General features: G+C 43.8%; 2 protein-coding genes across 2 annotated transcripts in view; both read right to left on the reverse strand.

Annotated features, from left to right (window-relative positions):
* The window catches only part of CLYBL (citramalyl-CoA lyase), a 247,727-nt gene extending 212,614 nt beyond the window's left edge, over nucleotides 1-35,113 (reverse strand). Inside the window, exon 1 of the mRNA XM_065409542.1 lies at nucleotides 35,046-35,113. Coding sequence (XP_065265614.1) covers nucleotides 35,046-35,110 — 65 coding nt within the window. The 5' untranslated portion in view covers nucleotides 35,111-35,113. The remainder of the gene's footprint in view (nucleotides 1-35,045) is intronic.
* A 21,639-nt stretch (nucleotides 35,114-56,752) lies between these two features.
* On the reverse strand, nucleotides 56,753-119,879 carry TM9SF2 (transmembrane 9 superfamily member 2). Its single transcript, XM_065409486.1, has 17 exons — nucleotides 119,670-119,879; nucleotides 111,990-112,057; nucleotides 110,886-110,979; nucleotides 109,563-109,690; nucleotides 102,246-102,375; nucleotides 91,347-91,471; nucleotides 90,049-90,160; nucleotides 84,286-84,365; nucleotides 84,070-84,178; nucleotides 74,846-74,978; nucleotides 74,449-74,568; nucleotides 71,872-71,929; nucleotides 71,065-71,224; nucleotides 69,384-69,535; nucleotides 67,973-68,084; nucleotides 67,199-67,370; nucleotides 56,753-58,141 (listed from the first exon to the last, which is right to left on the reverse strand). The coding sequence occupies exons 1-17, from the start codon at nucleotides 119,877-119,879 to the stop codon at nucleotides 58,074-58,076; spliced, it is 2,031 nt and encodes a 676-aa protein (XP_065265558.1). The 3' UTR covers nucleotides 56,753-58,073.
* Nucleotides 119,880-133,109: the final 13,230 nt, after the last annotated feature.

Genomic DNA, 133,109 nt, shown 5'->3' on the forward strand with positions numbered 1-133,109 from the left:
AAAACGGTTACTCACCTTTGTAACTGTTGTTCTTCGAGATGTGTTGCTCATATCCATTCCAATTAGGTGTGCGCGCGCCGCGTGCATGATCGTCGGAGAATTTTCTACCCTAGCAACACCCGGTGGGTTGGCTGTGGAGCCCCCTGGAGTGGCGCCTTCATGGCGCTGGATATATACCCCAGCCGACCCAGCGCCCCCTCAATTCCTTCTTGCCGGTTACTCCGACAGTGGGGAAGGGGGGCGGGTTTGGAATGGATATGAGCAACACATCTCGAAGAACAACAGTTACAAAGGTGAGTAACCGTTTTTTCTTCTTCGAGTGCTTGCTCATATCGATTCCAATTAGGTGACTCCCAAGCCTTACCTAGGTGGTGGGGTCGGAGTGAGACATCGCTGTGTGCAAAACCACTGATCCGAATGCAGCATCGTCTCTGGACTGCTGTACCAGCGCATAGTGAGCGGTGAAGGTGTGGACCGATGACCAAACCGCCACTTTACAAATGTCCTGGATCGGGACCAGAGCCAGGAAGGCGGTCGAGGAGGCTTGGGCCCTCGTGGAGTGGGCGGTGAGGCGCGGCGTCGGGACACCGGCCAGGTCGTAGCAAGCACGAATGCAGGACGTGATCCAAGAGGACAGGCACTGTGAGGAGACCGGTGAGCCTTTCATCCGGTTGGCCACTGCAACGAAGAGTTGTGTCGTCTTCCTAAATGGCTTTGTACGCTCAATATAGAAAGCCAGGGCCCTGCGTATGTCCAAGGAATGCATACGCTGGTCTTGACGGGTAGCGTGCGGCTTAGGATGGAAGACCGGGAGAAATATATCCTGGTTCACATGAAAAGGTGAAACTACCTTGGGAAAAAAGGCAGGGTGAGGGCGAAGCTGCACCTTGTCCTTATGGAAAACTGTGTATGGAGGCTCAGACGTAAGCGCCCTGATTTCAGAAACACGCCTTGCTGAAGTGATGGCTACAAGGAAGGCTGTCTTCCAAGATAGGTACAGGAGTGAACAGGTAGCCAATGGCTCGAACGGGGGCCCTGTGAGCTTTGAGAGAACCAGGTTGAGATCCCACGTCGGAACGGGCTGGCGTTGCTGTGGGTACAGTCGGTCTAAGCCCTTGAGGAATCTGACGACCATCGGGTTAGAGAAGACCGAGGAAGCGTGTTCTCCTGGGTGGAACGCCGATATAGTGGCCAGGTGAACCCTGACCGAAGATATCGCCAAGCCCTGCTGTTTTAGGGATAGGAGATATTCAAGTATAAGAGGAATTGACGCCTGCAAGGGGGGCGTGGCTCGCTGCTCGCACCAACAGGAGAAACACTTCCACTTGGCTAAGTAAGTGGTCCGTGTAGAGGGCTTTCTACTTCCCAGCAGAATCTGTTGGATGGGATGCGAGCATTGCCGCTCTGTCCGATTCAGCCATGGAGCATCCAAGCTGTGAGGTGGAGCGACTGCAGGTCGGGGTGACAGAGTCGGCCGTGGTCCTGAGAGATCAGATCTGGGCACAAGGGAAACGTGATCGGTGTTTGAACCGATAGCTCCAAAAGCGTGGTGTACCAGTGCTGCCTTGGCCAAGCTGAAGCGACTAGAATCACACGTGCCTGGTCTCTGCGTAGCTTGAGCAGTACTCTGTGGACCAGTGGGAATGGAGGAAAAGCGTAAAACAGGTGGTCCTTCCATGTTAGAAGGAACGCGTCCAACAGGGAGCCCTGAGATCGCCCTTGTAGGGAGCAGAACGCGTGGCACTTCCTGTTGGCTCGAGATGCAAACAGGTCGACCTGGGGAAATCCCCACCTCTGGAAGACGGAATAGATGATGTCTGGGCGAATCAACCACTCGTGCGTCTGGAAGGACCTGCTGAGACGGTCCGCTAGCGTGTTCTGGACTCCAGGAAGGAACGATGCCGTGAGATGTATCGAGTGGGCGATGCAGAACTCCCACAGGCGGATGGCCTCTTGGCATAGAAGAGACGACCGGGCTCCTCCTTGCTTGTTGATGTAAAACATGGCCGTGGTGTTGTCGGTGAGGACTGACACGCAACGGCCCTGTAGGAGACCGAGAAATGCCTGACAGGCTAGGCGCACCGCCATCAGCTCTCGAACATTGATGTGCAGAGCTAGTTGGGGTGCGGTCCACATTCCCTGGGTATGGTGCTCCCCGAGGTGAGCGCCCCAACCTAGAGATGAGGCGTCCATGACCAGGTGCAGGGAGGGTTGAGGGGCATGGAACAGCACTCCTGCACAAACCGCCTTGCGGTCCAGCCACCAGGTGAGAGAGGTCAGGACCGAGATCGGGATTGTGACCACCATGTTTAGGCTGTGTCGATGAGAGCGGTACACTGACGATATCCAGGCCTGAAGTTGGCGAAGTCGAAGTCTGGCGTGCCTGGTTACATAAGTGCAAGAGGCCATGTGACCCAATAGGCCGAGGCACGTCCTTATTGTGGTAATCGGAAAGGCCCGGAGCCCTCGAATGATGCTTGTGATGGTATGAAAACGACTGTCTGGTAGAATAGCTCGGGCGAGTCTGGAGTCTAGGACTGCCCCAATAAATTCTATCCTCTGGGTTGGCTCCAGAGTGGACTTCTCTTTGTTGAGTAGAATTCCCAACTCGTGGAATGTTTGTAGTATTATGTGGACGTGAGCTTGAACTTGCTCCCTGGTGCGGCCGCGCACCAGCCAGTCGTCTAAATACGGGAACACCTGTATCCCTTGTCGATGAAGGTATGCTGCCACGACAGCCATACATTTTGTGAACACTCGCAGAGCCGCGGACAAGCCGAAGGGAAGGACTGCAAATTGGTAGTGCACCTTGTTTACCACAAATCGAAGGAAGCGCCTGTGAGGGGGGTAGATCGCTATATGAAAATATGCGTCCTTTATGTCGAGGGCGGTGAACCAGTCTCCAGGATCCAGGGAAGGGATAATGGTCCCCAAGGAGACCATGCGGAACTTCAACTTTACTATGAATTTGTTGAGTCCGCGTAAGTCTAAAATGGGTCGCAGACCCCCTTTTGACTTGGGGATCAGGAAGTAGCGGGAATAAAACCCCCTGCCCCTTAACTCTGGTGGCACCTCCTCTATGGCTCCCATAGAGAGGAGGCCAAAAACCTCCTGTATAAGGAGATGCTCGTGAGAAGAGTCCCTGAAGAGGGACGGGGAGGGAGGGTGGGAACAAAGAAAACTGGATAGCGTAACTCCTCCCCACCGTGCGAAGGACCCAACAGTCTGATGTTATGAGGGACCAAGCATGGTGGAAACGGGAGAGGCGATCCCGAAAAGAGGGAGATGGATCCTGGGTAGTGGCTGGGGCGCCGTCCTCGACCGCACCTTCAAAAGTTTTGTCTAGGACCTGAAGGTGGCCTAGGCGGGCCCTGGTTCTGACCGGGTTGAGGGGCGGTCGACCTTCGCCTACCGCCTCGTCCCTGCCTTCTGGCGAAGTCCTGTCTCGGACGAGGCGGGGGAGGGTAGAACCTTTGAGGCTGGGGCCTAAAGGGTCTGCGCTGGGGCCCTGGGACATGCATCCCCAGGGAGCGCATGATGGTTCTCGAGTCCTTGAGGCTCTGCAACCGAGAGTCCGTCTTCTCCGAGAACAACCCCTGGCCCTCGAAAGGTAAATCCTGCAGGGTCTGCTGCAGTTCCGGCGGCAAGCCCGAAACCTGGAGCCAGGAGACTCGCCGCATGGCGATGCCTGATGCCAGCGTCCTGGCGGCCGAGTCCGCTATGTCCAATGAGGCTTGTAAGGAGGTCCTCGCCACCTTCTTACCCTCCTCCACTAAGGCCCCGAACTCTTCCCTTGAGTCCTGGGGAACCAACTCTTTGAATTTTCCCATGGAATTCCATGAGTTAAAGCTGTAGCGGCTCAAGAGCGCCTATTGGTTTGCCGCTCTGAGCTGCAGACCTCCCGCCGAGTACACCTTACGCCCGACCAAATCGAAGCGCTTAGCGTCCTTCGATTTGGGCGCTGCCGCCTGCGGCCGTGACGCTGTCTTGCATTTACAGAAGACACAACCAGTGAGCACGGTGGAGGATGAGTATAGAAGTACTCATAGTCCTTGGAAGGGACGAAGTACTTCCTCTCTACCCCTCTGGCTGTGGGTGGAATAGAGGCAGGAGTTTGCCATATGGTAGTGGCATTAGCCTGAATCGTCCGAATTAGTGGCAATGCTACCTGGGATGGGGCATCAGCCGAGAGGATGCTCACCACCGGGTCCTGCACCTCTACTATCTCCTCCGCCTGGAGGTCCATATTACGCGCCACCCTATGTAATAGGTCCTGGTGGGCACAAAGATCTATTGGGGGCGGGCCCGAGGATGTTGTGCCCGCCACCGCCTCATCCGGGGAAGATGAGGAGGATGCCTCCGGGGGCAAGGGGTCTAAAGGAGGGTCCTGTTCTAAGGGTCCCTGAAGTGGAGGATCGCCTGCCCCGGGGTCCAGGGCCTGGGGTGGTGTAGGCACGGGAGCCTCCATACCCCCTGGGGGAGGACGGGAGATGGTGGCCTCCGGGACTCTGGGCTCAGAGCGTGCCGAGCGAGAGGCTGATGGTGGAGCCCCTTGCGCCTGGTGATACGCCCACGGGGTCCAGAAAGACCAATGTGTAGGGTCCTGCGCAGGGTCCTCTGCCGCCTCCTGCCAGTGGCCCAAGTCAGCAGCAGCAGCCTGACCCTGAGGAGGGTATACTGATCTCGAAGCCCCGTCGGAGGAGCGAGACGCTGATCTCGAGGGCCAAGGCGGTGCCGAACGCGTCTGAATGGGCTCGGTACGATACGGTGCCGGTCCGTAGGCGATCGGTCCTTACGTGGTGCCGGTGAGTGGTACCGTGATCGGTGCCGCTGGCCATGTCAGTGCCGAGATCCGGATCTGTACCTAGACGACGACCGGGAGTAGACGCGGTACCGGGAGCGGCCCCTCGAACTGGAGTGGCGCTCATACCGGTGCCGAGAACTACGTCGTGAGTCCGATCGGTACCGATGATCCTGACGGTGCCGAGACGTAGACCTGTGCCGTGAAGAGGACCTAGGCCGTGAGTACGACCAGTGCCGAGGTGATAGTCGGCGCCGGAACTGCGAGCGGCATCGGGACCTGCTCCGAGACCTGGAGCGATGCCGTGAGTCCACGCCCGGAGACGGCGGGCGTACCAGGGAAGGCTTGCCCCTGGATTGCACTGTGCGAGGAGCGGGCGGTGCCGCGGGTTGAGATGGCGCCGGCTCCGTGAGAGCGATAAGGTCTTTCGCCGTCGCAAAGGTCTCCGGAGTCAACGGTAGACAAGGCTCCACCACTGATCAAGGTGGTGAGCCAGTCCGCACCGGACTCAACGGCCGCGGTGCCGGAGTCAACGGTGTAGCAGATATCTGCGACTTCTGGCGCTCTAAAGGCGGACGCGGCTCTACCACCGGCACCGGGGGAGCCGGCATCTGCAGGATAGCGGTCTCCTGTGTCTTGCGGGATTTCTTATGCCCCGGAGACAGGGAACGGCGCCGAGGCCCTTGTGGCGGCCGCGGTGCCGAAGGAGGCCGGTGCCGTGAGGCCTTATCCGATTCTGCCCGCGGCGTAGTACCGGTCGGTGCCGCAGGGGCGCTGCGCACCGAGGCGCTCGGTGCCGGGGCTTGGCGCGCCGAGGGAGGATCTGGCCTAAGTGCCGCCTCCATGAGGAGCTGCCTGAGCCTAAAGTCCCGCTCCTTTTTGGTTCTCGGTCTGAAAGCCTTACAGATCTTGCAGTTATCTGTCTGATGGGACTCTCCTAGACACTTCAGACACGAGTCGTGCGGATCTCCCGTTGGCATAGGCTTAGCACAGGATGCGCACGGCTTAAAGCCAGGAGCCTTGGGCATGAGCCCGGCTATGCGCCGGGGGGAAAGGGGGGAGAACAACCCCCTTAACCACCACTAACTATTTACAACTATTTAACAATGAAGAGGAATAACTATCTAAAACTATACAACAACTATAACTACAACTATCTACAGAATTAACAGGATAAGCTAGGGAGAGTGGAGAACAGCTATGCTGCGCTCCACAGTTCCAACGACCGTCAGGGGCGGTAAGAAGGAACTGAGGGGGCGCTGGGTCGGCTGGGGTATATATCCAGCGCCATGAAGGCGCCACTCCAGGGGGCTCCACAGCCGACCCACCGGGTGTTGCTAGGGTAGAAAATTCTCCGATGATCGTGCACGCGGCACGCGCACACCTAATTGGAATCGATATGAGCAAGCACTCAAAGAAGAACTTTATTTTTGCATCCCATCCTGAGGTGACATATACCCAGTCAATATGGGGATAGCTGAAATCCCCTATTATTATTATTAAGTTTTTAATTTAATAGCCTCTCTAATCTCCCTGAGCATTTCAGTCACTATCACCATCCTGGTCAGGTGCTCGGTAATATATCCCTACTGCTATATTCTTATTATACATATTTAAATTTCTAGCATTTGTATGTAAGCACTTAAAAAACTTATCACTTTTTAGCTGTGTGCCATTACATGATGTAACTGAATGGGACTCTTTTTCACTAGACTGTTTCTCATCAGATCCTACCCATATTTTATCATCTTCCACCTAGAGAATCTCCATTAATAGGTCCTCCCCTAAGGGATGCCTCTGTCCAAACCACGTGCTTTTCCACACCTGTCGGCTTTCCCCCAGCCCTTAGTTTAAAAACTGCTCTACAACCTTTTTAATTTTAAGTGCTAGCAATCTGGTTCCATTTCGGATTAGGTGGAGCCCATCCTTCCTGTATAGGCTCCCCCTTTCCCAAAAGGCTTCCCAGTTCCTAATAAATCTAACCCCTCCTCCCTACACCATCGTCTCATCCACACATTGAGACCCTGCAGTTCTGCCTGCCTAACTGGCCGTTTTACTTTCCTATTAACATCTACAATATTAAACTAAAAATGGCAATTAAGCACCTTAACAAAAATTCTAATGTCAATTAATGAACATACTTCTCAGTTAACAGTAGTCCTTAAAAGAAAATATTTAGATACTGAATTCAAGATTGCAAACAAAAAATCCATAGGTCAGAGAGTTAAGGTGGTTGTGTTGTAATAAACTATGCATTTCTTTGTATTTGATATGAAATAATGTGTTTATTATGTGCGCAGAAAAAGATTTATGATGTCCTGAACTATTTATTTATTTGGTTTTATGTACTTGCTTTTGTAAATTATGTGATAGGTAACTACATCTTTGTCACTTAGCAACCTTAACTGATTTTGAAACAAAGGGTAAGATAGGAGTTTGCCATTGGCTTTAATAGCACCAGGATTTCACCTGAGATTTTTATTTTGAAATATGTACATTTTACTAACAGATAAAATGTATAAAAACCACAACGATTCTACAAAAAATTATTTACAACAAACATGATGTTAAAGAAAAGACAACAAGCCTTTAGTTCAGCGAGGTTACTATCTTAACTACTGTGACAATGTAGGTTTTTCAATTCCTGTACTGATTTCTAAGATTAGCTCACTTCTTCACAAAACTGCACCTGGAAGCAAACATTTGTATACTACAACATAGAGCGTGATAAGCAATATTTTCACAGTCACAGTTAGTTCCAACACACCATTGTCTTGTACTAGTGGTAAACTGGCATGAGCCTGAAATAGATGCTATTAATAGTACAGTAGGCAAGTGGAAAACTTCAGTTAAATTATGTTAAAAAAAAACGCAGTGCCCAGAAAATGGACAGACTGAGTAGCATCTGTGCTTTCGGGGGGGGGGGATATGGAACAAATAAGTAATTGCTGTTTTTACTAAGGAAAGCAGAAAATTACAGCATATCAACAGCCAAGCATGTTTGCTGCCTAGGAAGAACCAATTTGTGTTCCAGTTTGGATTTTTTAACTCATTTGAAGTTTGTACCTCATGCACACTAAGTTTTTTTTTATTCTTTTACAATTAATCTTCTTAGAATCAAGGAATATAATTTGAAAAAATTAAAGTAAAAACCAATATACTACTCATATACCTCAGTCTGAAAACTTTCCTGACTCCTTTGAGGGGGAAACACTAAGATGAACCCTAAGATACAGTGTAATTCTCCTAAAACACCTAGATTAAGTTTAGCCTGTCAGAAGAGTACATGCAATAAGTATGTATCCTTAACTACATTCAACTCTCTCTCTCCTTCTGGGTTGGCAACAACATTAATCCATACCACAGTTATCTCTGCAATGAAAACACTGCTTTACAGTGCATGCAATGCATGGTTCTCAAGGCTAGTATTATAAGGCTGTGTGTGTTTTCTAGGAAGCAGCTTTGAGAAAAGCGAACAAGCTTAATAATTTACAGGGAAAAATAAGAGCATAGTAAAAATATATTTTGTATATATTCTATAGAGTGTACCAAGTGGAGTGTCTCCTCTAATTTCATAAATACTTGTGCAAGGCAAAGGAATTTATCCTCCCTTTCACTGTAAGTAAAGAATGAGAGGATCAGTTTTACACACACACACACACACACACACACTCTCACTCTTCTCTATATCCAATTACACAGATAACTACAAATAACTTGTCCATAAAGTAAGCCAACCAATAAAGCAGTTGCTTGTTCTCACACAAACGGATGGTGTTAAAACTGTTTAAGTGGTGATCTCAACACACAAAAAATCTTCACACAATTCAGATAATAATTTATATTACTCTTGATCTAAATCAGCAAAAAGCATTTCTAACGCTTACTCCACATGTTGAAATTATATCTGTTTTTTCAAATTAATGTGGTGGCTAGAAAGTAGTGATGATGAGATGTCTTGTTTATGATCAGCTATCAAAGTTACAGATGGCCAAAGAAAAGGGCTTAAAGTGTATTTACATCCTCATATTACATATCCTGTATTAGTTTGAATTTCTTTTAAAATTAAAAAAGAAGTGAACTGGTTTAACAAGAAGTGTACTATACCTTCATATTCCTGTATATTGTTTGGAGATTATTCTTAATTTTTTAAAATTTTGCTTCCAAATAAAGGGAGTCAATTTAGTCTTCTGAAGCAGTGGAGTGTTGGCATATGGTACATCTTTTGGTTTGGATTTTAAAAAGAAATGAGCTCAAGAAAAACAAATAAAAGCATGTTAACCAACAGTTTACAAAATGCCCTGGACACTGCAAACATTGACAGTATTATGAAAAGCATGAGCAGAACATGTTGATGAAGAATTCTAAAGCTCTTGGTAGGGCTACTGTGTGCATTCAAGTACACGAGCATGCATGTATAATCACAATAAAACGTCCCTAATAAATAGCTACCAAAAATAACAAATAGGCCTGGATTTCAATCGCCTGAGCATTTTTGTAAGAAATGACAAAAACTCACCAATCTTGGTTTTAAAAGGACTGATATGTATCCAGAGAGGGAGCATTTTGAACAGTCAATTACTTTCACATTTTGTCCCAGGACTTTAAAAGTTAAATGCATAGTTCTGCCAATTGTGAGATGCCCCATCCAGCACAGACCACCCACAACCACTGATTTTCCATCTGGTGAACAAAACAGACATCTCCCTAATTATTTTTAAAAAGGGTTTTTTTCCTAACATACTTTCTTTATTTGTCTGTGACCTGGAACTTAATGGAAAACCTGGTAGATGCCAACCTCATTTCTTATAATGAAGCATCCTATTTTCCCACTTTAAGCATGCTTATTTAAAGACCGTTTGATAGAAGCTATTACATATGCTGCTTTCTAACAATCTGAATCACTATACAATTTGAGTCTGAAATTAGTACAACTTTACATTTAACACTGAACATTTTATTTAAATATTAACCATTCATGTTCTACCCTTAAGCTAGTTTATTAAAGCAGAATGGAACTAGGTTTACTGTCTCTTACAGTGGACTCCCATATTGCCAGTGTCAAAATTTATGTCTTTTTTCAGCAAGATGTTCGCCATTGCCAGCAGTACACTCAGAAATGCCAACTGTAATTAAAATCTGGCACCTTTTACAAGCACTAGCTCAATTTAAAAAAAATCTTTATTTTAAAGTACTTCTTGTGGTTTATTCAGAATAAGTTTCTTACCCTGAGAGCTTTGACACATCACAGGGAACAAAATAGTCTCAGTCTTAGAAATAATCTAAGCTAATTTTATTAGGTATACACGCATGAAGAGAAGAAAGCCAGTCTGGATTTCTACTTCAACAGGGCTGGACAGAATTAAATACATCTAAGGACCACAGATTCCAGCCATATATTGTGTTTAAATGTAGAAGTTCAGTAAGACTAGGAAAAATTAATAAATTTAACTGAATATGCAGAGCGCAAAGACAACTTGATGGTGCCCTTATGCAACAATGTTCCACTATGTTGTCATTATTTAATATTTGTATATACCATCATAGGTGTGCATTGTACTTTACCTAAAAAGTAAGACACAGGCACTGCCCTGAAGAGCTTACAAAGTAAACTGATCAGCTGCAGGTCAAGGGAAATAACAGGCAAGGAGATTGGAGGAACACACAGAAAAAGGCCGTGGGGCTGCTTGGGTGGCACAGAACAAATTATGTTAATTCCAAATGTGTTTGTTTGTTGGGGTATTTTCCCCTATAATTACATTTTATAAATAAGCAAGGTTGATCTAGCTTTTCCACTCATTATGCACCCTTTGCCTCATTCAATAGCTAACCTTCCGGCCAATTAAGAACCAGAATTGATGGCCTATGAAGGATGTCCTCTTCAGTCTACAGCAGGAAAAAGTGTGATTGACATGGGGCTCCAAAAATACAAGATGCTCAGTGTTTTAGCAGAGAAAGAAAGAACCCTCCGGAGGTGATGCGGGTGGGGAGGAATGTGCCACAATATTTTACTCTACAAAGTGATAACTAATATGAATGCACTATATATTACTCCATATGCTTATAAAGAACAGTCTACATATCTAATTATGTAGTCAATTCTATCTAGTAGGGATTATTGTCTCAATAAGCATTTATGTACTTGGATAACTTTAACAGCAGCCAGAGTCTAATAACCCACATTTTTTAAAGTTCAAACCTAGAGAAAGAGGGGGAGAGAGATTGCAAAGACAATCAATCAAAAAGTAAGAGGAGAAGTGCAGTAAGGCACAAATAGAAGAGGAACAAAAAAGAGCAACAGGGCTGACAGGGTTCAACTGTTGGTCTGGTAACAATGAAACAAAAAGTTTGCCTCACTCCCTGTATCAGACTTAATCCTTGCTGGGGATTTGTGAGATGGCCTAAGGACCAACTTGAGAAAGGGTTGCTTCATGGAAACTTGCTACCTGTGCATGAAGACTCTTAGAGATCATTAGTAATGGGAAGCATATTTTAACTGACAAGCAGTACACACTGAGGGAGGGTTGGTGGTGTTGCCCTAAGGGTTTATAGTTCCTTATTCAAGTCCAAGATGGAGATGAGAGCCTGGCTACTGAATGTAGTCTCACTACTGGTCTGAGAAAAGAGACAATGTGTAGTTGCAACAAGAAGCAGTTTTGTTCCTTCATCTGTAAAGTACTTAGGGCCTGATCCAAAACTCACTGGAGTCAGTGGAAATACACTGATTTCAGATTTTGAATCAAGCCTGATTGAGATTACTTGAAATTTGCACAGGGCAATGAGATTTTAGCCCTTTGCTAAAGCTCGAGGAAAGAAATCCAGGATAGATTCAATAGATATTGTCACTGAGTCTGTTTATTCTGGTCATATGTGGTGAAGATTTTCCAGATTCTGCACTATGGTTTGCATGTGCAGACTTTTCTTGACTGTAATAGAACATTATCTAGTTGTTCTGAGGGGCCATAGATGGTCAGTTTGACCATCTAAGTCTTTGGGTAGTTATGTTCAGGCTGTCTGGGTTTGATGGTGGATTGGTCTTAGTGAAAGCAGGACTATGGATATATGGATTCTCAAAGACAAAATATTAGTTCTTCTTCAATTAAAAGAACTATCATCTGCATGGCTGGTGCCATACGGTGAGAATTAATTTGCCTCGGTCTTGCTCAACACTCAGGCTATCTTGGCTAGGGATCTTATACAAAGCCCATTAGTCAATGGTAAGATTCCCACTGATGTCAATGGGCACTGGATCAGGGCCTTGATGAGTGAGTGAAGGAGGAATATCCCCATGCCCCAGTGCATATCTCTGAAAATTATTAATATTACCGCAGCGCCTAGGGTCCTTAGGTTGTCCTAGGTGCTGTACAAACACAGAACAAAAAGATTACAAAAACATTATGATCAAAGTATAAGACAAGAGACAACAGATAGATACAGACAGGGGAGTACAAAGAAACAATGAGAGTACTGTTCAGCATGATAAGTAGTGGCCTCAGCACACCAGTAGCCTAACTGTTGCCAAGTTTTTTGTAGGCATGATGGCAAAGATAGTTTTAAGGGGTGATTTGAAAAGGATAATGTGTTAGTTTTGTTGATGTTTACAAGGAGTTCCTGCGAAGCATGAGGGGCAGCATGGGAGAAAGCACGAAAGTGTCTGAAAATTTAACAAGTGAGTGATGGAGGCTGGCATCATCGTCCAATCTTGGAAGTCGACTTCTCAGTAGTGAGATGATAGGGGAGTGCATCCTCTGTGCCTTACGTTCTCAGTGCTTGGAGCAACTTTTCTGGAATTTCCTATTGGCTGGAAGAGAGAACTAAATTTACTGTGGGCTGTCCCACATGCTGAATATTTATGGACAGGACAGAGAATTTGATTTTTCATTCGCTTGGTTCCAGGGTTCTTGGCTGAATCTGTGGACCCTTGTGTCGAGTTTGCACTGGACACATGTGACTGAGATAGGTATGTTTTTCACCCATAGAAGCCTTATTGTTGCTTGTCAGAGACATAAGCTCTTAAAATATGATCATGGGCTAACCTGCAGTTTATTTTATTTTCCTAGTCACCTGGTCTTGCAATGTGCATATTAGTATGAATAGAGATAGTAAAAATTTTCTGAATTTTGATTTTTGGATCAATTTTTTCGTCAGTTTATTTCAGATTTTTTTCCGAGTGCTATGTTTTTGAAATTTTTGATGAAATTTTGAAAAGTCAAGACAACTGGTAAAGAAACTTCATAACATTTTTTATTGGTTCCTTTAGTAAGCATGTTCATATCAAGAGTTGGTAATCTCCCCTTCCCATCTGTAGACCTTCCTTGTTATTTGTTTAGAATGGGAGAATCAGGAAGGGGGGGCATTCAGGTGGTCCTCTAAGAAGGCAACCCCTCAAAATAGCTTTGAGGCCTAGAGTATCAAAAGGGACCACCGAAAGGATTATTAGATTTCCAGAAGGGTCTAAATTTGGTTTGACATGGTCTCTGTTTTGTCTAAGAGCAGCTAAGTCAATTGCTTCTTTTATTCCTTTTTTAGGGTTTCTCTGAAGAGTATGATTCAGCTGAGAGGTGACTAGATCACATGTCTCACGGAAATTGTATGTGCATCTAAACTCCAACTGTTAGAGCACAGCTGAGAAGAATACAGAATTTTATTTTATATAGCATTTAATTCAGCACTATCATTCAGTAACACGTGTATGTACACATATATGTAATTACAGGATGTTAATGCTAATGCTAAATGTCTTTATTGTTTCGATTCTGTGTACTTACCATTTTTTAATACTAGTAGATGCTTTGCCTGAATAGGACAACCACGGAGATTGACAAATAGACTATGGCTGTCCCAAGGAATGCTTCCTTTTCCTGGCACATTCAAATTTTGTTTTTTTCCTGCAGGAAAAGCACAGCTGCTTTTTCCAGCAGGATGACAGTCCTTTAGTTAGGGCTGAAATAATCTGTTTTAGGGACTGTGTTGACTTTAGTGAGTCTTGTATAATTAATTTAACAGACCTTTCTTATCTGTGTAAAGCCTAAGTCCACTACTGTATTTCTTTTAAGGACTCAGGACCTGGGAATACCTAGACCTCTTTGCCACACTTCACTTTCAGTGAGTCTTTGGAAAAGGTCAAAGATTTTTCTTCTGTTTTCTTGATTTCTATTGCATAGGAATCTTTTTCAATTAAAATGTTCCAAGTCATCAAAGCTGAACAAGCTGCTCCCCTTATTTTTAGAGTCCTCATCTGAAGAGCCACACAATTATGAGATCTCACTATCTTTTGGAGAACAACCTACACTTGTTTATAGTTTTCTCTTGCTTGTTTTCTCTTAGTTCAGTTTCTTTAAAGAGGGAAGAAACAAAAATATTGAAGATCTGAGATAGAGGATGCTCATGCCAACTTCTGGAAAAGATGGAGGGGCTGTCACTGATATCTTAGCCATGAGAGGCAAGGCAGATACTAGAAAAAACATTTAATTTAAATATAGATTGACTTCTGGCTGTTATTTGTTTAGAATGGGAGAGATACACGTGTTGGTTAGATTTACATGTGTGGCAGACTTTATAAGAAGAACCTGCTTTAGATCTAGCCTTGTGGGGAGGCGAGAAGCTTCCCTCAATCCAGGGGTCTTGTACTACAAAGTGAGTGGAATTGTGGGAAGGCGAAAAAATGTCATTGATCTCTCTGTGGGGCTCCATACCACCTTCCTTTGGCAGTCTCCCCAGAGCAGTTCTTGGACATCCTCTCCTATGCTTTGGTCCTCAAAATGCAATTTTGTGTGGTGCAAAATAAGTGGTACAGATCACTTCTCCTGACCCACCATACACTGGATGAATAGATGGCAGAAATGGCAAGGGCTCCATTCACAAGGAGGAGGGAAGGAGGGAGGGAGGTGTACTTAAAAATTGTCAAAAGTATCAGTTCCATAAACCACTCTCTGGGTGGGACAGAGCTATAGACTTTATGCTGACAAAAGCAAGATTACCAACAGTGAAGAAAAGTTGTTTAACAAAGACAAGAGAAGACAGCAACATGCTGCTGCGCAAACTGACAGAAACAGTTTGGGGATTTCTTGCATAAGTCTACCTTTTACAGTGAAAGTGACTGGTTTAGCTAAACTGCATCCATATGGCATAGTGCTCAACAGTACAGGTAGATGTACAGATCTAAAAAGTATGTAAAAAGAAAATTAAGAAAGAAGTTTGGAAAGATATGACCATTTTTCTGAAATATGTACTTTGTTGATTTGACATTATCTACTTCTGAAAGTGTAACCCACACCTCCTGGGTGTGGTGCTCTGTCCCCTTTAGTGGCACCAAGACCACATAGAGATTAATGAGTCTGCTCTACAGCCTTAGCTTAGAAGCATGTGGCTTTTTAACTCATGTAGTAGAGGCTCATACACTAAGCTCCAGAGGTCCCAAGTTCGATCCCACCTGCCGACTACCAGGGTCTGTTTGGCTTTACACAAGGCCATTCAGGAAATAAATTCAGTGGATTCAAAGACTGTCATTATTAGTAGTGGGCATGCACAGATAGCAGAATTTCTGCTTCCCATAAATGTAAGATTTCAATTGAGGTGAAGGTTCCACTCCGAAGAACGTACAGGGATTATGCTATTTTGGAAGAGGTGAAATCTGAGCAGAAAAAGAATTACAGGCTAGCCCAAGAGCCTCATCATTACACCTCCTTGATATTATTCTCCTTATAACAGGTCAGCATTTCAGCCATGTTGTGCAACAGGATACACTATTCCATCAAAAGTATTGTGGTGTATTTTCATTATTATGAATAAAACTACAGTATAAGACACTACCATTTCAGGAAACAAGTTAAAATAGGGTGTGGGAAGAACAGAAGATTATTTAAGGTTTAAATCTTCTACCTGTCTAAACTTCTGAGAAAATATTGGACAAGAGCTACTGCTCACCATGTTAGAGAAAATTAATAAATCTATCAGGTGAATAGTTCTAAGTGAAATCCATTACACAGTAACATATCTTTAATCACAATTTTTGGTGTGAATTATTTCAATTAAGATATATTTTATTTTTCTTAAAAATCAGGGGTGGAAAAGGAGAGGAAAGGGAACAGCTCATACGATTGATTATAGCTCCATGTCACCAGCCCAAATTCAGACCTGGAGGTCATATCATGCCATCAGTTCTTAAAAAGAACCCCCCATTGCACTTGATGGCCACTTGATGGCCACACGTGAATAGTGACTGCAAATCATTGCCCTGCAACACGTGTGCAGACGTCACTGAGAAACATCATAGCTATCAGTAGTCTAAATAGAGGAGATCAAGGACTGAACGTGTATGGAGACTGAACTACCTTCTCACGCTTGGAATTACTCTTTCTGTTCTGGTTCGAGACAGGGTTATGTGGAAAATCTGTATTGCTACTGCCCTTGTGGTAGTTGTGCTATGGATAGAGAACTTCAGACTTTGGGGCTGTCAATATGAAACCTTTTACAAGCACTAAAACGTTACACAAGTGTTAATTTAAAAAAATTAAAATGGACTAAACGTTTTTCTTCACAGCAGAGTGCAAGTCTCAGCTGTAGTCTGTACCTGTAGCACTTCAAAACTGCTTTCATTTGTTTATTCTTGTTCTCTCCCTTAAACCACGTAAAAAGATATGCCTAAAAATATTAAAATCTGCATAAACTGATAAAATCAGCTAATTTAAACTTTTTTAATATTAAAAAACTAAAAAACATGTTTGGACAACTAACACCCACTTCAAGAAGAAAACAATATGCTGCCATTTCGCCTCTCCAGAGGAAGACAATTTTTAGACTCAAAAATTAAATTCCACATCTTAAAACCAGCAAGCAAATATATGGTAGAAAACAAATCCTGCAACACTGTTAAATAATATTACATGGTCCCATGGAGTGGTCTGTTAAATGTTAAAAAGAAAAACTCAGTGTAAACAAAACCAGAGAGAGGGATAATTTTTTATTTGCCATGTTTCCATTTCTCACTGCTTATCTATTTATATTAAGAAACTTGTAATAAGACAAACGAAGGCAACAGGTATTTAAGTGAATACTGTTAGTAGGATATGTTTTTGGGACATAGACCAACATGACTTTTTTTATATTCTGAGCAATAAAGATCTTGCAGACTTGAAAAAAAGGGGGGAGGGGGGAGAGGAGGTGGAACAGGAGTGGGGAGGGGGAATGCTCATTAACTTATCAGTTCCAGGCCTTGGCTTTCTAATTGACAACCTCAGGGCTACTTTCATCACTTGTCGACTTCAAACCCACACTCAATTTTTCCTTTTAGATGATGATGCATCTATAACATATCGGTGTTTCTGACATATTGCAGCATACAGCAGTAGGAAAATTTCCTCAGTAGCTTAGTTTCACGGGAAGGGGGGGAAAAAACACTGCTAAATGTTTTTCACATCTATCAACTTCTCCAAAGAGTAGTTACCAACAAAAAAGAGTTTTTATGCTTTCAATATGCTGAAGTCAATATTTTGCACTGACCCAACAATTTTAAATGCTTTGAGTAATAAGTTGCAGATTTAACAAAAAAAAACAACCCACCACCCAATATTTAATGCACAAACTCTAAACACAAGTTTGTATTTAAAGGCTAGATAAATCAACACAGAGAGACTACAATGAAATATTATTATGGATTTTAGGTTTAAAGTTCAAAAAGACAAAAGTTAAGAAATTTTAAATTATTTATTAAATGCCATCTAGATATTGTACTTATTTTACAAGGAAAATATAGATTTTTTTTTTATGTCTCTGCAAGACAACTACCATATACATGTTGTGACAAAATACTGAAAAGCCAACACACTGAGAGACAGATTGTGATATTCATATGGAACAGTGAGTAGTCCACAGAAGTCAATGAGTCAACTTGTAAAGAGTAAGGTACTACCCAACATGAGTAAGGGTATCACTGTCTGACCATAAAGAAAAATAATTTCAATCTAGTCAACTAGCAACGTATCTACAGCATCAAAACAGCTGGCTCTAACATAAACAGTCGCATAACTGCCTTTTAAAAGTAGATATCAAGGTCTGAATCCTGCAATCAGCTCTGCAAAGGTCCAGGGATTACATTCAACTCAATGCAGGATTGGGGCCCAAGTGGATCAACCTATGTAACAACAGAAAAATTCCAGGAAGACAGAGCAAAGTGAGAAAATAATTTCTGAATCATGATTGTTTTTAATATTGAGACCCTCTAGAACAGGGGTCGGCAACGTTGGCACGCGGCTCGCCAGGGTAAGCACCCTGGCGGCCCGGGCCAGTTATATTTACCTGCTGACGCAGCAGGTTCGGCCGATCGCGGCCCCCACTGGCCGCAGTTCGCCGTCCTGGGCCAATGGGGGCAGCAAGAAACCGCGGCCAGCACATCGCTCGCCCGCGCCGCTTCTCGCTGCCCCCATTGGCCCGGGAAGGCGAACCGCGGCCAGTGGGGGCAGCGATCGGCCGAACCTGCCGCGTCAGCAGGTAAATAAACTGGCCTGGCCCGCCAGGGTGCTTACCCTGGTGAGCCGCGTGCCAACGTTGCCGACCCCTGCTCTAGAAGAATTATATCCTTAGACACTGGTTTACACATTGAATTATTTTATTTTAGAAATACCATCAGTAACTGCTGACAAAAGTATTCATAAACACCCTTATTTTAAATCAGGCAGACTCATCTAAGTATTTAATTAACCCCTTGCACTTAGAAAATTAGACTAAAGATTATAAATGCCAAATTCTACTCCCAGTTACTCCTGTGCAGGCCTCCTATCGTTCATGGAATTTCGGGTCTGAGCCTATAAACATGCATTTGAGTAACTTTACTTCCATGAGTAATCTCAATGCAGTCAATGGAAGCTGAGAGTAGTCAATTACAATCAATGGGAACTCTGCGTTCCCAGCACTTACGAAAAATGGCCCACTTATTTAAGTGAATAAATATAGATTCAAGTGCCTAATTTTAGGCGTTTTGAAATTTTGGGCTCAATGGATCAAATCACAAAAATCACCATCACAATTGACAGTCCCAGAGAGGCTTAGCACAGGGCAAGAACAAATTTCCATCATATCCTAGAGGTGATCCCACAAGGTCTGGGTTGAAGTATAATGGTTGAGCTTGGTGGGGAAAGCTGTACCTGTTCTGTGAACAAATAGTGAACTTCAGTTTCCCTGGGCTACCATTCTAGCACCTTTCATGGTCTCTAAATTCACTTACAGAAACTCAGAATATTCTTTATTCAGTAGACTGTGCTCACTGCTTTAGAGCCATTAGAGTCTATTGCATGGATAGACATTTAACTCCTTAGTATGTTGCTCTACTGCAGCCCATTGTCAATACTAATACAGAAATCATTCTTAAATAATTGAAAATGTTATACATACACTGTTAGTTTTCAAACAACAAAAAAGGTTGAGATATTTAATACAAAAAGGCCTACTCCACAGAATAAGTTTCAAGATTGCAAAATATTCCTAAACAGATCAACTTCCTCCCCATCTTTCAGAAACAAATCTGAATAGCTAAATTAGTAGCTCAGCAAAAGAGTAGGTTATAATGAGAATGATAACAGGCCTAGGCTCTGGCAGCTGGTGCTGTAATGACAATTTAGGATTTGTAGCAGGGCCATTCACAATCATGTCTTTTCTAGGACATGAGAGATAGTAACAACACCAGTGAGAAGTATGAAAAGCTATATCAGCTTTTTATAGGCAGATGTTTTCCAATTAAAAAAAAACAAAAACCCCACCATAAAGCACATTTGCAATTTTGATAATCTAAGTGTGTAGCCCACACTACAAACCTGTTACCTTCTGGAGTCTAGAGTTTAAGTTTACAAGCCTGTTTTGCCTTCCTGCAGGCACTTTAAACTTATAAATGGCACCTTTTAGTGTCCTGAAATATGAAGGGTAGCTAGTCCCAAATTCTCATGTTGCTTAATAGTCTCACATAAAATGAGGTCCACAAAACTTTTATTACCACCATAGTTCAAATTCACAGGTGAAGAACCACCAGGGAAAGGATGCGGACATGTCTCTTGCTTCTGCTCTCCTAATTTCCCAGGTGCAAGGAACTTTCCCACTCAGTCTTTAATGACTAGTTTAAGTCTTAAAGTGAAGCTTGATTCAAACACATGACCACAGTATGTTACCCATACAAAGACTGGGAGTGGGTCAGAGGGAGAATTCCTCCAGGAGAAAAATGCCAGGGATCAAGACTTACTAGTATCAAATAGAGGTAGAAAATATAGCTGTAAAACTAATTTGCACAAATAAAAAGCTTAACTAAGTGATGCTTTCCTTCCTTCTGCTTTCACACACTTTTACCTACTCATCACGGATGGGTATATTGAACAATGTCCGCCAAAAGAAAACAGTATTTCTACACCCAGAGAATTATACACAATTTCTGAACTAACTAGTATTTGTTCACAGTCTACTGGAACTGACATGCTATGCTTTGAAAACTGATCACAACCCGGCAGCCCAGATGTGGGGAAAATATATATCAGAGGGTTTTGTATGCTACAAATTACTTCTGAATTTATATAAAGATCTAATGATTCATGACATGCCAAATACAGTGCTAATAAGCTTTGGTTTTTTGCTAAAAAAACAACAATAAACCAATTACTAGAGGCCATTCAAATGCCACTGCATAAAATGGGGAAACTAGTAAACTGTAGATAAAATTGGTATTTTGTTTCGAGTGTGGCTCTGAAGCCCAACTTCAGGAAAACAGGTTAAGATGTTTTGAGAACATTTTACGACATACTTTGATTTTTTTTTTAAATTAATGGGCAAAAAGCTCACCACTTAATTCAGACATTTAAAGTAACAAGCATCTTAGCCCTTCTCCATTCCTCTACATTCTAACTTGAGAGGTAGCTGAATTAGCATAAAATGTGTGCTCTTCAATACACATGCCCCTTAACAGGTTCTGCTGTATATATGCATGTGTGTGTATTTGTATGTTTAATGTAACAAACAAACAAAAAGTCTGAATGCAGGAAGACATCTTAAATTTTGACTGCTAATACTCTATAAAACCTTAAAGATGAACATATATAAATAAAATTCTAATTAGCAGTTTAAATACTTTTGTTTTCTTGTTCTAATGATAACAAAAACAAAACAATGCAAATGAAAATTATATAGGGAGTCATGTTTTATTGGTCAGTACTAAGGGCCACAAAATTAATTTGTCTAAACTGCTAAATATATTTAATTTTATAACTTTTAAATGTCTAAGAATATAGCACACAGCTAATTATTTCAATCAAAAATAAATCCTTCATTTATTTTCTGTTCAGTATGATTAGCTCTGCCCTAAAACTTGGGTCCAACCTCATAATCAGACCCTTACGTATAATTCAAAACTGACTTTACACATTGGGCATGTGACTCCAGATTTACCTCAGTTGGAGTTACTTCTGATTTACCAGTGCAAGTGATAATAATCAATCCCTTTAGCTTTAATTTTCCAAATAAATGGAGCTTTATTTCATAGGTTCTCAGTTAGAAAAGTCATCTGAAAACATCCAGAATGTTGTGGACTTTTAGCAATTCTTCATAGCTATTTTCTAGGAATCAATACAAATACAATAATTTGGAAATAAAAATAATTCTGTGATGAGCTAGTTTATATAACAAAACTTCCTATACATGCTCCATTTTTCTTCCCATTTTTATGAATAACATATTTTAGGAAACAACAGGACCAATCAATGTAAACTAATCCTACAAAATATTCTTCCCCTCCTTGCCCTGTGCACCTTAAAACACCCACTGACGGTTTAAGAAGTGGAAAATTAAAACTCTTGATATCAAGTCCACACCAGATAAAACAGAAATTGTAGTCATACAGTACCGCAAGTGTAGCTACAACATAGCGTGACAGCTTGTTAGTGTTGAAAATATATAAGCTCTTTGTAATTGTGCCTCTGGAATGCCATCTGTCTTGAATTACATCCACCTGGGATCATGTTTCGATGACCAATATGGACAGATTACTGGAACTTTAAAACCTCGCTTTCTTTGTAATTGACATTTAAACTGTTTGAAGTTTCTCATTAAGTCCTTTTTACAAATTAGGTGCAGATGTGTAAAACTAAATGTACAGTACTAAGGGAAATTAGGTCACCTGAAAGCTCAATATAAAATGTATCTATTAACTGCTTTAATGCAAAGAGTACATTAAAATGTAGAGATCAACTCAATGTCCCAAATTCTTCAAAGTTTCATCATTTCCCTTTCATCACTGCAGAGCTCCTGATGCTAACCGTGTTTAATTAAAATAATAGAATAAAGGCAAGGAAGTTCAGCTACTCAGTCCATGGTAGTACATTGATCCAGTCCTGTAGGGACAGACAAGGGAAGACAGAGATCACTAGAGCCTTGTCTATCCCATGATAACAGGTAATTCAAACTTATGCTAGCTACATTCAGAGGCGAAAGGGGTTACAGGAGAATTGTGAGGTAATACAGCAGTGTTTAAGGAAAAGAGGGGAAAATTAACAGGGGACTTCAAGTTTAGCACATATTGGGGTCAAAAATAGCAAGTTAATTTCCACTGCTATTTGTGTGTGGACATTCCGCAAACTTCTTGGGCTTCACATCCATGTGAGGTAGAAGAGGGAAGAGTATTCTTTTCTCTAATAATATTTACTAAGTGCTGCCATCCCACCAAGATGCTTGGGGTCCTGTTTAAACACTTTCAAACCCAGTCAGATTAACATAATAAGAATGCTAAATAAAACATTTTAACATGCCAACCAAGGTGACTTAATTTAGAAAGGGGTGAGTGAAAGGTGTCCTGCACACAGACTGAGGGAGGTTAAAACTAAAAACACCTCAGAAAAAAGGAAGTGTTCATATGTTTTACTTACAAGTAGGGAGGGATGAGCTGAGGAGCAGAAACTGATAAACTCAATTACCCTCTGATCAAAAGTGGAACTCCAAAAAAGTTGCTAATGTCAGGGCGCGTTTGCCTGCCAGGATGCAGCTTATAGGGAATGTCTCAAATATTGCCCCGTGCTTCCCATTAAGGGATTTAAAAACCTACAGAGTGGACTTAAAATCAGTTCACCACTTGACAAACAGCCAGTGCAAAGAACACAAGCTGGGCATGAAGGCTCATTCCCAGGAGCTGCGGTGTTTAGCACTTCCTGTAAAGAATTTAGGGCCCTCCATCTCCACTGAAGTCAATAGGAACTGAAAATACTTTGTCCTTGCAGAAGAAACTCAGCAACCTGTAGGATCAAACTCAATATGATCCTGTATATTTGCTATAGGGCCCATTATACACCATACAATAGGGAATTAAACTCAAATATTATAACAGGGTTGCAGGTAATAGTGTAAAGTCTCTCAGGATAAAAGAGGGCACAACCTACACAAACTGAACTGAAAAACCTTTTGGCATCACAACGCAGGACACAGCATGAGGATATGTTTGGGAAGGGGAGAAGTAGTCACCCAGTTGCCAGAAGCTGGGAATGGGCGATGGGATGGATCACTTGATGATTACCTGTTCTGTTCATTCCCTGTGAAGCACCTGCCATTCGCCACTATCAGAAGACAGGATACTGGGCTTGATGGACCATTGGTCTGACTCAGTTAGGGTGACCAGATGCTAACTGCAAAATATCGGGACCGCCGCAGGGGGAGCGCCTTTACACTCACCAGTCTGGGTTTTCGGCAGCACTTCGGCGGCGGGTCCTTCAGTCGCTGATGGACTTCAGCTGCATTTCGGTGGCAGGTAATAAACCTTGCCGCCAAAGAAAGAAGTAGCCGCCACCGAAATGCCGCCGAAGGCCATCAGCGACTGAAGGACCCGCCGCCGAAGTGCCGCCGAGACCCGGACATGCTGGGTGAGTGTAACAATTGAAAAGGCGCTCTCCCTGCCTCTCACCGCCGCCTAAGCATGAAAAAACAAACAAACAAGCGCCTGAAACAAAATATCGGGACAAATGGCATCCCGACTGTACTTCGGTCAGGACACGGGACAAACTGCTCGATATCGGGATGTCTGGTCACCCTAGACTCAGTATGTCTGTTTTTATGTTCTTATGCCAACCCCACAACTACATCCACACACCCCCATACCCCGAGAAAAGAAAAAAAGAGGTTGGGAACCATTGTTTAGGGAAAATGCATTTGTATAAAATTCTACTTAATCTGGACATATTCTGTGTAGGGTAACCAGACGTCCCATTTTTAAAGGGACAGCCTCATATTTAAGCCCTCCAGCAGGTGTCCCGACTTTTTTTTAAAAACAGACAAATTGTCCCGTATTTTCTGTTCCTCCCGCCCCCAATCAGTACTGGCAGGTCCTGCTGCTGGCCGGATCCCTGCTCGCCAGCCGCCCGCCCACTAGTGGTGAGTGTGTGTGGGGGGGTGTCCAGTGGCCGACAATGGGGGTGGGTGCGCAAGGCTGGTGGTGGGGCAAAGCTGCAGCACGTGGGGCCAGCCACTCCTCCTGCTGGTCCGTTAGTGCAGCCCCCGCTGCGTTCTGGCTCTTGGCCAGCAAGGTCCCGCCCTCTGTCCGGTTTCCGACTGGTGTAGTGGCACAAACTGCAACCGGCATTTCCCCACCAGTAGCAGTTACCATCTGGTAAGGATGTCCTGCTTTGCTTACCCAGTACAATTTGCTACCCTGAAATTCTGCCAGGGAGCAGTTTGTGCCACTACACTGGCACTGACTGCGCGCTGTGAGCTGCGGTGGCTGGTGAGTGTGGGCAGGTGCCAGGTGGCTGGTTATGTGTCACCTCTGCTGCCCACCCATCAGCCCTTTACATGCTCCCCCTCTCGCTGTCCCCTCCCTGCTTTGCCCCTTCACCACCCAGCCCCACTGCTCCTCCATACCCCCTTCCCTCTGGCAGGACGCATCTCGCTCCCAGTGCTGTGGGGAGAACCAGTCCCTCGTCAGAGTGCTCAGCTCACCAACAGCCTGGCTGGCAGGCTCCTTCCCCGCCTGTGGCTGGGCCAGCACCCTGGGAAAGCCCAAGACCCTCTGGCCCAGGGCATTGGCCAGGAGGAGCCGAGCCCTGCACGTGCCAAAGCCCTGCACAGCGCTGGCATGGGGAAGCCTCTCTGCCCCTCAGCTAAGCTCTGGAGTGGTGATGGGGGAAAGCGATTTCCAGCCTGTTCCCACCCCAAACCTGCAGGCTCCACAGCAGCCTCCCAGGGAGGAGCTTAGCACCCTTGTCACCCGCCCCAGGTCCTACCCCCAGGGAGCACGGGGCTGCTCCATCCCCTAGGCACCCTCCCCTGCTGAGCCACCTCTCTGGCCAGGTTCACAGAAGCCCCTGCAGTCAGGTTCCCTGGGCCCTGGTGCACAATGCATCCTTGGGGCTTAATCCCTTCCAGCCCGCGCTGTAACCGGGGAACAGGACGCAGCTAGGTTATGCCGGTGGCCTGGAGGTGTTAGCTGCCTTTCAATACTGTATGGGCAGGAAGGGACAAGCTGCTTCCAGCCACAAGGGAGCTGGGGTGGGGGGAAGAGATGAGCTCTGCAAAGACACAGGCCAGGTCTTCCCTTCCCGCCCCTCCTCCCCTGCAGCTGGAAGCAGCTCCCATCCCTTCCCTCCCGCACAGTACCAAAAGGCTGCTGCTGGCCACATTCTGGTGTGAACCCTCGCAGAAATCTGGGGAGAGATGGCATGTGACCCTACGTGTCCCCCCACGTATTGCCTTGGGATGACACGGTGCCAGGTACCAGGAGAGGTGGGTCCATCCTGGGGGCCCAGCCAAGCAAGGAGGGAGGAGAGCACTGGGCAGGGAGGGGAGGGTCAGTTGGTCACCCCCTCGTGTGAGAGGTGTGTGTGTGTGTGCGCGCGCACGCACGCACCTCTACCCATGTGAGCCATAAAGCCTTAAGGATAAGAAGGTAAATAAAAAGAATCCAACTACGCAACATTTCTTTTTAACAGCGGCTCAGTCAACTTGATGTTAATTTGAACGTTTGTACTGCATAGTTCTGATTGATTGACGTTGAACTGGCTTGAATACAAGTAATTTTACCAGGTGTCCCATATTCAGCATAGGGAAATATGGTTACCCTAGTTCTGTGCATCTTCATTACTAATACTTGTGCCGGTCCTGCGACGGGATCCACCTGGGCAGGCCCTTTGTGTCTTGACTTCAGTTGGCTCCACACAGGCACAAAGATCCATGCACAAAAATACGGCTAAAGGATCAGGACCATTACTGGTATTTACAGCTGTTTAAAATATATTTCCCCCAAAATGAACCATTATGTGGCTTTTACCATCTCTAGTTTGTGATAAGATTAATTTAAATGGATCAAAATAATATGGTATAAAGTGAATATTCTCTGTTTTGCCAGTTTAAAATGTTTGTCATTAGAAAGTCACAAACACAATTCATCCCAGAATCCTGAAGAGAACATTTTTAAAATCTGAAAAACCCAGAACTAGTTATTTTCACTAAAGGGTTAGGAAAGGGATACTTCATCTGCACAGACACTCTTAACACTTCACTGATGCCCTCAGTTAAGATTGTAAAAACAACATCAACAAAATTTGCTGCCATTGAGGAATTACTTTATATATGTTCACATAAATGTTGCAACAAAGTATCAAACTATACAAGAAGAACCTTTTAATTTCCTAGGATAATTTCAGCTCCCATTGCGTTAGCACCCTCCAGTGTCCAATCTATGAAAAACAACATTGATACTAAAAGAACGAGGAGTACTTGTGGCACCTTAGAGACTAACAAATTTGTTGGGGCCACGAAAGCTTATGCCCAAATACCTTTGTTAGTCTCTAAAGTGCCACAAGTACTCCTCGTTCTTTTTGCTGATACAGACTAACATGGCTACCACTCAGAAACATTGATACTAGCTTTCCAAGTAGCCACAAACGTGCATTTCTTGACAAACAGTAAAGATGCAGCACTTTCCTGCAGTGGAGATAGAGCAGTGGTTCTCAACCAGGAGTACGCGTACCCCTGGGAGTACGCAAAGGTCTTCCAGGGGGGTACATCAACGGATCTAGATATTTGCCTACTTTTTCAGGCTATATAAAAGTCAGTACAAACTAAAATTTTTATACAGACAAAATGAGAAAGTAAGCAAGTTTTCAGTAGTAGTGTGCTGTGACACTGTATTTTTATGTCTGATGTTGTAAGCAAGTAGTTTTTACCTGAGGTGAAACTTGGGGCACACAAGACAAATCAGACTCCTAAAAGGGGTACAGTAGTCTGGAAAGGTTGAGAACCACTGAAATAGAGAACAGCGGGAGCTAAAAAAAGACGAGTAAGCCCTCAATGCTATAAATTAGTCTTATCCCGAGTGTAGAAGTATTAGATCAAGTATACTTGGTCTCTGAATGTGGTCTGAAATAAAATTATTAACAAAAGTAATAGCTTACACTCCTACACCACTTTTAAACACTTAGTAAGCCTCACAACACTTCAGATGCTGCTACACTCATTTTATTGATAGAGAAACTGATTTGACTCTGTGCACTTGATATGAAACAGGTTTACGCCACAATCCTGAAAACACTTACACACGTCCTTAAAGTTAATGGGCTCTCAAACAGCTGAGCATCCAAATGCAATATAGAGGGTAAAAGTGTAATATAGAGGGTAAAAAGATTTCCTGTGGAATGTGCTCAGAACACAATTTCAAAGGGTTAAATGAAATTTTTTCTTCAAACCAAGCAAATACACTAGCCCTCAACAAGGACTACATACACGCCAACCTTCAAATGCCAGCTGTTTTTACTATAACCCTGTCTTAAAAGGTGTGGCTAAAGTTTTTAAAAAACAAGAATAGCACATATTTTACCTTAGCCAAATTCAAAAATATTTGGAAGGATTTTGTTCAAACTTTCAAAAAATATTATCTTTGGGAAGATACCAATTATAGAAAATTCCAGTCCAAAAGATGAAAGCTTTGGAACATTATGAACAAGAGAAAACAGATGAAAATAGTTTTGCAGGTCTGAACACAGGGTCTCCTCCTATGTACATAAAGATACATTCACTCCTTAGTATTCTGATGGCATCTCTAAAAAGCAGATTCTTAGTGATGTAATGATGTCACAGCAACACAAAGAACAGTTTCTGTGACAGCTGAAAAGAATGCCACCAGATCAGAAGAACCCCTTCTGTAGAAGAAATTACTCTCTGTAACCTGCCAACTCTACCATCCAATTCAGCATTTATCCCATACTCATCACCATGAGCACCTAGCCTTACTGCCACTGCCTGAAAATATCCTACACAGCCATTATGCAGAAAGCCCATAAAGCACCTGCTATCATTTCCATAACTACACAGACTCCCGTTAGACAACGACCAGGAAACATGGAATTAAATTCAGTGAACACGTGCATGGACTGTACACTTTAAGTTGTCCCTCTGTTTTCTCTTCCCACTCCCATTTGGCTAACTTATTGCACGGCAAGGACTTTTTGCTCCTCCACATCAATCAACTGTCCTGATTCAGATCTTGGGGAGCAGTCTGGGCCCAACATCAGTCTCTCCACTTAAAACCACCCTTTCATCTCCGCAATAGGAGGGGCATCTAGCAAGCTGAATCAGGTCCATTAACTCTACCTATGCTCATCTCAGCAACAATGGCTTAGAAGACCTCTTCACCTCTATCCCCACTAAAAGGGTCTTTCCTTCTAGCTCTTGACCCCTCTTGGATTAAGCCCTCGCCAGGTAAGGCTCAATTCAATTTTTCTATCATTCCCAGCAGTTGCTATGCCGTGCAGTTCATCTAGCACTGACTAGTCTTTGCCCTAGAAACAGGCAACTCAAGAGAGAGGATGGTGGAGGGACCATTTACATGCATCTTGCTGAAAGGAAGCACCCAGCAATCAGCTGAGGCAAGAATGAAAAAAAGTACAGGGCACAATATAGATAGGAAGGAGGATTCCTTTCCAAAAGAACAATAAGTTAAAGCCCTAGTGTAAACAGAGACAGGAAAGCAGTGATGGAGTAAATAAGGAACTCCCCAGAGCTGCTGTTGTGTCCCTTTCAGGGACTAGTATGTTATTTATTAGCATTACTGCTGCTGGCTTTAACAAAACTTTACTGCTGGTTTAGGGACTGAACAAGTCTGGTCACTGGTTTCCCGAGGGAGTCAAGTGAGGGAGCCTCATTGCCCAGATGCAGTGGTAGGCAGAGGCTGATAAAGGCAAGAGCAACTCTTGGCCTGCCCAGGGTAGTATTGCTATTGGCCTACAAATATTATAGACTTCTTTCATCAATTGGTTCATGCTTATAAGCTTACAGCTTCCAAGTGGACTTCTGACCCCTTCATAGTACAGTAAAAATACTCAAACCCTTAATGTTTGGCTGTCCGAAGTCTTGGCATTTACAATTCTGCACACTAAAAGTGTTTTATTACCCTTTCTGAAACAGGGAATAGCAATTCAAAAAGTCATGGTTACTGGATCAGTATAGAAAGTGTCCTTTTGGGTTTTCTTTAGGACAATGCTACTTAAACTACACGGGATTAATTTTGGCTGTGTCAGTTCATAGCATTTCTTTCTTGTGCAGCACAAACCACTCTAGCTTTGCTCTTGTAGTTATCATAATAGCACCAGAGTCCCTGTTGTGCATTCACATAACCTTCTACGTTTCAATTACTTTTGTATTGCACACTCGTTCATTAATAAACTCTAAAATATTTATTGCATTATGCTCTCAGACAGAACTGCAAGTATTTTTAATTTTAATTATTAAAGTCAATTGACCCTTGACTACCTATCCCACTCTGGTGCTAAAACTCTGCTTGCCTTCCATAAGTGCTGTTCCAAGGTTTGCTAAAGCAAGGTCTGTAAAAATATTAAAATTAACTATCCTACTATGTGAGAGCCTTTTCTGTTAGCTGTTTGAGAAAATATTTCTACAGCTCATTTGGAAGGCTTTTGAGAAGACTAACCATCCCCCAAATCCATTCAAATAATCTGATTAATCTGTTCAACCCTGCTCCATGAAGGCAAGGCATAAATTAAAAGTCTGTTTTCAGCCTGGTCCCAAAACCCTGGGACTGGATGGCCCAGGGGATGGGATACAGGACCTTTCACTTCTAGGTCCCCTCTTCGATCCATTGCAGATTGGTAGTGATTTAGGACAGGGATGGCATGGTATTTATAATGGTTTTTATGACCCTGGGAAAAACTCATTAGTCCCAGTTTAAGGCATTATCTGTTTTTTAAATGATTTCATTAATGCATTCCACATTACATATATTTTTAGTTACCTATTCAAATTGTGGTTACATAAAGGCAGTAGAGTTGTAAATTAATTTAGGGTTCTATCAATAAAAAGTAAAATTGCAATGGGTGTAATACTGATATATAGGGCTGTCAAACGAGATTAAAAAGAGTCAATGATGAATCGTAATTTTAAATCACACCTTTAAACAAGAACAGAATTTAAATATTTTTGGATGTTACATACTTACTTACTTCTGTGCTGCTGCTGTGGCTCGTTGTGCCTGGCACTTGGCCGGCAGCTCAAGGTGGGCTCCGTGCTGTTGCATGGGAGCTGCATCTTGCCGGAGCCTAGGGTGACCAGATGTCCCGATTTTATAGGGACAGTCCTGATTTGAGTCTTTTTCTTATATAGGCTCCTATTACCCCCCACCCCCATCCCCATTTTTCGCATTTGCTGTCTGGTCACCCTACCAGAGCCCATGACCATCCTGCAGCCCTCTGGCCACTCCTAGCTCACCAGGGATGCCATTTCAGATTTTGGTTTGTGACCGACATGTTGGGAAAGCGCTGTCTCTTTAATCAGAGCATGCAGGAGCCTGAACACATTGCAGCACTCATTCCTGAGCCAGCAGCAACAGAAGAGAATGAGAATTGTTCTCTGACCCCAGTTTAGAAGCAACCGGGTACACAGGCAAAGAGATGGGAACACCCTGACATCAGCCCCATGCCTCTACCCTATGCGGCAGACAGGAGGAGACTCCTGGTCCAGACCAGCTTGGCCAGGGGCAGCTCCATGGAGGGGGAGGAGGGAGCAGCAGTGGAGCAGGACTGCGGGATGGGGGGGCACCCCCTGCCCTGGAGGCACACAGCGGCGCTCCTGAGCATGGTGCCCTGGACAGTGTCCCCCTCTCACACACCCCTAAGGCCAGCCCCTCTAATAGCCCTGGTGTCTGGCTGCTCAAAATCAGCCACCAGGCAATCCACCTCAATGCTCCACCCCGGGGAAAGTTTTCCACCTTGGCTTGACAAATGTTATGCGAGCACAGCAGGCTGCTGTGACCATGAGAATCATAGGCGCTGACTCCATGGGTGCTCTGTGGTTGGAGCAGCGCCTCCCGCTCACCGGCGGGCCCCACCAATCAGCTCCCCATCCCTCCTGCCCACTGTGATCAGCTGTTCAGCAGCGTACAGGAGGCGCTGGGAGGGGAAGGAGGAGTGGGGGCAGGGTGCGCTCAGGGGAGGGGGCAGAACAAAACGGGAAGAGGCAGGGTGGGAGCGGGGTAGGAGTGGTGCTTGGGGGAAGTGGTGGAGTGGGGGCAGGGCCTGGGGCGGGGATCGAGCAGCTCCAGGAACTCACAAAGGCAGCAACGGTGATGAGAATAATTTTCCTCACTGAGGTCTAACCTGCCAAAAAGGGAGCACCAGCAAACCTTTACCAAACGCACATTCTACAGTCATTCTGCACCTGCTGAGCCTGTTGCTGAAGCTCTCCTTGCTGCTGTCAAGGTTTCCGCTGCATGGCTTCATAAGCCACAGGAGTAAGCGGTAGGCTGAGTCTCCCAGGAACACTATGTGCATTTCCACATCCCCTTTTGCACAGGCACCGACTTTGTGAGTTCCCAGGGGGTGCTCGACCACCGTCCCAGGCCCAGCCCCCACTCCACCCCTTCCCCCAAGCCTACCCCCACTCTACCTCTTCCTGCCTTGTTCCACCACCTCCCCTCTCCCCCAGCACCTCTTATACACTGCTGAATAGCTGATCACAGCAGGCAGGAGGTGCTGGGAAGGAGGGGGAAGAGCTGATCGCCAGGGCCCACCAGTGGGTGGGAGGCGAGGAGCTGATTGGTGGGGCTGCTGGTGGGTGCTCAGCATCCACTTTTTTTTTCCGTGGGTGCTCCAGCCCCAAAGCACCCACAGAGTCAGCGCCTATGCCCTTCCGATCTGGAAATAAAGTTCCTGTATGCAGCTTTCTCTACAGACCAGTGTTCCTGAAGATGCCTACAGCATGCACCTTCCCTGGCCATCCTGCACTGATGTCAGTGAAACAACCCCGGTGATCCACCAGCGCCTGCAATACCATAGAGAAGTAGCCCTATCTGTTGATGTACTCCGTCGCAAGATTGGGGCCAAAATTGGCATATGCGTGCCATCTATCACACCGCCGCAGTTAGGGAATCCCATTGCCGCAAAACCATCTACTATTTCCTGCACATTGCTCAGAGACTGAGTCACAGCAGGAAGGAGGAAATTAATGGCCTTACACACTTGCATCACCGCAACCCCAAAGTGGACTTCCCAACTCCAAACCGATTTGCGACTGACCAGTAGCAGTCTGGAGTTGCCAGCTTCCATACAGTGATTGCCACTCACTTTTTCACCGTTACGGCAGCTCTCATTTTGGGGTCATTGCACCGCAGGGAGGGAGGCAAACTCTGCACATAGTTCAAGGAAGCTGGCTTTGCACATACAAAAGTTCTGCAGCTACTACTCGCCATCCCATCCCACAATCTAATCCCACCACTGGTCGGTGCTTATTTCCTGAGCCCAACAGTGATGGTCCACCATGTGCAGCTGCTCCATAAATGCCAACATCAATCTTGAATTGTTTCTTTCCAGGGCACAAAGCAGGGCAGGCAGCACGGATTCCTGTTCAGATTTGCAGCTCATGAAATAATGTGGCTGACCCTGCAGTGTGTTCATAACACTTATCATAAGACTGGTGCAGGATCCATGCTTTCAGGCAGACATAGCGGGTGCAAAATGTACAGAGGCTGTCAAAAAATGGCGCAAAACACAGTTGGAAGCCTTTGGAATTATATGATGGAGAAAACTGTATTATGGGGCGGTAATCCTGCCCCCATGATGCACTACGATTCATTCCCGGAACTCCTAGCAGGAGAAAGTGGCGATTTACACAGTGGGATAGCTACCCACTAGAGTCAACTTAACTCTATAGTGTAGACATGACCCAAGACTTCCATGGTAGCGGTCTGCAGACCACAAGTTGAATTTCTAAAAGGGTCCATACCATTCAAAATTTGTTAAGGGTCCACAAATGAAAAAAGGTTGAAAGTTACTGCTTTAAAAGAATTATTCATGTCTCCAAATGCAAAAATTGGCCCTAATTAAAAAATTATAAATAATCAGTGCAATTTTCCTTTCTTTCATTTGGTCCACAGGGTCACCATCAGGTCCTAGTGGATATGTCCTACAATCAGGGATTCTCAAACTGGGGGTCGGGATCCCTCGGGGGGGTTGCAAGGTTATTACGTGGGGGATCACGAGCTGTCAACCTCCACCCCAAACCCTGCTTTGCCTCCAGCATTTATAATGGTGTTAAATATATTAAAATGTGGTTTTAATTTATAAGGAGGGGTCGCACCCAGAGACTTGCTATGTGAAAGGGGTCACCAGTACAAAAGTTTGAGAACCACTGTCCTACATGAACTTTCTCAAACTTGTAAAGGACAGTATTTGCCACCCCATCAAACGGTAAACGGATTACTGGTAAGTTTCATTTTTCTATGACAGCCAAAAAATACCAAGCAGGAAATATATTTCCTGGATAAAGTTAAATAATTTGTAGGGACAACCATTAGCTCACACTGAGAAATAAACCTGGTTAGCTAGGAAACATGATTTCTTTTTAGTTACACAGACCAGTTTTGCTGCGGGGATTTTCAAACTGACAAGTTGCAGACAAACCAACTGACAAACTTCAGTCACAGCACATGAGGGCACCTACCCTCACCCCTCAGAGAGGCTGCACAGGGCAGTTACAAAGAAGGGTAGAAAATGGTAGTAAAACAATTGTGAAAGCTGCTAGTAACTTGCTCTATTTGCTCCTACAGCACTGTGTGGGAATTATTTGCCAGAGGGAGGAAGTGACCATGTCGGGTGGGTGGCGGGGTTAATAACCAGAGGTGCTGCAGCCATAAGGAAGCTGTGGGGGGACTATTGCAAGTGAGCCTGGGGGACACTAAATTTGAAGGGGGGGTGTCACTGCCTGTCACCTGAATGAGAGGGCAGCTCTGAATGGGGAAAGGGAGAGTCCTAACATGTGTTCCTGCAGCAGGAAGGTGAGGTCAGTCAGGGAGTGGGAGCTGGGGGGCTTAGGGACTGAGTGGGGGCTGTGTGGAGGCAAACGTGGTCAGGGGCTCTGGAGGGCTGTGTGGAGGATTGGGACGCAGTGGGGGCTGTGCGGGGAGTCAGGGGGCCTGTGTGGAAGCAGAGGTGGCTCTGGGGGTGAGTGCAGGGCTGCGTGGAGGCAGGGGGGGGTATGGAACAGTGGGGGGCAGCTATGTGGGGCAATAGGGGTGAGTGGGGGGCAGGGGGCTCTGGGCGTGGGGCTATGCAGATGCACTAGGAGAGAGTGGGGGCAGGAGGCTCTGGGGGTGGGGCTATGCGGAGACACTAGGGGTAAGTGGGGAGCTATAGGGAGCAGGGGTCTCGGGGGGGCTATGCTGAGGCACTAGGGTGAGGGAGGGCTAAGGGGGCAGGTGGGTCTGGGGATGGGGCTATGCGGAAGCACTAGGGGTGAGTGGGGGCTGTAGGTTGGGAGGGGCTATGCGGAGGCACTTGGGTGAGTGGGGGCTGTGGGGGACAGGGGGCTCTGGGGGAGGGGCCATGCGGAGGCACTAGGGGCTAGCAGGGGGCAGGAGGCTCTCGGGGGGGCTATGCGGAGGCACTGGGGTGAGTGGGGGCTGTGGGGGGCAGGGGGCTCTGGGGGAGGGGCTATGCGGAGGCACTGGGGTGAGTGGGGGCTGTGGGGGACAGGGGGCTCTGGGGGAGGGGCTATGCGGAGGCACTAGGGGTGAGTGGGGGCTGTAGGGGGCGGGGCTGTGGGGGGCCGATCAGGAGCGCTGCTGAGCCTGTGTGGCTCTGTCACTCCGCGGCCGTTCGTTGGGGAGGGGGGTTACGAGCGCAGCGTGCCGGATCCCCCTCCCCGGGGTCTCGCTCTCGCGGGGCGGGGTTTGTGGGGGCGTTGGGATGAGCACAGCGCCCCCTCCCCCACGGCTCTCAGCAGCGTCACTCACAGTCTCCGCCTCCTCAGACCCGACCCGGCCAGCAGGAGCCGCAGCACCCCTACCGCTGCCGCCATCGTCGTCTCGCCACGGCCGCCGCCGATTGGGCCAAAAGTTGGGCTCCGAACGAAACAGTGCAACTCACCGCGGGCTGATTGGCTCGCAGGAGGGGGCGGTGCCACGTGGGCCCCGGTACTGCCCGACACGTGGGCCCGAGGGTCTTCTGGGGGCTCTTTGCCGTTCTGGGTTGGGATACAGGACCCTGGGCCGCGGACGCGATAAATCTCCCGGCCAGGCCCCGCCCCACAGACTTCCTCACCCCCCGGGGCTCCTTGTCCTTGGCCGCCCCGGGGGCTCGCCTCGGGCCTTGCCGTGCTCTGCGCGGCGGCGGGCGGGGCGGGCTGCTCCGCTCCCTGCTGGGCTTGCTGCCAGGCGGGGTGACACATGCCCCTCCACCGCCGCCGGCCGGGAGCGCCATGGCTCTCCCTCCTGCCGCCGCCGCCTCACCTGAGGAGGGGGGCAGCGAGCCCCAAGGCTGAACCGGGCCCCCTGACCATGGTCTCCTAGGGCCCACGGGATTTCCCTGCAGTGCTCAGCTAGTTACTAGTGTTGTTAAGTTAGTCGTTTTCTCCCCGCCGCCTTTCATGTAGTAGTGGGTCTGGTGGTGAATTAATTGTGGGTCCCTTGGTGCCCTTGAGGTTGTAGCCACAAAGCAGGCCTGGTCCGCTCATACCTTGGTACCTGTCACTGGCCTGGGCCCTCGCCAGCACTTGTAGAGGTGTTGCTTCATTAAGCACCCATCAGCACTCAGAGCTTGTCCACACTGGAGCCTTGTACTGCTTGAGCCACTCCCAATGGGTCCCCTGGCCCAGCCTCAGAGTGTGAACACAGCTCCAGGGGGTGACATTCCCTTACGAGCCATGGCTTATTTCCAACCTTCATGGCAATAGCAAGCATGGTGGTTGGTACAGCTGTACCCTCCAGGACTTGTGCTGCTTCAACAATACCACTCCTCAAAGCGGTTCTGCTTCCTGCTGCAGCCAGGCCTGCAGTGACAACATGTAATTAGCAGAGAAACAAAGGCATTGTCTAAACTAGTATTAGGAGCCCTCTTTCTGTCGATGGTGTGTGTCCTCACGTGGAATGCTTCCACCGACGTAGAGGGGCAGTGCGGGGGGCTGAGAGCCTGGGCATTCAGCTCCACATGCAGCTCCCTGCACAGAGCCAGGCTGCTCCCCAGCTGTTGGCTCCCCACTCCCGGGACCTCAGCTGCCCTCCCTCAGCTCCCTGCTGCAACTGGGTTCCCAGCTGCAAGGTCCGGGCAGCTCCTGGGAACCTCAGTGCAGTCACCGGGCTCACTCCCAGCTCTGAACCAGGCTGTGCCTGCCCAGCTCCCTGCTTCCAGCCAGGCTGTGGCCTGGGATTCCCGCTGGCCCCCTGTTAGCTGCCCCAAGGCTCCCGGCTCCCCTCAGCCACCCAGACTCTAGGCATGCAGCCAAGAGCCTGGGGGGGCTCCCGGTGGCAGGGAGCATCTGTGCAGCACCAGGACTCCCCACAGGGAGTGAGGAGCTGGGAGCCTCCAGGCAGCAGCCTGGCTGGCAGCAGGGAGGCACAGCCTAGCTCAGAGCAGGGAGCCCAGGCAGCAGCTGGGCTGGAAGCCAGGGAGCAGACAGGCTCTGAACAGGTCGGGCACAGCCCAGCTGGACCAGGGAGCCCAGGGACAACCGGGCTCTAACTGGAGCCCCCCACCTGCCCTGCAGACAGCCCGGCTCTCTTGTCAAGTTCACGGCTTCATGCATGGAGTCGTGAAATAGACAAGAATGACAGCCAACAGCTGATGTAAGTAATGCAGTATATACAGTCTCCATGGCCACTGTGTTGCCTTAACTACACAAACATAAGCCCTATGCCTCTCGTGGAGGTGGAGTTATTATATCCATGTAATAGAGCACTTACATTGGCAGGAGCAAGGCTGTAGTGTGTACACTGACATAGTTAGGTCAACGTAAGCTGCCTTATGTCGACCTAACTCTAGTGTAGACCAAGCCTCAGTTTCCCAACTGCAAAATGGGGATAATACTATGTCCTTTCTCCCCATCTTTGACTTGTCTTGACTATTTAAATCGGAAGTTCTTTGGGGGAGGGATTCTATTAACTGTGGGCCAGATTCTGATACTGACATTAGTAGCACATGACTCCACAAGCAGTCTTCTTGGGGCTATTTGTGGAGAAGGGCATAAATAAGGTGAAAAAATCTGTGTCAGGTCCAGGTCAGGTGGGAAAGCAATTGGCCCCTTTCAGCTCGGCTTTCCTGCTTATGGGGTCGGCACAGCGGCAGCTGTGTGACCCACTCCTGCCGGCTGCCACCGGCTCGTTGCGCTATGTGTGCTGCAGAGTGAATGTCCTGAGGAGTTGCAGTGCCTCTCACTCCGCAGCTCACACACAGTGCAGCAGGGGATGGTAGACAGCACGAGTGGGTCATGAATCCACCACTGTACTGACACAATGGGCAGGAGGCAGCAGTGGCACTGACTCAGGTTCAAGGGGAAGGGTTTGGTCGGGTCAGAAAATGACTTGGTCGGGTCGGGTGGGCTTGGGTCCGAGCTGGGCCTAACTTCTCCCCTGATCTCAGCTGGAGCCCATGGGTTCTACTGCAGTACAGATAATAATGATGTTGATGAAAAAGGTGTCTGCAGGCAAACCTAGTCTACATCAGAAAAGGTTTACTAGTATAGTTACTGGCAAACTCCACTAGTATAGGCGCAGCTTACATAGGCAAAAGAGTTTTTGCCGTGATAGCTTATACCTGTTCCTGAGCAAAATAAGCTATACTGGCAGTTTTATGCCAGTATAACTGCATCCAGGCTAGGGCTTAGAATCATAGAACTACAGGGCTGGAAGGAACCTTGAGAGGTCATTCAGTCCAGCCCACCTTGCTGGGGCAGGCCCAAGTAGACGTAGGCCATCCCTAACAGGTGTTTGACTAACCTGTTCTTAAAACCCTCCAATGACAGGGATTCCACTCCCTTGCCAGTATAGCACTGTTGTGAAAAAAATCATTCGCTTAACTGCCATTACTGGCAAACGTCTCTAGTGTAGACCTGAGCTCCAAATGTTGATAACACTAGTTCAGCTGAAACAGTGCGAGCACTATTGGAAAATAAGGGATAGAGAGCAGTCTTGCACTTCTCAGATCTCATAACATTATATTAATGCTATATCACTAGGAATAAGATATTTGTACAACAATAAAGAAGGGTTTAGGGGACTGACAGAAAACTATTGAGATAATACAGAATTATTAATGATCATTGGAGGTAAAAGTAAATTGTTTTTTATAGGAATCTATGCTTTGAATATAAAAAGAAGTGACCTCTTGCTGCCTTAGGATGACTTCAGGCTACTTCATATCACTGACCTCTTGATGTTCATTTACTTTGATTTCTTAGCAGTCAAAGAATGATGGACCTTCCTTTTGATTTTCTGGATGCAAGTGGATGCTGTCCTTGGTTTACTGTGTGAAACTGGGAAATAGATATCTGTCTATATCAATCCTGGAAATATTTGTGTGTCTCCCTGAGATGGGAAGTCACTTTTGATGGCCAGTGACATTCAAGTTTCTCCTGGTGAAAATGTAACTTTGGGTCTGATCCTGTAAGGGGCAGAGTGTTTCCATGAACTTCTGAGCATACTCAACTCCCATTGACTTCAGTGGGGGTTGAGGGTGCTCAGCACCTTTGCAGGATTGGGCCCTTTAAGAATGACCTCTTCACGTGGAAGATTTCAAGTTCATTGACTGACTTACATGATTTCCTCAGTTTACAAATGCTAATATTTTCCCATACTTTTCAGCTCTAGGTCAGCAATGATTATGAAAATTAAGCTTCATTCTTATTCATTTTTTTACAGATTCTGGCTGCTAACAATACATGTTCTTTATTGTAATGATCTTTCCTTCCCATCCTCTGCCCCAAGCCAGAGACCCATGAGTGAGCAGAGTATTAATTGCAAAGGAATACAGCATGATCAGCTAAAGTTAGGTTGCTTGTAGAAATCAGAAGGAAAATTAAAATGAGGCCTTCCGAAGGGTGCATATCATCAGTCATTTTATAAAAGAAGGAGCCCTCTCTTACCACTACTGCTATCTCCCTGAGCCTCAAGCCCCTGCAACTGCACCTCTTTGGTGCCTGCAATAGCCCAATTCAGTCTGCATCCCTGTCCGCTTGTAAGGAAAGGAGCCCCCTCTACCGCCATCTTACTGGACTGAAATATCCCTGCAGTTTTAGACAAATGTGACTTCATAACACCACTGGGAACTTCTAATAAAAGCTAAATGATGGTAGAAGAGGGAGAAGGACCAGGCAGTGAGGCCCTCTCCCCCCCACTCTCTAGCATACACACAGCTTACTCTGCTCTCCAAACAACTGATCTAAACTAGCGGGGCGGGCCTCCCAGGGGAGGAGTGGGAATGTGTCAAGGGAGGTGCGAGCTGTGTGCTTTTTTTTTTTTTTTAAAGAGCTCCGGCTGTCAGTCCTGGGTAGCTGGGCTCATGGCGCCAGGGACTGGCAGTCCTAGCCACACTGTCCAGGTTTGGGTTCTCCTTCCCTCCCCCCATCTCAGTCCCTCACCAGGAGGCAGCCTGGGCTGTGGCCCTCCTCCCTGCCCCTCCCCCACTCCGGCCTCAAGCCCTCACCTGGAGGCAGCATCAGGGCTCCAGCTGTCAGCCCCAGGGAGGCAGCAGCAGCACAGAAGTAAAGGTAGCAATGGGGTGCTAAGTCTGCTGTGAAAAGTGATATTGACAAATATCATACTTCACATTATCACCCCAACCTTATTTCTGTGCTGCTGCTGAGATGGCATTGCCTTCAGAGCTGGCCACCTGGCCAGCAGCTGCTGCTCTCCACTCTGCCTGGGCAGCAGTATAAGTATTTGTGTGGCAGAGAATCATAAACTACAAAGAATCATAGAATTGTAGGACCGGAAGAGACCTTGAGAGGTCATTTAGTCCAGTCCCCTGCACTCAAGGCAGGACTAAGTATTATCTAGACCATCCCTGACAGGAGTTTGTCTAACCTGCTCTTTAAAATCTCCAATGATGGAGATTCCACAACCTCCCTAGGCAATTTATTCCAGTGCTTAACTAACCTGACAGTTAGGAAGTTTCTCCTAATGTTCAACCTAAACCGCCCTTGCTGCAATTTAAACCCATTTCTTCTTGTCCTATTCTCACAGGTTAAGGAGAACAATTTTTCTCACTTCTCCTTGTACCAGACAGGGAGCCAAACCACTGCAAAAGAGCACTATCGTGTTCCAAGCTGGACAAGTAGTCCAGGGGGAGTTGGGTGAAAAGATGGCTCTGGCTGGCCCCCATTTTGCCCCCTCACTCTAGTACAACAGTCCCTGCTTTGGTTTCTTCTGCTCCTAGCTGGAGTTGCCTACCTGTAAAGAGAGAATAATCATACTTTCTTTGCCTGTCTTGTCTATTTAGATTGTAGGTTCTTTAGGGCAAGCACTATCTATAATTATGTGTTTGTACGGGGCTTAGCACAATGGCGCTCTGAGCTTCCTTGAGTGGTCTCTCATTACTATTCTAAGACAAATAATAATTCTGTTACCTCTTACAGGGGGCCCCCTGTATACATTGGGGTTGCGTTCTTGAAACGGGGGATGGATACCAAAATGACGTATACCGGGGAATTTTTCCCCATAAGAAATAAAGGGGGATGCGTTCACAACTTCACCACACTCACCTATGCCAATGCTCTTTTCACCTCAACAGTGTACCTTTTTACAATGACAGGTTATACAGTACACATTTTACACATAAAACATTGAATAAAATAATGTAGAACCCTACTAACACCGTTCAAACACAGAATATTTTAATACAGTAAATGCAGTACAGTAATACAGTATAAAACAGTGTCAATTATACTAAACTTAGATCGGGGTGGCAGCTGGGTTTTCTTAGGTTGGCTTTTCCATGGCTGGCTCTTTGGTTGCAGATGTCTTTAAAAAGGATTTTTTTGATGTCTGCTCTCCTGCATGAATCTTTGAATGATAGATCTCTGTGTAGCAAGCCACTGCATCATTGAGAGACTTTGACAGACCGTTCATGAAAAGGATCACCGCTCTGTATGATTTGCGTCATCTCATCCAGCAATCCAAAGAAACGAGAGAGATTCTTTGTCATCAGACTTCTGGCTATGTTGTGACGGGTTTGGTCACAAAGACCCCCTTGGGACTGTTACCTGATGTGCTGGAATTACCTCTGGAATTTTCCCTGCCAGCTTGGGACTCCAGAACCAGAGTTCTTGTTGAGCCAGACATGCTAGCCTGCTGCAACACAGACCCAGGTGTGGGCCAAACCCCCAAAACTGCAGACTTTAACCAAAAACTGCTCAGCAGGTTACCTATCTCCAGCACCAGACAGCCAGTTCCCAATGGGATCCAAACCCCAAATAAATCCGTTTTACTCTGTATAAACCTTATATAGGATAAACTCATGAATTGTCTGCCCTCTATAACACTGATAGCGAGTATCAGAGGGTAGCCGTGTTAGTCTGTATCTACAAAAACAACAAGCAGTCTGGTGGCACCTTAAAGACTAACAGATTTATTTGGGCATAAGCTTTTGTGGGTAAAAACCTCACTTCTTCAGATGAGATATGCACAGCTGTTTGCTCTCCCAGGTATTAATCACTTACTCTGGGTTCATTAAATAAAATCACTTTTGTTTATAAGTATAAAAAGTAGGATTTAAGTGGTTTCAAGTAATAACAGACAGAACAAAGTAAGTCACCATGCAAAATAAAGCAAAAACACACAAGTTAAGCCTAATACATTAAGAAACTGTTTACAGGTAAAATCTCACCCTCAGAGATGTTCCAATAAGCTTCTTTCACAGACTAGACTCCTTCCTAGTCTGGGCCTAATCCTTTCCCCTGGTACAGTCCTTGTTAGTTCCAGCAGACATCGTAGGTGGAAAGCAGGGGTGTTCTGATGACTGGCCTCCCCCTTTGTTCTGTTCCACCTCCTTTTATAGCTTTGCACAAGGCGGAAATCTTTTGTGTCTTTTCTGTTTAGAAGGAGGGGTGGGGAATCAAAGTACCAGATTTAAGATGGCTTCCAGTATCAGGTGACATGATCACATGTCCTGTGAGACCCCAGCCTCCATTCTTCCCGGGCTGGCCCACATATACACAGGAAGGTTTGTAAATAAACAGAGCCATTTGCAATCAGTTGTCCTAGTCAATGGGAGCCATCAAGATTCTAAACCACCATTAGTGGCCCACCCTTTGCATAATTACAATAGGACCTCAGAGTTATACTTCATAGTTCTAGCTTCAGATACAAGAATGATACATACATACAATAAGAGGAATATATTCAGTAGGTTATAACCTTTGTTATGATACCTTACAAGAGACTTTTTGTATAAAGCATATTCCAGTTACATCATATTCACACTCATAAGCATATTTCCATAAAACATATGGAGTGCAACGTCACAATCATCGTCTTTGCTTTCTTTGGATATCCGTTGTTCCTCAATCAGTTCCTCATTTGTCAGTTGCTCACTGTGAGACTCCAACAACTCCTGTACATCCTCCTCCTCCACCTCCTCAAAGCCGACATCCTTTGCCAACATGACAATTTCTTGCTAGAGAGCAGGAACGGCATCAAATCCCACAAAGCTGTGGACAGCATCTGTCCATGCACGGTGCCAAATGCTGTTCATACATTGCAAAATGACCTCTACCCAGGATATGTCAATGTTTTCCACCCTATTCAAGATGTTGTAGAATTTCCAAAACTCCTTTACACTGGGCTTTCCTTCACCTGCCGTCTCCTTAATCAGCATGGAGAATGTCCTCCGTAGGTAATAAGCCTTGAACGTGGCCAGCGGATGCAAGTACAGTACTGTACTGTACTATAGGGGAACATGTTCCAATTCACATCGGTCCCGATCTGTGCAAACAACGGATATGCGGATCAGGACCAACTTAAATCGGAACACATTCCCCTATTGATGAGCGACGGATTTCCAAAACAATGGATAAGGGGGAGATGTATACCCGGGACCCCCTGTACTCACTTTAGCATAGCGAGACATTTGTACAAGTTTAAATGGCTGGGCCTTACCACAACAGAAAACATGGAAACATAATAAACATTAAACCTGACAATACCATTTTCATAGTCACTTTTCAGAGCAGAATCACACTTTAGCATGATTGATTAGTATTTTATCTATTAAATATTACTTATAAGAACATAAGAATTAAATTTCCAACACAACCTAACAAAGTAAGGAAATTCTCCAGGCAGCCCTCACAGCATTCTTAATTTACCCTGTTGTGCACTGGGAGAGTTAAATTTCGGAAGCCTTCTGGAAATGGGTATACTGTTTTATCTGCCCTCAAACTGGCACAAACATAAACTGTAAAGCCAGTGTCAATGGGAGCACATTCTGACTGATGCCAATCCCATACATAGTCCCCTTAAGCAATCTTTTCTTACTTGGAAGAATGTGCATAGGGGCTTGTAATGGGGTGCATGCTACACCGCGTAGGATTCAACCCCTTGGCCCTGCTTCTTAAAGACTCAGGGACACTCCAAGGTGGTGCAACACCCATGCTCTTTATTTTGTGTCCTTTCTCCACCATCAGTTTTCTACTATTTACAGGCTATTTACACGGCTTGGCCTCACACCGGCCTGACCAGCAACAGACTAATAGGCTCCTTCATTCGTTCATTCGTTCATCCCTCCGAGCCGAGCCTGGCCTGGCCTGGCCTGGCCTTTCCCTCCTGGTCTCCACCTCCCTGCTTTTACTTCCTCCCAGCCTTTTAGCTTCTCCTAATAAGACTGGCAGGTGAGGGCAGTTCCTAGGCAAGCACTGGCTATTTACTCAGCCCCCAATCCATTCCCCCTGATTGGGGCTGGGGCAGCAGGAGCTGATTAAGGGCTTTCCTAGCAGCACCCTGTCATAGGGCTGTACATCAGGGCCATTTCTGCAGCAGGAACCTTACATGGAAACTATGTTCTCTGGCCACAAAAACATATTCCCTGTGGCTTATGTCATAGAAGCACAGGAATTGCCAACTAGTCCAATAGCTTGTCTCTGACAGTGGCCAGAACCAGCTCGTTCAGAGGAAGGTGCAAGAAACCCCGTAACAAACAGTTACGGAAGTTTCTTCCTACAAGTCAGGCTTATGCCCTGGACCAGGATGATTTCTATTCCTTTATTATATGTATAATAATGTAATTGTGGGTGTTTTCATTATCTATATAAGGGTGAGGTTTTTCAAAAGTGCTTAACATTGGCCTAACTGCTCCAATTGACTTCAGTGAGAACAGAGTTAGGTCAACACAGGGCACTTTGAAAATCCCACCCTTACACAAATAATCCTTTTTTTTAATATATATATGCTAATAAGTTCTTGGCTTCAGTAATGTCCGGCCATGAGTCCCACAGGTTAATTTTATGTTGTATAAAAATATTTACTTTTATGAATTTTAAATGTTGCCTTTCAATATAATTGAAACTGTTTTTTTATGAACACTGGTTTTTGTGTTATGAGAAGGGGCAAATAGGGGTAAACATCTTTTTCTAGACTATTCATTATTTTATATCATGTTTCCTCTTATTCACCTCCTCTCTAAACGAAATAATCCCAATCTTTTTGATTTCTCCACATACAGAAATTTTACCATGCCTCTAATTATTTTTATCCACCATAACCTGGGCCGCTTCTACTTCTGTTATATCATTTTGAGGTCTGATGACCAGAATTGACTACAGTATTCCAGACGAGAGTACACCTCTGATTTCGATAGTGGCATTCTAATATTTTCAGTATTATTTTCTACCTCTTTCTTTATACATTCTCACATTTTGTTTGCTTTTGGATTTCTACTGTACACTGTGCAGATGTTTTCATTGAATTTTACACTGTGAGGCCCAGATCTTTTTCATGAGTGCTAACTCTTCATTTAATATCCAGCAATACACATGAGTAGTGTAAACTGTTCTTTCCAATGTGCATTACCTTGCATTTGTCAACACTGTATTTCATCTGCCATTGCCAGGGGTTGATCTTGGAAAGCACTCCCCCACCTTAGTCTGTCAGCGCCCAGATATTTTTAATTTTCCAGGCATGCTACAAACCCCATCTTTTCCCTCGCTTTGTTAAGGCTGTTGAGGGTGTAGGATAATGTGGCTATCTATATATTTGGGCAGTCCTTCATTTATGTTTATCTTGTGGTTTGTAATGTATAGGGTAGGCACCCAGCGCACTGAGTAGACACCCATCATATGTTAAACGTTTAAAGAAAACAAATAAAATGAATTGTGGTGTCCATCCACCTCAGTTAGCTCTGATCTTGATTATTCTAAATAATATTATGTCACCTGCAAATTTTGAACTGTCTTTGTCCAACACTTTCACACATCATGGATGAATATAATAAATAGCACATTCCCTAATACAGGTCCCTGGCACACCCAGTCTTAACCTTTTGCCATGTTGAAAATTTACCATTCAGGTCTACTTCTTTGCCTATTAAGCAATGCTCAGTGGCAGAACATCACAGCTCTGCTCCATGATTTGTACCGGCTGCCTATCAGTTTTCAGACTGAATTTAAGGTTTTAATTTAAATGCTAAATGGCTCAGAACCTGACTATTTGAGTGAGTTTCCTCCTACTCGTGCCATTCTGCGGTAGCTGTAATCAGTGGATGTGCTTGACCTCAGTCCCCTTTGATTTAAGGAAGAGGGGGCTAGCAGTGGAGTATTCATTCTCGATAAGGGCTTGTCAGTTCTGGAACAAACTCCCCCCCACCCTCCATCTCCCACGGGCCCAAAATAGCCCTGCTTTGCTTACCTTCATGGAATGCTGCAAGGTGCATCTATCTGCATGGTCAGATTAGTTTTAATGGGGCTAGATAAATGTGGGGATGGGAATTTGTGTTCTGTTCCCCATTTAATTTAATACTTTGTTTTTTATTATTTATAGCTCCCTTTTGTACTTTCACATACATTTAAAGAAATTAAATAAAAATATGAACACAATTGTCTCTTAGCCAATTTGTAATATATGACAGTACTTTTCTTCTGACCCCATGACTTTCAGTTATGTTAAAAACTGCAGTTAGACCTATTATGATCACTGAGATTTGACCACTATCTGTTTCCATGAGGAAGTTGTCCATTAGTGCTACTCTGGATGTCCCTGTACCATGATCCAGTTTAAATCCTAATAGTAAATGGTGCAATATGTCGGAATATGTTGTTTGTTGCTTTAGATCCTTTGTCACTACTTTCTAAGGCCTTGGCTACACTTGCGAGTTACAGCGCTGTAAAGCCGCCCCCAGCGCTGTAACTCACTCCCCGTCCACAGTGGCAAGGCACTTACAGCGCTGTATCTCCGTGGTTGCAGCGCTGCATGTACTCCACCTCCCCGAGAGGAATAGCGAGTATTGCGCTGCCGCTGCAGCGTTGCGGCGCCAGTGTGGCCACCCAATGCGCTGTGAATGGCCTCCAGAATTATTCGGCAGTATCCCACAATGCCTGTTCTAGCCACTCTGGTCATCAATTCAAACTCTACTGCCCTGGCCTCAGGTAACCAACCACCCTTTACATTCCCCGGGAATTTTAAAAATCCCCTTCCTGTTTGCTCAGCCTGGCGTGGCGTGGAGTGCTATCAGCGAATCTTTCCAGGTGACCATGCCTCCACACGCCAAGCGAGCCCCAGCATGGAGCAATGGCGAGTTGCTGGACCTCATCAGTGTTTGGAGGGAGGAAGCTGTCCAGTCCCAGCTGCGCTCCAGCCGTAGGAATTATGATACCTTCGGGAAGGTATCAAAGGACATGATGGAAAGGGGCCATGACCAGGACGCCCTGCAGTGCAGGATTAAAGTGAAGGAGCTGCGGAGTGCCTACCGCAAAGCCCACGACGCAAACGGCCGCTCGGGTGCTCCCCCCGTGACCTGCTGATTCTACAAAGAGCTGGATGCGATACTTGGGGTTAACCCCACCTCCACTCCGAGCACCACCATGGACACTTCAGAGCCGGGGGGGGGGGGGAAGAAGAGGAGGAGGAAAACGGGAGTGATGGTGGTGGGCCGGATGGAGACACCCCGGAATCCCTAGAGCCGTGCAGCCAGGAGCTCTTCTCGAGCCAGGAGGAAGGTAGCCAGTCGCAGTGGCCGGTACTTGGTGGAGGACAAACAGAAGAGCAGGTTCCCGGTAAGCGGGGTTTTTTTTCGGGAAGGAATTTTTTCGGTGCGGGCTCTTTGGGAGAGGAGGGTTAGGCCTGCATGCCTAGATGCGGAATAGTGCATTGATGTGGTTCATCACATCGCGGTAATCGGCCTCGGTAATCTCCTCTAATGTCTCATCCAGAATGTGTGCAATGCGCTTGTGCAGGTTTATCGGGAGAGCCACCGTGGTCCTTGTCCCAGCCAGGCTAACGTGTCCATGCCACTGTGCCACGAGGGGCGGGGGGACCATTGCTGCACACAGGCAAGCTGCATATGGGCCAGGGCGGAAGCCGCATTGCAGTAGAAGACCCTCCCTTCCTGCTTCCCAGGTCACCCTCAGCAGCGAGATATCGTCCAGGATGAACTCCTGTGGAAAATGTAGGGACAGTGTTCAGTGTAGGTGCCCCCTGAAGCTGTTGGCTCTCCCCAAGGCACAGAAACCCAGAGGACAGTGCAGCCCTGAAACAATCAGTCCCCCTTACTCACCATTTTGAGGCTCCCGTGGGATATGTGTGCTCTGTTTTGGACGGGAAAATTATGCTATTGTGTAGACCCTGTGTGTTTTCTACTCCTTAAGTGCGGGGGGAATCATTACTCTATCTGGTATAAACAATGCTGCCTCTGTTAAATGTTGCATTTTGCCTATACAGCAGCATCAACCTTGAGACCTCAGCCGCCCCTCTTATCGCCTGCTCAGAGACTGCAAAGACTCAGGAAGAGACCGCGAAAAAGCAAAGAAGACATGCTGCAAGAAGTGATGCGGCAATCTATTAAAGAGAATGAGAAAGTACAGAACTGGAGGGAGAGAGAAAGCAGGATCCGCCGGGAAAACGCAGCGCACCGGTGGCAAAGCACGGAGCACCAGCAGCAAAGCACGGATCGGCTCATAAGCATCCTGCAGCGCCAAGCAGATGCTATCCAGGAGCTCGTAGCCATGCAGAAAGAGGAGCAGTACTGCAAACGCAAACGCCACCCCCCCTACAGCCCTTGTCCCAAAACTCTTTCCGTTGTGCCCCACTGTCACCTCCAACCCACTTTCCCCAACTTCCGTGTTCTTCACGCCACCCGCTGCCTCCAACACCAGTATCTTCACCACCCAGCCCTGAAAACCATGACCCTTACCCTCTGCACTCAACCCCCATCACCATGCAGTATAGCTATCCTGAAGTGAAGCACTCACTGCACAGCACACCAGACAGGACATACGCAAATCTGTGATTGTACTGTTCCCCACTCCACCCCCTTGTTTCTTTTCAATAAATATTTTTTTTTCTTTTCAATAAATGGATTCTTTGGCTTTGAAAACATTCTTTATTATTGCATAAAGTAAAAGACTCCTTAGCCCAGGAAATAAACAGGCACTGCAAGTCTGCTTAGCAGACACTGATTCCTAAAGATTGGAACTACTTCACTCCCGTGCAGGGCACCAGATATCACTGCTGGTTTTCAGCCTCAAATTGCTCCCTCAAGGCATCCCTAATCCTTGCAGCCCCGCGCTGGGCCCCTGTAATGGCCCTGCTCTCTGGCTGTGCAAATTCAGCCTCCAGGTGTTGAACCTCGGAGGTCCATGCCTGAATGAAGCTTTCACCCTTCCCTTCAGAAATATTATGGAGGGCACAGCACGCGGATATAACCGCGGGGATGCTGTTTTCGGCCAAGTCCAGGCTCCCATACAGAGATCGCCAGCGGCCCTTTAAACGGCCAAAGGCACACTCCACAGTCATTCGGCACCAGCTCAGCCTGTAGTTGAACCGTTCCTTGCTGCTGTCAAGGCTCCCTATGTAGGGTTTCATGAGCCACGGCATTAACGGGTAAGCGGGATCTCCAAGGATCACAATGGGCATTTCAACTTCCCCTACCGTGATCTTCCGCTCTGGGGAAAAAGTCCCGGCCTGCATCTTCCTGAACAGCCAAGTGTTCCGAAAGATGCGTGCGTCATGCACCTTTCCGGGCCAGCCTGTGTTAATGTCAATGAAACGCCCACGGTGATCCACAAGCGCCTGGAGAACCATAGAGAAATACCCCTTCCGATTAACATACTCAGATCCTAGGTGGGGTGGTGCCAGAATAGGAATGTGTGTCCCATCTATCGCCCCTCCACAGTTAGGGAACCCCATTTGTGCAAAGCCATCCACTATTTCCTGCACGTTACCCAGAGTCACGGTTCTTCTGAGTAGGATGCGATTAATGGCCTTGCAAACTTGCATCAACACGATTCCAACGGTCGACTTTCCCACTCCAAACTGGTTTGCGACCGACCGGTAGCTGTCTGGAGTTGCCAGCTTCCAGATTGCAATAGCCACCCACTTCTCCACTGGCAGGGCAGCTCTCAATCTCGTGTCCTTGCGCCACAGGGTGGGGGCAAGCTCCTCACACAGTCCCATGAAAGTGGCTTTTCTCATCCGAAAGTTCTGCAGCCACTGCTCGTCATCCCAGACTTCCATGACGATGTGATCCCACCACTCGGTGCTTGTTTCCCGAGCCCAAAAGCAGCGTTCCAAGGTGCTGAGCATGTCTGTGAATGCCACAAGCAATTTCGTGTCGTACGCGTTATGCGGCTCGATAGCATCATCGGACTCCTCACTCTCACTGTCACTTTGGATCTTAAGGAATAGTTCGACAACCAAACGTGACGTGCTGGCGAGATAAGTCAGCATACGCCTCAGCAGTTCGGGCTCCATTTCCCGCAGACAGATCGCGCTGCACAGAAACCGTTGAAAGATGGCGCCAAAGGTGAACGGAAACAAAGGGATTTCTGGGATGCGAAGCGATGCATCACGGGGCGTTGGGACAGGACCCAGAATGCCCCACAACCCACGGCGCCAGAATGGGAAAAGGTGCTCTGTGGGATAGCTGCCCATAATGCACCGCTCCCAATAAGCGCTGCAATTGCCGCAAATGTGGCCACGACAGTGCGTTGGGCAGCTGTCAGTGTGGACAGACTGCAGCGCTTTCCCTACTCAGCTGCACGAAGTCAGGTTTAACTCACAGTGCTGTACATCTGCAAGTGTAGCCAAGGCCTAAGTGATCTACCTAACAAGAGAGGGCTTGGGACAGGACAGTAGTTGTTGAGATTTCCTGCATCACATGTTTTCAGGGTTGGCTAGCTAGTTTCAGGACCTGACACTGGCAGGTTCACATAAAAGAAATGTTGATTGATTCTGTTAGTGGTGGGGTTGGTTGGTCTCTCTCCAGCCAAAAAGAGCAGAGATCTGCTTTATGTCTGTCAGAGAAATTGATGTTTCTTGGTTTGGTTTATAATTTTCTGTCAGTGAATTCATCCTGTATTCAGCTGATTTTTTAAAATTTATTTTCTATTAAACAGATTAAGACCTCTTTGAAGCAATCCATCTTGGTTTATACAATCCATACTGATTACTTTTTAAATGATTTGGAGTACTTGTGGCAACTGTGATAGTGAGAATTGGGGCCACAAGATAAAAACATGGGTGCTTAGTAGCTGTGGAGGACAAGAGAGGGTTGGTTGGGGGGAGAGGGAGTCGCAGGGAAAAAGCTTGAGACCCCCATGTTCTGAAGTTTGATGATCTTTTTATAATAATGTTAGCTTGCAAAACTACAAATACCATTTTGGGTGAGGGGGTTTTAACTTGGAATACTTTGGCTTCTTTAGCTTGTCACAAACATTATTTTAACACCTTTAAACTTAATTCATTCTAGGTCTTTAACAGTACATTTTGTTGAAATGTTAATCTGTATTTGTGTGCCCTCCCCTTTTATTCCAGATACCTTTCAGTAAATTTTACAGTGCTTTTAAATTTAAGGATGCTCATTAAGGCTTGATTTATTGTAGCATGCATTGAAACCCTGCAGGTAATCTTCAGACTGTGGACACTGCAACATTATGTTTCCTTTTGCTATTACAATGGATCATATAAATGTTCCCCTGTAGATCTTTAACTCAATACATTGTGTCACTGTGGAGTATAGATCTCTTAATCTACTATTATTAAAATAGTGGATTAAGCAGCTCTTCAGGATCACATTATGTTCCATATGTAACAAAACAGTGTAGTTGGGCTTAGTATTCATTTTACAATACTAAAAACATTTTAACTATTCTAGCAAGGACTGGTTGAGGCTGAAATAACAACCTGTAAAACACTTACTAATGTATTTGATCATTTCATTTTCCATTTTGTTTCCTGTCAAATCAAAGCCTATCACTGTGTCTGGTGAAAACTTAAACTAATTATATCTGTATTATTTCTTACAATATTTATGAATATACACTTATACAAGAAATAATAGTTCAACACCTATATGAAAATAGCAATCATACAGCATAGCAATCGGTATGGAAAGTACAATTGTGTATATAACTTTAAAATAAGACATTGTTTTAAAAAACACAAAACAAATTGGAAATAGATTCAAAAGAGGTTACAAAGATTTAGTCAGTTCAACCCAAAGCAAACTGGAAAATAGAAGTATTTTTCCATGCAATTTTTTTTCTGTCAACAGTCTTTTTGAATTTGTCACCAAGACATGTCAGCCATGTGTTAAAGTCCAACTGACTAAGATATTCACAGTTTTGCCAGAATTATCTTTAATGCTATAGACAGAAGCTTGTCAACAAGCCTTTTCAGTGACATCTCCATACTAGTTCAGAGAACAGATGATTAGAGGATTACCAGGCTGCTGTACAGGTCAGCTTGGATCTTCAAAATCTCTTCTATGAAGGACAAAATCTGCAGCCAGAAGCTGTTTATGAGATGTAGGGGGGCAGGGAATTGCATTCATATAAAAGGGATAGATGTGGCACTTGGTTTTGTTTAAGTCTGCCACATGATAATTGTTTCTAAAGTCCTGTCTCTATTTGGAAATTGACTCTTGCTGAACCATTAATAAAAACAATTTAAGTGCTAGTGTGAAGAGAACACAGTCATTTGCAATAACATTTTAGAATACTTGATAGAGATTTGATGGAATCAAGTCATTTTTTTTCAAGAAGAACTTGTCAGAACCAAAGTTCAGTCATGCTATAAATTACATTGAAACCAGTTGTGTTCTATCTTACACTAACACTTAAGCTGTTTTCAACTCCTGTTCCATGCAGACTTATTGTTGAAAACCCATTGTCCACCCTGGTTCCCATATGACATACTTTTATACTGGAAAGGCTAACTGTGGTCTAGATAGTTCTATGTAAAGTAAATAAAATTAAGTCTGTGAAAGCTAAAATATTAGAAATTTCTCTCCTGTTGGATGATACCTCATCTCACTAAGCTCTGAGGTATGCAAGTTTGAAGATCTACTTCCCACCTCTTTTTAACCTCTGTACATCTGATGTTGTGATTTCTAAAGAACAGGGGCTTTTGAGGGCCCGGGACAAAATGTGAAACTGAGGTCTCTACCCTTTCAAAAATATTACTACTGAGGGGAGGCCGAGAAGGGGGTGAGGGGGTGGAAAGACAGCCCACCTGCACTAACCCCCGCAGCAGTGACTCCTGTCCCATGGGTGCTCCAGGCATTATGATCCCAAATGCCAGGTCACACCACCACTCACTCAAATTTGGCCCAGCTGCCCCTCCATCAGAGGCACTGTCATCCCATGCTGTGACTCCATGCACCAGGTCACAAGACCATAAACTCAAATTTGGCCCAGATGCCCCTCCCACCATGATACAGGGATGGCCAGGCCAAACCTGAGTAATGCTGCAACCCTGCATTCCAGGTCACAATGCCACTCAATGTAAGGCATTCTCACAAATGGGGGATCTGGGGCAAACTGCCCCTACCCTGCCAGCCCTGTTAAAGAAGCTTATGAAATCATGATGCGGATGGGCACAACTTGTGACACCAGATAGTGGTTTTGAAAATGGAAACAATATTTTTAAACTTAAGTTGTGTCGTAGGGATTGTGGAAATATATTTGAAAGCCTTGCAGCTAAGCTCTGAAGGACGTTGTGTTCTAAGAATTAGACAATCAGGTCTTTGAAACTTGAACAAAAATTTTGGAATAAAGCTTGTGAACTTTGACTAGTACTCTCCCTCCCCCCCCCAGCTTTCTAAGATGGACTTTCAAGAAATACTCCTGTTTTTACTTAATCCTAAACTAAAAGCTTGTAAAACTTAGTTTTTAACCTTTCTTCATTTTTTAACCCTTTTAATTTAGTCCTATGGCGCTAGCATTTTGAGTACAGCCACTGCTAGCTTCAAATCATTACACTCTGTAAAATACTTGCTTTGACATAACGTAAGGATAAATGAGACATTTGAAGAAGTCTTAGAGGAGTAAATGTGGCATACCCACCACTCTATCATACTTTCTATGATGCTTTAAACTTCTGAAGTCTCCATGTAACATTTTAAAACCCCTGTTATCAATTAGTAGCCCCACCCCTTGGTTAAGGGTGCTAAAGGGCTTAGCCATCAAAGCCTCGTTAAGAAGCTCTCAGCCTTGCCTAGCAGGCTGCTAGGCTCAGCACATGGTCCCCCAAACAAACAGACCGCACTATATACTTCAGTCAAGAAGCAATCACACCACAAACAAACACACACCCTGGTAATTAAGGAAGGGGAAAGTAGGAGCTCACCAAGGCCACTTCCTCACTCCATCCTGACAATCACATTTATGGTGACTTATGTATTCTTATAGATACTATGCAAGTGCCCAGAATCTAAATAGATGGTTTTTGACAAATCACAATAAATTGGTGGGTTGGGGACCCCAGCTGCCTGTCTCACAGCTTCCGTACCTTACCAGAATTAGGCATAGAAGGTGGGTGCAGGCTGGGGACAACTCACCATCTGGAAAGCTTAGGAAGGCTGCCTTCCACCTAGGGAGGATTTAACCCCGTGCCTTCTTGGCTGCTCTGCTATGTCTGCAAGGAACAGAGGGGCCCACAGAGCGATGCTGCAGTAGAGTCACAGGGAGGGTTACACACCGGAGGGGTTAACTGACCCAGGGAGGAGGAGGACCATTGGAGAGAGAGAGAGAACTCTGCTCCTCACTGCCCAAAAGCAGTGAGGGCAGAAACCGATCAAATTACAGCGCAAGGACTCTTTCTGTGGCTCCCACCACTGTCTGCTGTCATGCAGGCTGAGAATCTAGAGGTAAGTAGGAGCAGAGTGAGGGTGGCCAGAACATGCAGATCCAAACCACTGATCCACCTCTGTAAAGCTGCAGAGAAAGGAAAGCAGCCCAGATGTTCAGAACTGTGGGAGATGGGGGGTATCAGAATAAGATACCTGTGGCTGCTTATATGTAGCTGGACATATATCAAAATACCCAGCAAAACATGCACCTGAAAACTATACAGAGAAACTACCTCTATGTAGAGGTAGTCTCTAATTCAGAGTAGAACAAGTTTCCATTATGGAGCTCTATTTTAGCCATGCTATAACTGGCTTGAAGATTGCTTTCAGAGTTCAAAGTAGAATTCTGTATTTGCTTCAAGCTTCACAATCAGTTTGTACCCAAGTCACTACAATTTGACAAAGATTTGAAATTGAGTTTTGTCCAATATTGCTTTGTTTTGTGATAGCTCAACAGCTTGTTCCTACTCCTTCCACCTTTCCATTCGTTTAAATTGCCCAGGAACCCATGCATTGGATATATGTCAAAATAGCCTGGCATTAAGCAAATTTTAATTTTTGTTGTTGTAGATAGGTTAGGACCCATACTGTTTCCCCCTAATTTCAATGGAGTAGCACTGGCCCCATAACTTCTAAGTGCTATAAAGAGTAAGGTTTTTTTGCTGTTTATTTCAATCAGTGCAGGTGTATGAACACACTGTTTTTTCTAACCTGTGATCAGCCACCCCAACAGAGACACTTCCATAACAGTGAACTAATCTCCCTTTGTCTCACGTGCAGAATCAAATATTTTGGAGCAGTGGACAAGGGTTCTAGGCCCAGTTCTTCCAAGTCTGTTATTAGGGAGACATGGTATATTCACTAGAGTGGATCGATTTTGATGCCCTGTAACTCCAAAACATAACGTCTGGCTTTCAGATATTTAGACTGAATAAATCACAGAGATGTAGAATTTGTTTTGAACTTTGGAATAACTTAAGTCTTGGTTATACAGCCCTAAAATGGCTTTTTTTGAAACTTGTGATGCATTTAACTTTTTGGGGGGAACTTATCAGTCCACTGAAATCTCAAGTTTTCAAAGTCTGAAACTGATTTTACAGGCAGTCTCAATTTTAAAATACATATTGCACATTGTAAGGCATTGATTGTAGCATCAAACACAGAGAAGCATTAGCTCATACAATGGACTTTAAAGGGCAGGAGTAGTAAAAGGTTTAAGAGGCTGTTATTTGGAAACTATACTATTCTGAAAAAATTATAGTGATCAGCATCAAATACAGTGTCTGCATACATACTGTCAAGATTACTTCACTGTAACATTACACTTCCATTAAACTGAAATTCTCAGGAAAAAACAATCATAAGTAGTGCTGGTCAAAACTTGGAGTTTCCATTCTGCACCAAATTTTAACATTTCACAGTTTATTTTATTCTAATTCAGGCCAAACAATATTTCTGATACTTCCCCTGAACTGAAAATTCCATGCGATTTTCATTTTAAAAAACAACCAAACATGCCGTTATTCCCAAAGTAAGATATGCTCTGTAGGATCCCCCGCAGCTACTCAGGGCTCGTCTACACTACCGCTTAAGTCAAAATAACCTGTCTCTCAGGAGTGTGAAAAAGCCACCTCCCCCCACCCCAGCAACATAACTTACATCAACTTGAAATGGTGTCTACATCGCACTGTGTCAGTGGGAGACGCTCTCCTGTCAGCATAGCGCGTCTTCATCACACACACTACAGCAGCATAGCTACATCGGTGCAGCGGCGCGGATGTGGTAGTGTAAATTAGCCCAGACTGAAATTGACGTGATTTGACAGTTTTCCTGATGTATGGTGCAAATAGCAGAGTGAAACTGACCTGGGTTCCACAGAAGCATACTGCTTTTGATGAACTGGCATTTTTGATGGAAAACAGGTTTCATTGGCAAATTTATGATGGGCTCTAATTTTAAATATTTTAGAAAAAAAATCTTTCCATTAATGCTTTTAAATTATCCATTTAAAAGTATCCCTAAATCAAAGTAACAAAATACATAAACACTCCAAGGATCAGAGTTAGGATTATGTTGTGACAAGCCAAGTATTTATACTTTTAAGTAAATACTGATGTTTGTTGTGGGCAGAGTCCAATTTCACTGAATTAAAATGTTTGAGTTTTGTAGCTGTGATAGGTATGCACACTTGTCACTTTGCAAATATATCCAGTTTTATAAATGAAGATTTTGGGGGTCTGAATAGTTAAGAGTTCAGAATTAAGCTCTAACCAGATAAACCAAGAATACAAAAGTTATCCAAACTTGTTTTTCTGTTTTTGAACACAAAACTTGGAAAATTGCTTTATCTTAAGTACTTTACATAGCTTGGAGATCTTAATAATGACAAGTTACCTTAACCAACAATATTTTTATTGATTCAGTATTCGAGCATCATTAGGTTAAGGTCTTTTAGAAAAGCATACCATTAGAAAAATCAGACAAAAGAAATTTAATTTATGACTGACAACTAGTACATGCAGTTTAATAAAATTTTATCAGACTGTGGGAGACATGCTGCCCTGGCAGATAGATGAACAGTTATGAATCTAAATTATTGAACAAGATAACATTTCAAATTTGTTAAAATTTACTGTGGAATAAGTCATTCTAGTCAGTCACCTGGAACTGATTCGTTTCTCAGAACACAAGGCAAAAACAGTGGTTCTTTGTGTCTTTTTGTTGCTTAAATAAATCTAGCCACAGGTGCTTTATGGAATATGCATCATTAAGATCAGTTAAAAAAAGATCAGCAGTGAATGCTGCGCATATATTAAGATCTTCTCCACATATGATTTAGTCTCAGAAAAAGTAGCTTGGTTAAGAGCCGGATTAATACTGTAGTGCATATGTGTAATTGTCTAATTTCATTCTCATGCACCACTATCACATTTTAAGCACTAGTCATTTAGAACAAATAACTGATTTTTTTCCCAGATGAAAAGGAGTGTCAATATAATTAACTAAATACAGTAAAATGCAATAAAAGACTCCACATAATTTTAAAACCTCCCTTGTCAATATATTTGTATTTACATAACTTCATAAACTTCTAATATGTAATGACCCACTGAAGATATTTTTACAACAAGGTTATGAATTTATAAATTCAAAGACTCAGAGGCACATAGTTTAAAAGGCCAATAACACTGAAACCAATGAAGTCACAGAAATTGGAATATTTATGGACATATCACTAGTACAAAATAAAAACCACATCCAAAACAGCAACCCACCTTGGAGACATCCTTAAAGTTAGCATGATAAAAAGTTCTCATTTCCTTCAAAAGAAAAATAATTCATCCCTCCTACCAAGCCTAGAAAATCCTATTTACAATTGTACTTTATTCAGCAGGATCACTAAGTTGCGTAATACAGCCACTTCTATTCTGCCATTAGAATTTAATGTTTCTATTACAGTATAGTTATATTTACAAATGAATACAATATTTAACTCTGGTCTTCATTAAGAAGATTTGAATGAAAACAGATTGTTAAATCACAATACAAACGCTTTTGTGGAAAAAGTGTTTTGAGGAGGATGTGTATTCAGTATCATTCCCAAGGAACAGGATGTCAATACTTCTGATAAAGCTTAAGTTCATCACCAAGAACAGGTCTTTAAATTATGTTAATGAAGATTCTGTGCCAACTTTCACACACTGGGGTTTCTTCAGTCAGTCAACTTTCACCACGCTGTAAATTTTGGTCACAAACCAAAAGCATGCAAAGAATCCAATTGTCCCTATAAAAAAAAAAAAAAAGTTTTTCAAAGAGCAGATTCATAAACATGGAAGTGTACACGTAGACAGAATTCTTCTTTCAAAACAATGAGTTACACATTAGTACAACTAGTATAGAGTCTAACACAGAAATTAGAAACTCACTCTCTGTGTAGGACCAAATGACATTTTTCTGTTGACCAGGATATAAGTTTAGGACTACATATTACCCTCCACAGCTGATCGCCTACCAGTGTCAATGGAAAGTTTGCATAAAGATAGAATATGGTATTTATATAGTAACTGAACTTTAATCAAATTTTTATTTATTAATGCTTCATTATGTTCAGCATCACTCAGTGGAAGAACATACTCACCTTTAAGACAAGAGCTATTTCTGTTCTTCGTTTCTCTTTTCTCCCCCCCGCACATCCCCACCCCAAGTCTTTAATTTCCCTCCTTGAAGCATTTCCCTATTGGGTTCACAACCGCACCTCTCCCTATTGCATCTGCTCAAGTGATCAGCTATGTATGACATTAATAGTGTCATTACACTGTTCAGTTGACACCTCAATTACCATGTGCAAACTTATGAAGATAGTACTGCATTGATTTACATACACATTAAAAACCCTTTCCAAATTTGGCAATCAAATGCTAGAATGATTTTTTTAAATGAAAGGAGAGGTTATTCACCTTGTGCAATAACTGGAGTTTGAGATGTGTCCCCCTGTGGGTGCTCCACTTCAGGTGCACATGCACCGAAGCCTTTGATCACAGATTTTTGGTAGCAGTGGCCGTTCGGCCCACACATCCTTGTGCCACAACACTCAGGCTTCATAGGGCTGCATGGGCGAATCGCCCTCAGTTCCTTCCCTACCACTAAGTCCCATAGTAGGAAACACCTAAGCAGAGAGGAAGGAGGGCAGGTAGCAGAGCCCCTACAGAGGGATACATCTCAAAGAACTTGTTACTACACAAGGTGAGTTGTAAGGTCTGAGGCCTCTTTCTGCAGTAAAAGCAGCAGCCAGAGTGAGAAACAGCAGCCATGTACTAAGTTGCAGAGTCCCATCCTCACATTCCATCTACTGCACCAAAACAATGTCCTATCAGGCTGTTAAGAAGGCAAGCCTGTCCTTACAGAACCTACCATCACCAGATAAAGTAACAGATCTTAAGATGTTTAAAGGAAACTTTGCTAATATTTTGTCTGGCAAGAAACCACTTAACAGTTGTGATTGTGAAATCTATATTGTTTTGCCTTTATGGTCCCTACTTCTCTATCTGTACCGTCTGTCTGATTCTTTATTGTTGGTCTGTTGCATAATTAATTTTTCAAAATTTAAATCGACTAAGGTGGTAGGGCCTGATTATGGTTAAAGAATTGTTTTGTAATGGGCTAGGATTGGTGAAAAACACTGTTTTGTAGCACTTCAGTTTAAAATGATTAGTTAGGGAAAACTAAGCAGGACCCAAATTTTAACTCCCATATATACTTGATCATAAGCTGGTTCATTTATAAGCTGACCCCCCCCACGATGGATAAGTAAAATTGGAAAATTTTTATGACCCGTTCATAAGCCGACCCTATAATTCAGGGGTCAGCAAACTTTGGCTCCCGGGCCATGAGGATAAGTTGCTGGCGGGCCGACATGGTTGGTTTACCTCAAGCGTCCACAGGCACGAAGGTAAACCTAAGTAAACAAAGTGTCCCGGCGTGCCAGCTGCTTACCCTGATGGGCTGGTACAGCAACTGGTGGGGAAATTTTTGGGGGGAGAGAAGCTGGGGGGTCAGGGGAGTATTCCCTGTGACCACCCCCCACATGACCCCACCCCTAGCCCGGGACCCCCACACTGTCCCCATCCTATCCCTTCCCACCTTATCTGAGGGAGGATGTCTCTGGCCTGGCTGGAGCTGCTCCGGCAGGCTGGGCAGCACGGCTGTAGCCTGATCCAGCGGGCCAGACCGGACGGCGCGGCCGCAGCATGTTCCAGCGGGCTGGCCGGGCAACGCGGCCGCAGCCTGCTCCGGCGCCCGGGTGGCGCGGCCACAGCCTGCTCTGGGGGGTGGGGCCGAGTGGCACGGCTGCAGCCTGCCAGCCCCGGAGCTGCAGCTGCTTTGGAGGCTGGGGGAGAGCAGCGTGGCCAGAAGCAGAGAGACTCTGGCCCAGTCTCTTCCCTTCTGGCTGTGCTGCCTCTCCTTGCTCCCTCTGTTGGGGGGAGGGGCTGTGTCCCACCTCTCCCTCTCTATACCCGTTCATAAGCTGACCCCCTTCTCTGGTGCTTCCCTTTTTTACTAAAAAAATTCGGCTTATGAACGAGTATATACGGTATATAAACTGGGGTCCAAAGGGAAGTTATTTGGAACCTAACACCAGGGCACAGCCCAGGATCAGAACTGCTAGACCTCAACACCCTGCTGATCATACTGTGCAGAAGCTGGAGCTCTGGATGACCTAATCTTGACTGGCCATCAAGAAAAGTTCATCTGCCTTATTGGGAGTGGTGAGCATTATATGCTTAGCATGCGTATCATGAGGTCTTTAAGATACGGGAACTCCTGCAATACTGGGAGCATGGGCCTCAAGCTTACTCCTGATGCTGCTGTTCGAGGCAGTGGTGCCAGTACCAAGGGTACCACAAATTCCAATGAGGCCACTCCCTTGATGGTGGCAGTAGTGGTCTTCGGTCCCACACCCTTTACCACCAAGGTATGGGGCTTAGATAAAGTCTTAGATTGCTTCACGATACCCAAAGTATTCGGCGCCTCCATAGCACTCCTCTTAGGGCCTGAGGTCTCCTGTACTGAATCTTCTTTGAGGAACTCTGCTCTGGTCCTCTTGTCCTCCTCCATCTTTGAGTGAGAAGCTCTAAGTACCACTGGCACCGTTATAGGTACTTCACCCATGGAGAGTGTTGGAGATTGGGATCTTGACACTGCTTTCACCTTGGAAGCGCTTTGTGATTCTGATCTCATTGTAGAAGGGGCACTAACAGAAGCAGAGGGTCTCTTGGAGAGGGGGTTCTCTGTACCCAGATCCAAAGCTGGTCATAAGGCTTGCTCGGTCATCAATAGTGCATACTTAATTCCCCTGTTTTTAAGGGATCTTCCCTTAAACGAAGTGCAAATCTTGCACTTGCTGGGAATACGCGAGTCTCCCAAGCAACGTATTTGTGGAGAATGCCCATTGCTGACGGGAATGGCTTCTTGACATTGAAGACACCTTTTAAAACCCAAGTAGCTTGACATCCCAGATCCAAGAAACAATTTTAGACCCCTAAATTGGGGGGAGGAGATACAACTGTTCCAACAACTATAAAGTACAAAAGAACTAACCCTATATACTATTCTAACTCTAAACCGAGAAAACAGGCACACATGAAATTCCGTGTCTGTCTGAAGGCTGTTGAAAAGGAATTGAGGGTGGTTCACCCAAAGAGCTCTATATAGCCTCCGTAGGGGGCACGAGGATGTGTAGGACACATGCATGGTCCGAATGGGCACTGCTACCAAAAAATCTCCAATCAAAAGACACAGGGTGCATGTGTGCCTGAAGTAGTATCCCTCTGGGCATTCCACTTGAAGAAGCAGCTTAGGTTCTGCAGTATTTAAATATGCCATGCAGGACACGAACATCAAGCAGGGTGGATTTTTACACTACTGATCTAATATAAATAAAGATTATTTACAAAAAACTTAACTGACACCTACTTCTTGAGTGCACTTAAGGATTTCATAGCTCATTGTTTAACGTCTGTAGTTCAAAAGGTGGCTTGGATTTTTCAATACTATAGTTCAGAATTTAAGTTTAACTGCTCTTCTGTTTAGGTTATAATGTTAAAAATGTTCAGAGACACTGAAGACTAAAAAGGCACCCAAAGGTCACAGGTATAGTCCTGTTTAAGCAAGTTACAAGTTTATGTAATTTCAGTATTTGCCAAAGTTGCTATGGTAAAAATATTTTCATGCCCCATGCTTTAACAAATATAGTTTTTTAAAGATAGTTTAATCATACAGTCAAAGAGGTTTGACATTTGAACTGAAGTTTAAAGACAAAGATTACTTCCTTGGTTTCTCGGAGACGGCTCTTTCATTTGAAATTGAGACTAGTTCTGTCCATCTTTTTTTGGTGAGGTGTGATAGATATACCAAAAATATACTGTTGGGCACAAAAGCTATGCTGATGAAGTTACACTGACCACCTTAACATTATTCCTTCAAACTACAACTAAAAATCAGAAAAATGGTTGACATAGATGGCTTTCATAGCATCTGTTATGGGAACCTTTGTTTCCCAGAAAAATTAGGCCAGGACAAAAGCCATTCAGATAGCTGATTTTGCCTTAGTATACCTAGTATTATTGTAGCTTTAACATATGAGGGCCAACTAACTAACTATTTAAGACAACATGTTTTGATTTAAGTTTTGACAAGGAGCATGATGGAAATTCAGCAATAACTCATATGCTGTAAAATCCTGTGAAGAATCATGAATGATATCATGGTAATTTTTTTCACGCTTGCTAAACTAGTGATGTTTAACTGACTCATTTACTATGATACGTAGTTGTGGGCCCAGCTGTGAGTCACGAAGATTTGTCATGTAGCTCCCAGTATCCTGCCTGCTGAGTTTGATCAATGACCTGGAATGCAGTATGGAAGCAAGTGCCTGAAGCATGTGTTACACTGACACAGCAGCAGGGCACCGTCAAAACCCTTCCTGATACTGACAATTTTTAACAGATGAGTAAGCAGTAGCAGAACAGTTTTGATACAACAATTACAATTTTTTCTTTTTAGTTTGTATATCATCTTGGCACAGGAAGCTACTTGCCTTTAGGAGCAGATTTTGGTAAATAGCTGTTTCATTTAAGAGTTCTGAGAAGAACATATCCCTTAATTCTCCCTCTTTATATAAACACTTATCCCTAAAACATTTCAGTAATTCCATAGATTTTAGAGTGCATCTAATTTTTGGAAGAAACAGCAAACTGAAATCTATTATAGTATGGACGTTATTCTGAGACCAAAAGAGTGAATTTAGAAATATGGTTGAGTCGTTTGATGTCCTTTTAGAACATTCAAGGATTATATAGTTTCAGAAAATCTAAATACAGGAAATGTTCAGTTAAAGTTTCAATACCAACTTTAATTCTGCCTGTATCCTCACCGAACTTCAAATTAGAGACACTGACCAAGTACCACATAAAACTAAGAACACGAACTCCAGAAGTATATTTTAGTTGTCTAATATAACTTACATACCCTTGAGCCCAGTATCAGGTACAAAGGGCTAGTGGGGACAGTGTCATGGCAGATAAAGGGTAAGATACTTGTAACTTCTGTCCTGAACCCATAATTGTCATCAGACACTGCACAGCTGATTGCTGATAGTCAGCTGCTGATGCAACATTCGTGACCCAGGCTGAGTGGACAAGGGAACAGGAGATGCACTGGATATATCTTAATGTCCTCAGATTACAGTTTATGACATGTTAACTGACCTAAGGGAAGGAGGGCAAGTGGAAGCTGGCAGATGCATGTTGCCTGAGGTGCAAAGAGGCTGTCATACTAGGCCTACCACACTAATCACTCCATGGAGAAGAGAGCTGAAGTAAAGTTCCTACCTGACTGTGTGCAGTATTCTGGGGTTTATAGCCAGCATGACTAGAATGGACTGGTTAAAAGACTTCTCTAGACCAGCAGTGAGGCTGATACACTTTGGTTTCTGGCCAATATTACAATATCATCAAGGCAGACAGAGGTCTGGTTTGTACTAAAAAAGAAAGTTACCATATATACTCGTTCGTAAGCCGAATATTACTGGTAAAAAAGTGACGCATCAACGGCTTATAAACAGGTCTACACCAAAATTTGATGATTTTAAACTCTATGGAGTCATTGAATTGAATATCTAATACATTGTCGTTTTGTTTACCTGGAGCGTCTGCAGACATGGAGCCCCACAGCTCCCTGTGGCCGTGGTTCGCTGTTCCCAGCCACCGGGAGCTGCGGGAACGGCGAACCGCGGCCACAGAGAGCTATGGGGCTCCACGCCTGCAGAAGCTCCAAGTAAACAAAACGTCCCGACCTGCCAGCAGCTTACCCTGATGGACTAGGAGCCAAAGTTTGCCAACCCCTGAAATATAGGGTCGGCTTATGAAAGGGTCATACAGTTTTTGCTATTTTTACCTAACCATCTTGGGGGAGAGGGGGTCGGCTTATAAACCAACAGGCTAATGGATGAGTATATATGGTAATTAATGCAACTAACTCAATTTAAAATCAATGTATCTAAGGAAGGCTTAAGCATGTGTAAATGCATCTATACTAGGAGTTTAAATCAATGTAATTAAATCTATTTAAAACTGATCTAGTTAGAGCAATGCAATTTTTCTAATATAACCAAGCCCAGAGTTCTCTATCTCAGTCTGAGATGCTGTTTGTCTCTATCCCTCAAGTATGGTCTAGAAGCAGGATGGTAGAATAAAGGAGAGCAGAACTTCCAGCCTGTATGTTGGGAGTGATCAACCTATTAGTATATAGAATATGAATAGGGAAGTAGTAAATTGTGATTTACAGAAATACATATGGATTAGGCGAAGGTATTTAATTTACAGGTGGCAGGAAGTATCAGATTACAAATGCAGGTAATGTGCAGTTAATAGATGAAGGTTTTTAATTTTTTTTGTAGCTAATATTCTGTTACTATTTTAAAAGGACAATATTCTCAAACTTAGGTTCTTGTTTTCCCTATGAGTTTTCTTTTTAAAATGCAAAAAACATTCCCCCCCCCCCCCAATACTCATTTAAGTCAAATACAGCTGAAATGATTTTGCTCACAACTTTAGTGAAACTTTTGTTAAAAGTTAAAAGGTCTGATGGCCGGGACTTTAATTTCTGTGTAGCGCTTGGGCTATAAACTTGTATCTGCCAAAAGCAGATCCATATCACAGGCCACGGGGAAGTATTAAGCCTCTCCAACACAACTTCTGATGCTTGTAACCTTGGAAAGCCCTCCACATTTCAAGCCTTAGGTATGTCTACACTTACACTGCTATAGCACTTAGTGAAGACACTACCTACAATGGCAGAGCGTCTCCCATTGGTGTACGTACTCTACTTCCCCAAGAAGCAGTAGCTATGCTGACAGGAGAAACCCTCCCGCTGACATAGCATTGTCTACACCGGGGGTGAGGTCGGTATAATTACGTTGCCTAGGGGAGTAGATTTTCCAACCCCCTGAGTGACAGTTATACCAACATAAGTTTGTAATATAGACCAGGGCTTAGAAAGGCCACCATTATAGACTGTGAAGTTCACGAGGATTCGGTTACAAATGCTGCTGGCCTGGTGCTCAAAGTTTTTAAGCTTTCTGGGAGTAGGCAGTGGTGGTACCTATCAGTACGGAAGTGGGGGGTGCAAAAGAGCAACCCCCATGTCTGGGCAGCATGTCTCGGTGAAGCCCGCTTTTCAGTGTGCAAGAAGATAGAGGAAGCATTCTGCCACCAGTACTGTGGCAGGAACTAATGGACAGAGAAAGCAGGGACCTGAGGGGAGTGAATGAGGAGATGGGGGAAAAGATTCCATTATTTGTCCTCAGTAACTGGGAAAGGAGATGAAAGATCCCAGTAGCAAGATCTTTAGGTAAGAGCTCTGGCAGCTGACAGATTTTCCTAAAAGCACCACCTTTAAATAACCATGGTAACTTCAAGTCTAGTGGTCAGTTTAGATTTTGAAGGGTACCTTTGCAACGAAAAGAAAGACAGAAGGAAAGAAAGATCCATTTCAATGAGCATCAGACCTCATGGAAGTTAACACAAAGATTAAACTCCACCTTTGTAAAACAAACAAAATACCCACCCCCTTGTTTTTAGTTCTTACTGAAGCCTAATAGGTAAAAGGGTCAATTTTGTAAAGCTTATAATGGAAGTAGTCTTACAAGGGAGTTATTAATATGACTTCATCATAACACTGCTCTGAAAAGCCCACATCTCCAAGAAACAAGATAACACTCAGGCAACAAAACTATCTGCAGGATATTCAATACTTAAAGCTTCAAATTTTGCAAGAATATCACACTTCAAAAACCAAAACCCACTACACCATTATATTACCTTTATTTCTAGAACATACCATCCCCTGTAGTTCAGTAACATTTCAGGATAAAAATGCTGCTCTGCAGCTCAATCTAGGACCACCTGCTGACACATGTAACATTTATACCTTGCAATGCATCCCCCCTCCCTGTTTAACTTTTTAAAACATGCTTGTATCATAGAACTGGAAGGGACCTCGAGAGGTCTTCTAGTCCAGTCCCCTGCACTCAAGGCAGGACTAAGTATTATCTAGATCATCTCCGACAGGTGTTGTCTAACCTGTTCTTAAAAATCTCCAATGACAGAGATTCCACAACATCCCTAGGCAATTTATTCCAGTGCTTAACTAACCTGACAGTTAGGAAGTTTTTCCTAATGTCCAACCTAAACCACCCTTGCTGGAATTTAAGCCCATAATCACAATTTTTGACTACATTTGATAGTTCCATGTCTCAATTATCCTCTGCATAAGGCATGTTTTAGAACTCATGTGATCATGGACCCTTTCATAGCTTCCAGCTTATGTCCTTCAGTTTAAACCCTGTTAAATATGTACATATCATTCTGTAAGTGGGATGTAATATCACATTAAACAATTCACACAACTGTAATTAACACTGAATGTTTGGAAGACAATTTCAGGCACGTGCTTAAATGCAGCCTAGTTTCAACAGCAGGAGTTACCAATAGCAATATTAGGTAAATACAAATATTTGTTAGTGTATTGTACTAGGTATAACTATGATTCTTCAGTTACTATTTTAATCCTTTGAAGTCAGGGGCTGAGATTTCCGACACAGAGTTTATAGCAAAATACATTAGCATAATAATAGCTGACCAGAAATCAAGGGTCTAACGTTCCGCTATGGTTTCACATAAAGATTCAGATATTTCTATTTATGATATTTTTAGTGTTCCACTGCACACTCAACTAAAATTAGAGCTAGCAATATCAAGAACCAAGGTTTCAATATACTTACCTGTGAAAAGAAAGAAGATCAAAACCATTATCATGGTGTAACCAAAGTACAAAATGGTGCTTGCTGTCCCTGTGATTTGCAGTTTAGAAAAGAAATAGTGTATTGCATATATCAGAAAATAAACTGCAGTAAAACCACTGGTAAGGAAGGAACGCCACTGCCAATGATAATCCTAGAAGAAAAGAAAAACCTAAGTAATATTTCCTGAAACCTGAACTCGACCAATTACTAGATGCAAAATTACGAGTGAAATTACTGGGTATTTAACATTAAACAGCTAAAGATAAAATTTTATTACTTTGGATCACTTAATCACAGTTCATAGTATGAATCAGAAAGTCAAAGATCTACACCAAAAAGGCAAAAATCTACAAGCCCAAGTAACAAGAGCCAGATTTTTAAGGGTGCATGCAAATATTAACTTGTGCCGGTCAAGCACATGCACCAAAAGGAAAATACTTTTGACAAAGCAAAGGCTTCTGTCTAGTCAACTGACTTATACCGAAAATAGTGAGATGGATAACTGAAGATGAGCTATATCTCACTGGTACTGAATCTGGGTACAAACTTGTTCAAAATAATATTTGTAATGAGAACTCTTATCTGAAAGGAGCAATGAGTGTCCAATCACATTTTAAGCTGATCTTAATAGGATCTTAGTTATCCTAGTAGTGTTAAATTCTGGAATGATAATATTTCCAGTTATAGAAGTTGGATTTTGTGAAAGTGTCCTGGATATTGTATAAAGTGTGAACAGTGAAGAATATTTCTTACCTCTGCACACAGATGGAAATAGCAAAGCAGTATAGTGGCCTCAGAACATGTAATGACCAAAATAATGAACACAAGAAATAGGAAGCCAAACATATAATACATCTGATGGGACCTACAATCAAAACAGAGGATTAAAATAAGATAAAATGTATTTTGGAGGAAAATGGCATCTCTCAATATGAAAAAGCAGCATTAGCACAAGATGATCATTTTTAGTATAGTCTGAAGCTCAAACAATATTTTCTCCTTACCACAAGGGTAGAGTGTCATTGGTGCGGACACAAGTGGAAGTTAACTTGTGCTTTGTTTTTCAAACTGGGAATGCATGATTCAGCAGCTCTACTCTAAAATGGCAAGCAAAAGCTCAAAACCTAAAACTTCATAAACCTCCAAATCTGAGAGAAGGAGAGAGAAACTGAACTGGACACATCACCAGTGAAATCCTGGCTCCACTGAAGTCCATTGAATGGCAAAGCTCCCACTGACTTCAGTAGAGCCAGGTTTTCACTCCACATTTCAATCAGAAAGTGGTAAAACAGAAAAAGTGTCAATACTTTAGATTTGTGTATTAGCACCGACTTCTGAGTTCAGAAACAGCTTAGAGAGATTGGATAACTAGATTGTGCCAGAAAGAGGACAGATTTCTCATACAAGAGCAGTTTGTTAGCATGCTCAGAGTACACATCTGAATTCACTGACGCTGTACGAGTATTTAGTGGGTTATTTTGAATGGTTAAAGGAATTATTTCCTAATGCCTATATGAAGATTTGGGGAAAGGAAAAATCTGTTTTCCAGAAGCAATAATTCTGTTCTACAAAGACTAAATTAATAAATCCAATGTAATATACTGTTCACGTCTTTCAAATATCTACCATAATGTCAGTTTCAGAGGCACTTCCGTATGAAGTAATAGGTGTAGTGCAGTGTTCTCAAACTTTTGTACTGGTGACCCCTTTCACATAGAAAGCCTCTGAGTGCGACCCCCCCTTATAAATTAAAAACACTTTTTTCATATATTTAACACCATTATAAACGCTGGATGCAAAGTGAGGTTTGGGGTGCAGACTGACAGCTCGCGACCCCCCCATATAACAACCTCGCGACCCCTTGAGGGGTCCCAACCCCCAGTTTGAGAACCCCTGGTGTAGTGCATAAAACTTAGTGATTTGAATACTGCAGGTCAGCTGTATGCTGGTAAGAATGAGTTATTTCTCTACACACATGGACAAAAATAAAACAGCATCGAGTGCTTTCTGAGTGGCAGAATATTAAATGACAAACATTTTCATTTCTTGTGAAATGATCAGTACTTTAGAAAACACTACGGGCGGGCTCAAGCTCTCTAAAGAAAAGGTTCAAAGAGAAAAGTTACAGCTTATATGTTGTTGGCGTTCAAATAAGTTAACTCACCAAATACTATTTAGAATGAAGAAAAGTTGTATAAAGATGCACCCGAAGGGCAGAATCCCTCCCATGATAATGCCAGGTAATGGTTTTGTGTAGAATGATTGTTCAGGAATCTGACGAGGAATCTGATTGGTACGAACTGGGTGTTCAATAGCCTTTAAAGAAAAGAAGAAAAGATTCCTAAATATGTAACAATTAAATACATTTGACACTAGCAGTAGCAAAAATCTACTTAAATTTGTATTTAACAACAAACTGGTGGCCGCCTAGTACCATGATGTCATTGTTTCTAGCAGCCCAATTGCTAACAGCCTCAGAGCAAACGAAAATAGTAGGGTTGTCAAGAGATTAAAAAAATTAATAGCGATTAATCACGCTGTTTAACAACAATAGAATACCATTTATTTAAATATTTTTGGATGTTTTCTACATGTTCAAACATTGATTTTAATTACAACACAGAATACAGTGCTCACTTTATATTTATTTTTTATTACAAATATTTGCACTGTAAAAAGCCAAAAGAAATATCATTTTTACAGTGCAAATATTTGTAATAAAAATATAACGTGAGCACTGTACACTTTGTATTGTGTGTTGTAACTGAAACAGACATACTTGAAAATGTAGAAAACATCCAAAAATATTTAATAAATTTTAATTGGTATTCTATTGTTTAACAGTGATTAATCACGATTAATTTTTTTATACTTGATTAATTTAGAGTTAATCGCATGAGTTAACTGCAATTAATCGACAGCCCTAAAAAAATAGGTAATAGACTTCTTGAAAGATTACTGTTAATGAAGATGTAGCAACTGATCTCTTGCTACTCTCCTTGTGTCATACTGCCACAGTTTTTATCAGCTCAGGCACTGAAAGAGAACCCCCCCCTTGATTTCAGAGAGGAACTCTCAGCTCCGGAATATCAGTCAACTTTCAGGGCATGCTGCAAGGAGAATATGTAGTGTGAGCTGCTGAGAATAAGGCCTGTAGGAATTAGGTCTGCGTGGGGGGAGGGCAGTTTTGCAGGGTGGGTGAGTGAGTGGTATTTAATATAATTTTTGTTCTTGTAATTAACTCATCAAGGGCACCAACAGCTTTGGATAGGAGTCCTTTTTTATTTTTGCATAAATCCACATAAAAATAAAGGCAACACAAATGATTATGCTCTATGGCCCATGAAGTCTTCCTTTTTAAGATATCGATCTTTGCCACATGAGAAATGGCCTTCCACAGTGTCTCACTTAGGGAAGTGGAATACCAAAAGATTCCACCATAGACCTCGTCCCTTCCTCAGATTCTGAAATAGAATTAAGAACCATAGAAAAAAAGCAAGGAAGGAATAATTAAGGAATCCAGTAAGTGGTTACCCTCATACCTGATTCAATCAACAAAACTCACTAGGAATTAAAGAGAGGTCATCAACACCCAGAATGCCCTAAACCACTGCTTAATCTAAAGAAGCCTCAGGAGTCAAATCCACTGATCACAAAGACCTAACATTAAACTAAAAGAGACCTATTCATTATCAAATATCTAAAGGGACTTGAGAAACTGTCAGTGGAATCCCAAGATCAGTTGAATGCTAATGGAATCGAGCCGGGCTGGAGGTGGATCACTTTTGGACTCTGTTACCGCAATAGCCACAGTACATGCAGTTTACACCCACATAATCACTTACATTTTTCTTAAAACCAAAGTAGGCACCAATAAATGTCAGTGGCACAGATATGCAAAACCAAAGTGCCAAAATAGCAACCAAAGTTCCAAAGGGAATAGCTGCTGAAGATCCTTCTCCCCAAAGAATGAGGTTCATGATAAAGAAATCCGCAAATACAATTCTGAAAAATATACAACATGCTTAAAAAAAGAAAGAAACAGGAATGCCCAATAATATTTATATTAAAATTATTGAAACCATATTACTGTATTAATATCTTAGTGTAATATACATTAAGACCAATTGACACAGAAAATATCAAATGAAGAGGTCAAGCTAGTCTTTCTTTCTTAGCCTAGTGGAATTCAACTCCAGCAGGAGCTGACATTCCAACTAAGCAGTTTCAAATATATGCCTGTCGTAACTGCACTTCAGGGGAAGACTGCTTGCTGTGATTAAGTAGAAAAATTTAACACAAGGGTTGTACAGTATGCGACACCATATAAGACCAACTACAGTGTGGTCTAAGAAACAGCCTAGAGAGTAAAACAAATACATGAAAAAAAGTGTGCCTGGTCAGAAACTTACTACTGTCATGCTACTACTACATAATCAACCTTTTCACATGGTGAGAGTAAACAAAATTTACAAAAAAAAAAATAGTGTGCGCAATTAGCGCATTTGTCTTTGTCAAATGCACCTTGCTGTTCACATGGCTTCTGGCACGAAAAGAAGATGTAGTAGGTTTATAGGTATAACTGAAGCTTTAAAAATTAGCTATATCAGAAATGTAACAAGTATGAATAGTCATTTAGAGATTTAACTTACCCAGGACAAAGGAATGATGTCAGCAGGACATTTGTTTTCCATTTCTCACCACCAAAAGCTGTATTAAAATATTTGATAGCTATCAAAATGTGCATTAAGTGCACAGATTACAGTTTATTTTAATAGTACATTATTTAACAGTTATACTTAGGCAGGCCAGCAGAACATTATTTGAACTCCAGTAAATTAAGATCAAAGCATTACACTAAAAATATTTAGTTATGGAAAACTGATTTTGCTTTATTGCTTTGCTCCTCAATTACACAGCTTCCTATCAAAAGAAACATTTAAGACTACAATCATGAAAATGAAAATAAATAAGGTGTCAAAATTGTTATTTTATTATATACACTTTCCCCCTCCTCCCTATAAAGCTAAATGCATTATGGATAAGGGCCAAACTCCATGTGAAGTAGAAACACTTGCATAAGTAAGGTAAGAAGAATTAGGTGCTTAGTCATCCACAGTGTATTTAACTTAGTAAGTTAAAAAGGGAACTTGATTTAAAGGATACTCAAATCATCTTCGAGAATTAAACTTTTTGATCACTCAGGGTTTACGCTAGCTTATTTAACATTCAGATTAAGGTTTGATTAGAATAAACGAGCAGTATAAGTTAAGATTCAAGATATTTTTACATATTCGCAACGATACGGATGCAAACAAAATTTATAGCTAGGAATCTTTTAAAAAATGAATGATCAGTTTAAAAATTTGGATAGAGTTTACCAATAATGATTAAAGAGCCAACATCAGTGCTCCTTACGAATCCTAGAAATATTACGAAAAGAGCGATATTCAAATACTAAATCAGCTTGGTTTAGAAGGACTTTTAAAGGTGTGCCAAATTTATAAGAATACTAGTCATATGTGCCAGTAGGACAAACTTCTTGTCTGAATTCAGCAAAGCTGGCAATTTCATCTGAGCTCTGTCATAATAATAATTGTTTTTATTTCAGGAGTCAGGTACGATTACGATTAGATTGTGCTAATTAAGTTTCCATCCTTATTTAGCATGTTGGTAGGAACTGGTAGTGTCTATTAACACTAACTAGTCTCAGCTTGGGCTCAAGTCTTCTAATAAATTGTTTAAATTAAAGCTGTATATAGCTTTATATTTCTGCATATTTACAGTGGTTTGAGCACTGGCCTGCTAAACCCAGGGTTGTGAGTTCAATCCTTGAGGGGGCCATTTAGGGAACTGGGGTAAAAATCTGTCTGGGGATTGGTCCTGCTTTGAGCAGGTGGTTGGACTAGATGACCTCCTGAGGTCCCTTCCAACCCTGATATTCTATGATTAAATACTGTAATAAATGTACAGCTTTTTAGTTCATGTGATACACTGTGCTGATCACATCATTTGATGAGAATTGCAGACAGAATAAATTGGAATTAGCAAATAGTCACCTCGCAGTTTGCTAGTCCAGTAGAGTATCCAAATACTGGCTGACAAGTTACTCTTACCACTAAACCCATTAGGGGATACTACCATTAGCCGTCTACTTCCCCAATTACATGGTATTAGGTTTGATGCCATAACCCCTCAAATAACTTCTCTTGAAGGGGGAATCAGGACTTGGACAAAAGATTCCTCAATTTATTTTGAATATGAAACACCTGCCCCATAGTCTAATCAACTCTGCAGGTCCCTTTCAAACCAACTTGCAACCCTGTAGTCAGGAATGGGATTAGTTAATGACTATTTTACTACCACCACTAGTGAACACCCACCCTACAAACTGTAACAAAATGAGACAAGAGAAACCCTATTTCCAGAGTACAAACTCCAAACCAGTTTCTGGAAGATGAAAGAAGTCCAAGGCCATTCTGTAACAGGGGGGAAATGCCTTCCTAAAACCAGTGTTAATATCCAAAGCGTGCCTGTAAACACTTAGCACCAGTCAGCCATAAGCAGGTCATATCTTAAACTAAATAAGGCAGGTAAGGAAAAGCTTTGGATGCAATGGCATTCTTGGCCCTGCAGCAAGTCTCCCCTGAGGCAGAACCATGTACTTTCCTTCAGCACTTGAATGGGCCAATTGAGAGATAGAGGGCCAGCTCACTATCATAAGGCACCAAAACACCAGAGGGAAGACCTCCAGGGTCAGCAAAGACCCTATGACATCTATTTCCCTGACTAAAGCAACACCTGGATGAAGAGGGCAGGTATTAACTGAAAAGGGGCAAAAGCTAAACTCTGTATTTTCAAATACATATCACCACCCCCTGCAAAAAATTAAAGCAACTACTGTAATTCTGTAATGTAGGAAAACAATGAAATTATGAAACTGTCAGAAATCACTACCTGCGTATTAACTGAAACGTAATGTGTTCCTTCCTATATGAAATTAATTCACATTATGAAAAGACTCACGGGATACCTGTTTTGAGAATATTTTGAAGCAGCTTACTCTCAGGCTTCAAAACACTGAACAATCTAACCATGTACCTGTTCTGTTTTTTGTTTTGTCCTGAGGGGAAACCGATACCAAACAATGGGGGGGGAAAAGCCACCACTGTGATGATAATTTAGACTAATGAACTTAAGACCTGTCACCTTAAATAACTTTTACTTACATTTGTAGAATCTGGCAGCAACGTAACCTGCTGGAGTTCCAAGCAGCACCCACAAGACCACAGCACAGGTCATCAATGCTCCTCGGTTAGCAGGCGACAAAAATCCCAGGCAAGCAAAAACTACAAGCACAGATGCACAATTTTAGAAGATTCTTAAAATTATATCTGAGTTTTCTACAGCTAATGTATAATTTATCTCCTGTAGCTTTCTACAGCTTAGTGCCACATATCGACTGTATACACCAACCAGGAAATACAGATATTTTTCCAATTCCAGTTTTTTAAATATTATCTAGAAATGTTTCTTTCATCTCCACTTAATTAGTTTTATGCAATTAGAAGTTAAGGTTATTTTTCTTTTGAAAATTTACTCTTCCCCCAACTCCGCACCACTTACACAGAGTAACAAAAGTCATAATCAAGATCTGTGTGCCAGAGCCTAGAAAAACAGAGAGTAGCATTCCTTTTCTTGGGGGCCGGAATATGTCTCCATGAACCAGTTTCCAGCCAAATTCCTCCTGGGCATCTTCCTGAAAAGGAAATATAGCCAGTTTAATGCATTAAAATCTCCTTTCAAAAATACTATTTGGTAAAAAACGATATTTAGTTGTTTAAATCATATTTGATACCTAAGAAACATAAGCCATTAATACATAGCACTAACCAGTACAAATTTACTAACACAAAAAATAACACGGTATTAACATGTGCAGGCATTCAAAAATCATAGGTCAGACCCCCCTCAAAAAGTCATGTGCAACCTAAAAAAGAAAGATGAAAAAAATATATTGTTTTTCCATCTGCCCTTTGATTCGACTATTTAGGGGGAAATCATTCACCCCTAACTAAACTGTATGCATCATTTCAGGTTCAAAACTCAACCTTAAAAAATGCACTCCTTCCCCTTAGTTACTTGGAAGGAAACTTTTCTTACCACTGGGTTGGGGACAGATGACATTCTACCCTATCTCCAACCCCACACATCAATACTGTGTCTCCTTCCTGTCCCATGGAGGCCCCAATACCAATTTCCAAAATAGAGCAGAAAAGCAGCCATCTCTGCTGAAGGCAGTCTAGCTTCAGTTCCATTGGAAATAATAGTAGACAGAAGCCATCATTACCAGAGGCATCCTTGCTGCAACGTGCAAGTGATGTTCATCGTGACTGAAGACCCATTGTTACTCCAGCCCTTATGAGTAATGGAAATGAGCAGCCATTTTGAAAAAGGCAAATGTTACAAGTTTGGTCCAAATCATGAGAGGCTTTGAAATACAGTTCCCCTAGACTTGCAATATTGTAATAAGAGGCAGCAATTCTGCAAATAAACTTCAAGTATGTTAAACCCCAATGAGACAACACTTTACATAATTTACAAGAGTGGAATGTCTCAGCCAGATTTTCAGCAGCAATATTGAGAAAAAAAATGGTAGAGATCTGGCAAAAGCATGTAAAACCAAGAAACTTCAGTTACAGCAGAAACAGACAAGGGCACAACAAAAATTTAGATTTTCTAAATATTTATGCTTTACTGAAGTCTATTTTCTAAGACCTCTCTTTTCTTTTTAAATAGTTCAGTTAATGTATTCATTAACGAGGGTGGAAGGAGTCGAGGTTGATCCATCTCACTGAAATGAGCTCAGTGAGCTGGCTATCGTATCTGAAATCACAGAAAGGTTATTAGTCTGTTTAAAAAATTACATAGCCAAGGCAGCAAACTGGAAGATATGCACTAGTGTCATATTTAATATTAGACTCTGGCCCTTGATGACTGGAGAATTAAAAGTTTTAAATCTTGCCTTTGTCTATCTTAAGAGTTGCAGCTTGTATTTTTTTCTTTTAAAGTTGAGAAAATGTCTCCTTGATTAAAAATGAATCTCAATTTTTTTAATAGGCAAATTCCTAAAACAAGGGCATATGATGTAAATTAATCTTAAATATAAGCATCTCAAAAGAGATTTAATTCTATACTTTTTTTGGTAGTAAATATTCTTCATAGTAATGTTTTTACCAATTAATGGTTTTCCATATAGTTACTGAATTATTTGGACTGGAAATATGATCTTTGAAAGTTGTGCACAGCAACATGAAGAGAAAAATTTATAATTAAAAAAGGTAAAAGTCCAAAGGTAAGAGTCCTCTGACACCTACATACAAGAGGAGGTTACTTATTGTAACTGAAGGTCCTGCGAGATGTGTGGTCCTTATCTGGGTGGGTACACATGCGGATCATGCGCCTGAGTCCGAAACCCACTTAGAAATTCTCCATGAGAATATGGCTTGGCCTCTCAATCTTTCAGCTATGGTGACAAAGACGCCTGGAGACTTTCTAATGGGCTTGATTTGCTACAGGTAGAACGTCAGGGCATGTCTGATGTCAAGGTGTCTGATGCCCAGGAGAGGCATGAGGTTTCAGGAAAAAATATAGGCAAGTGAACTGATTGGTTGATATGGAATTCAGACAATCTTGGGGAGGAATTTGGGGTGTAGCTGGAGGGAGACCTTCTCCTTCTGGAATACTGTGTGAGGAGGGCCTGCCATCATGGCTGCAAGCTCACTGACCCTTCTGGCCAAAGTGATATCTACTAAGAACACCACAGAGGTAGGTCATGGCACATGGTGCCATAGGTTCGAAGGGCGAGTCTGCGAAAGTTGACAGGATGAGGAAGATCCCAGTGGGGCCTGGCTTTCATGACTGGTGGGAAGGTCCCTTTATAATGCAAACTGTCATTGGGTGCATGAAAATGAGTGTTCCTCCACCAGGGGAAGGTGCTGCTAGGGGTACATGAACAAAGCTCAGAGCTAAACCCAATGTTTTAAAGGCAAGGAGATATTGGAGAATAATTGGAACACCCACCGTGGCAAGGGAATGGTGGTGGCAGTGCACCCAATCTGAGAAGTGGCACCATTTAGCCTGGTAGCATGTTCCGGTTGACTCCTTCCTGCTTTGGTTAACTCCTTCCTGCTTTCTCCTGGACCTAGGCAGAGCAGGAGTGTTCTATGTCCAACACCCATCCAAATACCAGACCATGAGGCAGAGTGAGGTCAGGTTGGGATGCCTAAGCCTCCTGTGGTCTTGTGTTAGAAAATCAGGGAATGGGCGGATGCTGATGGATAGGCATGCAGACATCCTTAGGAGATCAGAGAACCAGCACTGGCTGGGCCAACAGGGTGCTAGGAGGATGATGGAGGCTCTGTCTTGGCAAATCTTCCTGAGAATTAGAGGTATGAGGGGAATGGGGGGAAAAAGGCATAACAGAGGTTGACCATCCAGGGAAGCAGGAGAATGTGCCCTAAGTCGCTCCCTATGGCCCCCTGGAGCAGCACATGGGAAATTTTGTCAGGGACACAAAAATCCCATAGGACAGTACACCACTGCACAAAGATGTTGTGTTGTGTATTTCCCATTTGTGGTCTATGCAGACTTCCGCTCAGTCTGTCCTGAGTTCTGAGCACCTGGGAGGTATGAGGTCTGTATGGTAACCAGATTTCTGATACACCAGTTCCACAATCTAACTTCCTTCAAGCAGAGAGGATGAGATATTGCTCTTCCTTGTTTATATATACCATCATAGTGATATTGTCCGATAGGATTTGCATGTGGAGGGAGCATACAAGAGGATGGAGATGGATGGCAGGAGAGAGAGAGATCACTTGATCATTGCCTGTTAGGTCCACACCCTCTGGGGCACCTGGCATTGGCCACTGTCGGTAGACAGGATACTGGGCTAGATGGACCTTTGGTCTGACCCAGTACGGCCTCTCTTATGTTCTTAAGGAAAGCCTTGTGGGCTACGTGGACTGCTCTGAGCTCCAGGACTTATGTGCAGCCTGGCTTCCCGTGGTGTCCATGTATCTTGGGCTGTGTGGCAGTCCAAGTGGGCACCCCATACTGTAAAGGGAGCAACTGTCACTGAAGTGGCCCTCGGTATGGGAGGGCTGAAGGGGGTCCTCACCATGACCTTGGTCAAATTCGACTACCAAGCAAGAGAAGTGAGAACTCGAGGGAATGGGGACTCTGGAGTCGACGAAGTCACTGGTCGGCCTGTAAGTCGAGTGGAGCCTGAACCGTAGGCATCGCAGGTGGAGCTTGGCAAAAGGTGACACATAGGTGCATGCAGCCCATATGGCCCCAGAGGGAAAGGAATTGATGCACCACAGTGCAGAGCTTGTGGGTAAGTGAGCGATCAGGCTGCCCACTGGAAGGAAAGCTCGTGCCAAGACAGAGTCCAGCCTTGCTCCCATGAAATGTAGTTATCTGTGTGGGTGACAAAATGGACTTTTCTCCATTTATGCAAACACCTAAGTAGGCAAAGGAGGCACTGAAGAAACTATTGTGAAGGCAAATTCTTGTTGGGATTGTTCTACCAGAAGCCAGTCGTACAGTATGGGAACACCATATGTCCCTGTCGTCGCATCTGGTTCACTATCATGACAAACAGCTTTATGACAGTCCGTGGTGCTGTTGCAAGACCAAAGGGGACGACGCGAAACTGGTAGTGCTGCTGTCCAATACTGAACCATAGGAACTTCCTCTTGATGGCTGAATGTCTATACGGAAAATCTGCAGTTCTAGACATGAAAGATGCATACCACACTCCCTTCTGAAGGGAGGAGAATATGGATGCCAGTGTAATTATCCTGAATTTCAGCTTCCTAATGAAAATATTGAGCTGTCGAAGGTCCAAGATAGGCCTCTCCCCTCCGCCCTTTTTGGAGATGAGGAAATATGGGGAGTAGAACCCTCTTCCCTGGTATTGAGGCAGGACTCCATCACACCTCTAAGGAGTAGGGAGCCTGCTTCTTGTTGAAGAATCAATTGGTTGGAGGGAGTGTGATTTTGCACCCCATAATGCTTTATAGAAATATGCTTATGAGTGTAAATATGATATAACTGGAATATGTTTTACGCTAGATATGCCATGTAACATATCTTTGCAAAGGTTATGTTCTTCTGCATGTATTCATCCTATTCATATGCATGTATCATTTTTATATCTGAAGTTATGAGCGTTGGCTCTATGCTTGTTTTTAAAATGTTTGCTGTAGAAAGCACCTAAGGCAGATTTGGTCAACATAGTGTGAATGGGTTATTCAAGTAATTGGGAGTACTTGGTTAACAATGGACATGGATAGATGCCAATCCACATCTGAGCTTTCCTGGGAACACCCCTGTAGAGAACTAAGTCATGCATGGACATGTGACTTGCCCATGTGACTCCAAGCCTCCATCTTGCAGCTGGGATTCTACACGGGGGGAGGGAGGGGTTTCCACCCACAAGAGAGAAACCATATAAAGTCCTTGGAGACCCCTCCATTTGGTCTTCAGCTGGCTCAAGAGGTAGCCTCTCCACCCCCAAAGGATACCTGAAAGAAACTGGAACAAAGGACAGTAACTACAGGGGTGTGAGTGATTGCTGGACCCAGACTAGAAGGAGGCTAGTCTGTAAAATAAGCTTACTGGAACATCTCTGAGGATGAGATTTCATCTGTATTCAGTTTTCTTACTGTATTAGGCTTAGCCTTGCGGGTTTTATTTTATTTTGCTTGGTAATTCACTTTGTTCTGTGTGTTATTACTTGGAACCACTTAAATCCTAGTTTTTGTATTTAATAAAATCACTTTTTACTTATTAATTAACCCAGAGTATGTATTAATACCTGGGGGGGCAAACAGCTGTGCATCTCTCTCTATCAGTGTTATAGAGGGCGAACAATTTATGAGTTTACCCTGTATAAGCTTTATACAGGGTAAAATGGATTTATTTGCTGTTTGGACCTCGTTGGGAGTTGGTTATCTGAGTGCTGGAGACAGGAGCACTTCTTAAGCTGTTTTCAGTTAAGTCTGCAGCTTTTGAGGGTCATAGTTCAGACCTGGATCTGTGTTTGTAGCAGGCTAGTGTGTCTGGCTCAAACCAGGCAGGGCACTGAAGTCCCAAGATGGCAGAGAAAACAGGCTCAGAGGTAGTCTCAGCACATCAGGTGGCAGCTCCCAAGGGGTTTTCTGTGATCCAACCTGTCACAAGAGGGTTCTGGGGGAGAGGAGGAAGGATTGTGAGGAGGAAAGGAACTCTATGGAGTATCCGTGATGGATAATCTCCAGAATCCAACTGTCCATGGTGATCCTGCTCCAACTACGAGCAAAGGTGGTGAAGCAGTCACCAAAGATGCGTGGCATCTTTGTGTGGCAAAGTAGGTGGCATTGGTGGTGGTGCCTGGGTTTCAGACTATACGTCAAAAGTGGCTTTTGGCCTATGGCTGTGAGTGCATGGAAGATGTGGTAGTGGTTGGAGCTGGGAAACAGGCTCTCTGGGATCTTGGTCGCTTGCAAGGAGATTCTGATGGATTTTGGTAATAGGAGGGATAGGAGGAAGATGGCCATGGTCTGAAGAGCTGCTTTTTTAAGTTGTTTTCTCCTGGGGGGCTGGAGCAGGGCCGTCCTTAGGCATACACGGCTGTGTAGGACACCCGAAAATTTGGGGCACCCCTGGGTCTTAGTGTCCACCCTCCCACCTCTTCCTATCCGTGTTCTGACCCTTCCTGCAGGCTCCCACCACAGCTGGCTGCTGCAGCCTGGTGAGTCTTCCTCTGGAGGGAATCTAGTACTTAAAAGTGAAAAAGCCTTCCAGACTGCCAGACCTATTAGCACAACATTGAAGCTGTTAAAGAGCCATTCAAGTGGTAATGAAGCCATTTAACAGGCATTTGCTAACCCCCAGGTATATACTGTCCGTTTCTGAATTTACTGACAAAAACAATTGAGCATTACTGTAATATTTACTCAGAACACGCTAGTCTACAGGACCTTAGTTTAAAATTTGCTTTAAAAATATTTCATTAGTGTGTTGCTGAAGATTATAAAAATCACATCTCAAAAACAAACAAACAAAAAAACACCTTGCATAGATTTTTAGATGCACAATCTGAATATTCATCTTTAGCCTTAAATGCTTGGATCTTCAGACATAGATTTTTAAATAAATCCTTCAAAATACCACCTTATCTAAAATACACATGCGAGGCTGGGCTGCCGTCGGGTATAGGGGCACCAGTTTAATACTGCATAGGGCCCCATAAACCCTAAGGACGGCCCTGGGCTGGAGTGTAGATCCCCAAGAACCTCAAGGTGGATCTCGAGTCCTTTAGGGAATTAGAGACTCATCTATTCTGTCATTGAACAGATTGGCCTTATTGAAAGGGAGGTCCTGAATAGTATTTTGGACCTCTCTTGGGAAGCCCAATGACTGGAACCAAGAATCTCTGAGCATGACTAGCCTTGTGGCCAAGGACTGGGATGCAGTCTCACTGCAGTATCCACTGCAACCTGGAGAGCCACCTTTGCCACCCGCCTCCCCTCGTCCACCAAGAACTGGAACTGGGCCTGATCTTCCCCAGGGAGTTTGTCTTAAACTGCACCCGTCTGGTGTAGGTATTAAAGTTAAATACCTGGTAGTTGGTTATACAAAGACCTGCGGAGGAGGAGACCTTCCTGTCCAGGAGATCCAGCCTCTTCAACCCTTTATCTGGTGTGGTGGACTTCTGTGGGTATTGCTGAGCCCTCTCTACAGCTGCTTGCACCATCAGTGTATTAGGGGCAGGGTGCGTGAAGACGAAATCAGCTCTTTTGGACAGCACAAAATAGAGTCCCTCGGCTCGCTTCAGGGTGGAGGCATTCAGTGCAGGTGTGTGCCAAACCATTCTGCTCAGTTCTAGTATGGCCTCGTTTATGGGAAGGGCCACCCTGTATGGTCCCTCTGGCTGTAAGATGTGCTGGAGATGGTGTTGAGGGTGTTGGACCTTCTCCAATGGAATTTGCAGGTCACCAGCCACCCATTGGAGTAGATCTTGATATTGCCAGTGCTCATCTGGCTGACAGGGTGGCAACAGAATGACAGCATTATCCAGCAATGAGGCAGCTCTGCCTGGAACCAGCGTTACCAGCTCAACAGCTTCCTCCTCGTACACCAATGGAACCGGCTGGCAAGAGGAAGAAGAGCGGTAGGACTCTTGCAATGATACCAGGCACCTGCTATAATGGTCCCAGGGACCCAGTATGGCCAGAAGAGGGATCCATTGGGTACAGTGGTCCCCACAGGTAGCAATACCAGGCGTCACTGTGGAGAAGGGGGTGGGCCACAGCCAGGACTGCTGCAGCTGTCTGGGCTCCTGTACTGTACCGTAGACATCAGTGGGGCTATTTCCTCTGACTCCTCCGAGTATGATGATTATGCCATTGGAAACAGTGGTACTGTCAGTACCAAGGGGCCCCTGCCTGATGGATAAGCAAGGGGCTTCTCCTGCGACAGTGGTTCGTCTTCCAGGGTAGAAACCTCCCTGAGAACCACTGGGCCCTACAGAAGCAGAGACTGCAGGAAAGGGAGGAAGACCTCTTCTGGTGCCAGAATAAGTCTCCATATGGCCATGGTCTGCAGGATTCCTATCAAGACACTGGAGGGATCCGGTGTGACCGTTGGAGCTGGCCGGTCTCCATATATTCGAGGCAGTACTGATGGAGTTAGTCTGTTTGTGTCCTGGTAGCATGGGATCCCTTTTCTCCTTTGCCTTACTCTCCAGCCGGGGAACCTTTGGCACCAGTTCTGTTGGATCCATATGCCACATCTCACCCAATCTGACGCTGCGGAGATCTGCCCTTATGCCTACGAGAATGTCTCTTGCTCTCATGAGGAGCCCTGTAACCTGAGTCCTTGGGCTTCAGTGCTGATGGCGCCGCTCCACGGCTCGTATTCAAAGGTGCACTGCTGATGCCACTGTATGGAGGGAGGGAGGAGAGTGGTCGTCTCCCTGGCCAGGATCAGATTGGGGCCGCAGAGCCTCTTCTATCAGGTGCTTCCTCAGCCTGAGCTCTAGCTTCTTGGCAGGAAGGACTTACAGATGCTGCACTTTGCAGAGATGGGTACCCCACTTCACCCAGATGTGTGCCCCCAGTGAAAAAGCAGTTCCCTCAGATTGGGTGGGTACAGGAGGGGAATTACTACACTATATTATACTATGTACATTAAGAATTCTAAACTGCAGGATAATATTCACAATATCTACAAGCACTCTTTTATAGATAAGAAGAGTGAAGGAGGACAGGGTTCCAACTCAGGTCATGTGGCGGTAAGAGGGAACTGGAGTGGTGTGGTCATTGTCCCTTATACTTTCGGTCCAGAACACGAGGAAAGATACTGTGCATGTGTGGGTCAACGGATACTGCTTGGAAAAACTTCCAGACTCAGGCACACCCATGTGTGAAATATACATAGGGAATAGCACTCGAAGAAGAAATAAGATTTACAAGGAAGGCAACATGGCTCAAACAAGTTGCAGTCTCCCAGAGAAGGGTCTAACTTTCATCTACAAGATTGTATCTTGGAGCAGTGGAAGTTCCAACCCCAATCTCAAATGTTATAATAGCAAATGATTCCTCAAGAAGACTGATCCTGTGTTATTTAAAGTCTTATATACACACACGAAACCTAGAAGAACACTAGCTAACATGTGAATTCAGGAATGACAGGTATTAACACAGCAGTTACCCATTCAATAGAAGAAATTTAAGCTGTACAAATTTACATCCTATCCCCCGCCACAGAATAGTGATTTTTAGAAAGGCCAGACTTACAGTGGAATCCATCTGATTATATCTTGCAATGTCTTTATGTAGTGTCCTTAACATGATCATAGCTACCATCCCAGATAGGAAAAGGACAATCACCAGGGAATTCATGATGCTACATAAAGGGAAAAAAAAATCCACTGTCAAAAACCAACATCTAGTGCTCCAAAAAAAAAAAATGGTCCAGTATGTAACATTTGAAGGCTAAAACGTTCTTCTCACCTAAACCACTGAATATGGGTGTGTGGCATGGATTCCAAAATATAATCCCATCTGGATGCCCATTTTATCTTTTCTTCTTCCTGAAAATGAAACATTATGTAAGTTTGTACACAGAAAACGAATTTGTTTCCTAATAAACTTCATCTGAACATTTTTAGATTGAATGTTCTAGCACCATAAGGTCCTCAGGGGATCCTTTTTCACAAGAATTTCACTTTTTGAAAAGAACTATATAAAACATAGGTTGCTATATAAATTATCTAACAAGCCATAACTAATATAACCTTCAATTTATAGCTCAGAGTACAAAGTCACCTGTTTTCCTATTCAAGGTTTTGTTGTTTGGGTTTTGTTTTGTTTTTTCTTTTTTTCCCCTTGAGAGGACTTTAAGTGGGAAGGCTATGACAGATACAGAGGCAGCAGTGGTAGTGACCCAAGCAATGGAAAAGAAAATGAAGATGACCAGTCGTGGAAGCTTCAGGATGTACATGATCCTGGAGCGGGTACCTGAAAAAAGCTTCATTTGTATGTAGACACAATCAACTCAGGGCTAAATAGGGATTGGGAGTGGCTGAGCCATTACAAACATTGAATCTATCTCCCCTTGTAAGTATTTTCACACTTGCTTCTTATCAAACTGTCTGTACTGAGCCATCTTGATTATCACTTCAAAAGATTTTTTTCTCTTACTTAATTGGCCTCTCAGAGTTGGTAAGACAACTCCCACCTGTTCATGCTCTCTGTATGTGTGTGTATATATATCTCCTCAATATATGGTTCACTCTATATGCATCCGAAGAAGTGGGTTGTAGCCCACGAAAGCTTATGCTCTAATAAATTTGTTAGTCTCTAAGGTGCCACAAGTACTCCTGTTATTTTTGCGGATACAGACTAACACGGCTGCTACTCTGAAATTTGTATGAAGTGCCGCCTGACAGAGCTGATGGAAGAGAAGATCTGAGCTTCAAAGATGCAGGTGGAAACTATGGTTGAGTTTCGAAGGGGATTCGAGCAGGTGAGGGAGAAGGCTGAAGGGAAAAAAGTCAAGACTTGCAGATGCAAGCTGGACTGAAGAACTCTGAGGGGAGACCGCGGGGTAAGGAAAGTGGCTAGTGCAAGCATGTGACTATGAGAACCAAGCAAAGTGAAGGAGAAATAGAGCTCAGGAACAGGTTTGCTGAGTTGGAGAATGAAGAAGGGGCACAGCAGGCAGTAACAGAAGGTGGGAGGACAAAGAAGAGAAGAGCGATGTGGTATTATGCCCCCATATTTTTCATAGAGATATTGTTATGATTATGGCATAACTATGATGTATTTTATACAAAATAAGGCATCTGATATCATTGAAAAGTTATGATTTACTGAATATGATTATCCTATTTGTATGCATGTATCATTTTGGTATCTGAAGTTAGGAATATTGTCTAGGCATCTATTACAAATTTGTTTACAACTGGGGAACGCCCACTAGGCAGAATGCAATCAGTCTAGATGTCTCGCTAGGAAGAGCCATTAGTGAAAACAATAGGCCTTTGAAGATACTAATCACTCACTGAGAAGTCTTCCTGGGGAGGCTATAAACAGCCTCTGAGTTATGGCTGCAGGATCATGTGACCAAGTCATCTGGTACTGGACTCCATGATAATACTAGTATTTTTCCACCATCATCTTGGTTCGTTCTTCGCTAACTCTCTGCCCAAGAGAGAAGGTTTCTGGAAACAACTGAGGAACAAAGAGACTGAGCTGGGGGGAGGAGGGAAGGGCTGAGCCCAGGCTAGGAGGCGTCTGGTCTGTGAAAGGAATATCTGGAGTTTTAAGCTGCAAGCAAGTCTCTGCAATCTGCCTAAAACATCATTTAGGGTGCAAATTTGCTACTTGTAACCAATTTCTTTAGTATATTAATTTTAGATTGTGTTTTGTTTTATTTGCTGTGTAATCTTTGATCTGTTTGCTATCCCTTATAATCACTTAAAATCTATCTTTTGTAGTTAATAAACTTGCTTTTGTTTTGTCTTAAAAAAATGTGTGTGGAAATTCTAACTTGGGGCAGAAAGCTGTGTATATTCCCCTCCACATTGAGGGAGATGGTGAATTTCATGAGCTTGCACTGTGTAGTTCTCTGTGGAGTGCAAGATGGCATAATTTTGGGTTTATTCTCTAGAGGGATGTGCGTACTTGAGTACTGGGCAAATCCTTAGCTGAGCCTTCCCATGTAGAGCTGATTTCAGTGTCTGTGTGTTTCTGCAGCTGGGTAACTCCCTACCTGTATGCTGGTGAAAGTGAGAGACCAGGAGCACGTTGGTGGGTCAAGCGGGTTCAGTGGTACCCCAGCCCCAGGTGTTACCCTGGAGCTGAGGGGAACCTGTCACAAGTGGCTAATTCTATAAGAAGAGGGGAAGAGCCAATGGCGATACCCAGAGCTCAGAGCCCTAGGAGGATACAGGATGACTCGCAGAAGCTTGCAAGGGAGAATAAAAGTCAAGAGAAGTTGCAGCCAGAAAGAACAGGATGAAGGCCGGAGAATCACACCATCGCCAGGAAAAGGCAGGTCTACGTGATTGGAGACTCCCTAAGAACAAACAGGCCTGTCACCAGATCTGATCTGGAGAACAGAAGGGTGTGCTGTCTGCTAGGAGCTAAGATACAGGATGTGGACCTGAGGCTGAAGAGGATCCTAATGGGAGCAGGAAAGAATCCATTGTCCTTCAAGATTGTCCTTCATGTGGGAACAAATGATACAGCTAAGTTCTCACTGGAACGTATCAAGGGAGACTATACCAAGCTGGGGAAAACACTTAAGGAAATGGAGGCTCAAGTGATCTTCAGTGGGATTCTGCCTGTTCCTAGAGAGGGAGAACGAAGGCGAGATTATGATGATCAAAAGCCAAGCAGAGTTGGACCCTGCAAAGGAAATTAAAACCAATAGTAAAAAGGTTCTATAGCCATATAAATAAAAAGAAAACAAGAAGTGGGACTGCTAACCATGGAGGATAGGGTGGAGATTAAAGATAATCTAGGCATGGCCCAACACCTAAACAAATACTTTGCCTCAGTTTTCAGTAAGATTAATGAAGATCTTAGAGGTAATGGCAGAGTGGCTAATGGAAATGAGGATATGGATGTAGAAATTACCACATTTGAGGTGGAAGTCAAACTCACACATCTTAATGGGACTAACTCAGGGGGCTTGGATAATCTCCATCAAGAACATTAAAGGAACTGGCACATGAAATTGCAAACCCTAGCAAGGATTTTTAATGAATCTATACACTTGGGGGTCAGACCCTATGAATAAGAATTGCTAATATAGTTCCTTTTTTTAAGAAAAGGAAAAATGTGACCCAGGAAACTACATGCCAGTTAGTTTGACCTCAATTACATGCAAGGTCTTGGAACAAATTTTGAAAGAGAAAGTAGTTAAGGACATAGAAGTGAATGGTAATTGGGATAAAGTACCACATGGTTTTACAAAAGGTGGACCGTGCCAGACCGACCTGATCTCCTACTATGAGAAGATAATTGATTTTTTTTTAGTCAAAGGAAATGCAGTAGATCTAATCTACCTGGATTTCAGTAAGGCATTTGATACAGTTCCACATGGGAAATTTTAGTTTAACTGGAGAAGATGGGGATTAATTGAAAGGTGGATAAGGAACTGGTTATACTATAACTGGTCATATTGAAAGGTGAACTGTCAGGCTGGAAGCAGGTTAGTTGTGGAGTTCCTCAGGGATTGGTCTTGGGACCAATCTTATTTAATACATGGTATGTATTTAAAATACACCAGATAAATCTACCTGTCTCACATACAAATTTCAAAGTAATTAGATTCTCAGTTAGCTTTTCAACAATGAACTGAGCCATTTCAAAAACAGTATTATGGACTAATCCTACAAAACTTAAAACTATCCATTTGTAATGAGTGCAAAACATGTGCCTCTTGACACTAAAAAAAAAACCTCCTTTGTTTAACACACACACACACAAACAAACAAACCAGGGAAGCCATACTAACGGCAAAAGTCAGAGAATGCCTCATTGACAATTTTATATGTTAAGTTTCAGCCCTGATCAAGCACTCCTGGCCAAATGTTTAAAACCCTTAGGAACAGAGCAGAAAATATGTTTTCCAGCTTTTTTTAAATAAGCATAAAATTTACTTCAAGTTCAATTTGAATGTCCACTTATAGTCTGTACCAAGTGAACATCAGAATGTTTACATATATGGCGAGAGTGATCTAATACTTTTGTTTATATTGTACTATTACAAGCCAAGTGTTCGTCCTCATCTTCAAAGTTCTTGTGGGTTTTATTTCCAACCTGGCCATTTAAGAGAGCATGTATTTCTACATTATTAGAATATTATTAATATATATTAATTATATATGTATCTCCATGAAGCTCATGGAAAATGGTGTGTGTAATGGGTACAGAAACCATGTTTCAACTAAATTTTAAAGAACAAGGACTCACTTCCATATACAGCTTCATTTCACCATATTGGAACTAAACCCTGCAACAAGCTGTGTAAATTTTAAAGGAACTCAGATTTGTTTAAGCACGTTTGTTCAATCAGGCAGTGGTATAATATACCAAGGTATTATGCTGCTCTTAGAATAAATTTGATATAGCTAGTTTTTAAAAAAATAAATAGCGGAAAATACAAACATTAAAAGTTTCCTCTTATTTTTCCAAGATTCTAAAATAGATATCCACAGCATGACATAGTGATAGTTGCCCATTTCAATGCATAAAAGGTGTGTGCATTTGGGCAGACTCCAAACAGAGGCATTTAAGGCTAGAAAAATGAAACTTGACAAATGCCTACTTAAGATGACTAATATGTGAAGATAAGGATGATCTCCAGTCTTCCCAGCAACCCCTCTCTATTTTATTAGTTCTTACACACCACAGTAAGAGGGACCTTAGAAATCCTTAACATTCCCATACTTTGAGGAACCTTCCTTCAATAGGTTACATCAAAAGCCTTATCTTGTGCCATCACCCTGTCCCCATCAAGGGCATTCCAGTGGCTGTGCTTGTGCTCTCAAAAGGAGAGCAGAGGTAACAAAATAGTTGCCTGATTCTTTGCAGTTATACATGTGGGAGAAGGCCTGGGAGGAAAGAAAACTAAGGGCTTGTCTACACTTACCGTGGATCGATGCTGCGGCAATCGATCCACCAGGGGTCGATTTAGCAGGTCTAGTGAAGAACTGCTAAAATCGACCGCCGATAGCTCTCCCGTCAACCGCAGTAGTCAACCGAAGCTACATCGACTCCACCTACATTATTCACGTCGCTAGAGTTGCGTAACTTAGGTTGACTTAGCAAAACTGTTTTGCTAGACCTGCCCTAAGAGCTAGCTGGAGAAGAGAACCATCAGCCCTGACATATCTGTCACACTTAGTTCTTTGTTGAAAAAGCATGACTGGTTGGATTTAGTGTTTGGCAGATTACGTTTCTACACAGTGAAGCTATGCAGACATGAAAGATGAGATTTCTCAAAGCCAACTAGGGAATTTAGTTCTCAATCCCCATTTAAATTAATGGGAGTTGGGTAGTTAAATCCTCTAGTCAACTATGAAAATCTCAACGAAAGACCACAAGATCCTAATCTGAAAGGAGTTTTATTTTTGAACCATGCTATTGAAAAGAGCCTGATAATATTTTGGAGTAATTTTTGCCACTCATCTTTTAGAACTCCTAAAATATCAATGTAAGCAATCTGATAGAGTGAGGCCTCCAAAACAGAAAAACACTCACCTGAAAGCTAACTGAGTATGTGTAAGCAATTTTGATCTCCCCATTAGCCTTGTTACTTATACCCATAGGTGGTCCTGAGCAGTCAGGGTTATCTGTATGTGTATGTTTGAAGCTGTGGGAAGAAAAATATATATACAGATATTTATATAACATCTTATAAATTTATCTAATTATCAGTCTTACAAGAACATTCATTTAATGTTACAGATTTTGTAATTTTAAAGACCTTCAATTATCAACTTCATTTAGGATTCTTCTTTTGAATCAGATTTTAAACCAAAACTTTTTTAAAAATAAATAAGTTACAGCAGTTGCAAGGAGCGAGTATATACATACACAAAAGTGTGGTACTTTTTACTACCTAAAAACTGTTTTGCTAAACTGACTCAGAAGTTTGAAGATTACATGCAATCATTTCTTTACTTTTTCACATGGAGTGTAGGTTAAGGTTTAAAAAACATTTTATTTTTCTGAATAGAAAATAGAAAAGGTCACTTAGTTATGTTGTACAAGATAGGACTTCCTAACTTTGCTGTCAAAACAGTTAGGTGGCCCAGAACAAAAAAAATATGTATTTTTTTAGTATTTGACCTGCAAGACAGCAAGCTCCATTATATTAACAGGGAAAAGGAAAGCAACAAAAATAAACCAGGGGAAGAAGGCGAAGAGAACACTAAGTTGTGGGAGGGTCATAGAATTGAAATACATGCTTCTTCATACTGCTGTTCGTAGAAAACAAGAAAATTAAACTAGTGTAGAGGAGGCACCACTGTATTAGACTAACACTTAAGATGTCAAAAGTTGAACTATACTGATTCACCAGTGTCCAGGGCAGAGGTAATGTGTTCAATCATACAATAAAATGCAACCTCGCTCCACCCCCTGCCAACTGGCAAATGGAGAATCCCACACTGGGAGTATACCACTACCATGAGATGTTTTCAATGCACTGGAGGCAGAAATAGCAGATTAAGGTTCCTCGTCAGTAGAATGATCTACTGCGTTAGAACACACTAGCTCAGGTCACCTTGGTTACCAGGAAAGCCAATTTGAACTATATATATATATATATATATATATACACACACACACACACACACACACACCCTGCACCTATAACAGGTCCATGATGTGGAATAAGTTTCCTGTGGTTGATACTCAGGTTGCTATGGATTTCCAAGTTCAACAAGCCCAGTTTTAAACACAAACTGGACTAGAGCACTGACTTAGTTCTTGTTATAGGCCCTAAAGCATTTGTTTAACAAGTAATTTTTAAAATCCATTTTAAATGCACTCACCTTTTTGGTTCAAGTTTAGCAGCTACTAGTCTTGCTCCTACCGCCTCCTTTTCTACAACATGGTAGAATATCTTAATATCTACATGGTTGAATATGTAAAAGGTATCTTCTTCACGAAACTCTGCCTGTGGACCAAAATACAAGATTAAAGAAACCAAAGATATAGGACTATTCTACAATTTAAAAACAGAAGCTCAAAACTGCATTTTAGACAGACTTGTATTCACTGTTTTTTAAAGGGCTATACTGCCGAAGTTAAAAGCCCCCAAATTCTCTTACAAGGTGTATTGAGGGTTCTGGAAATGCACAAGCAAGCACTTTTTCCTGCATTACCTTTTTAATGGAGGCACTTCAAGAGTATGTGAGCTTTATTCGAAGTATCCAGATCACCATTCTCAAATGAATCTTAACTGAAGAAAAATACTGGACTATTGGGGACTTCCAAGTGGACCAATTTTACTAAGAGGTTATATATAGAAGCAAATAAACTAGGTAGATAAACTCCTGTGACAGCAATTTAGAACACAAAACCAAACTATTTTTAAACAAATGCTTCACAAACACCACCTCAACTCAACATCAGTTGTGCATCCCTCCCAGAGATTATGATGGAACTGAATGTTATGCCTGATTCAACTGTTAGAGAGAAACCTTGACTGGCCCATTTTCAGTTGGTTTCAAAATGTCTCTTTCAAAGAGCTGTTTGCTCTCAGAGGTCATATGACTGTACACAGCTGCCTCAAATGGCTAGTTGTGTTTCAACAGGGTCAAAAACTTATTTTGTTAATATCAGGTTTTACTGCTGTCCATATTTGTCAGTTGCAAGTACTGGCAAGAAGTGGTGTGTTAATACATAAAAATTTAAACAGCTCTATTTCCCCTGTAGTACTCATATTTTGAAAACATTTGTTTTAATTCTCTTATCCAGCCACACCATTTCTCCTCCTGTTTGACTGACGCAGTAATACCACTGTGCTGATATCATAGCTATTTGTGTGCTACTGGAAAAGAATGCAAGTCAAAAAGGGATACTTATATCCTCCTGTAGTTCTGCTTCTCTGAACATTTCCATGACTGGATTTCTACTCTTGGATCTCCACTCTCTAGGCAAGAGACTGGGACTCCCCTAGCTGTCAAAGATTTTTGGCCCTTTGAGAGACAGTGTCAGGCCAGGCTCATTCGGAGACCAGTTACCAGGGGTTTAGGCAATGTCTACACTGCAGAATTTTAAAATCCAGGCAATATGGCATCTTTAAAGAATAACGTTTTTATTTCATTCAAGAAGTGGGCTGGCTATGACGTAAAAAGCCTCATTTATAAGAATTTCTTTAACAGATGAAGTTAAATGAAAATTTAAAAAGTTAATTATACTGAAGCAAAAGCTGAAACTGATTGTCCTTAAAATTCTCTTTAGGACTTGCTGCTACCCAGCTGTAGAGAGGTGTCATTTATCAGCCACTGAGAGTCTCTGAATATTTAGTTAAGTATGATATCACTAAACTGGATGGATGGAGGCAGCAGAGGGTTTTTACAGTTCCATGAAAGCATGAGACCCCCTACAAGTACCCAATAGCAAGGGACACCCTGATACGTAGCTGTGAGTTTTAGCTGGCCTGAACATCCCAATGTACTCCAACTCGTTGTCATAATCTTTATCTAAAACAGATCATGCAAGATATTATATGTAAATTGGTGCCACACATTCATGATTAATATCATTGTGGAATGTATGTATTAACGCTATAAGAGGAATTATGGATACTCACTAATAATATGCTTTAAAGTCTGTGACCAAACAACCCGATAGTTGCCTTCCCTCCTGGCTGGGAGAAAAAGGCGGAAATCTACCTGTCTCCTGTGTAAAGTAAGCACGATGGAATCAAAACAATGGAAGCCCCATTTATGCAGAAATCATCAGGGTGATGGGAAATTCACAGGAAGAAAACATCCTGATCTTGAAACAGAGTCAATTAACTTTGAGAGAGATAAGCAGAGACAGAAAGCCATTTTGGCATCTTCCACCTAGGAAGACAAGAGAAACCAGCACCTTGTACTTCTGTGGAAGGTCCTGAATGAGAAAGTCAGTCAAGGCAGGAAAGAAGAAAGACTGGTACGAAATCTACCTCGAACCAAGGCTGTAGCTTATTGAGCTAGGTATTAGACACGAGAAAGCATAGTTTACTTTTATGTGCTTGTAACCACTTTTGTCTTTATCCCTTGTACTTGAACTCACTTAAAACCTCATGAAGTAATTAGTTTTACTTTTAATCTAAACCAACCAGTGCTATGTTTGAATGAAATGATTGTTAACTTCAGTTAAAGTAATAAACTGTGCTTTTGTCTCCTTAAAAGGAGCAATGAACCTTATTACTTCTGAGCATTCCAGAAGACGGCTGGACACTTCAGGGCAGATGGTTTTGGGGAAAATTCAGGACTGAGAGAGTTGGGTCACCCTGTAAACAGTAACCAAGTGTGGAGTAGACCAGTGTGGGGTTGCTGTGTTGTAGGTAGGCTGCTGGGGTCCAAGTGCAGAACAAGGGCTGCATAGCAGACACACTAGGGAAACCACATGCTTGTCTGCTGGCTGTTGGTATCTGGGCTGTGAGCAACAGCAGCAGAGCATTTAAAGCACCCAGTGTTAAAGGGCAGGCAGTGACCACCTCTCAATGGCATGAAAAACTGCACCCCAAAATGTCAGTCTGTGCGAGCACAAATGTGGTGGGATTAACACTAGAAGCCCCAAAACACTTTTCCAAGACAGAGAATGTAGTTAACTGTCATCTGATGACAGGAACATACTCTGATATGCAAGTCCACTGATGCCAAGGGATGCTCTGCAGCCAGCACTAAAAAGATAGATAGAGATAGACAGAGAGAATGCAACCCCAGTGAAGATTACTGCTGAAGCGACACACATCAACTTGAAAATTAGTCAGAGGGTTAGAAGTCATACCAGGTACTAATTTTTGCAGTCACATTTTCCTAATCTAATATCTCTCCCATTATTTTTTTTTTTTTGAAAGATCCCCATATACAAAAAAAGCGGCTAACTATACTGAGAAAACAGCAGAATGCACTATAAAATAAAATGTAAACAAATGGAGAGTTCTACTGTAATAGAATTATAGAAAAGTCTTAAGGGTTATCTTTATATTGCCCTAAATAACACGTAGACATGTGCAATTTAAGTTGACAGTGTCCCTTTAAGTGAAATTACAAACATGTTTCCTTTAGATAGTGAACCACTTGCAGTCTCCAACACAGATTCAGAAGGAAGAATGGTGAAGAGAAAGATTACTAGCATTTTCTCCTCTGGAAAGGGGAAAAAAAAAGTTAAGATTTGCCTCTGAATTTCAATCAAAATCACAGAATCACAGAATATCAGGGTTGGAAGGGACCTCAGGAGGTCATCTAGTCCAACCCCCTGCTCAAAGCAGGACCAATTCCCAACTAAATCATCCCAGCCAGGGCTTTGTCAAGCCGGGCCTTAAAAACCTCCAAGGAAGGAGACTCCACCACCTCCCTAGGTAACGCATTCCAGTGCTTCACCACCCTCCTAGTGAAATAGTGTTTCCTAATATCCAACCTAGACCTCCCCCACTGCAACTTGAGACCATTGCTCCTTGTTCTGTCATCTGCCACCATTGAGAACAGCCGAGTTCCATCCTCTTTGGAACCCCCCTTCAGGTAGTTGAAGGCTGCTATCAAATCCCCCCTCATTCTTCTCTTCTGGAGACTAAACAATCCCACTTCCCTCAGTCTCTCCTCATAAGTCATGCGCTCCAGACCCCTAATCATTTTTGTTGCCCTCCGCTGGACTCTTTTCAACTTTTCCACATCCTTCTTGTAGTGTGGGGCCCAAAACTGGACACAGTACTCCAGATGAGGCCTCACCAATGTCGAATAAAGGGGAACGATCACGTCCCTCGATCTGCTGGCAATGCCCCTACTTATACAGCCCAAAATGCCGTTAGCCTTCTTGGCAAGAAGAGCACACTGTTGACTCATATCCAGCTTCTCGTCCACTGTGACCCCTAGGTCCTTTTCTGCAGAACGCTACCTAGCCACTCGGTCCCTAGTCTGTAGCAGTGCATAGGATTCTTCTGTCCTAGGTGCAGGACTCTGCACTTTTCCTTGTTGAACCTCATCAGGTTTCTTTTGGCCCAATCCTCTAATTTGTCTAGGTCCCTCTGTATCCGATCCCTACCCTCTAGTGTATCTACCACGCCTCCTAGTTTAGTGTCATCGGCAAACTTGCTGAGAGTGCAGTCCACACCATCCTCCAGATCATTAATAAAGATATTAAACAAAACCGGCCCCAGGACCAACCCTTGGGGCACTCCGCTTGAAACTGGCTGCCAACTAGACATGGAGCCATTGATCACTACCCGTTGAGCCCGATGATCTAGCCAGCTTTCTATCCACCTTACAGTCCATTCATCCAGCCCATACTTCTTTAACTTGGCAGCAAGAATACTGTGGGAGACCGTATCAAAAGCTTTGCTAAAGTCAAGGAATAACACATCCACTGCTTTCCCCTCATCCACAGAGCCAGTTATCTCATCATAGAAGGCAATTAGGTTAGTCAGGCACGACTTCCCCTTGGTGAATCCATGCTGACTGTTCCTGATCACTTTCCTCTCCTCTAAGTGTTTCATAATTGATTCCTTGAGGACCTGCTCCATGATTTTTCCAGGGACTGAGGTGAGGCTGACTGGCCTGTAGTTCCCCGGATCCTCCTTCTTCCCTTTTTTAAAGATGGGCACTACATTAGCCTTTTTCCAGTCATCCGGGACCTCCCCCGATCGCCATGAGTTTTCAAAAATAATGGCTAATGGCTCTGCAATCTCATCCGCCAACTCCTTTAGCACTCTCAGATGCAGCGCATCCGGCCCCATGGACTTTTGCACTTCCAGTTTTTCTAAATAGTCCCGAACCACTTCTTTCTCCACAGAGGGCTGGTCACCTTCTCTCCATATTGTGCTGCCCAGTGCAGCAGTCTGGGAGCTGACCTTGTTTGTGAAGACAGAGGCAAAAAAATCATTGAGTACATTAGCTTTTTCCACATCCTCGGTCACTAGGTTGCCTCCCTCATTCAGTAAGGGGCCCACACTTTCCTTGACTTTCTTCTTGTTGCTAACATACCTGAAGAAACCCTTCTTGTTACTCTTAACATCTCTTGCTAGCTGCAACTCCAAGTGTGATTTGGCCTTCCTGATTTCACTCCTGCATGCCTGAGCAATATTTTTATACTCCTCCCTGGTCATTTGTCCAATCTTGCACTTCTTGTAAGCTTCTTTTTTGCATTTAATATCAGCAAGGATTTCACTGTTTAGCCAAGCTGGTCACCTGCCATATTTACTATTCTTTCTACACATCGGGATGGTTTGTTCCTGCAACCGCAATAAGGATTCTTTAAAATACAGCCAGCTCTCCTGGACCCCTTTGCCCTTCATGTTATTCTCCCAGGGGATCCTGCCCATCTGCCCCTGAGGGAGTCAAAGTCTGCTTTTCTGAAGTCCAGGGTCCGTATTCTGCTGCTCTCCTTTATTCCTTGTGTCAGGATCCTGAACTCGACCATCTCATGGTCACTGCCTCCCAGGTTCCCATCCACTTTTGCTTCCCCTACTAATTCTTCCCTGTTTGTGAGCAGCAGGTCAAGAAAAGCTCTGCCCCTAGTTGGTTCCTCCAGCACTTGCACCAGGAAATTGTCCCCTACACTTTCCAAAAACTTCCTGGATTGTCTGTGCACCGCTGTATTGCTCTCCCAGCAGATATCAGGGTGATTAAAGTCTCCCATGAGAACCAGGGCCTGCGATCTAGCAACTTCTGCTAGTTGCCAGAAGAAAGCCTCGTGCACCTCATCCCCCTGGTCTGGTGGTCTATAGCAGACTCCGACCACGACATCACCCTTGTTGGTCACACTTCTCAACTTTATCCAGAGACTCTCAGGTTTTTCTGCAGTTTCATACCGGAGCTCTGAGCAGTCATACTCCTCTCTTACATACAACGCAACTCCCCCACCTTTTCTGCCCTGCCTGAACAGTTTATATCCATCCATGATAGTACTCCAGTCATGTGAGTTATCCCACCAAGTCTCTGTTATTCCAATCGCATCATAGTTCCCTGACTGTGCCAGGACTTCCAGTTCTCCCTGCTTGTTTCCCAGGCTTCTTGCATTTGTGTATAGGCACTTCAGATAACTCATTGATCGTCCCTCTTTCTCAGTATGAGACAGGAGTCCTCCCCTCCTGCGCTCTCCTGCTTGTGCTTCCTCCCAGGATCCCATTTCCCCACTTACCTCAGGGCTTTGGTCTCCTTCCCCCGGTGAACCTAGTTTAAAGCCCTCCTCACTAGGTTAGCCAGCCTGCTGGCGAAGATGCTCTTCCCTCTCTTTGTTAGGTGGAGCCCGTCCCTGCCCAGCACTCCTCCTTCTTGGAACACCACCCCATGGTCGAAGAATCCAAAGCCTTCTCTCCGACACCACCTGCGTAGCCATTCGTTGACTTCCACAATTCGACGGTCTCTACCCAGGCCTTTTCCTTGCACAGGGAGGATGGACGAGAACACCACTTGCGCCTCAAACTCCTTTATCCTTCTTCCCAGAGCCACGTAGTCTGCAGTGACCTGCTCAAGGTCATTCTTGGCAGTATCATTGGTGCCCACGTGGAGAAGCAGGAAGGGGTAGCGATCCGAGGGCTTGATGAGTCTCAGCAGTCTCTCCGTCACATCGTGTATCCTAGCTCCTGGCAAGCAGCAAACCTCTCGGTTTTCCTGGTCGGGGCGGCAGATAGAGGACTCAGTCCCCCTGAGGAGGGAGTCACCAACCACCACCACCCTCCTCCTCTTGGGAGTGGTGGTCGTGGAACCCCCATCCCTAGGACAGTGCATCTTTTGCCTTCCAATCGGTGGAGTCTCCTTCTGCTCCCTTCCATCTTGTCCAAGTCCTTCCTGATCTTGTTAGAGCACCCTGGGCATCAATGGAACCAGAGCGTAGGCGTGCATCAGGCCTTTTTGACCACAAGATTAAAATGTTATCTGAGAGGGATCTAGGCTTATGCTTCCTCTGGCATAGTGGAGAAGACTTCTACCCCACCCTGTTTGTGGATGTAGAACATGCCAATTGTATTGCTGATTTGGATCATCTGTTCCTTGAGGCACGGGAGAAAGGACTCGTAAGCTTTGCACACAGCTCTGCATTCTGGGAGACTGATATGCATCCATGTTTCTCGTGTTGTCTAAAGGCTTTGCACCTGAAGATCCTCCATGTGAGCTTCCCACCCCAAGAGCAAGGCATTTGTCACTATAGTTTTAGAGAGCAGAGGAGTTCCTTTTGCACATCGCTTTAGGTGTCTGCAGAGTCCTTCCACCATTTCAGAGGTAACAGTACTAATAGAAGCATCCAGAGGGGCACGTCCACATGATGCTTAAATCAGGGTGTACACCAGCCTTAGCCAGCCTTGCACGCACTGAAGGTGTAGTCTGGCATGAGGCATGATAAAGGTGCATGAAGCCTCATGTCCTTGCAGAGCAAGAAGAGTCCTTACCGTGATGCTGGGACTTGACTCCAACTGCATAATAAGAGCTATAAAATTCTTAAAACTATCCTAGGGAAGATAAGCCATAGACTTGGTGGAGTCCAGAATCATTCCAATCAATTTGAGTCTATGGACAGAAGTCAAGTTGGATTTCTGTCTAGTGACTTTTAGGCTTAGGGAACAGATCAAGCATGTGATGAACAGATTTTGAGAGCGGACAATATTTCCTCCATTTAATTTTTCATGTAAGGGTACACACCAAGATTTCCTTAAGTGTTCTACCACTACTACATGCACGTTAGTGAATATTCTCAGTGCAGCGGATACCAGTACTTGGCTCTACTCTTCAGGGTAATGATCGTGGCCTACCATGAACCTAAGGTACTTCCTGCAGGGTGGAACCATCAATATATGTGGAAGTATGCATCTTGAGGTCGAGAGATGTAATCCAGTCCTTGAATTCAAAAAGGGAATTAAGGTGAGGGTGACTATCCTGAACTTCAATGGCATATGAATGTTCAGTTTCCACAGTTTCAGAATGGATCACCAACCTCATTTCTTTTTAGGGATACCAAAGTACAGTAAAACCCCATTTTCCAGTCTAATTAGGACCAGGGCCAGATCAAATAATCAAACCTCCTGATAAACTGGAGAATGGAAAAATGCGATGCTGCAGTGCTATCTAGCAGCCACAGGAAAGTTCGCCTACTTCTGGCCCTTGTGTCCCAGCTGTTCGGTAAACGTGAAGAACTGGTTGAAGGAAAGTCAGATAAATGGAGTACTACTGTACTTGCTTTAAAACCTGTTACCATGATACAGAGGAGGGACTCTCTTTATTGCTCGAAAAAAAAGAAATGAGGATCGCTTGACATAGTTGATTCTTTTGAGAAGGGACCCGGAAGAGTATGGGAAAAGGCAGTTGGGTGCAGGCACTGTGTGAAACTGGATGGAATATCCTGAAGTTATTATGTTTATGACCAACTGGCCCATGGTGATAGAGACTCGTGAGTGCCTGAAAACAGTTAAACAGTTTCCAAATGGAACAGATTGTTAGGTATGGAGTCACAGGAGTCAGTGTGAACCGCCTCAGAGTCCCATTAAAAGAGTGTTACTGGACTGATGAAAATTGAGAAGAGTGGGCAATAGAGGTGGACTGTCTCCATCTGTGGAAGCGTTGCCTCTTTTCCAAAGCTCAGTAGGGTTTTCACAGAAAAACTAGTGATGGACCTGACCTATGTGGGTCATAGGACTACTGATACATTTCCTTTTAGGGGCGATCATGTAGATCCCAAGGTATTGGACAGTTGCTCTGGAATCCTTCAGTGTGCAAAGGGCCTCATCTATTTTTGAACTGTAACTAACACCCCTCAAAGGGCATGCCCTCTACCATCGAATGTACTTTGAAGGAAGCCTGACCTCTGTAGCCACAGTGATCGCCTTGTGACCATCAAAATACAGACAGTCTGCCACATCTGGTGCAGGCTGGAAGCCAGTTTATGCCATTAATTAGTCCTTGGAAATAAGAGGTGGGAGACTGTTGGTGAAAGATGAGTTTCTGTCAATCTGAAAGTCGTAACTGGCCATTAAGGCCTGGTAGTTGGTGAGGTGAATTGTAAGATATCCACCAATTTGTGGGTCTATTTCTGGACCTCTTCCACTCGAACCTGCAGGGCCTCTACAACTCTTCTGAGGAGCTCTTGGAAACCTCTAAAGTTGTCCAACTAGGGGACAGTAGGATGACTACCTCCTCAGGAGAGGATGATGAGAGTGCCACAGGCCCTAGAAAGTCTCAACAGAGGTGGAACAGCTTCTGGTTTATCCTTGTACTATTGTGGAGGTTTGGGGACAGCCTGGGTAGCTGATGCCATCAGGAGAGGCACTCTAAGATGGTGAGATTTATCCTGGTAATGGAGTCTACTTTGAGTGGAGCATGGTCCACATTATGGCCACATCTGCATGGATAAATATGGTCCTGGTGGCCATAAAGTCAGGAAAGTCTGTGTCCTGTCTGGCAAACATCCCAATAACTGTTTCAGAATGAGGCTTAGTCTTCTTATGAGGCTGAAGCAGGTGGTGCAAATGTTCTGGGGAGTATGTATGATGGTGCTCCGAGTCCCCGCTACTATTTGATGCTACTGATGAGGCTGAATTAAAGGAGCATTAGACTTTGCATTAGGTGGTGTATTAGATATTGGTGTAGCCAGCAAGGTTACGGAAGTATATGGTGCCATGCTAAAGGAAAGTTCCACTACAACTAGGGAAATGGAGGTGACTATCAAAGGTGATACCAGCTCCCGGAAAACCATTAAGTCCATCAGTGCCTTGAATGTCATCGGTGCCAGCTGGTGTTGTGACATGGATAGCAAAAACAGTGCCAAAACCTCAGTAAGCAATGGTGACAATTCAAGCACCAGGCTTGAGGACAGTGCCACAGCCTGAGGTACCAGAGGCTGCGGTGCCAGGATAGCTTTCCATGGCATCAATGCTGTGGAGCAGGAAGTTGAAGGTGTCGAGTTCCTGACTGAGGAGGCACAGTAGTGAGGTAGTGAGCTGTGGCACGAACTACACAAGGCTGTGAAATCTCAGAGGAAAAGTGGTGCTGGAGGTGAGATTTTTAGTGGTAGAGGATCTACCACTGCAACTCCTCACTCCCTGTATCTTCTCAGATGATGGTCTCTTCATGGGTTTGGTCCATCTGAGTGCCAGGATTGAAGAGGAGGCTCTATGAGTCACTGAACCAGTGCTCGCACCTTTTGGGGCCATGTTCAGGGGGATAAAGAGAAGCTGGGTCAGATGCTGATTTCATGGATTGGTTCATGAGGAATATCTGCAGTCACTGTCTTTTTGGGTTCTGGAAGTGAGAGACCTGCAGAGGTCACATTTTTCCAAAATGTGAGACTTCCCCAGGCAGTCTTGTCATTTGAAGTGATCATGCATGAGCACTGCTTCCTCACAAGGGGCAATATTTAAATCTGAAGGACAAAAGTAGAGGCCACCCTGGAGCCTGAAGTCTAATTTGGGCAAATCAGAAGTTTGAAAATTTAAAGGAAATGCCAACTAGTTAAAAGAAGTAGTAAGAACAAGAGATTGCTAGCAGTCAAAGCACAGACAGCAAGCCACTCTCTCTAAACCAAGAGGCAGTGAGAAAATATGTGCAGCAGTTGAGCTGCTCTGTCCTTTTACATCCTCTGTACAGAGCACAAGGACTCTGAGGGCGCATACACACCATATGGACCCCACTAGCCAAAAGATTCAGAACTCGAGCATGTGGGATGCACATTCCCCATTAATGGTGAACATGCATATGGATAATCACTCAATACAGAAATTGACACATTAGTAAAAAATACTTTAAACTTACATTAATGACACAGGCATCCTTTGGATGACCTTTTTCTGTAGTAAAACAGCCAATAGGAAATCCAGGATTGCAAAACTTCTGGTTGTTGTCAACATCATAGCACCAAGTTACAGGCATGTTGTCCACAATCCTATAAACAAAACACTAATACAATTAGAGACAGAGCAAATAGTAATATAAAAATAAGTCCTAGATCAATTTAACCTGCAGTAATTCTTTGCATTTTGAGCAAAAAAACAGATTGCATCTTCAACGCTACTTTAAATTCCTAACATTCTGAAGGATTTGTATTCCTTGCAAAAAAGTTTAACATGACTATTGTGTGTTCCTCCTGGCAATTCTACGAGTGTGAAAGTAGCAATAAAATTCCTTTAAGATTTTAATTGCTGGGATTGCACCAATGACTGTTAACCCAATTTCCAGATAATGGAGATGCCTGGTGGCAGCTGTACAGGTAAAGCAGATCCTAAAAAGGGGGAATTTTCAGTTTCTCTAGAAGTAGACAGCCTACTGCTGTGTGAAATTTCACACAGCATTAGTTTTATGCCCTTTGAATTTCCTGTGTAATTTAGTTTATTTCTCTTTGTAAAATTAATATGTCGTATAAAATTGGACCTTCATGAAATTAGGCTGTATTGCAAAGGACATTAATTGCCTTTCTTCACAAAATTTGGCAGACGGGTGCATCCCGAGTAGATCAGGTGCAATATGCAAGTTTCTGGGGAAAAATAATTGTGTTAGTTTTAGCTAGTATTCATCATAACTGTTGGTGTATAAAACATCAGTTAAGCTTGATGCCTCCTGCATGCACGTAAGTCATCTCCATCTGATAAAAACCTCTTCCAATGAAGTCTGTAAGATGAAATCTGACAGAAAAATACAAAGAAGTCTTCTAAGGGCAAAAGTAGCAGCAGCTTCACTTCTACCTTGCCTGACCTCTTCAATTGTGCTTACTCATTAACACACACCAGGAAGGTAGTACACGAAAGAATTTTGAAGTGAAGCAGTTACACACCTGATAAACCACACACCCCCCCACGCACACAAAAGAAGAGTGAGAAATTAAGTCACCTTACAACACATATACTCTTCTCCAACTCAGACACAAACCACAGTACACGATGCACAACCTTAACTCTGTTCTCCATGGATCTTTTCCCCCTCCTCACTGTCTACAATAGGGCTTCCTTGGCACATTTCAACTTTTACTTTCTAAAGAAAGCTGAATTGAGTGTTTCAGATGAACTCTCACTTCAGCATCAGCTTTTCTAGTAAAAAAAATTGCCACAAATGAGGAAGTCCTGTTAGAGTTAAATGGAAGAAGTATGGCAGCTCAGAGTAGGCAGTGTTTTTCCTTACTGAAGTGCATTCCTGACCACCATGCTCAGCTGTGCTTCCCTGATGGTACGAACTATTTTAACTAGTGAGTTTACATGGGGTAAAAAGTTGAGAGCTACTATAGCTACTATAGTTAGGTGAAAAGCAGCTGCTTTCACACCTCTCTCCACACCTCAGCTGCTGCTTCTCCAGCAGCTCTTCACAAGATTGTTTTATTGTTAAAAAGGCTAAAAATCAAAAGCACAGTAAGTTTCCAATTTAGGCTTAATAGATAAATCTTGAAAGCAGCCCAGCCCCCTGTGAGGAGCTGCAGGAGAAGATGACAAGACAGCAGGATATGGCAGGAGTGCTAACATAAATGGAAACGAAAAATGTCAACAACTAAAATATACGTTTAAGAAAAAAAAAAAAAAAAAAAAAAGAAGAGAAAGAAAGTTGTCTACCACTACCCCTCTTTCCACTATGAAGTTTTTTTCCCATAGTGGAAGGATAAGTCCAAAAAGAAAATCATTTAAAAGAATTTTAAGAAATTCAATAGACGTAATTAGAACAGCATTAAAACACTCCAGGATATGTTTTACTGGTCCATTAATATGTCTTAAGTGGTTGAAGACACAAGGCTGCAGTCACTTTATTTGCATCATTGGACAAATAAAACTTCCTGTTGTGTCTTAATGCTACATATTGGTACAAAATGCACTGAGTTATTGAATCACCTTTACCATTAAGTGTCTTATTGTTAGTGGGTCAGCAATGCTAACCAACAGTGTCCCAAGATACCCAGTAGAACAAAAGTTATGGAAGAAAGATTTCATGGATCAGTTCTCCAGGAAGCCCGGGAAAGGCAACAGGATAGGTATTTGCTTTAGTATCTTCCATATATTTTCTTTGCATTACACTGACATTAAGGTGTAGTAGTATTAGTGACAAACTGTTTGGGTAGAAAAAAAAAGTACTCAAGGTTTAATTCACCCATGGACTTGTTTCAATTTGGTGCTCCCAAGGCACCAGAAACAGGCTGCCCCAACCTGAGAAGGCAGGTAATCAGGGAATGAGGGGGGAAAAAGGAAGGGTCACCAATACCTACTCACCCAAGGACTAAACCTAAAAGTCCTAGAGAAAAATTCCTGCATCACCATGCCCTCCCCAAAACCACACCTCAATAAATCAATTTAATTCTCTCGCTGTATCACTTAGCAGGTTCCTCTTCACTGCTACACAGTCCTCCATTCCTAAGAGCAGACCAAGCAGGTTCTTCTTCCCAGCCTGCTCTCTCTGATCTAGCCCCCAGCTCCACGTTGATGTTGACACAGAGCAGAAGCAAGAGAGGACTCTTACTAGCCAGCATCCCCCCTGCAAGACCATTAGTAGCTTGGAGAATAACCTCCAGCAGTAGGTAGGAAGCCAAAACGGGGGGTGTGGGGGGAGGGGAGGGAACCAACAACAAAAAAACAACTTATCTCCTACTGGCCAGAAACTGAGAGAACAAGGGTGGGATGCCCACCAATGTTGTGGAGCAAGAAGCATTAAATCCCCCTCAAATTTTACTTGGCACTTGGTACTCTTACTTTAAAAATGTAAAATTTCAGTCTTCATAAAATTAATTTGTCTTTCACAGTTTATGTATGCTTCCTAGTTCATTTGCACTAGCATGTGGCACCCCATCCTTGACTTGGTCCACCATGTTCGGACCTATTCTTTTTTTCAAATATTGCCTAAAAGCTAACTTCTGTAAGTCCTATTCCATCCCTACAGGGGCCCTACCCAGTTCCCATGAACACAGAAGAAAGACTCTGGTTCACTTCATTAAGAGTTGGATTCAGCCTTAAAAAAAAAAAAGAAAAAGAAAAAAAAAAGATACAATAATAAAGAAACAAGAAACATGCTTACTATCACAGCTGTAACATTTACTCTTGACACTATCTGCCCTTTTGTTAATATGTCCATGTAAGTTATAAGCTCCTCAAGACAAGGATCTCCGAGTCTGGGAGGCACTGTTGAACCCAGGTAAGCAATATGTAATCATTAGCAAGGCTAAGATTTTGTGTCTGATCTGATTTGTAAAAATCAGAGACAGGTCAGGCAAAAAAGAAAATTTCACAGAAGCCATGACCTGTCTGTGATTTTTACTAAAAATATTCAGGACAAAATGGGGATCTCCGGATCCCCACACCACCAGAGGCGGGGCAGCTGTGCAGGGGTTCCCCCACCACCTTTGACGGCCCCCACAGCTCAGGGGTTCCCCTGCCACCTTTGACGGCCCCCACAGCTCAGGGGTTCCCCTGCCACCTCTGGTGGCCCCCACAGCTCAGGGGTTCCCCTGCCACCTCTGGTGGCCCCCACAGCTCCCCACCGTTGAAATCATGGAGGTCGCTGGAAGTCATGGATTCCGTGACTTCCGCTACCTCTGAAACTAAATCGTAGTCTTAACCATTAGGTTCATGCACTACTTTTATAGTGTACTCTTTCCTATTCACTGTAAAGAAAAAAGGGGTTTTGATAGCTGCAATGCATAGGGTTTCATTATTATTACAGTTGCACCAAGAGGCCTTCATTAGGATCGTGGTCCTATCATTTAAGATCCTGTGGAAATACACACAAGGAGAAAAATAGATAAACACAGGGAATGGAAGGGTGCAACAACTGGCTACATAGACTATGTGATTGTCCCAAGTCAGAGATCCCCCTCTTCCCCCTCCAAAATATAGAATATAAAGATAAATCTGTAATTTTCATAGGCCGTTTGTCACTTAACTTTTACTGGCTGTACATGTTTCCTGTCATTAAAGCAGTGGTTCTCAAACTTTTTTTTTTGCGGACCACTTGAAAATTGCTAAGGGTCTCGGCGGACCACTTAATGATCTTTCCAAATGTTGTTTGTACCGTTAGCTAACTATTGTAAAGCGCTTTGGATAAAAGTGCTATATAAAAAATGTTAATAAATATTTTTTGTTCTACAAATAAAAGCACAAAACTCATATTTTAATATCAGTAATCTTACCTTTCTAATGTGATGGCTGTGCCCTCTCTCTACCCCCGCAGCATCCCCCGAGCTGGGGCTGGGAAAGAGGAGGGTCTCTCCCCCACCACTGCAGCCAGAGCTGAGGCTGGGAAGGAGGGCTCTCTCTCCCTGGCAGCCATAACCCTGGAGTTGGGGAAAGTCACCTCTTTCTCTGGCCGCCGCAGCCCTGCATATCCCAAATTCCCCCCACCCCCTCTTCGCACCCACCATTCCACTCAATGAGCGTATGCCCCGGAGTGAGCGTGAGATGGGAGACGTGAATCTGCTGTTCCCTCAGTCGGTCTCAGTTCCCGCGTGCCTCTCATAGTGTGAGCATCTCGCTGCGCTGAGTGTGATTCTAGTGTTTAAAGATACGTATTTTTCGTACAACATGGCCCCTAAACGCAAGCCAACTACTTCATCTGGTGCTCAACCGAAGGAACAGCGATCTGTTCCAACGGTGGAGGAAAAACTGGCTGTGTTGGACTTATTGAGAGACGGTATGTCTGTCTCCAACGTGGCGCGTAAATATGACCACAACGAATCTAGCATCCGTGCCATCAAGATTCGAGAGAGAGAAATTCATCAAGCCGTGGCATCAAGTGCTCCAATAACTGCTAAGGTGATGAGCCAGGTGCGTGATAAGACTTTTGTCAAGACTGAAAAAGCATTAAACTTACGGCTGAAAGACATGAACCGTAAAGGTGTGCCTATCGATGGCAACACGTTGCAAGAAAAGGCTCTTAGCCTCTACGCGCTGTTCAAACCTCCCGCCGAAGAGGGACAGCCTTCTGATGAGAAGGAATTCAAAGCCAGCCAAGGTTGGCTTAACAGTTTTAGGAACCACTTCAATCTCAAAAACATGCAAACTACTGGTGAAGCTGCATCTGCCAATGAAGAGGCAGCAAAAGCCTACCCAGAACAATTAAAGAAAATCATAGAAGAAAAGGGCTCTCTTCTGGAACAAGTTTTTAATGTTGAGGAGACTGGGCTATTCTGGAAAAAATGCCCAACCGCATTTACACTTCGAAATCAGAAAGACAAGCCCCTGGCTTCAAAGCAGCTAAAGACCATGCGGCTGGGCATTTAATAAAGCCGGGTTTGCCCTACAGGGCTGCAAATCCCCCATGTCCCAAAAGGCAAGAACAAAAATCTCCTGCCTGTGTTCTGGCAATCAAATAAAAAGGCTTGGGTGACGGCAGCATTATTTCTGGATTGTTTCATTCATGAAATAAGTGTTTCATTCCAGAGGTCAAGCGGTACCTTGAAGAGAAAGGACTTGACTTTAAAGTGTTGCTGATCGTAGACAATGCTCCTGGCCACCCTGAAGCACACCGGTTTGCGCATAACGACGTTGAAGTCGTCTTTCTCCCCCCCCCCCCCCCCAATACCACCTCCATCCTCTCGACCAAGGCGTGATTCGCTGTTTCAAGGCCACGTACACGAGGCTTACGTTCTCACGGATACGTCGCGCTATGGATGCTGATCCCAATCTTAATGTGATGGAGTGTTGGAAGTCCTTCAACATTGCCGATTGCATCACTTATATTAAACAGGCAATGGATGCAATCAAGCCTGAAACAGTCAATGCATGTTGGCGAAATCTATGGAAAGAATGTGTGAATGATTTTAAAGGTTTCCCGACCATTGACCAAGAAGTGAAATGCATTGTTCAGGTGGCCAGGTAAGTGGGTGGTGATGGCTTCGTTGACATCTTTGAGGAAGAAATTGAAGAATTAATTGAGGACCATAGAGAAACATTGACTAACAAAGAGTTAGAGGAAATGATAAAATTGTCTACAGAAGACGAAGTTGACGATGACGAACAGGAAGAGCCAGCAAGTTGGAATCTTCATAAATTTGCTGAAGTGTTCCAAGCAGCGAAACACTTGAATGATTTAATTTCTGAATACGATCCCTCTATGGAACGAGGCCTCAATACTACATGTGATTTTATGGACGATTTGAGACCACATCAAGAAATGTTTGAGCAGCTCAAGAGACAACAGCGACAGTTGCCGATCACCATGTTTTTCAAGAAAAAACAACCAGCAGCAGACGAGCCTACGCAATCAACTTCTCGAACTGAACCAGAGCCAACCACTTCGTCTACGACTCGCTCTCTGTCACCCAAGCTCTCTGTCACCTCCGTCTCCTGGATCAACATCAAGCCCTGACAACCCCCAAAAGTGTTGTAAGGGGAAGAGGAAGACTAATCATCGGAGTGTGTACAGCACCCATCTTCATCGTCTCATCGTTCATCATACAGATGGTGTACTAATCATCATTGTCACATCACCATTGTCATAGTCGTCATATCACCATTATCGTTGTCGTCGACTAGCAAGAATATCCAGGATGAATGGTGAGTGGTTAGGTTTACTGTTTTCCTTTTTTATTTTTTCAGTCTTCCGTCTCTCTCTCTCTCTCTCTCTCTCTCTCATGTAATTAAAAATATTGTAAAATTATATTTTGCATATGTACTCTTTATTATATGCTGTACATTACTGTATACATTATACATATTACTGTACAGAGTTGAAAACATGTACAGTATACGGTACTTTATGGGCAATTTAAGGGATTTTCAAGGGTAATTTTGACTATACGCAATTTTCGCCTTACGCCCTGACTTTAGAACCCCATGTAAGATGCGACTCCCCTGTAATCATATCTAACAATCACGCTGTTTTAGCATGAAGACTTCAGACAGAAAGTACAGTGAGAACCATAAGCTTTACAGCTGAGCTATTCTATTTATGAGTGGCATGTTTCAATAAAAGCAGAGGAAGTAGCATGTAGAAGTAACATGACATTAATTCCCCACCCCTGCACGAGAACAGACCAAAAGAATTCCGATTTCCACCAGTTAACATGAAGTGCTGAATTTGTACCATCATTTTACAATAGTCATTAATACAAATATACTAAATTAACCAATTTAATCTTAAATCTTAAAAAAATAAAAATTAACTTACCAATGATGTTGATAGTTCAATAACATGCTTTTTTTCAAAAAGTCCAGTTTTTGCTTGTCCTCTGTTTTTTTTGTGTCATACACTTTTGTGCAAACAGATTTACATTTCTCTTCCTTCTTAAACGTAAACTAAGAAAATGAGACAGGATTTGAGTTGAATAGTCTTTCAACAGAATCTGTATTGTTCTATACTAAAATTATACTAAACAAAATATATCCCATAAAAACTTAACATATTATAATTATGTGGTTAACCCACAAGCGGACAACCCTATCACCCTGGTATTTTGTATGTCTGTTTATCGTCACATACTATTTTAAAAATATAACAATCAGGGTTTTGTGTACTCTACAGTAAGAATCCCTGGACTCCCTTGCAATAATATATTCTATTCCTACCTTCCTTGCAGAGACAGACACACACCCTCAATACTGAAAAATATACATTGATGTAAGATTCGTTGACTGTTTTCATCAATGATTTTAGACTTTTTATTTAATGTTCCATGGATGTGAGCAGTGGCAATGTTGACCAAGTAGGTCAGAACCTACACTGATAGTTTATCCACTCTACAGCTGCAAGCAGGACTCCTGCTCTGGGTTCCTGACCCCCAAATGCCTAGCTCCATGAAACAATGCAAGAGCATTCACTGTAATTCAAACAGTGCCTCCTTTGAGGAAAGCTGGAGAGCAAAAGTCAGATGCAGGCAGGTCCCAGCAGGAAAAGGAGACCTTTCAACAAAATGTCAAATTCTTAAAAAAAAAAAAAAAAAAAGCCTGAACTCGGGATCTCTCAGATATTTGCCAAATTCTGCAGCTCAACAAAAGTGGCATCCACAATATCCTGCCAGAGATTAACAGAACCGTTCACATCCCTCAGAGCTATTGTGTCAGGCTCTCTGAAAATACAGGAAGACAACATCTCTTCAGTTTACACTTGATTCAAGTTATCAAGATTCTCTCTACAACCATAAGGGCTAAAAAATTTAATTATACAGATTCAGGAACACAAAGAATGAATACCACAGCTACGGAATTGTGTCACACACAGATCCCCGCATATACAATTTTATCTACACCCTAGACATTTTATACCTTCTTTCACATGATGCTATTTAAAAAAAAAATAAAAATAAAAAAATAAAATAAAAAAAAAAACCACATTCTGAAAGAGAACCATCCAAAAATCTGACTGATAACCAAGAATTAAAATACATGCTTATGTTCACAAATTTCTATCTTTAAATCAGGAACAATTGTTTAATTTATTGACTTTCAAATTTTCTGTTTTATCTTGCAGAAAACCCTTTAGCAGAGCACAAACCTTATATGGTGATGGTTCTATTCTTTCTCCAAACAATACTTGACCAAGATTTTCAGATGGACGTTTCTCATCTGCTGCTTGGCAAAAATCAAACCTAAATTAGAGAATATGCATGCTTTAATCAAGGATTGAAATGTAAACATAGTACAAAACCAGACTAATTTTCCCAGCCAGCCAAATCTAAGACAAACACCTGCAAATTTTTTTTTTTTTTTGGTCAGAATTCAGTGATTTCTTACCAAAATCTGAGCAACTCTAGGAGTAAAATCAACACCTGTGATTTTAAAAATGCCTCTTTCAAATATTTCAGAATTCAGTTTAAATTAAAACACAGATACTTTTATAATACATTTCCTTAAATGCACTGGAAGGTCAGTGTACACATTAGGATTTTAACCAGGAATTTATGAAATCTACACATTTAGAAATCTATAACGGCTTTAAGAAAGGACCACACTGGACTGCTACTTGAAAATATATATATGGATATATATATCTGGCACATGGTAACCAATTAAAATCGAAGTTATTATGCTTTTATTGACCACTGGATTTAGCTGGGAAATTCCCAGAATTGCCATGGCTGAATCACAATGCACCATATTTGCATCCATTAAAATGCAAAGATAACTAACACTTAACCCCTTCGATAATAATCACTGCAGCATTCTTTGAAGTGATGGCATTAACACAGTTTGCACACATTTTCCATCCTGTACTAGTAAGATACATAGCAGGGAAGTGTTTAAAGTTAATACTTCGTTAAAATAATTGTGGCTATCCCCAGCCCACATCATTTGTCACTACAATTTTAACTCATCTGGCTGCAGGCTAATCAAGACAGCAGCAGTGCTTTGACCTACAGAATGACTACTAGCACTAGAAAGTAAAAATTCTTTTCTAATTAACGGTATTCACAAATATAGTTTAGGTTACAAAACAGTCGCAAATGGAACCTGTTCAACAGAATAAATGGTTTCTATGCACTGGAGAAATGCTAGAAATTAGATCTCTATTCACAACGTTTTCAGAAAACCATCCAGAGACTGCCTTTTGCAAGAGCTGGCAAATGAAGTTACACATAACAAACTTTAGTACACTTACGCAGTATATTCATAGGGAAGAACAGATTCCACAGAGTCAAGCCTGTTCACAAACAGCTCTATCACAGACTGAAAAAGTTAAGAGACAATTAGCAAAGTTACACTAAATTATGTCACTAGGTATGACTTGGGGTTGAGTTTAATGACCATCATCAAAGTTACAAAAAAAAGTTACCTTGCACCTTGTATTTAATTACACTTGCCCAAAGTGGATGTAAAACACACCGATATCACAGAAAGACAGCATTTCATATCCACTCTGCACAGCTGTGACTACACAAAGTTCAAGGGAGCAAAAAATCATGATCAAGAATGGTACCTCTGAATTAGAATGACAAATACACGTTGATTTAACTGCTTAGTTAAACCAATCTCACTAACAAATTACATTAAACATACAGGAAGAAATAAAATTTGCGAACATAAAGACAACTTTTGCTGAATAAACCCTTAAAAGAACATGTATCATTATAGACTGACCTAGAAGCACTGCCCATAGCTAAGGCTGCCCAACACTTTGCATTATAAGACCCTGTTTTCAGGTACACCTCTACCTCGATATAACGCTGTCCTCGGGAGCCAAAAAATCTTACCGCATTATAGGTGAAACTGCGTTATATCGAACTTGCTTTAATCCACCGGAGTGCGCAACCCCGCAGCCCCGGAGCGCTGCTTTACCGCGTTATATCCGAATTTGTGTTATATCAGGTCGCGTTATATCGGGGTAGAGGTGTACTTCTAAAACTTTGCCAAACTAACCATTTGAGCTAAAAATTTCCATTCCAGGTGTCTGCAAGAGGCAGAGATTGGGACTTTGTTTTTCCTGTTTGTTTGTTTAAAGTTTCAACGTAACACCAGACATTTCCAAAAATGTGGCACAGAAAAAGTACATTGTTTTGCCCATGTTAAAGAAATTCTTACAAAAATTTCACTGAAAAGCTGCTTGCAAGCAGGAACATCAAATTTGGTAGGAGGACTACACCTTTTGCCATTCCCATAAAAACTCCCCCAAGTTTGGCCAAGCTAGAAGCCGCTGGAGGATGGGGGGGGGGGGGGGGGGGAGGGGGGGGGGGGGGAAGATGAGAATCACAGATCACACACACTCCGTAAAGGTTTGTTAGAATGTGGCAGCTAAATTCTCTGAAGATTCCATCTGTACTGACCATGCTCCATCCCCTCACAGCTCCTACACACTGAGCAGACTTCACATATGCCAAAGAGACTCTACCCCAGGGGTGGGCAAACTTTTTGGCCCAAGGGCCACATCTGGGTATAGAAATTGTATGGCGGGCCATGAATGCTCATGAAATTGGAGTTGGGGTGCAGGAGGGGGTGAGGGCTCTGGTTGGGGGTATGGACTCTGGGGTGGGGCCTGAAATGAGGAGTTCAGGGTGCAGGAGGGGGTTCCGGGCTGCGGCAGGGGAGGGTGGAGTGCGGGAGGGGGGTGAGGGCTCCGGCTGGGGTTGCAGGCTCTGGGGATGAGGGATTTGGGGTGCAGGAGGGTGCTCCAGGCTGGGACTGAAGGCAGGAGGGGGATCAGGGCTGGGGGGAGGCTCAGGGCTGCAGGCTCCGGGCAACACTTACCTCAAGCTGCTCCCAGAAGTAGCGGCATGTCCCCCATTCAGGTCCTACATGGAGGTACAGCCAGGCGCCTCTGCTGCGAGCTGCCCCGTCCACAGGCGCCGCCCCTGCAGCTCTCATTGGCCGAGGTTCCTGGCCAATGGGAGATGCAGGGGCGGTGCTGGGGGGGGGGGGCCCAGCATGCGGAGCTCCCTGGCTGCCCCTATGTGTAGGAGCCGGAGTGGGGACATGCCGCTGCTTCCGGGAGCCATATGGAACGGCCCCCAATCTGAGCGTCAGAGCGCAAGCCTCAGACCCCGCTCCCCAGCAGGAGCTCGAGGGCCAGATTAAAACGGCTGGCGGGCCGGATCCGGCCCACGGGCCATAGTTTGCCCACCCCTGCTCTACCCTATGCTCTGAATGCTCTCCCAGCTGGCACCCAGGCATTGAAGATGAGGAGAAAGCAGCCACACTGGAATGCAAAGGGGCAAGAATTTAAACCTGGAAAGAAAGATAAAGGGAGAGCATGGGCAGAAGCTGGGAGGTAAATAGTTAAGAGGAGAGACAGGAGTAGAAGCAGAAAGGTGGGTGGCCCCTAGAGCACATTCCCCCCTACAGAATCTAGAATTGAACCCAGGAGACTTGAGTCTCAATATTTCTTTGCCGTCAGCAAATAGCTGTGAAGTTCACAGGCAAAGTGTGTCACATCTCCTCTCTAGTGCTCGTCCACATAGATGATAGCAGCCTACTAATGCTACCAGTTAGAGATCTATGCTGTGGATCTGAACACCTGAAACCTGCTAATGACCCAAACGGCGTATTCACAACACAGAATTTCTTTTCTTCATTTTTTTTTTTAAATTAGGAAATTCACAAACAAGAAACTATAGGTATGTCTACACTGTTCTACAGTTCAGATTACAAGGGCACATACCAAAGTGCTGAGATGTAAATCCCCCATGTGAACTTCGCCTCTTCAAACACAACTACATTAGGGTGAACAAGGGACCTTTATGTTTGCACTTGCAGCCTCCGCACGGGAGAGAGTTACAGCGTAGCACTTCAGCACACTGCTATTCACACCCTGTAGTCTGAACTGAGGGGCAATGTAGACAGACTATGTTAAAAGAACATTGCGGTTGCAAAGTCAAGAACTCAAAAAAGTTAGGAAGTGCCAAAATTAAGGTTGTCTGTGCACCCTTAATTCCACTTCCTTGTATGGGAAGTCTTATTACATAATCACATACCTATCCAGCCTGTATCCCTGCCTCATTCAGCGTACAGATTAGATGACCCTCTGGGAATGAATAGTTGGATAGTGAACTAGGCTGTTTGCAGAAGTTGGAAGATGTGTAGTGAATGAGGCAGGGGAATACAGTAAGTGAAAGGATGGCCTCCTGGTTAAGGAAGCTGAATGCCACTTTGGAAAACTGGATTCTATTCCTGCAACAAGCAGAGGTCCTATGTGATGTTGGGCAACTCACAAACCAAAATGTTCACAGATGCCACTAATTCCATGGTCTTCATTTTCTGCGTACCCACCTTGATACACCAAGCATTAGATATGCACAAGTGCCGAGCACTCATAACTCCAACTGAAGTCGACTGGAGCTATGCCTTGAATACATGCAGTGCTATAAAAATGCTAAATACTCTGAAAAACCATGCCCTAGGTGTCTCACGCTGGGCACCCAAAATTAGTAGACACTTTTGACACCTTAACTGATCACTCTCCTTATAGTGTGTATGGTAACACACATTGTTTCATGTTCTCTGTGTATATATACACACACATCTTCCTACTGTATTTTCCACTACATGCATCCGATGAAGTGGGCTGTAGCCCACGAAAGCTTATGCTCAAATAAATTTGTCAGTCTCTAAGGTGCCTCAAGTACTCGTTCTTTTTGCGGATACAGACTAACACGGCTGCTACTCTGACAACTTTTGACAATGTTGACCTTAATTTCGCTGACCCTCAGTTCCCACCTCTAAAATGGCAATACTCCAATCGAATCTCACATGGAAGATAAATGTATTAATGTTTGTGAAGCACAGTGTGGTGACAGCACCAGATAAACATCTTAGAGGAAATTCATGATTTCGTATTCAGTGCAGGGTTTGCATTAAACTAGGCCTAGAACCAGGCATTGAATGAGGAGAATAAAAAAATATTGAATAGCTATCCATTCACTAAATGAAGCAGTCGTCCTGTGAGGAAAAAAATAGTAACAATTCTGTAACTAAAGACTGCATCATAAAGTAAACATACAGGGTGCAGAATTGAAGTTGGAGACAGCCTTAATTCTGGCACTTGCTAGTCGCTGACTTTGCAACCTTATCATGCTTTCAGTGTAGGTTTTTTTATATAATATGGAATGAAGGGAATAAACAAATGGGAAATGTGTATAAAACTAAATGAAAGATGATGTTCTAATTTTACTGTAGGGTATTAACAGAGATCTATAGTAAAATTATTAGCAATTTCAAGTATAGTGTTGCAAATGCAGCACATCTGGAGAATTACTTCTGAGGGCATTCTGTGCCAAAAATTCTGCGAACAATATTTTAAAATTCTGCAAGTTTTATTTGTCAATAAATAAATGCAGAGGCTCCAGCATGGCAGTGGTGAGCACAGGCCACTGGCTCCCATGAAGGTGGGAGATCACCCTGCAGCCCCGCCACGCCCCAGACATGGACTCAGCTGTGAGGCTGCACCTGACCTTGACACAGCACAAGGCCTGGGTCTGCCCCAGAAACACCCTGGGTCCCTGCCCCTCTGTGCCAGGCGCACCAGGTGTGGGGCAGGCAGATTCAACCAAGCAGGATCCAAGTATGGAGGGGCTCAGTGTGTGGGGATCCAGATGTGGGATGAGAGGATTCTGTGTGGGACTATCTGGGTGCAGGCAGCTCAGTTGGGGGTCTTGGTTTGGAGGGATCTGGATGCACAGAGGCTCATTGTGGGGTTCCAGGTGCAGGGGCAATGGGATCTGCAGGGGCTTCCAGGTGAAGGTGGTTGGGGCTCAGCGGAGGGGTCTGGGTGTGGGACTTGGTGGGCTGGAGGCAGCTACTTGGGGGTCAGCAGCATGGAGGTCTGGGTGTACGGGCTCAGGATGGGGCAGGGGGTGGTGGTTTGAGTGCAGGGAGCTCAATGGGGGGTGGTCTGGGTGCAGGTTCAGGTAAGGAGGGCTAGGGGGATTCTGGATGTACTGGGTGAGGCTTGACAGAGGTGTCTGGGTATGGGAGGTCCAGATGCCTTGGGGTTGGGTGATGGGGGAGCAGCTCCCCATACAGTGAACCCTCCCCCCACAACTGAGGCGCAATAGGGGCAGGAAGCAGGGGAGGATGCTGAGCTTCCTGCAGCTGGGGAAGGTTTCTGAGGGTGGGTCTGACACAGCCTCAGCCACTCCTTGCAGGGGAAGAGGAAGCCCCATCCTCTCCTGCTTCCAGCCCAGACAGGACTAGCAGCTGATCCCAGCTCAGGGTAAGAGCCACTGGCTGGTGTGTCTCCAGCCCCGCGGTGATTTACCTCTCCGCCGGCTACTCCTGGAGCCAGAAATGATGTACCTGCACTGCTAGGGAGTGGTACATGACTGCTCTTGCAGCTTCCCTTTGCTTCCCTGTCAGAAAGTCATTTTTCTGCAGGGAAGCAAAGAAATCTTCGGGGGCCATGAATTCTTTCCCCAAGTCCTTAGGGTGCATATTGGTTATTTAGATCAAGTATGCAATATTTCATCTTTTTGATAGGTAAGTAGGTTATGTTTGGACTGGTAACATTTAATAGTGATTTTGACCCCAATCTTCTAAATCACTCCATGTGGTCAGACCCCTGAATTGCATGGAGCCTGGGCTCCACATTATGACAAAGGGGTCCACCTAGAGAGTTATTTAGAGGCTTTGGGTCTTAGATGGCAAACTCTTCATGGCACAGTCCTGCTTTACAACATATTTAGAGGACCTACCATATTTTGACAACTACAGATATGCTACAAAAGATACATACTGAAGTACCTGTTAGACCTTATGCACTGGTTATTAATGGTTTGTATTTTACAGCATATCAACAATATAAAATTACTACACCTGTGTGATAATTATTCAGTCCATTTGAATTTAATTTTATATTCTATTTTGGAATGTCAAGGTTACTTCAGCTAGGATGTGTTTGTTCCCTGACCCACTGACTCTCAGCAGCTCAAATAAATGTACATTTTTGACATAAAAGATGCTTATCAGAATTGCAGTTGTAAATAACAGCCTTACTACCTTGCAGGGCTATGGACTAGTGCTTTATGCCATAAGAAAGCCAAGACCCCAGCAAGTAAGAAACAGTAGTTTCCAACCCTGTGACTTTGTAAGATACAGGACCTTAAACCTATGTTAGGCCTATATTGGTTCCTCAGTCTGCTTATTCTAATCTCAGAACACAGACCAGTGTAATTTCAGCTCATTATATCAGCATAAACTTGTAATAAAGATAAATCTCCCCCTACAGTTTTACATAGGTTAAACAAAAATTTTACAAAAAGAGGATCACTGATAACAGATGTTAGTATGAAGTTAGAGCTGAAGAGACAAAGCAGGTATATGTATTTTAGAAAGTTCCAGTAAAAATATATATATTTATATATTATCACTTTAACTTACTAACTTCTGTTAAGATTTAGTTTAGAAGGGAATGCATAAAAGAATTAAACGAATAATAATACAGCATGCCATTAATTTTTGTTGCAAGTCTGTAGGACAGCTGGAGAAAACAAATCAAGAAAAACAAAATGGTTAAAAAAAAAGAGTTCCATAATTCCCTTATAAATTAGTAACTACCAGGCAGAACTGAAAATATATTCCTGAATAATACACTAAAGTAGTAGTCCATCTGTTCACTCTTATCATAGTACCACCATTTCCATCACAGCCCCACTGTGGTGTTAATATTTGACAGTTAAAAATCTTTAAATACATATACACACACATTTTATACATATGAAATACAACATTGACCTTTATACAGCTAAAAAGGAAAAATAAGCTGTTCACATATTCCCCCATCATAATCATCCTTCCCTGAACTCCTAGTAGCTATAAAATGGTTTCATTTAAAAAATTAAATTCTGCAGCTCATTCAATGCAATCAAAGTGATCACTGTGGTGACAGGTACATCTTTTGCATTGCATCATTGCATAGGTATGCTTATTATTTCACAAATACTACAACGCCCAACCACTAATCCATGCCAGTAAAAATGCTGTCTCCCATTGCACCTGATTGTAAGCGTCTTAGGTAGGGTTGCTTGTTTTGGTTGGATGTATTCCTGCAAACTCCAGGACAGTCTTGCAGAGCACCAAGCACAACATTAGTGTCTAAGAAATAATTGTGAAGTGGAGACAGCACATTAAGGGGAGAAAAAATTCTACAGAAGACATGGAGCACAGGAACTTTGGGGGGAAATCTCACGCCCCAGCAGAGATTTGACAGCGGGAGCATTAGGGTAGCCAGGATCAATCACCCAGAGAGCTCACAGTGCACAGCCAGTTCCACTAGCACTGGAGCTGCAGTGAAATGAGGGGAGATCTCAAAGGCTGTACTGTTTAGTTTAACCGCAATGTAATAATTAACACTTACCAAGAAGGGGCAATTACCAAGGAGTCCAGCTCTAAGTTAGATGCCACCTGCACTGCCACCTTGTATATGGCTGACACAGAGGCACCAAGGGCCCTGACAGGAGTCCCCCAGCACATATCCAGGCCCCCCTTAAGGAAGAGAAGTACCTGGCAAGGGGCCACCTCAGCCCGGCCTAGGGTTACCAATTGTGGTTGGCCAAATTCCTGGAGATTTCATCACATGACAATATTTAAAGATTAAACTTTAATCCTGGAGACTCCCGGACAATCCTGGAGAAGTAGCAACCCTAGCCCCACCCCAAACACGGATGGGGGGCGGGCAGGTTTCCCGCAGGATCCTCGCCCCGCTTGGCAGGGGGCAAGGCCAAGGGAGCGACCCCCGCTGCCCAGCGATGGCCCCAGCCGGCGAACCACGTTCAGCCCCACCGTGGGCCGCAGACGAGGCCGGACCTACCCTCAGGCGGAGGCGCGACCCAGGCCCGGGCTTCCCACCGCTCACCTTGCACTCGTCCGTCCCCTTGCCCTCCACGCAGAAGTTGACGGGCGCCAGGCCCGGCAGGTAGAAGGCTCCGCCGCGGGGAGCGCAGGCCGCCAGCAGCGCCACCGGCAGCAGCAGCCGCCGCGGGAGACCCATGGCCGCGGGGACACGCCGCGGCGACCGGGCGGGGAGGGGGCGCCTGGCGGCCTGTACCGGGTCTCTCAACGGCATCGCTGCTCAGCTCCCTCAGCAGCCGCGACGTCCGGTTTTCCGGCTCAGACACGTCACCCTGCACTGACCTCCCTCAGCGAGGGTGGGGTGGGGGCCTGAGAGACCACTTCCGGGTCACACCCCCTCCTCGCCCAGTTACTATAGAAACAGGAATCGCCCGCCCTTGGGGGAGGGCGAGTGCAGATCACACCCTGGGGGGGCGGGGGAGCCGGCCGGCAGTAGCTGACGTTTTCTCGGGGTCGCTTGTAACCTGCCTGGCTTGTTAGCGATTAGGCTGCCTGGGCGCAGGTGTTTCCGTGTGAGAGGCTGGAGTAGGGAAATTAGTTGTTTGTATTTTCCTGGCTCTGTAAAGCGCTCACCCAATGCTGGCTCTGCGTCCTCCCCGCTGCGAATTAACAACCGGCAGTGAGACTGGGGTGACCAGAGAGCGAGTGTGAACAGTCAGGACACTTTTCAGGGGGAGGGGTACAGCTGCATATATAAGAAAGCCCCTAATATTGGGATGTCATGAGACAGCATATCCCTAAAGACAGTTTAACACAAATAAACTGCCCCAACCAGGCACTTCCACTGAGCCCATTTTAATTTTATTCTTCCAGGCCAGTTTGAGATTTTAAATCACAAAACCTGTTCTCTTTTGAAGAGTAATTTTGTCTGAGCTATTGAAATTTCTCATCTTCACTGGCAATAGTTAGATATATTTTAATTAAGCTTCTTCAGCATGTGAGCAAGTAGTAAGTCCTGCTGTTTGGTTCTACAGTGCTGGTTGTGATAAACATTTGACCAAATGATTAGCTTGGATCCCTCACAAAAATAGGTCATGGTTTTTTAGGCCCAGGATTTCTCATGCAAGAGAACAGGTCCAGTTAATTTCATATATATATTTCCTGCTTTAAAAGTGTGAATGTAGCTCAGAAAAATTAGTTTCAAGAAAGCAAACATGATAATAACATACACAATTTTAACTATCATGGCTTTTGTCTAGCAATGAGGTAGTAAAGATCTGCATCGCCTTTCAAATGTCTACCTATGGTATCCAACCTGAACTTCTAATCTGCTGCTCCTAGCAGCACTTTAACATATGAACTGAAAAATAAGAGAAAATGAGACTTTATTAACTTTATAGTGAGATAATACATCATAGGAACACAGCATCACAGTTCAGAGCAACTGCACCTGTGTTTCACCCTCATGGTCCAGTTAGGCACACATTTAGGCTGCCAGCTCCTCAACCATCACCTTTCTTGGTTGAGGGTTGAGACCTATTTCTCTCTTCCTCCTACCCAGGGTTTTTCCAGACTGTACAGTTCCCTGCCTACACTGTAGTTCTCCAGCAAGCCTAAACACACTTGCAACTGTGCTTTGCTTTCTCCTCAGAGGCTATAAACATAATTGTGCAGTTGTACGTTACCATGCAGCCCTTTCTGAGCAAGTACATTTACTCTTAAAGTGAAAGCATTACAGCAAAAAACATTTAAAAATAAAAGAACCTACACATGATAAAAATCTTACCTGAGATTACCCCAACTCCAACCTTGAGCTCTGGCAGGTGTCAGTCCTTCTAAGTCTTCCATAAGGATTGCCCCCTTGGACAGAAGGTCCTGTGTATTTGCTGGATTAGAAAGAAGACCCTAAAACAGTTTAAACTCAGGGGTTTTTTTTAATCTAAAAGTCCTTTCTTTGTCTGTCGGTCTCTGGGGAATCTAGTTTGAAGCAGAGTTTCTGCAGGTGGTGGTACTTCTCTGAAGGTGTTACAGCCTGAAAGAATTTGCCTAATGACCCCCCCACCTTTTTAGTTTCTGGAGGAGCTGTGGTCACTCTCCCTGTGGGAATTACACACAATCCCTGGCCTACAATCATACATAAACTTAAGTCAGATCTTCCAAAGATTTTGCAGGAAACTGCCATAGTGTTATGCAGTGTTCACCTGACAAGCCCTGAGCAGATTAATGTGGACCAAAAGGGGCAACTAACCTTATATGCTGCACCTGGAGGGGAGCCAGGACTTGATGAGGCCCAATATTAGAAGAATCCCAGGTGGATGAAGGAGCTAGGATAGAATTGTAACACTGGCAGATTAGGTGCCAGCTCACTGAATACTACAGATGTATAGCTGGAAACCAGTCCGGTTCACCTTTGTGTTAGTATTGTTAAAATAGGTATTGGATTTATAAAAATGTGTTTAGACTTTATGAAATGCTTGTAAATTGCTGCATGCATTAATCTCACTTAATTACTACTTCTTACCGTGGGATATAGATATTATAAGTGTTTTATCTGCAACTGTAAAGCTCTACAGCCAGGAGAGAAGCATTACCAAGAGTGAAATACTGGTTTTCCATAAGAGGTGTCATCTGCCCAACCAAAGAAGGCCCACAGACTCCAGACAAGAGTGTCAGAGGACAAAAGACTTTGCTGATTGCTTCCCCCATGCCCATGAAGGGGAGATGTACAGGTGGACTTGTCCCATCAGCTTGAACTCTAAGGAAAGGAAATAAAAATCCTTGGCAAGAAGGAACTATATCTCTTTATGTTGCTTGGAGTCTGAGTGGTAATGATTTCTAAGCATAAGCAAGGGATCCCCAGATGCATAGCCTCAGTTAGCCCTAAAGGACCCCCACAGCTTGCATGTCACAGGAGCTACTATCACTTTTTGAAGCCTGAGGCTGTAACTCATTTGTGCATGTATGCTTACTTGCTATAACCTTGTAAATAGCTTATTTCTTAATGAAATATATTTAACTAATATATTATCCAATTGGCTACAAGCGTTGTCCTTGGTGTAAGATCTAGGGTGCAATTGACATGGGGTAAATGACCGGTCCTTTGGGCTTGGGAGTGACTTGAACATTGTGATTTTTGGGGTAAAGGACCATCTATCACAAAGGCAAGCTTACCCAAAGAGACTGTCTTTGACTTCATGTTAAGGCTGTTGTAGTGCATGAGGAGTTCACACTTGATTACTGGTTGGTGAAATCTAAGATGCACAACCAATCTGAGGTGTGCCCTGCTTTTTTAACAGTCTGCCCTGAGGTTGGTCCTCATGCTCCTGAGCCACTCCAGACAGCTTGACATGGATTATAAAGCTAGAAAGTGAGAACAGTAGGAGGCAAAACTGGTCTGAGGCTGGCTGAAAAGAATACTGACTGGCACTTGGGTTGTTTGGACTGAGGGGACTGGCTGAGTTGGAACTGAGGCTGAATTGACTGGACTGAGCTGGAAGCCATTGTGGTGGCTGATCAGAGATGTTGGGGCTGGCAGGTGGAGGCTGAACATAGCTGTTGGCAGCTGGGCTGGCTGCAACTGGCCCCCAGTTGAAACCAGACCAAATGCAAAATGCCAGTGGAGATACTGGGGGAAAGAGAAAGTTACCTTGGACTATGAAGGAGAAGAAGCAGGGACTGAGGAATGGTCTCCGATCAGGAAAAATTAAAAAAAAAAAAGACTTGATATGTGATGATTTGAAGAAGGAATACATAGAAAAATTTTTTTTTAAAAAAGATAAAAGTCAACATTTTATAAATTGTCAAATCAGTGACAGAAGATGTGAAAATAGGAGATGTTAACCCCCTAAAAATGGCAGACTGGATTAAAGCAGTGTTGGTGACATACAAGGACTTAAAAGAATGCAGGATGGAGATCTATTGATTGAATGTACACATAAAGAGCAAGCTGGAAAAAAACTTGCTAAAATTGTATCCTTCGGGAAAATGAAACTTGCTTGTCAACTGCCTAAATTCCAGACAGAAGCAAGAAGGGCTATGTAGGGAGTGCTACTAGAATTGTCTGAGGAGGAGATAAAAAAAAATACAAGGGAAGATAAAGTATTGTTTGTTAAACATATACTTAGTAGGCGAGAGGGAGAAAACCAGCCATCTATGGCCTTATGCATAATACTTAAAGGTGGGACACTGCTGGATAGGTTCCAAATGAGGTACCAGTCTTTCTGGTAGAAACCATATATTCTCCTCCTGTGAAGTGCTATACTTGTCATAGGTTTGGATGTGCGGCAGTCATTTGTAAGGGAACAGTGAGGGGCAGTAAATGTGGAGGGGGGAAAAAAATTTCTTATGAGAACTGTGTAGAGAAGGGACAGAACCTAAACGCAGCAATTGCGGGGGAAAGCACATTGCAGCTTATAAAGAATGTGCAGTAGCAGAACAAGCTACAGAAATTAAATTTAAAAAATTAACATTATTCAAAAAGTATCATATGTGGAGGCTACCATAAGATATCCACTGCAGGAAAAAGAAAAATACTCAAGTAAAAGAAATGATGTTCAGGCCAGCAGAACACATTTGTGGTCAAGAAGGAGACTGAGAAGAATGAGAAATGCTGTATTACTTGAAAAGAAACTCATAGTGTTCATTACAAAAGTAACTGCACCTTGCAGACGGGGAAAAAATGAAATGATTAAAATTGTAGCAAAAGCAGCAGAAATATATCTAAAGATAGACCACATTCACGCAATTTTAAATGAAAGCAATAATACAGCTTAAATAACGTGGTCTTAATGAGCCTTTACTGGAATGCGCATAGTTTAATAATGCATGGACAGGAATTTAAGAAAGCCATCTTTGAAATGGGGGAAAAGCCTGATGTAATGTGTGCAAGAAGCGTGGCATAAGTAAACTGTGTTCAGTCTACCAGGATATAATGTACTCTGGAGGCATCGAGAATAGGTGGGGGTCTGTATGTTCATAAGAGAAGGATTTAAGTTCTGCACATCCACGGAGGCGTCAATACAGTTCTGTATTGACTTCTGGAAAATGAATGCCATTTAAAAATTCAACTTTTACACCATGCCTAGGGTTGACAAACTACTGGAAAAACTGGGGACTGCTAAGTATATATCCACCCTCGATTTGATGAAGGGATACTGGCAAATCCCCTGGACACCTAATTTAAAGAAAAAACTGCCTTCCCCACACTGTGGGGGTTATACCAGTTTGAAACGATGCCCTTTGGACTTTATGGGGCTTCAGCCACTTTCCATCATCAGATAGACCGAGTGTTATGGCCACATGGCATATACGCGGCCACCTACAATGATGATATCATCATCTACAGCAAGAGCTGGACCAAAAATATATGAAGCATATGGCTGCAATATTATGGGTTCTCAGGGAGGCAGATTTGATGGCCAACTCAAGCAAGTGTTGACTGGCCACCCAAGAAGTCATCTGTAACTGTGCCTCGTTGGGTCACAACTCAGGATGCCAAATTCAGGACGAACTGCTGAGAAATAGGGCAGATACATCCCAAGACTGGTGGCTAATCCCCCATAGGCTATGCCAAACCAGCAACAAAAGTAAACTCCTGTTTCACAACACTGGCTAACAAGAAGTCATAAAAGCAATTTCCTTGGGCATTCCAGTTCTTATGTCACCACCAAAAACACTGGATTTAGAGATGAGTGGTTCTTTATAACCAGTCTCATCAAATAATAGGTTCTTCTGATCCCAAAGGACCAGCCACACACGCAGGTCAATATATAATTTAGATCTTACTAAAGGATTGGCATCAGCGTGATTTTTGGGTATCTAAAATCTAAAGGTTTATTTATAAAAAGAAAGGAGGGAGTTTAAATTAGTTAAAAGAATCAATTATATACAGTAATTGCAAAGTTCTTGGTTCAGGCTTGTAGCAGTGATAGAATAAACTGCTGGCTTAAGTCAAGTCTCTGGAATACATCCACAGCTTGGATGGGTCATTCAGTCCTCTGTTCAGAGCTTCAGTTTGTAGCAAAGTTCCTCCAGAGGTAAGAAGCAGGATTGAAGACAAAATGGAGGTGTTTCCAGGGCCTTATATAGCTTTTGCCATGTGGAGAGCATCCCATTGTTCCTACTGTGGAAAATTACAGCAACACGATGGAGTTTAGAGTCACATGGGCAAGTCCCATGTCCATGCATTATGCCTAGTCACAGCAAAATTCCATTAAGTGTAGATAGGTGTCTCCCGTGGTCCATTGTCAGTTAAATGTTCTTTCGATGGGCCTCTCAATTTGAATAGTCCCTCCAACATGCTAGCTACCTTGTGGGCGTTACCCCAGAAGCAAACATTTGAAATCCAGGTATAGAGCCAATACTTATACCTTCAAATACAAAAATGATACATGCATACACATAGCATAACCATAACCAGAAAATCATAACCTTTTCATAGACACCTCACTTGACAACCTTTATACAAGATTTGCTGCAAATATATAACTGGTTGCAACAATGATCTATATAGTCATATTTTAATCAGATAATGTAACATCATCTATGTAGGGCATGCTGGGGGATGGGGACAGCTACAACCTTTGGTGGACAAAGTCCATGCCCTAGTGGGCTGCCCCATCCCTTCCACCAAGAGGCAAGTTTGGCAGTGTTGGGAATTAGTGGGGTACTATCAGTGGTTCATCCCAAACTTTGCCACCATCACTGCCCTTTTGACGGCCCCAAAAGAGTCTGGTGGACCAATAGCTGTGATGAGGCATTTAGGGCACTTCAAGGCCAGTTGACCCAGAAACCAGCTCTATCCTAGCCAGACTTCTTGAAGTCCTTTATTCTCCAAAAGATGCCTCTGATGTCAGACTCAGGGCAGTGTTATCTCAGAAATTCAGAGGAGAAGAATATGCTGCTCTCCATCTTAGCAGGAAGTTGTTCCCACAGGAGGTAGCCTACTTGGTCATTGAGAAGGGTAAAATGGGCTATCGATAACCTACAATATTACTTGTGTGGGCAGCTCTTCCACCTAATAAATGACCATGCACCACTCTCCTGGCTGAACTCAATGAAGGACCATAGCCCACACATTATGCAGTGGTATCTCTCGCTACTGCCATTAGCTTCCAGGTGATTGTGACGGATCCCTGGGGTACAGCATGGAACTGTGGGACTCCTGTGCCCCCTTAACACTCCTCCCTGAGCTGTGTCTTACAATGCCATGCTAGTGACAAGCAGTAAACCCTTCCAGGTGCTGTGGTCACTCAACCAACAACACCCAACTAAATTGCATGAGTGCTCTCTAAGCCCCTCATGAACTATACAGAGGGAGACACCAGAAAATTCCCCCAGCCTTAAACCCCTGAAGTACACCATCGTACACTGCTCAAAATCTTCTCTTGAACAATGCAAGCTCATTAATTAATTTGCCACTTCAAAGGCTAGTGGATATGCACCAGCCTTTGTAATCTGAGCAGATTTCCCAAGCACTTTAGACAAACTCACTGCTAAGGATAAAACATTAAAATAAGTTTAACAACTACAGAAATATGGATTTTAAGTGATTATAAGTGTAGGCATAAAGGACATGACACCTACATGAGAAATAAAAAATAAAACTGAGGTCTAAATTCTAAACTTTCAGTCCAAGCAAGATTTGACTCAAGCAGTTTCTCATCCCACTAGGCATTATAAAAACAGCTCAGAATTCTTATACACAGGCTGAATTCTCTGCTCGGCCTGGGACCAATCTCCCCAGTTCAAAGTCTTTGTCTTCCCAACGTTCTTGTCACCTTCAGAGTAGATGTGGGAGGAGAGAGGCCCTGGGCTGATGTCAGACTCCAGTTTATAACACCCCCCTCCCCCGCCCAATCTATGTGCATGGAAAGTACTGTCTCAAACTTCAAGTTAGGGGGTCATGTGTCCTATGTGCCCTGCTGAGACACTGGACCTCCATTGTCTAAGTGCTTTGGGAGGGGCCCACTGGGAGAATGGATTCTCCTTAATGGGCCATCAACCCATGTCTGGCTAGTTCTAATGTAAATCTGTCTTGGAGGGGTTAGTTGCTCCTTTGTTGCCACCAAAAGGCCAGCTGTGGGCATCTCCCAGATTCACAACGTATTTCAGTAACACACACATAGCAAAACTTCATAACTTCACATACATTGGTAACATAATTCAACAGGCTAGTAATGTTTAACAGATCATGACTTCTTAAATGATACCTCATAAGGCATACTTTGTACAAAACATATCATAATCATATCAGTGGTTCCAGGGTGCTATTTTGAGATACAGATTTCAGAGGGATAGCCTGTATCAGCAAAAACAACGAGGAGTCCTTGTGGCACCTTAGAGACGAACACATTTATTTGGGCATAAGCTTTCATGGTCACAGCTACAGCCATATAGCTTCCAGGTGGTGCATCTGCAGGTACGGAAAATAAGAACTTCTTTTCACAGGATGCTGGGGACACCAACTAACCCCAGGACACCACAGCTCAGGGTCTGAAGGGGAGGGTGTTTGATGGCATATACAAACCTCACACTGGGCCAGAAAGGATTAAAGGACAGTACTGGGTCGAGGTAGCCCTGCCCCTCCAGCCCTGTAGAGAATGCTCCAACTGGAGACAAGGTTAAAAAGGGAACAACCCAACTCAGAAGGGGGAAAGCTGGGCTGGAAGACAGACCTACCCGGAAGGCTCCTGACAAAGGCACTGGAGAAGTCTCCCTGAGGGAACAGGACTAATTACTGAGCCCGGTTGGGTCTGACAGTTTGGTTTCTTTGTACCTTATCTGGGGCCAGAAGCTAAGGGAGGAAAGCAGCAGTAGGAAGTGACCCAGAGGGTAACTCAGCCCCCCCCCCCCCCCCGCACCCCCCTCGGACACCAAATGCTGTTGACCTTCCTAGGGCTCTGGATCAGAGTCCAGTGGAGTGGGCAGGCCTGGGCTTCCCTACCACTGCCCCACCCCCACTATGGGTGGGTGCTAACCACTAGACCACCCAGCCCACCAAGGACCATATTACGGGGCCTTTTCAGAATTAAATGTTATGAATATTTATGTAGTAACTGTACAAGTGACAATCTAGGAGCATTCTATAACATAGTAAAAGGAATTACAGGAGCAGCCGCTCTGGTCAGCTACAAAACATCAAATTGCCCCCAACTTAGATATCAGGTTTCCTGGTGGAATGAGGATTGCAACCTAGTAATCAAGGAAAGAAATAAGGCATACAAGCAAACAAAACACACAAATGAATAGTACAAACTTAATGAATTACAAAGGACATAAGGTGGTGGCACAAAGAATTATCAAAAAGACAAAAAAGAAAGTTGTTCAATTTCCCACCGAAATTTCTCCAAAGATTCAAAGTTTTCAGAAAAATATAAGCAAATTCAAAGAATGAATGGAATTCATAATAAAAGTAAATGTATACTTAGTCTTATTGTAAACAATGAATTGAGCTCTCCAACTTAGGAAAGGCAGACATTTTAGCAAAAGAATTCCAAAAGGTCAGTAGTAATATGAATCAAAGCAATGAGTTTGTGAGGGAAAAAAACCCCAAAAGGTTTATTGAGAAAAAACTATTAAATGGCTGGAGATAATATGATGATGATGTGTTAAACAAAAAGTTTTGTATGCAGGAGCTTACTGCAGCCATTAGAAAGAGGAAAAATACAGCTCCAGATAAAGATAATATAATTAATGAAATGCTTCAACACTTGTCAGAAGGGAGTCTAAAGGTTCTATTGACTATTTCCAATAGAATGGAAGCAAGCATTGGTGATACCTTGCCTGGTTTCCTAACTGATACATAAAAGACCTAATGCTGATAGGGCTGTAGCCCTCACATCATGTGTGGGGAAAATCATGGGAAAAAACTAAAAAATATATAGGAATAGTGGAATACTTAGAGAAAAATTATATTCTGAGGTATAAAGAGCTTTCAGAGAAGGAAGATGAAGAGTTGATCATATAGTGAGACTAGAAATGGAGGTACAAAAAAGCATAAGGACTAAGAACTTTATGATAACCTTCCTGTACATTGAAAAAAATCACATGACATACTATGGATGGAAGGCCTCCTATAAAAACTAGCCAAAATTGGAATTAAAAGGCAGAATGTTTCTGTGGACAATGGACTTTTAAAGTGACAGAAATATACAAATCAAAGTGGGAATAGCTTTGTCCAAAAGCCTATAAGCTTACACATGGAATGCCATAAGGGAGTATTATCAGCCCTACTTTGTTTTCCATTATGCTAACTGACCAGGACTGGCTCTAGGCACCAGCAAAGGAAGCACATGCTTGGGGCGGCACAATTCCATGGGCGGCATTCCAGCCACCCGTGGTTTTTTTTGTTTGTTTGTTTTTTGCTTGGGCAGTTGTGCTCTAGGAGCTTGGGGCGGCAAATTTTTTGCTTGGGGCGGCAAAAAACCTAGAGCCAGCCCTGTAACTAACCTCCCAGAAAGTGTGCAGATGGGAATAGGTATTTCCCTTTTCACAGATGACTGTGCTATATGGACTAGAGAGCCAAGGTGGGTGAGGTAATATGTTTTATTGAACCAATTTCTGGATCACCAGAGAAGTAGATCACATCGTGGAATGGGCCACCCAAATACCCCGAGAGAACGTGCTTCAATACAGAAGTAAATTGCTCTGTGACCACACACCCTCCTTGTCACTTACCACCCTGCACTGGAACCAACACAGGATATCATCAAACAACTACAACTCATACCTGATGGAAGAAATATTTCCTGAACCCTCATTTCTGGCCTTCAAACATCCCCCCTACCTCTATAAGTCCATCATCAGAAGCAAGCTCCCCATAGACAAGTACATACCACCTCAAAATGGCATCAGACCCTACCAGAACAGATGCAAAACCTGAAGACATATCTTCACTGGTATGATGATCAATACCCCCCACAGCACACCTTTAAAGATGCATCCTTTCAAGATCCATGGATCTTACACATGCCAATCACAACATGTGGTGTACCTCATCCAGGGCACGAAATGCCCCCAATAACAGCTATGTGAGTGAAACCAGACAATCACTATGCTCTCAAATGAACCATCACAGGAAAATGATAAGAGAAAACCATGATATCATCTGTGGGTGAACGCTTTTCAAAGTGATCACTCTATGTCTGACCTATCAGTCCTCATCTTCAAAGGAAACCTGCACAACACTTTCAAAAGATGAGCCTGGGAGCTTAAATTCATCACTCTTCTAGACACTAAAAATCATGGACTGAACAGAGACACTGGATTTATGGCTTATTACAACAATCTATACCCACTAATACCCTCTTTTTGTCCGATGACTGCAGAGGTGTTAACGGGCCACTCTGCTTTGAATGGCCCCTGTGATGGGGGACACTCACCTCTTATGAGCTCCTCCTGTCAGGTGGATGTGACCCTGCACACTGTCTCTCTCTCTCTTTGCAGTTCCCCCTGTAGGCTGTTCCCTCATCATGTGGGTGTTCGGTGGCTCAGCCCTCCAGCCGAGTCACACACAGTTAAAATGTGAATGAACAAATCCCTTCTGGGGAAAAAAGTCCAACAGGTCCTGTCCCTGTGCCCTTTTTAAAGTCTTTAGCCCTGCCTCTGAGCTCAGTCCTCAGACCCTTCTGAGCTAACTTTAAGTCCATGTCTTCCCTGGTATAGAGCAGTGCCCCCCCAGGGTTTTCTCTCTTGAGACTCTTTAAGTCCTGCCCTTCACTTAGGCCTTTAAAACAAGTCTAATCTCCTTCTCGGGCCTTAGGACACCCTGCTAGTGGCCGGAGGGAAGACCTGGACCCGCCCACTACTTTGGGTCCTGACCCAGGGACCCTATAAATAGGAGCCACAGGCTGCTTCCTGCAATAGTTGCTGCTGCTGCTACTGTTCCCTGGGCCACTTCCTCTTCACCCTTACCTCAGGATTCTCTGTCTGTTCCCTGCACGAGCAGGGTCTCTTCCAGACCTCCTCACCTGGAGAGTCTCACAGCCTTCCAGTCCTTTCTCACCCTTCTGGTGCTAGCTAGCAACTGATCTGCTCAGGCCCTGCAGTTCCTTTTATCTGAGCTTGCTGTGCTCCAATTGGCTGCTTCCCTGCAGCCTTTCTAGGAAGGCCTGGAGAAACACCTTTACTGCTCCTTTTCCTGGGGCAGAATGTGGTAGGACCACGAGGCCTTCAACAGGGGGGTCTCTAAGGGCCTGGTACACCCCATCACAATACCTCCCCCCACAGAAAGGATTGGGGGTGGGGGTTCTATTGACAGTTATGTCCCCTCCTATCCAGTCTTTTGCCCTTCTTAGTTAGGGTCTTCTCTCCCAGGCCTCTCTGCCTGGCAAGCTATTCAGTCTCTATCCTGGTTAGTCAAGGTCTCTCCCGGGCCTCTCTTGCCTGGAGAGCTTTTCCAGTTTCTGTCCTGCTTTGATCAGGGTCTTCTCGCTCAGGCCTCTCTTGCCTGGAGAGCTTTTAACAATCTCTTCACCTCATCTCAGTCTCCTGGACTTTGGGATCTCTGCATGCCTAGGCTTGTCCGTCCCTGCATACAGAGCCTCTACTTCAGTCTCAAGTTCATAAACTATGAGGAGTAAGCGTTGTTTTTCCTTCTCAGTGAACTGGAGATCTGTGGCGAGCTATCTTTTCTGGAACTTCAATTCACTTTCTGCTGACTCCAGTGACTCTGTCAGCTCGTCAACCCGTAGGAGGGGGGCCATAAAATAGGCCCGCACTACCTCGTTCCCCATCCTGGGGTCCTGTTGCCTACCCAAGCCCCCTTCTTGGGCCTCTCTCTGTTGGAGCGGTCTTGTCTTCTAGCTTGTTTGGGTAGTCCAGCCTGGGTTCCCACAGTACCCTGCTGCACCTGGGGCTCTGTCTGGGTCCCCACTGTAGCCCGCTGAGTTTTCCCTCTCTGGGCCTTGGCCAATTCTTCCTGGGCCAATTCTTCCCGGGCCAACTCTTGTTCCACCTGGACAAGTTGGCTGATGATTTTCCGCAGTGAGGTGCTTACATCATCCAACTCCGGTTGGCATTTCCTAAGCTGGTCCCTCAAGCCTTGGGGAAAATCATGTTCTCCCTCTTGGTCCCCCTTTTCCATCCTTACTCCGGCATCCTTACATCCTTTCCAGTTGGACCTGGTCCCCACTGGTCCTGAGCCGCTGTCCTAGTCCCTCCTGCATGAGGACTGAGAAACTCACTCAGTCTCTCCCCAGAACTATGGGCCAAAGCAGGCCCTGGACCACCCCAACGTGCAGTCATGCTCTCTGGCCCTGCACATCTCCACTGTCCCTCCTTTGACTATCCCAGGCTTGCCTGATCCTGGGGTCTCCCTCTTATTGCCACTCATTTCAATGTTGTTTTAAATGCCCTGTCACCCCACAAGCAAAACATAACAGTACTGACCTTGCTTTGACAATGAGAGAGTATCCCTCAGGACCCATGCAATACCTCTCGTGCCCTGTGTCACTCTTGCCATCATGGTTTACATAGGGACAGGTCCTTCTGATATGTCCAAATT

This window comes from Emys orbicularis, chromosome 1, assembly GCF_028017835.1.
Source record: "Emys orbicularis isolate rEmyOrb1 chromosome 1, rEmyOrb1.hap1, whole genome shotgun sequence".
Taxonomy (NCBI): Eukaryota; Metazoa; Chordata; order Testudines; family Emydidae; genus Emys; species Emys orbicularis.

What these genes read in the sequence shown, in the direction of transcription:
- TM9SF2 (XM_065409486.1), bottom strand. Translation starts at nt 119,879, where the DNA reads ATGCCGTTGAGAGACCCGGTACAGGCCGCCAGGCGCCCCCTCCCCGCC. An exon ending in CTTCCCTATGAATATACTGC is followed by an intron (nt 110,980 to 111,989) that starts GTAAGTGTACTA and finishes TCTCTAATTTAG; the next exon opens with GTTTGATTTTTGCCAAGCAG. An exon ending in CATACTCAGTTAGCTTTCAG is followed by an intron (nt 84,366 to 90,048) that starts GTGAGTGTTTTT and finishes TTTCATTTTCAG; the next exon opens with GAAGAAGAAAAGATAAAATG.